General features: G+C 43.2%; 7 protein-coding genes across 8 annotated transcripts; 5 read left to right on the top strand and 2 right to left on the bottom strand.

The window, feature by feature from the left end:
* The first annotated feature begins 46,049 nt into the window (after positions 1–46,049).
* On the top strand, positions 46,050–58,304 carry tbx20 (T-box transcription factor 20). The gene is made up of 8 exons (XM_062398389.1): positions 46,050–46,503; positions 47,534–47,771; positions 48,491–48,655; positions 49,367–49,475; positions 51,536–51,694; positions 52,319–52,395; positions 54,414–54,526; positions 54,647–58,304. The coding sequence occupies exons 1-8, from the start codon at positions 46,374–46,376 to the stop codon at positions 54,973–54,975; spliced, it is 1,320 nt and encodes a 439-aa protein (XP_062254373.1). The 5' UTR covers positions 46,050–46,373; the 3' UTR covers positions 54,976–58,304.
* Positions 58,305–64,056: 5,752 nt separating this feature from the next.
* herpud2 (HERPUD family member 2) lies at positions 64,057–70,301 on the bottom strand. Its single transcript, XM_062399412.1, has 10 exons — positions 70,172–70,301; positions 68,857–68,957; positions 68,557–68,779; positions 67,277–67,354; positions 66,895–67,008; positions 66,299–66,465; positions 65,982–66,107; positions 65,544–65,879; positions 65,325–65,436; positions 64,057–64,863 (listed from the first exon to the last, which is right to left on the bottom strand). Exons 3-10 carry the CDS (start codon positions 68,701–68,703, stop codon positions 64,663–64,665), a joined length of 1,281 nt encoding a protein of 426 aa, XP_062255396.1. The 5' UTR covers positions 68,704–68,779; positions 68,857–68,957; positions 70,172–70,301; the 3' UTR covers positions 64,057–64,662.
* A 1,054-nt stretch (positions 70,302–71,355) lies between these two features.
* pkdc (protein kinase-like domain containing) lies at positions 71,356–73,404 on the bottom strand. The gene is made up of 3 exons (XM_062398324.1): positions 73,355–73,404; positions 72,366–72,796; positions 71,356–72,108 (listed from the first exon to the last, which is right to left on the bottom strand). Exons 2-3 carry the CDS (start codon positions 72,734–72,736, stop codon positions 71,466–71,468), a joined length of 1,014 nt encoding a protein of 337 aa, XP_062254308.1. The 5' UTR covers positions 72,737–72,796; positions 73,355–73,404; the 3' UTR covers positions 71,356–71,465.
* A 1,728-nt stretch (positions 73,405–75,132) lies between these two features.
* LOC133964793 (secretory phospholipase A2 receptor-like) lies at positions 75,133–76,088 on the top strand. Its single transcript, XM_062399035.1, has 2 exons — positions 75,133–75,488; positions 75,706–76,088. Exons 1-2 carry the CDS (start codon positions 75,233–75,235, stop codon positions 76,086–76,088), a joined length of 639 nt encoding a protein of 212 aa, XP_062255019.1. The 5' UTR covers positions 75,133–75,232.
* Positions 76,089–77,588: 1,500 nt separating this feature from the next.
* Positions 77,589–83,151, top strand: ankmy2a (ankyrin repeat and MYND domain containing 2a). The gene is made up of 10 exons (XM_062399781.1): positions 77,589–77,786; positions 78,243–78,307; positions 79,712–79,850; positions 79,962–80,060; positions 80,213–80,373; positions 80,599–80,813; positions 81,018–81,153; positions 81,272–81,400; positions 81,636–81,765; positions 82,251–83,151. The coding sequence occupies exons 1-10, from the start codon at positions 77,720–77,722 to the stop codon at positions 82,379–82,381; spliced, it is 1,272 nt and encodes a 423-aa protein (XP_062255765.1). The 5' UTR covers positions 77,589–77,719; the 3' UTR covers positions 82,382–83,151.
* Positions 83,152–85,720: 2,569 nt separating this feature from the next.
* On the top strand, positions 85,721–89,343 carry sostdc1a (sclerostin domain containing 1a). Its single transcript, XM_062399434.1, has 2 exons — positions 85,721–85,965; positions 88,169–89,343. Exons 1-2 carry the CDS (start codon positions 85,770–85,772, stop codon positions 88,615–88,617), a joined length of 645 nt encoding a protein of 214 aa, XP_062255418.1. The 5' UTR covers positions 85,721–85,769; the 3' UTR covers positions 88,618–89,343.
* A 659-nt stretch (positions 89,344–90,002) lies between these two features.
* On the top strand, positions 90,003–123,384 carry crppa (CDP-L-ribitol pyrophosphorylase A). 2 transcript variants are annotated; one of them, XM_062400103.1, is made up of 10 exons: positions 90,003–90,371; positions 91,091–91,355; positions 92,932–93,081; positions 97,441–97,545; positions 98,485–98,530; positions 100,074–100,171; positions 104,075–104,152; positions 104,277–104,369; positions 106,850–106,972; positions 122,546–123,384. In XM_062400103.1, the coding sequence occupies exons 1-10, from the start codon at positions 90,142–90,144 to the stop codon at positions 122,648–122,650; spliced, it is 1,293 nt and encodes a 430-aa protein (XP_062256087.1). In that variant the 5' UTR covers positions 90,003–90,141; the 3' UTR covers positions 122,651–123,384. The 2 variants fall into 2 exon arrangements, with proteins under 2 accessions (XP_062256087.1, XP_062256088.1); XM_062400104.1 differs by lacking the exons at positions 104,075–104,152; positions 104,277–104,369; positions 106,850–106,972; positions 122,546–123,384 and adding an exon at positions 100,715–101,140.
* The last annotated feature ends 20,795 nt before the right edge of the window (positions 123,385–144,179 follow it).

Genomic DNA, 144,179 nt, shown 5'->3' with positions numbered 1-144,179 from the left:
TCAAAGTGAAGATTTGTTGGAGAGAACTCACTCGGGTTGTGGACTTTGACACACAAGCATTTATCCTGTTTCAGAGGAAGACCTACATGTTAGATTATAGCTGTCTTGTTTTTAATAACTCTAGATATGTAAACTAGATTCTAGCATTACTCACATATTTGATGATACATCTTAATTTTTTATGTCATCATAAGGAATTCTTTTGCTTTTTGATCTTGCATATGCATCGACATTTGGCTGCAAAGCAATTAGAGGCGACCAAAATAAAAGAACCCAGTAACCTTGAATAAAATTCACTAGGTTTGAACATTTTGGATAATGTAAGTACACGAATATATAAAAAAAAAAATATATAAAATAGGCCCATCAATTCATAAACTTTATAACTCTCTGCTTTACTACTTTCATTCTTTGTCTTTTTAACTTTGGAGAAATATCCGGAACAAGAATATCCTCCAAGATATTAAAGTTGTATCTTATGTCATCTAATCTCATCTCATCTCATCTCATCTCATCTCATCTCATCTCATCTCATCTCATCTCATCTCATCTTATCTTATTTTATGTTATCTTATCTTATCTTATCTTATCTCATCTCATCTTATCTCATCTCATCTCATCTCATCTTATCTTATTTTATCTTATCTTATCTCATCTCATCTTATCTCATCTCATCTCATCTCATCTTATCGTATCTCATCTCATCTCATCTTATCTTATTTTAAATTATCTTTTCTTATCTCATAATTGGATGACACAGGCGATATGAAGCAGCTCATGTTTGCGTACATGTGGTTTAATCTGCTCGTTCTTCTTCTTCTCTCTAACTAACGTAGCGACTCTATCACCAGTCAAAAGTGCTGCAGGGGCACAAATTGTATTGAAACGTTTACAAGCAACAAACTCGTCATCTGTCACCGTCTCTATTGAATTGAATCATCATCATCTGCATAGAGAAATCTATTCTGGTCAGAAGCATCTGTCATCATCAACACCGAGTCCTCAGCTGTCACACGCTCTTATTTAGATGAATAAACAAATAAACTCTCACATAAGTTTTACACTTGTTGTGAAGAAAATAATAATAAAGTGATTATTAAGAAACAAAAAAAGAACATAAAAACCGGTATAAGTTTAATTTTCACGGATCAGATAAAACATCTTAAGAAGTTCTGCTCACTGCATTCACTGCTTTCCACACACACAGACACAGACACACACACACACACACACACATACACACAGTACTGGCAAATTGTGTGCCTCTGTCTTGTGTTTCCATCTTGCATGATCAGAAACTATGCACATGCACACACACACACACACACACACACACACACACACACATACTCTCACACACACACAGCCCCCCCCCCCCCCCCCCCCTGCAGACGCGCTGCTGGTTAGATATTGTTAGCATTCCATTTGCCATTTACATTTTCTCTGCTTGACATAATTGAGGAATGGATGCTCTTATGAAAATTAAACTCGCGGTCCTCCCGGGTTACTGTAACCCTGTTAAAATGTAATGAGATTCTTTATGCCTCGTCTTGTGATTTTTTTATTAAATAGAATATCAGTATGACTAATTCCCCGGGCCCAAATGTGGACTGGGACACCGCATTATTGATAGGCCAGTGCATAAGTGGTCTCTCTTGGCCTGCCTCTAATGGCCTAATAATGCATTATACCAGTATCAGTGGGCCTGCGGCTTGCAGTGCTTATTGTCGTTATTGAAAACACCTGAGCGGACCATTCATCAAGGTTAAATCACCAGGGCCCGTCCGTTCATTAGCCTGTCAGTAAACATCTTTATTTAGTTTGGGCTGCCGATACCGACAGGAGAGAGGCAGGAGCAGCCGTGACGAGCAGCTGCGTCCCCCTGAGCGTCCAGGAAGACACGAGGACACGAGGACACGAGGCCACCGGGCCGGCCCCCCCGCGGTGAGGCTCCCGGCCGCCGACCACCGGGCAGAGCCTCCCCTGTCAACTGGACGGATGATGGAGCAGAACGGATTAGAGCGGACGTTCCCGGAACAGAGGCCGTTCTTACGATAGCCGTGCGTCGGCTGTGCATATTTATCTTCTCTGATGATTGTTTTGAGTGTAAGCAGAGGGAGAGGCCGAGAAACTGTCGCTGATCTCAGTGAATTTGGAGGCTTTCTCCCCCCGGTGACGGATGGGACCCGGGGCCTAACCAAGAAAGATTGTCCGAGGCGGGTGGAGCCAGTGGGGAAATGATTAACCTCATTGACTCCCATGTTTAGTTAAAGAGCAAGTTGACAAATCCTCACTGGCCCGGCTGGAGACACCGGTATCAACATATTCAATTATAATATCATTCAAAAACCGGATTCAGATGATCAGAGGAATGACACAAACACTTCCTCTCATCAAACTCTGAGTTTTAATTATGTTGAATTAGCTGTTCAGGTCAAAGACAGAAGACAACACACAAACATTCTTTTGATTATTTTTGGTCAATAATAATGGAGAGAGAGTTCATGAACATATTTGATGCAGATGAGGAAACATTTTTAATATTTTAGAATTGAATTGTTCCATATTTCCAGGTTTAAATCTTTAATAAAATCTGTAATTTAAACTTTCGTCCTCACACTAACACCATTAAACTACATGTAGACATGAGAATCATCTGTTTTACCCTCGGAGCCGACATGGATAAATAATTTATTGTCTCCTCATAATTAATTTCTTTACAGCTGCTGGACTCTTGAAGCCTAATCGGACAATTTAATGAATAAATTAGGCAGATTTGAGAGAATTAGTGACGTCTCCGTAACACAAATGGGACCTAATGCAGTTGTGTGTGACGCTAACAATCAATTCAGAGCAAATTACAACAAATTAAGGAGACGGGATAAAGTTTCAGGTCTTAATTCTAATAAAGGAATAAAAAAAATACAGACTCTGCTCTGATTGGTTTGGATCCTAATCTGGAAAATGGGCCAGAACTCAAACGCTGCCGTTGTTGGCTCTGGATTGATGATGTGAATTCTGACTGAGTCCAAATGGAGATTACAAAAGCACGGAGAAGAAGAATCTGCTGACTTGTGGCTCATGGAGACAAATGGTCTGTTGGTTCGTCACTTTATCACTGACAATCTGTACAAAGCTGATATTTTACCAGAATCATCAGCGGGGGAGGATTTGTATAAATGTTGGTTTCTCCTCCTCCTTCTCTTCTGTTCTTTTAAGAGTCGGACACAAAGATGAGTAACACTTAGACAACTCACAGTTCTTCTTTATCCTCAGAATGGATTTGAACTATTTTAGCATCATTTCTGACATTAACTGAGATTGACAGGCAGAAAAAAAAAGCTGATTTGATTAATTTCCTTTCACCAGCTCCACAACATGTTCAGGGTTTTTAGAAGAAGCCGGTAATTAATGAATGTTCCTGTTCTGCCACAGGGAGATTTTAACACACAAACACACACACACAAACACACACACAATTCAAGTTTGTTTCATGTTAGATGTATTTGTCCCTAATTCAGTTTTTTAAATCTACATTTCTTACAATTTCCCCCAAGCCTGAATCAAAGCTTTGAATTAAGTTCTAAAGAATTAACTTTAAACTGAACTCTGAACCGTGTGTGTGTGTGTGTGTGTGTGTGTGTGTGTGTCTGAATTCCCTGGGTCCAGCTGTTGTTTGTTTGTGTTAGGTCTGAGGCCCCGGGGCCGGGCCAGCTCAGTGACAGACATGTGCAGCTCTGTCTCAAACACACACAGACACACACACAGGGACACACACAGACACACACTCAGCCTCTGAGATATATATGGTTCTCTGGAACTTGTGGTTCTCATGAATCTGAGCTGTGTGTCCTGAGCTGGCAGGAGAAGAGCCGCCCGCCACATCAATTCATCAACACCGCCGGCCGCCCGCTGCACATATGCTCTGTGTGTTAGAGGTGTGTGTGATGTGTGTGTGTATTTGTGTGTCTCTTCACTTGTACCACCATCATGTCCACAGCTGCATGAACAATGCTACAGGATCCTTGGAGGGACAAAGACAAATAACACTGCGATATTTGCAAAGTGCAGATTTCCAATAAATTAAATGAATTTGTGTTTCTGTCGTCAAGACCAATTTATTAACAATTTTTCACAATTTACTGTCTCAGATAATTATTCAGACTTCTCTGAAATGAAGTCAGTTTAATATAACGTATGTTCAGAAGCACATCAAAGTAGAAATAATTGGGCAATAATTAAATATTAATGTTTCAGTGCTACTTCAGGGATGAAAATTGTACCATCTTTATAAAGTATTTGAAAATTAAGTGAAAGAGTGTTTTTTAAATTTTATCACTTGGATTTGTTCCTGATGTTCAGAGGAAGAAGAGATCATCTTGTGTGTTTGGAAACATTAAAATAAAACATATAAATATTGAAATGATGAGGTTGAGCTGCTTCTTTGAATAAAAACCTCTAACTCTATCATCGTTGTATTTTTTATTTTATGCTTTATTTGTGTTTTTGTTCATTAACAAACACACACTCAAATGTAAAGAAGAACATTTCAGTATGGAATACAAGAAGTACAACACAAAACACGCGCATGTATTTGCCCACATGCATATACACACAAACAGAAACACACACACTATTACACACAGGAATCATGAAGTAACTCGAGGAGATGAAAACTTCTATTGATTATTGAATTCTGAGGAGTCGAGGTTCACGCCGGCTTCATCAGAGTAAAGAGAAGAAAGAGAAAAATGAATCGTGGGGTCATAGAGAAAATGTTATGCTGAAAAAAACTGATTCCAAAGGTTATTATAATAAGAAAAAAAATGATATAGACAAAATCATAAGCATTAAAGGATTCCGAGTGATACGTTCATCAGGATTAAACACAGATTAAAGAAACATGGGAACAAATACAAATAAAAAAACTGCTAAAAGTCCTTTAATTTTTACTTTAATAATGTTCACCTTTTTCACCTCCAACCAAAACCCTGTTAAAAAAAAACAACAACACATAGGCAGTCGTGTGCGCCACCGGCTCTGTTGTTCCTCCGGGAACCACCAGGGGGAGATAGAAGCATGAAAAGCCTCTTGACCTTTAAACACAAAGAGGACGAAGTGGAGCCGGGAACAGAGACAACACTTTTCAGCTCTGGAAAACATGAGCAGTCCCAGAGGAGGAGAGGAAAGAAACCCGACAGATGAACGCTCGTCTTCCTCTTCACCTCTCCTCAGCCTGACTCTCTCCTTCTCTGGCTCTCATCTGGAAACCGAACCCGCTGTGACATTAACGAGGCACAAAACAACTTATTCTCAATTAAAACACGATGACACAAAGTGAAATTGTGAAATTGTGAAAGAAATCTGGTGTCTTTCCTCTTCCTGATGAGTCGTCTCACCTGCAGTCGACCTCTAACTCTATAAACCTAATTTTTTTACTCACAGTGCCAACATACTTTTCCGAGCGACTGCAGACAGACACTAACAATTAAAAGCTGTTAAGTGACCTCGTTTGGCAGCAGCTGGACAGACGGCATCCTTAGCTCTCCTGGCAGAAAGAGAGGGAGAGAGAGAGAAAGAGAGAGAGAGAGAGAGAGAGGGGAGAATGAAACCTTCTCGACAGCGTTCGTCATCCCGGCCCCGGGCCCCCGAGAACTTCTGAATGAGTAAAATGATTTGATTATGTTGAGGCTAATGACGAGGGGCATACTTAAATCCATCTCCTCGGTTTTCTTTGCTTCTGCCCCTGATTCAGCTCGGCTGTCAGCAGCTTGTTAGACGGGTTCTTACTGCAGCGCTTCAGCTAACTGCTCCGTCAGATGAACGCTGAGGGAAAGAGAGTGGGAATGAAGGGGGGGGGGGGGGGGGCACGGAGGAGAAATGGGAAATTAAGGAAAGAGAGAACAGGAAAATTAGAGAAACCATTGAAAGTTGAACAAACTTTTAACCCAGGTTGTCGGGAAAGTTTTACTCAGAGCTTCATCTTTAGCATTTAGCATCATGCAGGTGAGAGCAATGCAAGGAGCTGTCCATTTACTGGGACTTCTTTAATACTGTCTACTACTAATACTTATCACCATGCAATATTTGACCAGCTTTACTACGTAAACATATATAAATGATCTTATTATTTGTCTATATGGTATAATATGTTCGAGTTGCAAAACAAATGTTATCGTCGAGCACATACCTCCGCCAAGGCCATTCGATTATGAAACTAAATTTGAATTCACTAGATATAGATTTTTTAATTGGATCTGCACCAAATATAAATCTGTAGAGTGAATTTAAACATGGCTTTATAAGCGCACTGTTGTTATATAATTTTAATTCTTTGGTATCAGACTGAAAGGACAGCCATGTGAATCTTTTTCACAACACCCTGCAATCGGCATCTGGAAAACATGAAATAGATGTTTAACAAATGCAAATAAAGGGGGAGTTGGAACCCAGCTCCCTTTCAGCCGATGATTACTGTACGAAGAGAGTGAGAGGGACGGAGAGTTGATTTTTGGGAAAAGGTCGACGCAGCCGTCGCCCTGATCTGATGTCAGATAGTTGCCGAGCAAGAGAAGCATTGACCCACAGAAGAGATGAAGAGTTCAAATTAGATACCAGCATGTGTTTGCATGTGCGTCAGGATAAAACACCTTCACCTAGATGAGAAGATAAAAGACGTACAACAGCTCAGAGTTAATTCACGTCCCTGCTGCTGCAACAAATCCATTCAGGCCATATGGAGACAGGAAGTCACATTTCTAACATCAGGACCCAAACTCAACAATCGGCCTCGTGTGGCCCCTCGTCCATCCCGTCACTTTGACAGAAGTATCAAAGCTGGTGAGTGACAGACAGTGACCTCTGCTCATTCCTCCCCGTCAACGCAACAAAGACACTCGCCGTCCATTTACAGACAGCTGCCGCTCCGCACGCCGCAGCGCCCGGCCGCCCTGCAACCCTCGCCAACCAAACAGATTACTGTAAAGAAAAGGAAATCAGGTTAGGGGATGAGAGTGGAGGTGAAGAGGAATCGCAGCCCGTTGTTCTAATATTAGCAGAGCTATTGTTGTAGGTCGGGTCTGCTGGGAGCTCTGGGATTGGTCGTAATACACAAAAGCAGTTGTGATTTAATTTTGTGCTCGGGACAATGTTCAGAATAGTGTGTGTGTGTGTGTGTGTTTGTGTGTGTGTGTGTGTTCTCACAGATGCATTTGGTCCAATCAGTGGACGTCAGTGGCCCTGTTACGGTTTCATCTACTGTTGTGTGCTTTTGTTTGTGTGTGTAACGAGATTACATGAATACATTGGGGTGATATGGATTTTTCATTACACATCTGCAATCGGCCGGTAAGTGTTGTAACATGACAACAAGACGGAGACAGAAATCTGACGTTATTAAGAAAAACACAACCTTTAATACTCTGTTTTTTATTTTCACATGGGAATCACAAAATTTTTGAAAATTTAGTTGCAATTCTAAATATAATTGTAATTAATTTCATTCATCTTTTGTATTATTCCTCAAAAATAAAAACAGAAGATAACACACAAAAATAAAAACAGAAGATAACACACACACGGACTGTAAATAAGAATGGACAACATGACGTTTCTTCAAAAGTGAGGTCCTAGCATCTTGATCACCCCCTAGTGGCTGGCATTAATATAGGTCATACATCCTCCTGCCTCCTTCATGTTAGTGAATTGGACATGGACTAAATGATAAGGTAAAATTATACCTGTCAAATAATTTCTTGTCATTTTTGGTGGCTCGTGTCAAACTGACTTGTCGTCTTGTCGTCCGTCTTTGTTTAGAGTCAGTGGGCGAATATGATGATGATCGCTTCACATTAGCCAGTTAGCATCGTCACTAAACACCTGTTGGATCTCTTCCTAGGATTGATGAGGTAGATTCAGTTGTCTTTCCTCCACTGTGCTGTTATTGACGTTGGTAGATTTGCAGGAATAACCAACCGGTAAATATTGGCATCGAGTGATCGGCCACTAAACGTCATCAAACTACTGATTCTGTTTCCTTTGGCTGCCTCTGCTCCTCGCGGGGTTAAGGCTGTCAGAGTGTTAACAGTCTGACTGCAAACCCCCCCGCCCACCGCTGCCACGCCCCCTTCAACTCTTCCAGAGGAGCTCTGTCTTCACGAGGGACAGACAGTTCTCACAAACTGAAGGATTTACAGGCAAAAATGTACAGTTGGGATAAAAACACTCAGTTGCATATAATGTGAGTGCATTCGAGCAGACACACAAAAACACAATGAGAGGAGCTCATGCGGGTTCCAGCCAGTATTGATCTTTTAACATAGGATTATACAGTCTGGCTCTATAGGCTTAGCGGCCTTTAATTCCCTCACAGAATAGATAGACTGACTTTGGCTCTATACATATCTGGATCAATGCAAATCTACTTTCGCCCCAGCGGTTCAATTTTAAGCGAATTCCATTAGCCATAAGTAAAAGTTTTCTTGGGTAATGTGATTAGGAGGGGTGGGGTGGGGTGGGGGGGGGGGATGTTCACCCATTGATTCCCTAAGAAAGCGGTGAAACATTTTATTCCCTCCTTCCTTTCTTCTTCTTCTTCTTCTTCTTCTTCTTCTTCTTCTTCTTCTTCTTCTTCTTCTTCTTCTTCTTCTTCTTCTTCTTCTTCTTCCTCTTCCTCCATCCCTCTTCCATGTGTTCACTCTTTGTCTTTCTCGTCTCAGTCTCAGGGACGTGACCTGTGCTGCCGCGGCTGAGGAGGGACGATCACCGCTTGTGGTGCAGGGACACACTCGCACATGTTAGCCGGCAGATGAAGAAGGACGGAGTGATGTCTTTTTGAGGCTACGTCAACACTCTTTAATTTCAGTTTTAAAAAGAATCGCAAAGTTTTCAAGGTCGGAAACGTGAAAAAAACGCAGCTGGTGCCATGTTAGTTTGAGAAATCCAGTTTTTTAGCCGTACCATAGTCTGTTTATAAAAGATAGACGACAAATCTATTTATCGCTAAATGCTTATAAAGTCTATTTCCAATGTTCTCGTCACAGCCTGAGTTCAGGAGAGAGTGTTTTTCCTCCTCATGGAATCAAAGAGTGAGATTAGCTAAGTGGGCAAAACTAATCAGATCACAAAGGTTTTAACTGGGCGACATTGATGAGCTGGGCAAAATGATTCCCCACGACAGTCCATCAATCTCATCCATATTCACTCCCCCCCGCCCTGAACATCTCCACGGTTCCTCCGCAGACCCCGAGAATGTGCTAAATGACCTCGCACAGCGCCAGCGTGGCCGCGCGTTCACTCGATAGTGACCTCATTGATGAGCCGGCTCCTGCCAATGCTGTAACACACACTCACTCACACACACATCACACCAGTCAGGAGGTCAGGGCGACCCCATCATCATCACGCCGGCCCGAGTGGGCGGCGGCGGCGGCAGCGCAGCAATGACATTGGCCATCAGCAGCGAATCTGATGACTAAGAAATCCAAATATGAGATTAGTCCCTCTGACTATCCTGATCCTAAGTGCCACTCCACACAAATGGGAACCCTAAGAAGATAATAACCGTACAATTGCTTTTATAGGGATGGAGTTATTCGATTACAAGCCCTTGGAGTGAAATGTTGCTATAAACGTACCTCAGCCGAGCACGGCCATCTTTATCATCTTAAGAAAGAAGAATGTTTCTCTGAGGCTGGTGTGAGTGAAAAGAGCCATGTTTACAAAATCATTAGGGCCCGAGCACTAACAGTGGGAGGACCCTATTGAAATGTTCTTCTCCTTCTGGTTATCATTCCTCAGGAAGAGTCGCCGACTGGAAACTTGCACACGCATCAAAAATGTTATGGGTCTTCAGATTTGGCAAGACAATATTGCTCAATAGTGCCAACTTGAAAATTATAAGCTATCGATGATAAATCATAAATAGGAGCATAGAAGTATAAAAAAAGTTTTTCTTTCAGTCCCAGTAGTACAAATTTTTGTTCAATTAAATGTGCAAACCCCTGGTGCACATTGATGAGAAAAGTCATCTATATCAAGAGCTGCCACATTCAGATGCAGGTAAATTAAATAAATGACTGCACAACTATAACAAGCTTTTTCCTGAAACCCTTCTTCCAATGAAAATGAACTGCTGTGGAACGGCGCGGCCGCTAAATGAATGAACGTGTCTGACCATTCTTCCCGGCTCTTTGGCAGCACCGAGTCAGAGCTGTTGAAAGACCCGAGGCCAGCTCGCCCTCTCCCCATACCTCCAACTTAATCCTGTTTACCAGGATTGAAGTGGAGAAGTCTCTCTGCAACCCCCCCCCCCCCCTTGCTTCTTCCCCCGTTTGAAAACATCTCCTGGACTATACCTACGTGCCCTCATCCAGGACAACTTCTATTACTTACAAATTACAGGCTCGGTAACCCAGTTACCCACCAGGGCTTCGGTTCTTCTGGAAATCAACAGGGTTTCCAGGGGACCGCGGCTCGGCCAAGGGCACACAGCGAAACCGCAGAGTGTGTCGTGTTCGTGAGGGAAAACGTCGGGAGACGAAACACAAGATCCTTTTTTTAACTGATTGTCAGTTGTGATATAAAATTTCAAAATAAGTGATCAGCAAAATAACAAATATCTACAAAATCCTACAAACCCTTATAATCATAAGCTTATGAGAGAAAGTAAAAAAAATCGATGTATATATATTTTATACAAATGTTGTTGCATCAATATTAAATCATAATCGATCATCAATTACCGCTATTCTCCACAGGGCGCTCCCCAACAATGACTAACAACAGCTTTAAAATGATTGATTGATTGATTCATCCTCTGACGCTGCCTGTGGATAACCACCCATCAGTCTCGGGGGAATCACTGATTAAGTGTGGAGGTTGAATGTTAAAGGAGAAATCCCTTCCAGATTCATGTTTTTCCACAAATGCATGGTAATTCAAATTTAATTTAAAAAACACTGTGTTCACAGTCTGTGTGACCACTCGCTCCAATCATCTGTCCCCCAGAGAGCAGAGATATGCACAACCACCGTCCATCCTTCTTTGCACACTCCTGGTACACAATACCTGGATGTTTCGTCATTTTCTCATTAAACAAGTCTTTGAATCAACAGTGAAGGAGACGGCTCGGTTCCTACAGCAGCTGTTTTAGTCCCACGTGCCACTTTCCTCTTTCTTCTTCTTCATCTTGTGATTCATTCTCCGAAATAGTTTTTATGCTACTTCTGTGGCTGCTCTCTGTGTGAGCATGAAACTGTGGAGCCAGGCCAGTCATCTGGGGCTTTACAGAGACGGTGTGATATATGAGGCATTGATAAGTGCAGAGGTGCGGAGGTCTCAGGACACACAGACCTGCTGCATGGTCGGAGCGCCCTGCAGGCTTCCTTACAAGACGGGATTAGTTTAAGCTAACTTTCTGTCATTCACATAGACCGTAGGTCATTCACAGTTTATCTGCAGCTCTTTCTGCCAACTACTCCAGAGCACTTTCCCCAGAGAGGTCAGGTCTGGGATATTTCACACGGATCGAACAATTATTATCCTGCACACACACAAACACAAAAACACACACACACACAAACACAAAAACACACACACACACACACACATATAAACAAAGAGAGTTGCACTGGCTTGCACCCAAATATGATGTATGCACACATGTGCTTTTATTAAAAAGCCAAAGTATAATGTATTAGTCAAGACATTTAAAAAAAAATCCATTTATTATTTATGATTTAGAAGATTTTCAATTAATCCCGGCCCTTCTCACTGGTCCTACTGGTACCAGGTCGAAAACTCCTTTGATCTGCAGCACACTACATATGATGATGCATGATCATAGGACTTACAAATCCTCTTTGTTGGTTGCCACCAACTAATAAACCCAAACAAAGAAGAAGTGTTGACGTTTTGGTTGCCCTGGCTTGGTTTATGCCTTCTTTGTTGAATTAATATGACAATTGTTCTACAGCATAAATTGCCTCTAGTATTCTTGTGATCACCCAATGTCACCCTGAACATGAGAGGAAACATTATTAATCATAATGCTAAACATCATAGGACTATTACACTGCCCTGAGGAGCACCACTTTCCACCATATTCCTGATAAAGTTGTCCGAGCTCTTACTTTAATAAACCTATCAAATAAAAAGTCTCTGATCCAATTAACAGCTATCATGTTTAATCTAATCATGAATTCCTCCTTCCAAACCACCTCATATGCCTTTTCCACATCACAAAACACTGTCATTAGACTCTTTATAGACTTGTGCTTTCTTTACTTCTGTTTTCAAGCATATAGCCGGTTCCATGGTCTCTCTTCCCTCCTAAATCCACTCTGAAGGCAAGATAAGATTCCTCTGCTTTCCCTATTTGAAGGATCCTTCCCCAGTTTCGCAATAGGAAGAACCCCCATCTCTTTCCAACCAACTGGGAACTTCCGCAGGTCCCATACCTTATACAAACCTAACAGCTTCCTTGATTGTTGTTATTGGAATTTGGGGAATAAATAATGGATGTCTATGGTCGGCCTATGGAGTGCTTTCTTCTTCAAAGACGATCAAAGACGTTTGGCAACCTATCTATCAAATATCAAAGACAGCATTTGATAAACTGGATGCAATTCATCTTTGATCTGTTTTGGTCGCTAGCCGCCAATAGACGAAGTGAACCGAATAAGACTTGAACCCTTAGCACGTCACACGGGGAACAATTCAAACCACTGATTGAATGACATGGCAGGTTTATTACTATTATCATTTTTGGGGGGTTGGTTTATTGTTTGTTACTATGAAACTTGGTAGTATGCTCTACGGGTTTGGGAAGAACTCATCAAGTGCAGATTTCACTTGGCGAAAAAGGAAATTTGTGGACATTTTCATTAGTTTCATTGATTGATTGATTATTCTGCTAAGTAACAAAATAAACAAGTAACAAGATAAAAGAATACTTGAAGTTGAGTGTGTTCAGTGCAGTTATTGAGTAAATCTACTTTCCTCCTCACAAGAGCTCGACAAATCGTATCCCAGAATTTAAATGGATGTGTGAAATGTCACGATTTCTAAGACAAAATTTGTCACTTTGTTCTTTCCTTTTTTCCGTTTTTTTCTGGTAGCTATTACATCATAGGGGGGACGATGAGGTGCAGGTTCCGAACACATCTTCATTGCCTCTTCAACCATGTGGTGAGCACGCCTACATCGGTAAACTCTCATCCCCCTTCTCTGACTACCTGGTGTTGTCTATTATGGGAGAAGGCATCTATGGAAAAGTACTCAAGTGTGTGAAGACAGTCACTGGTGAACTGGTGGCTGTCAAGATGATGAAGAAAAGAGAGCTCACAATTCTGACAGAGAAGGAGGTGTCCACCATGTTGATCCTGAAGAATTATGATCCGGACAAGTTCAACTTTGTGAAGTTCAACAGTGTTTTTGTTGACCACGAGTTTGTGTGTGTCGAGTATGAATTGCTGGACCAGAGCCTGTTTGATTTTGTGATGAAGCGACCAACCCACTGTTTGTCTGTGAAGGAGATACGCCCAATCTTGCATCAGGTAATTTCTATACTAGAGTTGTGCTTAAATATAAGAGGTGGACATAAACACAGGAACTCCTATAGAATACAATAACACAACTGGCTGTTCAACAAGCCCTGTTAATGTCCCAGGGAATATTACCACTGAAATCCTGAGTAATGTTCGAAACAACAGTTTACCCTTGATTTCCAATAGAAGCGTTAATTTCTAGCAGGAGATTTTATTTGATCGTGTGTATCTCATTCATCAAGCTTCAAGCACTGGTTGAAAATACCTCCTTTCGATGATATTTAAACTTTCCTGTTGATGGGTTTTTAATTGAGAACCCTGAACGGTTAACTAATGTCAATTCAGAAACATCCTCTGATCATTTGTACAGCAGCTGACTTTATGTTGTGCTTTACCCTGACAGATTGCCACAGCTTTGGAGTTACTGTGCAGGATAGACATTGTCCACACGGATCTGAAGTTAGACAACATCATGATGGTGGACCACATCAACGAGCCATTCAGGGTCAAATTGATTGACTTTGGATTGGCCTCTAGCGTTGCAGAGATAGAAACAAACGCCCCGTACATCCAGCCACTTGCCTACAGGTACGTTTTTGACAACTGGTTTCAGATTGTACCACCATAACGAAATAGGTGCTGCAACAATGTAATAACTCATTATCCACTTTTTAGGGCTCCAGAGAGTATGCTGGGACTTCCAATAACACCAGCCGCTGACATCTGGTCTCTGGGCTGCATTGCTGCAGAGCTGTTCCTGGGGTCGCAACTTTACCCTGGAAACTGTGAATATGACATGGTCAGTATAACAATCAATACATATCAAGTCATTGTTTTGAATTCAGTTGAAACCGTGTGAAGTGATCTCGTTTGTCTGAGGCCAAACTGATAATAATAAGCAGAAGATTACTATAAATGTATGACAGTCCCACAACTTGAGGGAAAGATAACAGTGCTCTTAAGGAAGACATCACTTTAATGATCACATTGCGTGCTCGTGTATGGATGCACACACTGACTCGCTGATGCAGCGTTCCATTGAACCACGGATCTCAGAGTTTTCTGGGTTTTTAGTAAGCAACTAAATGATTCTGCTCTTGTGTTGTGTGTTGTTCCAACAGATACAACTCATCATCCAGACTCAGAGTCGGATACCGGAGCGCCTGCTCAATAAGGCACAGGACACCAGATGGTTCTTCAGTAAAAGGGAGCAACGTGGAGCGATAAAAAGATGGATCATGAAGGTTATTAGCTTCTTTTGCAACTATCTTATATATTCTGTAAAGCAAAACCACTGCTGTCCACTGGAATTCATCCATGGACTCCTGCCTCAGGCGAGCTCTACACACCCCTCGACTGAATGGTTCAGAAGTTTTCCAGTGGTTCTGAAAGTGTCTGATACTGACAATCACCTGCTAATATCTTTATATGTGAAAGCTCCAGAATATGTCAATTTCAGGAATTTTGTTCGGCTTTCATGTCTGATAATAGTTTAATGACTTTTCCCATCTTGTATTCAGGAAAAATCAAGTAAATAAATTGTTGTCTCTTTTTAGAGCCCGGAGGAAATGGGAGTGAAAACCAGGATCAAGAGCCAATTCAAATCCCTGGACAGCCTCATCAGGGTGAGATTTTTAGTTCTAGAGAAACATTTGACAAAGACATGAGCCTGTGACATTTTATTGAACTTTGTGATCCTTTTCTCTGACTCAGGTCAGACCAGTCTGCCATTTATCGGAGGAGGACAACATGGCAGAACTTGAAGACAGACAACTATTTGTGAATCTATTAAAGAGGATGCTGCGTCTGGACTATAGCAACCGCATAACACCCAGCCAGATATTTCAAGATCCCTCCATGACGATGAACTACCTTGAGGAGAAATACCCCTGCAGCTTCTAGTAAGTCAAAATTAAGATCCTGTGTCTTAAACAAACATAAATCTCTAAAATAACGGAGATTGGCGTAGGTTCTCAAGTCAACTATTTTTCTTTCAGTGTGAAATCGTGCTTCGAGCTGATGGAAGTCTGTAGGGAGAAGCCAGGTATGCCAGTGCAGCAACCATGGTCGAATCTGCCAGCATCTACCAGCCTGCACGAGTGCAACTCCTCCACCTTGGTCATTCCTGCTTGGCACTGCCACCGAGAGCATCCTGCTGTACAGCAGTTAGCATTTTATTTTTCAAAGTCCCTTTTGTTGGATGACGACCACATCCCACAATGTCAGCAATCAAGCTCACATAGTGTTGATCCAGAGAAGAGAAAGGACAGAAGTCCAAATCATGATTTACCTGCTTCGAAGAGGAGGAGGCTGGACTGCATTGAGGAGAACAGACAATTATGTACGTATTGACTTTTATTCAATGTTTATCAGTTCAGCCACGTCCTGTACAAACCACTAATTTATGGGTAGTTTGTTAAAACTGATAAATAACAATATAGTCATGGATCATAAAAATATCCACCACAGTCTCAAGAAAACTTCTAGAACTGATTTCTGTTGTAACTAATTAGAGAATACTATCCCTCTATCTTTAAACAGTTTATTTTAAATCAGTTTGGGGAATGATATCTTTAAACGTCATCTAAAACTAAGAGCTCTTTTTTTTTTACAGAGATAATTTCCCATATTTCCTTCATATGTATTTGGTGAATAAAACAATAACATTTTACTTTGTATTTATAGTGTTGCTTCCAGACACTCCAGCTGAGGATACTTCGAGCTTTGACCATAATCCTCCTAAAAGAAGGACCAGCAGTGAAGACATTGGTTCACCAGAAGAGGACACAGGGAGGATCTACAAGACTGAGGTGGACACACAAACTGGTGAGTACATCAGTTCCTCTCAGTCCAAGATTGTGAGATGCTGTCAACTAGCTAACATAACTTTTAAACACTTGTATATTTATTGCTATGATTATGGTACCTGTAGGAAATTAGAATATAGCCATGAATAGTAAAAACATCCACAAACATCTCTGTAAACCTTCTATAGTTAGTTCAAGTTAATGTCTCATTAATATTTATTCGGTGAGCAGGAACATTCCAATTTTACTTTGTCTTCTTAGTTTTGCCCCCAAATGCTCCAGCTGAGGATACTTCAAGCTTTGACCATAATGCTCCTAAAAGAAGGACCAGCAGTGAAGACATTGGTTCAACAGAACAGGAGACATGGAGGATCTACAAGACAGAGGTGGACACACAAAACGGTGAGTACATCAGTTCCTCTCAGTTCAGCCACGTCCTGAACAAAACCCAGATTTATGGGAAGTTTGGTGAAACTTGGTTGTCTCACCTGTGTTAAGCTTTTTCAGTGCGTTATTTATTTGTTGAATAAAATTGTCCTTTTTCTTTATAGTGTTGCTTCCAGACACTCCAGCTGAGGCTACATCCAGAAGTGATTATAATCCTAGGAAGAGAAAGACCAGGACTGAAGACATTTGTTTACCAGATGCGAAGAGGAGGAGGATCTACGAGACTGAGGTGGACGGTGAGTACATCAGTGCCTCTCAGTTCAAGGTTGTGAAGAGTTGAACTTCAGTTATATATAAGATGCTTTTAAACACTTGTTGTTTATTTATTGCTATGATAATGGTACCTGTATGAAATTAGAATATAGCCATGAATTGTAAAAACATCCACAAACATCTCTTGAAACTTTCTATAATTTGGTTTATGTGAAATCAGTTCAGTGGATGTGAAATTAGGAGATACATTTTTACTAGTGTTACTCTTTGTCGGTGAGTACATCAGCGCATCTCAGTTTATTTTCCGGTCCATCCATCCAATTATCCATCTCAAGTAAATGTGATATCTCAAGACTGCCTTAAGGGAATTTCTTCAACTTTTGATCAGTTGTCACTCGGACTCAAAGATCAAGTGATTTGATTTCAGTCTGCAATGTTAAAGGTCACATTATGTGAATCTGTTTATTTATCAATTTCCTCCAAACTCCCAGCTGTCGCTTCGTGCAGCTACGACAAACCTACGAGAAAAACACAAACAAGAGGAAGGACGAGGTTTAGGAAGAAAAGGAGGAATAGGTCAAGGAGAATTGTTGAGGAGAAAGAAATAGAAACAGAGACTCTCCCCAGCTATCCCCAGTGTCCATGGACTGATGAAACGTAGGTATTCTTTAATATCAATGTCTTGATTTGATGATACTTGTAGTATTCAAGACACTAAAAGGATATTTGTTGTGTGCAGATGTGCAGAATGCTTGCCTCAGAAATTCAAGAGAGACAGGAAACGGCTCCATCTCAAGAAAAAAAAGAAAAGGAGAAAGAAGGGAAGGTGGGAAAGGAGTTCCGAATCGTCCTCAACTGAGGACACAGAATCACCTTGAGAGAGACTGATGGGGTGATTTCTGAACCGGGTGTCCGATCGCCATGGTTTACAGGCAGGACCAGCACGTGCACTTCTGGCAACGTACCATACCAGTCACAAAACACACACGCCAATATGCCCTACACATAAAGTGCTAGGGAACCGCTAGTGTGCTCAAAGTGCCGACACTATTAAAGTATGCTTTATGCTCATGAGCCATGACAGCACATGTCTTATCAGCAGCCCATAGTAAGGGGGGCACACCTGTAGCGGGAACAAGGATTAAGGACAAGAGTGCGACAAGTGGAGTTCGAGAAGTTTATGACCGAGGATAAATTTGCAGCGACTCATGAAGGAGAGGATCAGAGAGGCACAGAAGAAAGAGACAGGTGTCTGTCAGCCAGGGATAGTTGTCCGTTATCTGCGTGCATCCTTGAGACCTAACCACCCACGACCACGCTCGACCATGCAAGAGAGCCAGGAGGCAGTGAAAGAGGCGGCTGCCTGTGCCAAAGCACCACTCGCCTAGTTCACCATTATGGACTCGCCGGAGGTCTTCACAGCTGAATCGTTTCAATATCAGGTAACAACAGATTCGCCGAGAAACTCCGGTTTGCCTGATTCCAAAAATGTTCCCCCCAAAAATTTAAATTGGAAATTTGATTGATGAAAGACCTAGACTAAAAGTAATAATTGTTTAGTATCAACTTCTTGATTGCATGATACTTGTAGGATTTTAAACACTCAAACAATATTTGTTGTGTGCTCTTTAAGAAATTGCTCCAGCCCAAGAAACCAAAGAAAATGAAATATAAGAGAACATATATAAATATATGAGACTGGTGGAATGTTTTGGGGTTTTCGCCGGGGGCTCCGGTTTTCCTCAATAAAATTTTGAATTAAATTCCTGATTCCTGAAAGGCTTCTTATTTTGTAAGTGTGCTATTGTGGCCCCGGGATCATAGATGTGATTCCACACCAGATAAATCTTGATATCTCAGCAATCACTCAAATACCAAACTTTCTTGAGGTTGTGCTGAATGATTATAAACTTGGTATGCCCGAACACACACACTCACTCAGTTAACTACACACACCCCTTATGCCTCCTCCACTTTACCTCCCCACCACAAGGCCGTGATGGCAACAAGCTGGGTAAGTAGCTAGCTAATTAGCTAATAACCCGCTAATCAAATTGGCCGCCACCGGCCCTTTAAAGGCTCGGAGACGGTCCATTACCTCTGGCAACTGTCATCAGAGCTCTGATCCGTCCAATATTCAACCTAAGAGCTCAACATTTCTCTTCCAACGTTTCACCTTCATCCATTCACATCCTCCACTGATAACGGCCGTCCTGTCTGAAATGAAACGCTCCCTTGAATGTCTGGCTTTACAGTAAATACCGTAGGCTGTGTGTAAACACACACACACACACACACTCACGACCCCTCACACAGCGCTGAGCTCTCCTCGCCTCCCCAATTAGGCCTCTAATTTGGCTAATGGAGCATTAATGGAGAAAGAGGCTGCTGAAGACCCAAGCTCAGCACAATGTCTTCCAAACCACACACACACACGCACACACACACACACACCCTTCCACCCCCAACCCAATACAACACATAGAGATTAGATTTTACTAACAATAGTATCAGAATGCTCCTCTCTGGAGACACATACACAGATAGGCTTGGCATCATTTTAATAAATTCACATACACACATACACCAAACTTACAAAAACACACTGGCCGGGCTGAGAGGTTAACAAGAAGTAAGTCCATCCCGTACAATCGTGCAGACATTTCCCCCAGAACCAAAGTTGTTATCATAAAACACCTAACACTAAAACAATAAAACACACATTTGAACAATAAATCTACCAAACAATAAAACACACATTTGGATAACTAGGAAAAAAAACACAGAGGATTAAACAAAGGCCAGTTTGATTAAATGAGCTTTCTACTGCTTTTTGAAGTCGTCAACAGAGACTTAGCCACTTAGCTTAAAATCTCTTTCACACACACACACACACACACAACCACACACACACGTGCACAAACACCAAAAACACTCTCATTAAAGATGTGGACAGCATGGGAAACACTGCAGTGCAGAGAGGAGGATGAACATGGCGCCATCACCCTTCTCCTTATCACACACACACACACACACACACACACACACAGATGGTCGTGTACTGTATATGTACATAACCTCGTGTGATACTATAAACATGTATGACCTGTGTAGTGGGGCTCTGCTCTGATCTGTCACGCGAAACCTTTACAGATTAAAATTGAGCAGAGATTTTTACGCGACAAATTATATAAAATTCAAACCCACATAATTTCTCTTCGTTCCTGTAAATCTGAGGCATTCAGCCACAGTGAGGTCATCACCCGCGAAACACGTTTCAGCAGCATTAGTGAATATTGGTGCTGTGCTGCGATAAGACTCCCATGGTGCCTTGTTGGGTTGTGTTGGAGTTTCCAAGCCATGACGGCGCTGGCGACAGCCATATCTGACGCTCTGACCCTTTTCAAGGCAGCCGCCAGCACTTCAATCTCTCTTTCTGTAGCTCACACACACACACACACACACACATCCTCCCCACATCTGTAGATAGTGTCGCTGCTCCAGTCTCCAGGCTCTCGATAAGGGGACCCCCTTAAAAAGAGGAGGGGAGCCGTGAGCGTTCATGGTGAGCCGTCTGAGAGGAGAGAGAGAAGTGTATGCAGTCTTCCTAATCTCCAGCCCGGCTCCATAAACACTGCTGTGGCCTCGCAGAGCCTGAGCAGCTCTGTAGCTCCAAGTCTGATGCAACGCTTCACTCCGCGCCGCCGCCTCCACCGCTGCTGCTCGCCGACAACTAACCCTGATTGGCTCAGGCCCTTCCTAATGATGTCATCAAATGCTGTTTCTGGTAATGGAGGGAAAAGTCAAACCCTGCACTCCTTCGTTGCACGAGTCTGAGTTGGATGTAGAGTCAGAACTGAAAACTCAGGACGTTTTCATGTGCTCTCTTTGTCAGGATTGCCAGGTCTGTGCGACAAAAAAAAGACAATGACCAGTCAAAACTAGCCTAACGGCAACAACGATTAATAACGATCAAATCCCCAAAATGTTGTGCCAGGACACGTTTTATAAGCTGGAGGCTGCCGGTGGTCGACCGCTGCTGTAGTCGACCAAATAACGTAGAAGAAGACGACTCAGTCCACAGACTGTTAGCACGCTGCCCCGCCCCCACCTGAGTGCCACAGAGCACCTGTCCCCTAATTCAATTTGTATTCATGTTGAAGATATTAGCATTAATCTGCAGAAACAATCAACAGGTTCTTACTTGGCTCCCTCCCTCCACAATGTTTGGTGGAAATCGGTTCAGTAGTTTGTCACATGTGTGCCCTGTGATATTTCAAGATGCCGATGGACTCGAAGCGACAGTGTGTTTGTATCCTCACTGTTCTCATCTTATCACAAGCTACATTCTTCTGAACATATTACACTCATCTACACTCGATTTCACGTTCACAAAAAAAAAAAAAGATGATTCCTCCCAAATCCGTCGCTCCCGATTGGCTCACTCGGCATCTGGAGAGGTTGCACCAGGCTGTGATTGGTCAAACTCTGAGAACAAAGTTAGGTTGCGAGAATCAGGAACAGATAAGAGCCAGAGCCAGACCAAATAAAGAGCAGCCGTCTGTTAGCATTCCTCACGCTGCTCGATACCCCCCCTACCACACACAGAGACATTCCTCTGATGTCTCAGGAAAGTCACAAATACACTTTCTGTGTTTTTGTTTTTCCCAACGTGAATTATAAATGAACAGTGTTGTGTGTTTTAAGTTACTTTGCCACAGTTTGATTGGCTGGGACATGTTGAGAGCTCATTGGTGATCTAATAAAGATCAGTAGTTCAGCCGAGGGGATACGGTGCACAGCTCATAGACGTGCAGCGGTATCACAAATATGCACATGAAATAACAGAGAGTAATGTTAAACACAGATAACGCACACAATAACAGATGAAACAGAACAGGCTGCATCATGGTTGGAAACGTAAACACGAAATAGTCCCAAATGAGTTTTGATGTTTCAAACATTTATTGTTTTTATCAACACGTGTTTTCTGTCACTCCAGGATTCGCTCAGCAGCTCCAAGATGAACCTGTGATACATGTGTGATGCATGCACATGACAGAAAGAACCTGGGAATGTGATTTACTTTGATCGTATGATTCGAGGTTCCAACATGAAACAGTAGCTGTGTCCAATTCGGGGGCCATCTCTCTGCCAGATAACGATGTGGGCCACTTTAGGCAAAACATGTAAACCCCCCAGACAACATGGTCAACCTCAGGGTGGCCGTTACAGTCATTGTCATCGGGATTCATGTTCATGTTGTTGTGGAAATTGTGAAACATCAGTAGCCAATTCAATGTGATCCCTGCAGCCAAGTTAGAAATAAAACTTCATTAAAGTCATTTCATTTCGAACAAGGAAAAACAAAGCATATCAACTTTCCTTTTTGCCTGCTGGTGTTTACGGACCGGCTCCTATCTTTGGTTCATTCCAAACAGGATGCGGTTCGTCAATGTTTCCTGTGTGAAGCAGTTTTGTTGCCTCACAACTGCCTCGACTTTTAGGACTAGATGAATGATAAGCTGCCGAGTTCAGGACAAAAGCTCTAGACTTCCATCACCTCGACATCTCCATCATCTAGTGTCGCGGTATTGACTGGACTGAAACTTTCTCTTCCGAAACAAAACACCAGGAGTTGAAACACAACAACCGGTCGCTGTTAAACACCATCGAGCAGCGACGGCTACGCCTCTCGCGCTTTGGCTCATTCATGCCAAGGGAAGTAGGATGCCGTTCGTTACCAGCTCTTGTTTGGCTTGTGTCAGCTTTAACGAGTGAAAGAGGAGAAGTTGACTTCCTGTTCCTCGCGACGGAGACCACCCTGTCTCTAAAATGTCCCTCTTGAAAATGGCCTGGTAGCTTTCTTTCTTTTTAGCCCTTTTCTTATTCATGACTATGTTAGAAATACCCCTGAAATGTTCCCATCTTAGGTTTACTCATTGTTTGTGTATTTATACTGAGAGGTTTTATTCCTGGTTGGTTCTCATTAGTCACGACTCGAAGGCCAGCGTCAGTCCAAGAAAACTTAATACCCAACTGCAGATCTACAGTTTGCCACCTGTGTACATGGATGCATCATGATATATTCATTTTCAGCTGTGTTGGTATGACTGGAGATTATTTCAGATACGGGGTAAAACACTTGTGCGTACAGAGATCCTGTTTGAAACTAAAATGTAATTGATTAATCAATTATTGTGACACATCTTCTACAGTGATTTTAAACTTCTCTACAATACACAGGAAGGAAACATTTGGCTGAATCACAGAAACTGGGACATAGTTAAACACAGAAACACTTTTGCAGACTCTATCTCATTGATTAAATGGTTAAGCAAAAGGGATTTGCATTGCCTTACTTTAAGTGTATTGCTCCTTGATTGACACTAGAAGATTTCCTCAAGTCTGTCAATGTAACAGGACGTGTTTAAGTGTATAATGATGCGTCTGTTCACTGAGGTCACTGATGAGCCGCGACTTAAACCACTTGACAGTCGGTTCACCTTTGATCGCTCAGGTCTTACCTCAGCGTTCGCACCTCGTCTGTGAGCGAGCGCACGTCGACCGGGTGTTAACAGACGGGCGACTGGAGAGGGCCGCCGGCATCGGATGATCCCTCGCTTCAAAGAGCACAAACACGTCGGTTATACCTGCGCCACAAATTGCCGTCTGTCCCGTTTCGGTATTCATCTGTGCGAAATCCAAGCGGCGCGACCGACAGCACAACAGTACCTGTGTTGTTGAGGGTGTAACTGCAACCACGGCCCCAGGGAATCCGCTGGCTGAGAGCCTCAAAGCCACACAAGAGGAGCTAAGCCCCGCTGAAGAGAGGCTGTCATCTTCCCTCTGCTGCACCTGTGGAGACTGGCCTGCCTCTCCACAGGCCCAGCCGGGAGAGAGAGGGGAGATTTGGGAGGATTTGGGCGAGAATAGGAGCCCACTTTGCACCTTGACACTGTAAATGCCTTGAAAGGGCTGACGGCCTCTGGTATCAGCCCCGCGGCGAAGGAACGGAGCTGATTCTGGAGGTTGTTCCTGTTGGTTCCATCCTGTTGCTTGTTTTCATGGGAACATCTTTGTAGAAGGCCGCGTTTGTGTTGCTTCATATACTAGTGAGACCATGAGACAGTACCAGGGAAGTGCAGTCGAAGGAACTTGTGTGCTTGAGTGTTTTGGACGGCAGATCACATCAGAGAGATTTTAAATCTGGTGACGTTATCACGGTGGCAACAGGTTTATCTTTCCCCAGAACAATCTGGAGGTAAGCAGCAGAAATACATCGCTCGGCGAACACAAAGTAATCCACGAGGAATGCACACTTTGCATGTGTGTGATCAGCCAACACAGCGTCTGAGGCAGATGACATCATGTTGCATTGCAGCTGTAGTTTTGTCACACCTTTTAAGATGCATTTATTCATCCCAAACACATGCACAGACATGCACAACACACTCATGCAGGTAGGGGAATTTAATCTCTGCATTTGACCCATCTGGTGCAGGACACACAGAGCAGTGAGCGATCATGTACAGCTGTGCAACAAGGAAAAACACAGTGATAGTGACACTAGGACCTGGCACCACAATACATCAAATGACCAGAGAACATGGAAGTTTCCTCTTTTGATCACAGCCGCCAAACCTGAGTGAAGTGTCTTTGATGTTTTGTCCCATAGAAGTCCAGTTTGTCCCATCGTTAGCATCGGGACAGCCTCAAACTTCTACTTTTCCAGAGCGGTCAGGAGAGTTGAAATGAAGCAACACTTCTGTGTACACCCAGCTGATCAAAGAGGAGCATCACCTCCTGCATCGGAACATCATGCTCAAGTTGAGTAGTAGTTTTATTATTTGTTTTCTAATACGTTAAAAGTTCTTAAAAGACAGATATATATGTGGCACTAAACCTGCTCAGTTTTCCCAACTCCCTCCGTCCACAGGAGAGCGTTTCACAGTCTGGTACTGCAGACGTGTTTACACACACTTAAGCCTCGCTGTATTTATTACTGACAGAATTCCCAGGAAACTTATAGAGTCAAACCAACGTCCAAGAAAACACAATTACACCCACACACACACACACACACACACACACACACACACACGTGCAGGAATATCATGAAAACTGCACTTTGCAATCACGCATCTCTTCTCTGGACGAGCACCTCCGATGCTCACGAGTACTTAACGCATTAGAGAAACAAAACAGATCTACCTCTCAGCACACACTTTAATCCTCAGGCATCCAGCTCTGGGATGGTGCGAGCGAGTCGGAGGTTGAGCTCTGTGCATCGCAGCCGGCCCTGTGCTGACAGACAGCGCTCTGTGCAGAGGGATAGGTCACCGGGTCATGTGACCCATCTTTGGGAGAACGACGAGCAGACACGAGGGCCACGCCGCTAATCCACCCAGACGTATGGATGGTACTACTACTGGCAATGCAAGCGAAACTGGAAGAACACAAATGAAAAGTGTACAAAAGTCATGGAAAATTTTGAAATGAGATCCAAATATACCCGTCCCAAGCCCCCCCCCCCCTCCCAACGTTCCCTTTGTTCAGAGTCCTGAGCTGAAGTGACAGCTCGGCCACGGGACAAGGTCAAGTTCAACCCACCGTTCAGGTTGGACTTTGAGACGAGCGGCCTCGTGTCCAAAATATGAGAAAAACATTTGACATTAGCAAACTGAGATATCGTCAATCCGAAAAGAAGAAGGCAATATTCATGTCTTAAGACTTTTCCCTCATGAAAACAGGATGTACAGTGGATAAGTTAAAAACCCACATTAGTTTATCTCGTCTATCACAGACTCAAGCCACAAGTCCAGGTCCTTTTACAGATCGTTTCCCTTGTTTATAAAGAGTAACAGTTTTGTTTAAGCTTTATTCCAAGAAGTGAAAGTACAGTCAATAACTCCATCCATGTGCAGCTGAACAATGGCCGAGTGAGAACATTACACTCTGTTAACCACATAAAGACGTTTGCTGCAACAAGTGGATGTGGACAGCTTGAGAAATGAGGGCGTCCGCAGTGTGTGCGGGAACAAATGGAGGGCTGAGCGAGTGCTAGCAAAGTACACGATCGATCACGGGGCGCGAGGGGAGGGTCGAAGACGGAGGGAGCGTCTGAGCGAGAGTCGGAGACGCAGAGAGAGGGAGTGAGGGAGTCGGGGGGGCCGGTGGGTGGGTGCAGATAAAGCCGAGCTCTGGAGGATTAACTTGTCTTGAGTGTGTTTCAGAGCCGACGTGGTTGAGGGACAGGCACTCTGCTCCGGGGCTCTGGAAGATCTCAGCAGCGTCCAGACGCCCTGTCTGCGGTCTCCCGTTCACACACAGCAGCAACACACACTGGTACACACACACACACACACAAGCAAGTGGCATCCGCGAAAAAAAACATCTAAATTAAGACGTGCACACATTCAAACAGAACCCGCTCAAACAGAAAGGGACTAGTTCTTACCCAGATTAGGCTGACACTCATCCGGCTGTGAAATGATGGAACTTGGGCCGCTCCTGTTTTCAAGATGAGGGCCTCAAGTAAACCATAGCACGTCAACCACTTGTTCATTTACCAGTGTGCAACTTGAGGCTCACATCCATTTTGTTCGGGGCCACAACACAACTTGAAGTGGCCCACATCCATAGCTGGTCTGGGTTCTGACAGCAACTAGTGATTTTCATGTGATCACTCTCAGCAGGGTTATGCAGGACCAGCAGGTTCCCGCTGTGAGCTGCACTTGTTCATTCCCATCATTCAGGTGCCCTTGAGCAAGGCACCGCTCCAGTGCAGCTGTGTGTGTCTGTTAGCATTGTAAAGGTGTGAATGTGTTAGTTTAACACCTAATTCCAAACACGTTCCATGTGTTAGTTCCATTGTTTCATTGGATCTGGTGAGTTTTGGTTTGACATTGTAATTCAGGAAGCGCTCTACAGAACTGTGTCTGTCATCACCCACGTCTACCTATGCTTGAATCTGATTGGTTTGTAGATGGGCTACTATGATACTTGGGTTTAGTTTGATCCATTGGTCGGACACTGAATTGTGATAATAATCAGATAATTTCTCTAACACTGAAAAACATCTATTTCCTTTCAGCGGTTTGCTTGATGAAAGCTTGATGCTTATTTATCAATGGATGGATTTTTCCCCCCCTGATTATTTCGGCCTCCTTTAATCAAGCGGCTCATTTTCACACCGTGACGCTCTGGGCTCTGGCGGCTCTGGCGGCTCCTCTGGTGTCGGCTGAGGAAGGTGACAGGAGCCGGTGTGAAAGCACTGATAGCAGCCGGGCTTTTCCCGAGCGTTCCCACACGGAGCGTCTCCAGAGCCGCAGACTCTGACAGCACGACGGGTGACAAGCGTGCCTGCTGTCAATCATCCAGGTCTCAGCCACTGCTGCTGCTGCAGGACATGAGCAGAGCTGAAGTGATCGGTGATCTGATCGATCGATCACGTCAGGTTTAATAATCAATACATATTTAAAGTTACAGTAAGAATCACGTATGACATGTTGGTTCCTGTTCTCACCTTTAGTGAGCAGAGAAAATTCTGCTACTTCTTAAGATAAATGAACCGTTTGAATCCTCCAATGAAATAATACAAGGCTAATAAGTTCAGATTAATAAATATGAAGATTTGCAGCTTTAACAACCAAAACAATATTTTTTAGTTGTGTGACTTTTGAGGTCTGCCATTGTTTTGTTTTTATTGCAATTTTACAAAATCATTTGTTCATTAAACGATTATACAACTAAAATGAATCAATAGCTGCCTCATGTTAAGTTTGTATTTTAACTAATGTCCTGATTTTAGAAATGAAATAATGTGGTTGTTTTTAGTTGAAAGTTTTGCTTTATATTTATCTATAATCAATATTTCATGCAACTGAAACTCAAATAAGTTAATTTGAGTAGATACAGCATGAAAGCCACACACACACACACGCACACACACACACACACACACACACACACTCATGAACAGCAGATGTTCAAATGACATAATCCAGGCAGCAGGTGACTGTGTGATTGTGTTAATGCATTTGCATCATGTATGATTGTGTGTGTGTGTGTGTGTGTGTAGTTCGGACGTCATGATCACTGTCATGTTGACAGTAGGACACACACGTAGTGCTGAGAGGAGAGTGTGTGAGGAGCCCCAGGGTGGGTGTCAGCGGTGGTGACTTAATTGAGTCTTTACTCTGATTAGAACCTGCTGTCTCTGCTGTGTGTGTGTGTGTGTGTGTGTGTGTGTGTGTGTGTGTGTGTGTGTGTGTGTGTGTGTGTGTGTGTTTGTGTGTGTGTGTGTGTGTGTGTTTCATGGTGTTCAATTATGCGTTGAGATGAAAATTGAATGTTGAAAGAAAAATTCTCCCTAATAATTTAATTGTTCTTCTTGTAAATTCACATGTTCTTTTTTTTTTTAACTAAAACTAAACACAGAGACATTAAGGTTTTCCCCGAATATTCTGCAGGAAATATATAAAACATAAAATATTTAAAAATAACTGATGAAACAAAAATTCTTTCAGTCTTCGCTCTATACTCTTATTATTGTTTTTTTGTGTGAGATCAGCAGAACATCATTTTTAATATTCCAGTTCCATTTATCCTTCAATCAAGTAAATATAAATTCGATGATAAAGGCCCCATTAAAAAAACAATTCTTAAACATATTGTACAGGTTTTATAGGTTAAAAAAACGTTTACACAAATATTAATGAATTTTATCGTGAATATTATTTTACATTTTGAGACACATCATCTTTGTCTTCAGAGTCTTTTGTAATCTATTAAACTAAAGTCCATTAAACCAAATATGTTCTTTCTTTTTCAGTTAAATTTCTCATTCTGTATTCAGGTATTTGAGGAATAAGCTGCTAAAGAACATTTTCAACAGATTTTTCACTTTTATAAAAGATTTATTTCAATATTTCCCAATTTTCTTGAATAAAAGGTTAGTGCCTGTAAACAAATCAGTGATGAACCAGACGGCAAAGACTGAGTAATGTGCAGTTTTGTTGAGTCGTCGTTCTCGGACTGTTCCTTGCTCTCCGCTGTTCGAGAAGTGAATGAATTTGCAGCGTCTTCGTTCAGCAGTTGTTGGTTTGTTCTATTGTGCGACTGATTTGTCATCTTCTCGTGTGCATCAGTAAAAACTTGGCCGGAGGACAGCGGCCTTTGTGTCGTCCTGGTGTTGAGCTCTGGTGAAAGGGCAACAGAGACCAGCCAATGAGCTAAGTGATGTTTAGCTCTTTGCCTGGCTCGAACCAGCGCACTCACACTGTAACACACACACAGACTCACACACACGACCACAAAGACACACACAAGGATTAAAGTATCACACATGCCGAAAAACCAAAGAAAAAGGCAAAGAAGTAATGTCAATACACTCGGCAGCCGTCTACGCTGCCTCCAAACCTCAGAACAATCACACACACACACACACACACACACACACACACACACACAGAGGAAAACACACATCCTCTGTCAGGCTGGAGTTGACGTTGACAGGCCGCTCTTTTGTCCATCATTCACCCGCAGACGAGAGCACAAACAAGAGAGAGCGGGAGAGATAAAAGCCCTCCCCCCTGCCCGCCGTAATCCAATTACAGGCCTGCAAATTTGATTGGCGCCCCAGGAGTGTGCCTTCAGCTGTCCGTCATTAGCGACTAGAGAATAGGGGGGGGGCGGCTTGCTGAGGGTGCTGTTAGGGTGGAGTGGTGTGTGTGTGTGTGTGTGTGTGTGTGTGTGTGAGCCAGAGCAGGACTTGCACTTTATCTCTGTTGGCTCAAAGACGTCTCCTCTGTCTTCATGTGCCAATGCTCGATGTACACCTCCCATTAGAGGCCATTGGGAGAAAAAAAAATGTAGCCCGCTGAAAAATGCCTTTATTAAACATTTGTCAGATTATCAAATGCCGAGCGGATTCCTGTGCCAGGCCCCCGGCTCTCATGAGTCACGTGATCGCGGCGAGACGGAATAAAAAGGTGAAAATCGTTTTTAGTAATAACACAGGACTCTGCTGTTTGTCGGACGGATCTCAAACGTCCTGGTGATCTGGTCACACGGAGATTTCTGAGGAAAGTAAGAGCAGAAGTGTCAGAGATCTGGATGCTGATTGGCTGAGGGGGTGAAGTGATGGAGAGATGAGCCGCTGGTAAAAGCTTCTGCTGCAAATTCACTCTTATTTACAGTTTCCTGAATCAGTGTGTGTGTGTGTGTGTATATGTTTGTGAGGACCATTTTGAGCATAGACCCTACGGAGCGAGGACATTTCTGGACTTGCTTTTAAGGTTAGGGTTGGAATTAGGTTAGGGTGATGGTGAGGGGCTGGCAAATGCATTACGCCGATGAGTGTCCTCACTGAAGCCCTTTTCAGACATGACCTCCGGGTACAATCTGGAGAGTTGAACACAGCAGGAGGTTTCTTCTGCACAGACGTGTTCACAGCAGCGTCAAATCCTCAGGATCACAGGAAGTGATGTATTAACTCCTCTGCAGAGATCACGTGATCAGGTTTCCATCACTCCCCCGACACCTGCGTCGGCTCTTATCTCCACAAACTGTTTTGACGTCTTCTACGTGTGTTTGACTCACTTTTCGTCCGTAGATATTTGTTTTCTTTATCTTTTTAGGACTTAATACTCGGAGACCGGGTGGGTAAAGTCTGTAGAATCTCTGTGGAGCGTCTCACTCTGATATCTGCACATTCACCTTCTCCAGAGAAACTACTGGAACCACTGGGGAGTTCAGTGCACGTCTGAAGGCAGCTTGAGATAGAGGAACAAGAATGTGAGCGTCTTGGAATGATGCAGGTCAACTGTCAGCCGGGGTCGACAGGAACAGGAAGGGAAAAAAAACCTGAAGCCGCTACTGAACAGTAAACGGTTTAAATGATGAAGCCGTGCACTTGAGATCGCGGCGGCATTCGGCCTAATGGAGCCGTTCGGTTTCTTCGGTGGATGCCAGCGAGACGCCAGGCGTATCAGCGCGGTGCCTCGTATCTGCCGAAGGAAGATCAGTGAGGAAGTCACAGACGTGCCCCGGGTCTTATCTTTTATTGGCTGGCTCCTCCGTCAAGCTTATCTTTATTGGCTGGCTCCTCCTGTGGACAGCCTGTAAGCTGTGCAGGGCCGAGGTGGAGGTGGAGGAGAGGGGACGGGGGTCGGGGGTGGGAGGCGCTGCCAGGATGACTGGGACCGACACAGATAGCTCTATCTCCAGTGTGGGAAAACTACACAACCCTGTTTCCACCTTCAGCACAGAGTCACTACTGTCTCTCCTTCTCCCGTCGGCTCCTTCCTCCCTCCTTCCTCTCCCTCCTCCCTCCTTCCTCTCAGTCCTCACTGCTTCACCACTCATTGTTTTGACCTTACGACCTATTTTACGTGTTATAAATCACTCAAATTAATTTTGCTCCCGGCTGAATTGTAAGCTGCCGTTTTGGAAGAAAAATAAAAAACCCTGTGATGTAAATGGAAACATGGGTGAGGTTTAGAAAACTGAATTTGAATTTGAATTTTGTGTATTAACATTGCATGGACACACCAATGCACACAAACACCTTCTCCAAACCTGGCTTCAAACGTTATTGTTCTAAAAACAGTAAATAAAGTATATTAAAAATAATTAATTTTACGAATGTTCAATCTTAGTTTGGTAAAATGTTTATTTTAATTAGAAAAAGGAAAGTCCACCGACAGAATAAAAGATAAAAATCTATTTTATTATTTTACTTTCCTCCTTTGTGTATTATTTTTTTTGAATAAGTGTCCTGGACTCACCACAGACACTGTTTTCAATCAGCAGCCTCGTCGTGACATCACCCTGTGTGTGTGTGTGTGTGTGTGTGTGTGTGTGTTTAAGCGTTTATTGTTTAAGATTTGGGTTTAGAGAAATTATTAGAATTAGGTTCAAGTTACGATTAGGCTTAGCCTATAAGAGGCTAGGGAATGCTTTACATCAATGAATGTTCTAACTAAAATAGAAATGCAAGAGTGTGCGTGCATGTGTGTGCGTGTGTTGGTCTGTGTGTGTGTGTGTGTGTGTGTGTCAGTGCTGTTCTCAACACTTGCTTCCTGGAGTCTGTCCTATCAGTGAGATAAACAGCAGATCTCCTCCTTCGGCAGGTTTGAAACAGGAACAGGTTTGTTCACAGGCGTTACACGGTTTTATCAACCACATCCAGGGGAAAGCTGATAACTGAGCTCTGCAGACCCCGACTCAGCGTTAACAATAATTAGCTTTTCTTTAAGGGTCCGACACGAGATATCCAGGGAAACAGACAGCTGCACTTATGAAACAGAAATAACTTCTTGCACTGAAAGCAACATAATGTGAGTGAACATGTCTATAAACTTACACGTGGGTCCAGGGTGGCCAATTTAGGTATCTTGTTTTTAATATTACAAAAATGCAATATAACATGCAATGCAATAGGAAAGTGAACAGAGAATAAACTCTACAACCCGTCATTAAAGATGGATTTCACATGTCTACTTTCTCCCAATATCCAAATGTAAGTTTTAATATCTTGGATTCAAACGTTGCGATATTGACTCAACTCATGAAAACATCATGATCCGATTAATGTCTAATTCAGAATAAGGTCAATGGTCAGAATGGGCATGGTCACTTTTTTATTAATGTTTGAGTTATCATGTGACAGCCAACGACCCAACTGCTCGTCTCACTGTCTGGTGTCCACCTGCAGGTAGAGAAGGGCGGAGCCATCTTACCTGGTGGAGGATAGACTGGAATTCTTAAATCGCCTGTGTCCGGCCGTGGCCCCTGTCTGTCTCTGTGTCTTCAATGACATCACTCAGACCATCGGGGGGGGGGGGTGTCTGGAGATGTGACAACTGCATCGTCCATCCCGAGGGAGGAGAGCAGGAGGCTTATCACTGAAAAGCTTTTAAAACGGAAAAAAATAAAAAAAACAGTTGCAGAGCCTGATGGGTAAATAAGTTAACCAGCATCCATCTCCGCCATTTAAGACCAGTTCCCGTATTTCCTAATTGCCGAGCGAATGGAGTGTGAGTGTGTGTGTGTGTGTGTGTGTGTGTGTGTTTGCAAGGTCTGTAACTTTTCAGTAGAAATACAACGAGGCTTCTGTTGATGTTTGAGTGAATTGACCCAAAGAAACGATTGTGAACCATTGGACCTGGTTTGTGTGATTTACCGGCTGGAGGGCGTTAAAGGTCGAGTGTGTTAGATCCAAGTGAAAGGATCTAGTTACAGTAATTGAAAATAAAATAATCTTAATGATGTTTTCAATATAAATTCTACAAATAATTGTTTTCTTTACACTAGATGGGCCCTTTATATTTAAATACTTTCTATTTAAGTACTTTATATTTACAGTAGCCCAGACGGGACAAACTTTTTGAGTCGTTATTACAACTGAGGGTCATAGGTTCTCTCTCATGTTTCGAAGGGAAGGGTGAGGGGAGGGATGTCAGCTGCAACATGCAACTTCACCACTAGGTGTCACTAAATTCTACAAGCAGAACCTTTAATTTAATGATGTCTTGTATCCGCAGTCGGCTCCTTGGCTGCACCTTGACACACTAACCATGTGCAAATGTGGAAAGAACAGCAGCCCAGTCATCCCAGTATCAGTCACACAAACACACATGTAGAAGACACGGATGCTGAAAGTGCAATATTGTCCAATATCAAACACACTCACCTACATGAGCTTTACAGACACACACAGACGTTCAGCTTTCTCTTTCCAGGCTAAATGCTCAGACCCTTTCACTCTCAGCCAATACAACACAATCACACAGACACACACACACAGACACACACACACACAGACCTCCTCCGCCCCTCCTCCCTGGGAAAGGCTGAGAGGACAGCAGGCCGTCACTGTTAGCGTTACATAGCACTCAGAGCTCGCTCAGATAAGACAAGCAGAGGAGCCGGGTCCTTCAAAAGGACCAGGACCAGATCCTGACCCAGCTGCTGGCGACACGACAGCGAACAGCGTCTGAAAACTTTCCTACTGCACACGTAGGAATTCCAGGCCTTGATGCTCCAGGCCTGGAATGGGTCCGTTTGTTTGTTTGTTTGTCAACACACGCAACAAACTACCAGATTTCCATTAAACTTGGTGGGAGGATGAGAAAGGTGCAAACATTTCCAATCGTCACAAGGTCTCAGGTTCAAATCCTGGATGTTTCATTAATCATGAACTCTATGTTTGTGTGTGTGTGTGTGTGTGTGTGTGTACTTGAACAGTTACTACACGTCTCCTCAACAACATACATGCAAACAGTATCTAGTAGTTATTTGAGGAGGCGCCTGTGGCTCAGGAGATAGAGCGGGCCATCCACTCACTAGAGGGTCGGTGGTTCGATCCCAATATTTTGTGTTTTGTTTTACAGACTAGTGCAGCAGTGTGGGGTTGATAGAGGTGAGAGGAGGTGTTGTGTTCACTTGTTCACTAATTGAAGTGCTTCTCTAATTGTGGCTCACTAATGGACTGTGGAGCTGCTGATAGGATCCGTCAGATAGTTTATCAGTGAACCGACACGCACAGGAAATACAAAAACCACAAGGACAAACAGGGCACTTTTAAAAAACAGTCTGTAAATAGAGACTGAATCATCAATTTCTTATTTTAAAGACCTCATGAAATAACTGAGATCCACTCTGGAAGCTGCATAGCAAATGGAATGAACAAAAGAGTAATAATGAAAAATAGATACATCTTCAAGGAGGAGTTGAGCAGAGAAACTAGGGATGTTTTGATTTGATCTCAGAAAACATAGAGAATAGATTCATATTGATGAAGCTCACAGCAGGTGATGTGCAGTTCCATGTTCATGAGGAAAAGGTTTTGGTGGACAGCTTAGAGCAGAGACATTAGAGTAGGTTTGGATCGGAACAAGTTTTTAGTAATAGCAGTAATAGTAATATTTGTAAGTAATAATCCGATAAGTCCATAGTGGACCGAGCTGAAATGTGATGTTTCGTGGGTCACCTGCTGAATTGGTTTCCTTGAGAGAGTGAATTAATTTTATTTCCACAATAATATCGATTTTAATTAATTTGAACATGAGTTAAAACAAGAACCTCTGAGGAACCAGTGTCCAATAGGAGCTGGTTTGTTCCAAACAGCTGATTTCTGCAAACTGTACAGTGAACTGACTGTCACAGCCTCAGTGTCCAGATCCTCACAGAACAGAGTTTATAGAGGAGGCCCAGTCAGACTGAGGGAATGTAATGAACTGGTGGTTCAGTCTGAATATCTGACTCTGAAATCTCTCTGGTGATCCAGCTGTGTGGAGCTCTGAGGGTTTATCATGGTCCGTGCAGGGAGTGGGTGGGGGGGTCAGCAGGCCACAGTGGGAGTCCTGAGGGTTCAGGGACAGGCTGTGTCTCTGTCTGTGCGCTAATCCTCAACACACACACACACACACACACACACACACACACACACACACACACACACTTAGACATGACCCCTGTAACAACTGTATCTGTCCTCTGTGTCTGTGTGTCCTCGTCCCACTCGAGCTGTAAAACACATATTTCACTGCGGCTGTGCAGCGGCGTCCATCAGACTCCTGCTGCTGCTGAACTCCTACAGACAGGGAGGCAGCGCCCGGGGTCAGAGGTCACAGAGAAACAGAAGCCGCTGGTCACATCTCTCTATCATCACTCCATCGTTCTGCACCTCCTTTTTCTTCGGAGCAGTGTGAAGGCTAAAGTACCGACAGAGTTATCAACACGTGATTTATGGAAAAATGACGTTAGTTCTTTTGTTTACGTCTCAGCAACAAACTCAGTCTCACACATTCCAGCTCGGTGCATTGTGTGAAGATTCATTCGTCCTCTCGGCTTCAGAGAAGTTTCTGTTCCTCTGAGTGGATTATGGATTATTAAAACAATAAGATTAAGATATAACAAGCCTTGAATAAACAGTAGGAACAATCTGTTCACAGCATTTGTTGAATATAAGACAAATCTGGACCAAAACAACTCTGCTATGTGTGATATGAGTGAATCAGGAGGTTGATGCATGGAATTATTATTCAACTTTAGAAAAACATCTTACACTCATCTTTGGGGGGAAGTAGGAGAAATCAGTCGTGCACCTTTTAAAACCTGATACAACATGATTGTTGTGTACTTTATTGATTTGTATTCCTCAGCTCGGCTGACGAAATGCACAGAGTTTCTATTTGCGTTGGGAGAAGACGTGTGCGACCGTGTGTACGTGTTATCAAGTCGATTTCTACAAAACTTGGTGGAAGGATGAAGCCATTACATTAATAATCAAAAAACAAATCTGGCTTTTACAGGAGCGACTGGGATTTGGTGTCAATCCAAATAAAAACCTGGATCTAGCTGATATAAGTGGTTTTGGGGGCAGTAACACTTCACCATTGGCGATTGTCGTTGGGATTCACACAATGTGTGTTGGCCCTCTCCGTGCACTTGTGTACGTACTCACAGTGATATTCAGGGCCACTCTCTGGGGACCGCTGCAGTTCTTAGCGGCAGCTCGGTGTTTATGTGACACCTCTTCCAGGAGTGCTAATGCTGGAGAGACGTTTAACAGCCGAACAGCCCCCCCCCCCCCCCCCCCCCCCACAGACACACACACACACACACACACTCCTCCTCACTGCCTGGAAACAGTAATGGATGGTTGGATAGTGACTGAGCGGGGGGAGTGAGGGAGGGTGAGGGAAAATGTTGTTATGAGGAGGTGGGGTGAGGGGGGGGGGGGGGGGGGGCTCCCCTGCTGCGCTGGATGAAAGCTCCCCGACCAGCCGTCGTCGCGGTAACTAATTTGCTGAGATTTTCTGCTCGACTGGAGGCACGAGGAAGAGCCCCCCCCTCCCCCCCCCAACTCAACTCCACCTCCCTCCCCGTCCGACCATCCACTTCCCCTCATCCCTCCCTCAACACTCACACTCTCTCCATCTCGAGGAATCCTCCTCAGCTAAAAGTTCTTATTGAACTTTTAAAGAGAGAAGTTTAATAAATTCCAAAACCGTTAGAGAAATGTGGAGCTCGACATCATCGTCTCTAAAAATAAAATAAAAAGGAACAAGACCTTCATTCCTCACTCTCACCCCCCCCCCCCCCCCCCCCCCCTCTTTGTGCCACAGCCACGTCATCTTGATAATATTCCCTAATCACTGCCACGGCACCCTTCGTAGAGTTCACACGGGTCATTGGCAAAACGGCATAATCCTGCTCTTGAACTCTGACGGACATTTTTTAATGGGGTCAAATCCTGGAAGCGGATCACATCCTAATCACCACCGCAAGGGCTGACGTGTCGACTGCAGGACGCGGGAGGACGAGGGCCCTTCGTGAATCCTGCAGGTAGGAGGACCGGCATGGGGGAATCGAACGCACGGAGGTTTGGTGACATTGATGTGGACGCAGCCGGAGAAAGGGCGATCGCTCACCGGGGCTTCATGTAGGAGATCTCAAGGGAGGCAACACGTGCATGTGTTTATAGATTGTTAACAAATGCATGGGAACTGTGTGAAAACTGCAATGAAAAAAACAAACTGTGTGTGTCTGACAATGTCGTGTTTGTGTGTGCACAAGTGTCTACGTGTGTGTGTGTGTGTGTGTGCATGTATGTGTGTGCATTATGGTGTAACTATAATCGCAGATAATTCCAGGCAATAACAACACTTGGAACACAATAGACCTTTTCTTGTGGCTGTTTGGCTCCACTCCAGTTTCCTCCGTGTTATTTTAGCACTGACGCTAATCCCACTTCTCACAGCGTTCAGGCTGCACGGCGGCCAAGGCGAACACAAGATTACAGCTTATAGATGGTTCTTTCTGTCCCGGCCCACATGTAAACCATACGAGTGTGTGTCCCACCGGCGTTTGCAGATGTGGACACTCCAGAAGCTGAAGTGTGTGTGCAGCACAGTTAGATTTCTCTTCTCCTCTCTGTCTCTTGTTTCCTCTGACTCTGACCTGTTTTGTTTCTGGATGCTACAAGAGACGTTATATCAAGTTGATTAATTTCTCCTCTTTAATAGGAGATTAAGAAAATAAGATATTCCTTCATTACTAAGTAGTGCAATATAAACATATACAATTAGATTGACAAATTAAGATGTGACTCATTAGCCTGGTTTCTTTATGATTTCCTGGTGTGTTTGTGTGTTTTGCTTGTTGTGGAACCCTGGTTCCTGTTTTCCCTCCATCTCACCTGCACACCTGAGCCACGTCACCTGATCACCAGCTCACCTGTCTCCAGTTTCCTCATCGTCCTGAAGTCACGACTGAAACCAGCTCCATGTCAAACGGGATCTATATGTTCCTGTGTATTTCTACATGAGTCTGATACATGCGTGTAGTTCTACCTGTTCTTCTCATCCACCCGTCTGACTACTTCATTTTGTCATATAAAGTTTCTTGGGTCTATACCCTGCCTGTGGTGAAATGGCACAAATGATCGTCCACAGCAGCTTAATGATCCCTGGAGGGGGAAGATCATTATTTTATGAAAACAGGCACCAAATGTATGTGTCAGTGGGGAAGAAAGTCTCTGTAAACGTTCTAAGCAGAAGAAAAGCTGGAGAGGAGGAGTTAGTGGGTTTACTTTAGGTTGTTGGGTCGTACAGTTAATTTAAGTGAATAAAGGTTAAAGTCAATTCTAATAAAAGAGAGAGAGAGAGAGAGAGATTACTTTATTCCCAACATCTTACCTCCCAATGTTACAGAAAGGGATCAAATCCTGATCCAGATGTGCACCTAATGGTTTCATTGAAATCCGTTGAGTTGTTTTTGTTTAATCTTGCTCTTACAGAAACCAACCAGGAAACCCTCTAACCCAGAAGACGGTGAAAACATAAAACCAAACAGCCTCTAAAGCGTTTTTTTAAATAACTGAGAAATTAATTCCTGTGATCAGATATTTTCCTGCAATGATGGATTCAAATATCTTTGAAAAACAAACCAGGCAAAATCACGTGTGTCTATGAATATGAACGCATTCGTCTGACTGAGAAGTGGATGCCCAGGATCTGACCACGGATATAAAGTTGTTTAATAACCTTTTGACCTTTACTCTAACTTTTCAGCCTCGGTGTGAAGGCTCCTATGTGCACAACTCCCCCGCTCCTCTTTGCCAAAGTGAAAATCTGTGGAGCTGAAGTGTGGAGTTCTGAAATCGAGGTCAAACTAATAAAAGGACACGGAGGTGAAGTCCACAGTCTAACATGCAGTGATGGCTCCCCTTCGGCCTGGCCATATTTAGAGATGTGACTCTTGGCACATCTCGGGAACAGCCTCCCCGGGGGGGTCATCGGGGTCGATTCGGTCTACAGAGCCACCACACAATTACAGCACTCCTCCTTAAAGACATGTACAAAGAGGCTGAGGGCTGCAAGAGTGTGTTCCTCAGATCCCTCTGTTAGCTTTTAGCACCACGCCCCTGCCGCTAAAATCTCACGGTTGTCCGTGCTATGCTGCAAAAAGGGTTCCGGTGTTATTGGCCTCTCGCCGTCGGTGTCTGTCGCACTCTCTCACACTCTGGAGGACACGCAGCCGGGAGATGTGCAACAATCTGTCTGTTTTTTACACCACTCAATTATTCAGCAGCTTGGTGGAGTCAAACATTCCCATTTAAAGATCTAACACTTGTTTGACCAGCTGAATGTCCGATAGTCGTGTAGAGAGCAGATGGGTGAGGGGCGAGGGGCGAGGAGGACGGACACGGTGCTTTTAGGCTCAGAGACTGTGACAGTCTCTGAGCCTAAAAGCACCGTTGTGTGTCTGTTCAGAAAAACACACAAAGACTAAATAAACTCCTCGAAAAACAACACAAAAAATATTCTAGTAGAATAATGCAAATATATAATAATAAAGAAGAATAACTTCAAATAAAACATGCTTGTAGATCGTAAGAACACAAAGAGACAGATTGAGGAGCTGGTTCAGGTCATGAAACTGGGATCATGTGTTATTGGCTGATGATCAGTTGATGCAGCTCAGGTTTGCAGGTGAGTCCTGACGATGAACTGCTGCTTAGTTTGTGATTCACAAAAGGCTGAACACACAGATTCAAGATTCAAGAGCTTTATTATCAAATGCACAGAGAGAACAATTAAGCAGTCGCTGGCAATGAAATGCTTGAGTCACAGGCTCTCTTCTAACAATGCTCAAGAATTAAAAAAACAAAAACAAAATTTGAATAAAATAGTGTAAAATAGAATATCAACAATTAAAAATATGAAATAAAAAAAAAATATATATATATATAAATATATATATATATATATATTTCCGTCTATATAAATATATATATATATACAGCTGAAGAAAGAAAAACAGTAGTGCAATTTTGTGCAATAGTGCAAATATGCCACGGTTCTTATTTAGTTGAGTTATTCCAGTTGGGAGGAGTTTAAAAGTCTTATGGGAGGCTGCTCCACTTTCCTGTTCCTGGCAGCACGAGAGCTGGATAATGGAGGAAGTTTCATTGACTGTGGTTTTTGCTCAGTCTTGCTTCTTCACATGCTTCACATAAAAACATGCTGCCACGCATTTCACTCTTCTATTCAAACGCTGTGCCACAGGCTCTGTGTCGTTAAACTCAGTGGACAGACAGTAATGTGAGGACGACTGCAAACTGGAAAGTCACAAATCTGTTTGTCAAAGTTCCTGGTGGAGGTTGATGAGGAGAGAGAGAGTCAGGGGGAGGAGAGAGCTGATGGTGGGGGTTGTGTGTGTGTGTGAGTGTGTGTGTGTGGTGGGGGGGTTAGTGGAGACGTCGGTCCTGCATTTGAACTTAACCTGACTGTGGCCTGGGATTGACGCAGCAATTAGCACCAGGGATCAGCATCAAAAGGAACGGCACAGTGTGAAGCTGGTCTAATTAGTCATATGAACGGAGGCAACAGACCGACCACTGCATGCCTCAGCTTTCGTGGAGTGTGTGTGTGTAAGTGTGTGTGTGTGTGTGTGTGTGTGTGTGTGTGTGTGTGTGTGTGTGTGAGAGTCTGACGTGCCTCAGATCAAAGCAGCTAACCTGTGATCTGATATGATCAAATCAAAACATCCCCACAGTTTCTCTGCTCAACTCCTCCTGCAGGATTCATCTATTTTTCATTATTACTCTTTTGTTCATTCGATTTGCTTTGTAGCTTCCAGCATGAATTCATAACGTGGAGCTTTTCTCATGAGGTGATGCAACAAATAACAAGAAGAAAAGAGGTAAACCCAGTCACCTGATTACAACAACGATATCCAAACTGAAAGATATTGTTTGTTGACTTATTTATTACTTCTAGCTGATGTTTCTTTTGTCTATTCTACCTAACAATTCCCTTTGGCAAATTTGTCCGTTAATTTTCGTGGTTTAGTATCAGTGAAAACCAGACCTTATTTTGCAAACTTGTATTGGCATTAGCATAGTAGTTATTACGTGAAGAACTTGACCAGCTGGTGGCGCTAGATGAAAGGTAAGGTGATCATCAAAGTCTTTTAAAGTCTTTCTCTGGGACCAGTGATCGTCTGTAGAAAATGTCTTGGCGATCCATCTAAAATCTGTTTAGATATTTCCGTCTGGCTACTAACTCATCTTTGGAGATGTAAGAATATATTGTGACCTCTGACCTTTGCCTTAGTTTCCGTGTTTACGATCCAGGTTTGTATTCAAGCTTGTTCTGCTGTTCCGGGTGTTAAACTGGAGTTGAATAACTCCAGTTTAACCCCCCCCCCCCCCCCGCTGTGGCCCCATCAGCCCTGCAGGTGAACGCTTTCATGTAATATTCAGAAGTACCTGTGATAATGGGGATTTACATTGACAAAACAAACCTATGCACATATATTAAATGGGTTCCTGTAGGCAAATAGTCGCCCCGGCCGCCTGCTCTGTAATCTGGTAAAAAATCACTGGCGAGGTGAACGGGTCGGGTCACGACAACAGCCATTTCATTACTGTGGCTCAAATGTCCCCGGATCCAATTCAATCACAGGGCGATTATTTTTCCTCAGATTCCACTCTGCGGGGAATTGGCTGTCGTTTGTTGCTGACCTTTTCACGCCGCGGCCATTTATCTGGAGGAATAATTGTTCAGATGGTTTCACCGTCATATCCCTGAGTGCTGCGGCTTGTAGGCTGCCGGTGTGGTGAGGCGTCACCTATCCTGTTATCTGCCACCACTGAGAAATACTGATGTGAGGGAGGAAGAGCAAAACGTCTCCTCTGCAGAACGTCTCTGCTGCAACAAGTTTAATAAGCTCGGAGGAGAAATCATCTTTTTCTTTAAACACGTGAAGGAGCCGGGGAACAAAAGGTTTCAGTGGTTTTCAAAGTAAAAGGTCTGAATAGAACAAGTGTCAGATGTGAAACATTTCAAGATTTAGTGACCTTTGAAAAGAGACATTTTTTTACAGTGCAGGCAGCAGTCACATCTGCCCAGAGGTTACACTATAAAAAGATAACTCTGAATGAGTCCATCTTTTATCACTGATGATCATGAATGAAATGATTTCTCCTTTGAATATATGAAAGAATCTGAATTCCCTTGATTTCAGTGTTTGTCCCCAACACTAACACGAATATTATTTCATTCTACATTGTCAATTTATCATTGCACAAGATATTTAACTAACTGACAGAATTCTTCTACTTTTACTCAAGAATATTAATATTATTGAAAAGACTTGAAAGATGAATGTCAGATGAAATGTGAAAATATATTCAAAGAACCTCTGAATTTATTTGAGAAGACATCTCATTTTTGAAAAAGCTAAAATTCCATATTTTGATTTACTAATATTAGTAGAAGTAGAGAACTAGTTAGAAGAACTGACTTGGGGCTTTCAGGAGAAGGTTTTCAATATGAATCATTCATATTTTCTGCCGTATTTGGACTTTTAATCAGAAAAGTCCCAGAAACCAGTTTGAATGAGATCACCACATGTAAAGAGACTTTATCGTAGATATGACTCAGCTGTATTTGTGTGTTTAACTTATGAAAGAAACTTTTTATAACTTTTATCTGTTCAGTAATTATATTTTGGCTGATTATCACTAAAGATTTGTGCGTTTTTATGAGCGACTGAGTCCTTTTGTTGTATTTAGGGGTTTCTGGCAGCTTTGCTAAATTCAATTAAGTCATGAATCCGACTCGTAACTGGGTTTGAGCTGGAAACAAAATGGACACTATGCATGTGGAGTAACGACAGAGACACAGTCATTCATGGGGAAGCAGCAGAGTGGACTGGGACTCATAAGATAAAACTGTGGATGATTCATTCCGGGAAAACTGAAACGATAATATTCGGTTTGGATGTTATAAAAGAATAAAAGAGAAAAAATGCAGTGGTTTCATCCATAAAAATCCATTCATCCTCCATCTTTTTTGGGCTTCGAACCATCAACGATTAGTCGACCAACACAGAAACAACCTATTCCCTGTTTTCCATGTGACTCATCCTGTCTTCAGCTGTGACCGACACCAGCTCCAACCACCATCTGTCTTCTTTCCTTCTCCTTCTTCCAGGTCCTGTGCTTCTCTAAAGCTGCTCCGGCCCCTCGGAGTGTGAATAATATTCCGTAAGGAGTAAACGCTTAAGTGGGAAAGCTTTTAGCACATTATCCACTGGCAATTGGGAGGTAATCTAGTTTTGCCGGCGCAGGTCTCTTATTAAATATCTGCAGCAGCGGATTTGCATTCAGGAGTCGCCTAATGGGTTTAGCTGCTCCGCGGATCTCTGGCTCGGGGTTTTGTGTGAGGCCCCCCCGGCGCTGAGGGAGGAGAGAGAGAGTGACATTGAGGAGGAGAGGTGATCCTACAAACACACACACACACACAGACACACACACAGACACACACACACCCTTGGAGAGCATAAACAGTCAGCATTTAGGAGGCAATTCCTCCTCGTGAGCTTCACATGTGACTCTTTCCACCATCAGACATTTTGACTTCTCACAATCACGTCTATCTGCGATCGGGTCTGTGGTGAAAGCGGCTCGTCTCTGATTGGCTGTTGCAGGCCGAGCGCTGCCTATCAGCTGTATCCAGGAAGAAAAAACATGGTGCCGTGATAAAGGCTCACCCCCGAGGTGACGTCTAGACCGGATTTGGTCCCTATCAAGTTAAAAGCAAGGGAAATCAAAAGTAAAAAAAGATTTCTTTAATCCGTCTTGAAAGCTTTCTTCTTTGATATGGAATTGAATGAGTGAGTAAAGACAGTAATGTGATCAGACCAGTGGAGAGGCCGAGTCTGGAAACCTGCAGCATAGACTGGATAAATGTAATAGACTGCTCTGTTGTCACCATTAAAACCATCGGAGCTGTTCTACTGTTACAAGTGGGCCTTAAGAATAATGTGCATTTCCTGTTGTCACGTGAAAGTCTGTGTGTGTCTGTGGGTGAGTGTGTGGGTCTGTGAGTGTGTGTGTGAAAGATTAGGGGCTCACTGGTGTGTGTCATAGTACGGATTAACCCAAGACTGCTGCTCCTGCACTCAATAAGGTTCCTGTGTGTGTGTGTGTGTGTGTGCGTGTGTGTGTGTGTGTGTGTGTGTGTGTCTTTGTGTGTGTGTGTGTGAGAGAGAGACTTCTGTCATAGGCTACGTTTGGGGACACGTTTCAAAGACCAGTTAATTGGGGACAGAAGCAGCCTCACTGTTTCATAATGTGTGGGTCAGGGGTGAAGGTTCGAGTTTACATTATATGTATGAAGCTGAGGGTCAGTGTGGTTATTCATCTTGCTGTAATCTGCAAAATTCTACGTTAATGAAGACACTTAATTAAGAAATAAATAAAATAAAATAAAATCCCACTAACTGTCAATCCCGTTTTTTGTGCCCTGCGCTGAATACTACGTGGTTGTTTATTGTTGATTACTGTGTATTTTGAATCTGCGTGTTGTGTTGTTGGTGTTTTATTGTCTGCTGAACTTTACTCAAAACTTCCCTCAATGTCCGACACCTGTTCTCACTTTATTAATGATGCTTATCAATTTAACGCAACAACACAAGTTGATTGGTTGAGCATATAAACGTCTTCCCTCAAAGACTGTTTTAAGGAACCCTCTGAAGTATTTAATGCTACTTCCATAAATCGTCTAGGCCTCTATACCCCACATGCATTTACCCATTGAACTGCATGATAATATTTTGCTTCTCGCTTTAACACTTATGTCATGTAGCTCTAAATATGAAATGTTTAACACTTACATAAAAAATGAAAATGCAGCAGTAGCAGAAGTTTCATTTGTTTTTACACAGAATATTAAATGAAATGTGTGTTTACTACAGACAATGTTGTTTCCATACTGTTTGGTGTGAGGCTGAGAGGTTATCCTTTGTGTTTGAGTACAGATTGTGTGTTTGTGGAAATGGAAAACCTCTGTTAATTTGACTAATACATTTAAATTTTACACAACTTTGAATTGCTTTCCCACTTCGTGACGCTATACTGACAGAAGGGGTTTGTGGTTTTCTGTGTGTATACGGGAGATCACATGCAAAAATATGAAAAGCTGCCATCATCTTCTCTCTGCTGCCATTAATTATCACGTTTCCTATATTGCACCATCTCAGCCACACGTCTGCAGCCAAATCTCCCTCGTTGACAGTCTGGGTTTGTGGTTCCCAGCATGTGGTCCCGGAGCCTCTGAGGGCCCCGATCATAAAGTTAAACCTCACCTCATACTTCAGTCCTCAATATCGAGCAATGGCAGCAAATAATCACATTTTCCTGACTGTGTATTTGTCATCTCCCAGTGTCATCACCTCCTATAGCTCAGTGTGAAGCCATGAGACATTCCATACTCGTTTCCAATACTCTGTGTGTGTGTGGGTGTGTGTGTGTGTGTAGAAGAAAAACAGCCTGACAGCTTTAGGTGATTTAATTGGCTGCTCGGTATCAGAGCTGCTGCGGGACGGTGGGTGTGTGACGTGGAGGCAGAGGCAGCGATTGGAGGGCAGGCTGGAATTATAAGGGGAGGGTGAGGGCTGAGGACTGAAGCTTCCCCAGGCTGCAGCCGGCCACAGATCTGGCACCGCAGGACAAACACACGTCTCCGCTATACTCGGTCCTCCTCCGCCTCCTCCTCCTCCTCCTCCTCCTGCTCCTCCTCGCATCATGCATCCAGAGAGACAGAGCTCTACCGGCCAGTGACGAGCGTGTGACCACAGAGCCGAGCGCGTCCACTGACCGTGCGTAAACACCCCAGGACGAGGAGAGACCGTGCGTTGTTCTCCCTTCTCCCACCGCTGGAAGCCAAAAACAGGCGGGGTCGAGAGTTTCTGGAGGACTTTTTTTCACTATAATTATAACTATATTTATTTAAAGAGGAATATTTTTGTTCCCGAGCCCCTTTTCACCAAGGACATGGAGTACACGTCATCCCCGAAACCGCAGCTGTCATCCCGGGCAAATGCTTTTTCCATAGCGGCCCTGATGTCCAGCGGGAAGCCGAGCAAGGACAAGGAGACGGAGGAGAGCACCATCAAGCCCCTGGGTAAGGATGGAGGAGGAGTGGAGGAGCGGAAAGTTTGAAGCTATTATGTGTGTTTTACGCACAAAATATAAAAACCCAGAGTTTCTGAAGGATTCAAGAAGAAAGAAAGAAGAGAAACTGATACATGTAAAGTACAGTAAGAGGCCTGACAAGAGAAGAACATATATATACAAAAAATGAGAAATTATAATTAAACCCGTCAGAAGTGATGACAGTGAAGTAGAAAGTGAATTATTGTTATTGGACCTTTATAATAAAGTAAATAAATAAATAAAAGAGGTGAACCAGTTCTGACAAATGACATGTTGACTTCAGCCTATTTGTGCGTAAATGTTTGAAACTGACAGCTACAAATGGGCTGTTAATAAATGATGTTAAATATGAAATGAACATGTTTATTTTGTTCAAAGAGAAATGAACGTGACTGAAATTCGAGTCTGAGTCGCTCCTTCTGTTTTTCATGTTGGATCATGAGTTTGAGAGAAAATAAATTAAATTTCTAACTTCACTAGAGGGGACGTTGGAACAAAAGATATAAGAAAATGTAATAATTATTATTTAATTCATTTTAAGTCAGGTGTCATTTGCAGCTTCTATTCTACAGGGAGATAAATCCAGACGAGATGGGTTGATTTGTTAATTTGTCTCTTCCCATTCTGAAAAACAAGTTGTCAGACCGATTTTCGTTTATTTCATAATTTAAATAGAATTTTTAAATGGATTTAGCTTTTATTTTAAGATAAAACAGCTAAATTCTTTTTGTGATATTATAATTCCAATTTCACACAACAATAAGACTCCGACATACAGCTCCAGTTATTATTTTAATATTTAAAATCACACTTTTCCTGCCATACGTCTAAAGATGAAATAAAATAAAACGGATTAGCATTTTTTTATTATATCCTTCATGTTTATATAAGCTAATGTTGACTTTAATTTCAACAATCTCACTCTGTGTTGTTTCTGTCACATGAAGGAAATTAAAGTTTATATTAATTTCTTTTAACAATAATTTAAAAAACAACAGAGCAGTTCGTGGAGAAGTCCTCGTGCAACCAGGCTCTGGCGGACCTGTCCTCCCTGGACGCGCACGGCGGCGACTTCAGCGGGAGCGCGCCCTCGGTGTGCACGGAGCCCCTCATCCCCACCAACCCCGGCGTCCCCAGCGAGGAGATGGCCAAGATCTCGTGCACCCTGGAGACCAAGGAGCTGTGGGACAAATTCCACGAGCTGGGAACCGAGATGATCATCACCAAGTCCGGAAGGTCTGTATCTATTAAAAAATATCTAGATATGATTTACCATATAGTCTAATGTTGTAATGCAACAGTAATACTTGTTATAACATCTCCCAGATACACACAAAAACAGGAGAAAATCATCATTGAGCATTTATACTTTTTTCTTTATAGATATAACATTAAAAGTAAAAGGTTATAATACAAAATTCCCTGTGGGTTATTTCCCCCACGCAGAGCATCAGGTCCTTTATATCCAGCTCCACACTCCTGACCTGAAAAGCTCATATAATAATCATATATATATAAATATATATATACATAATAATATACTTTATGACTGATGCAGTCAGGTTACTGCTGTGTTTCACGCTGCACAACGTGGCCTGTGTGTGTTAATGCTCAGTAGAAGCTGGACAATGAGGTGAGTGTTAGTGACCTGCAGCTGAACACGTCGCCCTCATGAGGAGCTGTTCACTGCCTCGTTAGCTGCAGGGGTGTCAAAAAAATAAAATAAGAATAATGATCAGAAGTTATTTACAATCAATTCAACTGGAAAAAGGTGCAAAACCCAACAGATATAAAGATTTGACAGAAACTTCGTTCGAGCTCAGTATTTAAAATCCCTGCATGACAGTGGATTAAGTTATTTATACATGAATCCTGTAGTACTAATAAGAAATGTGGTAATTACTATAGTTGTATTAATAGTATAATAACTGACTGACCTGTATGATGCTCACCAGGAGGATGTTCCCCACCATCCGGGTCTCTTTCTCCGGGGTGGACCAGGACTCGAAGTACATCGTGTTGATGGACATCGTCCCGGTGGACAACAAGCGGTACCGGTACGCCTACCACCGCTCCTCCTGGCTGGTGGCCGGCAAGGCCGACCCTCCTCTGCCCGCCAGGTAGCGTGGCTCCCCGGCTCCCACCCTCCGTCCTCCGGGACACTCACACACCTCACCGGCGATTCTCTCAGCCAGTGTTAATCACATTATAGCCTTTTTAAAGTTCTTTCTTTTCAATAAGTTGAAATAAAATGAATAAAATCCACTCGCGTAATGATCTACATGAAGTAATTTAAAACATAGAGAAGGAATCACTTGTTTAGGCATAAGTCACTGAAAGTCATGAATTCAAATTGAATGAAAACATTTTAAAAACAATCAAACACGGCCTAAACTGCATAAACAATAAAAGACCAATAATTATTTACAGTTCCTTAAGTGACTTTGGTTTGAGTTGGTTTATTTGTTAAAAAATTACCGTAAATCCCCGGTACACGTGGACTAAATATGTCCCGTATTTGATTAATGAATGAGTCTAATTTATTATTATCTTTAATTCCTTTCATTTGCTTGTACATATTGAAGAAGCCCAATATAACAAATACACAACTAACGTAACCCTTATAGAAATGAATTGCTGTAATAATAATACTAATAATAATTTTAATAATATTAAGGATTATTTTACGGTGGAGATGGTACACCGTTGCTTAGCGAACTGTAATTGGCTCTTTAACATGTGAGCGTTGATTGGGTAATGTAAGGTCTCAGCCAATCAGGTGTGAGCTCCAGAATAACGCTAGTTCCCGGTCCTCTCCTCCTCCGGTGCAGGTTGTACGTGCACCCGGACTCCCCGTTCACCGGAGAGCAGCTGATGAAGCAGATGGTTTCCTTCGAGAAGGTGAAGCTGACCAACAACGAGCTGGACCAACACGGACACGTGAGCACGCGCCTCTTTGTTCCTCTCGAGTCTGCGCAGAAAACAAAAAACACACGTTAACCGAGCGAATTAAAGGAGTTAGCTGTTAGCTGCAGGCTTTAAGCTAGCTGCTTCCAACTGAAGCTAATGTCCTTTACAAAGTAAGATAACATGGAAACACACTGACATGTGAACAACATTCAATTTAACACATCTGCATCTGAAACGACTCAATTTAAAACGTGTGCAGGACTTTGAGTCTGGACCTGGTTCTGTGCAGGTTGCATGTAAAATATACTAGAAATGTTTATTCTATATATGTGTGTGTAAATATATAATGCATGTATGTAGTTTGCATTTAGAAGCAGGTTTAAAGTGTGGGATGATAATTACTCGTCTGACTGGAGCAAATTGCTCCTTTAATCCTTCTTTCACTGACAAGAACAAACAGGCAACAGATTTAGTGTTAACTTCAGGTGTGTGTGTGTGTGTGTGTGTGTGTGTGTGTGTGTGTGTGTGTGTGTGTGTGTGGCTGGGTGTGTGTGTGGCTGGGTGTGTGTGTGGCTGGGTGTGTGTGTGGGTGTTTCAGTCCAAAAATAACTCACAGAGATTATTTACAAAGCTGTAACCAATGCACCTCGTCAAAAACTTTACTGTCCTTTTATAAATTATTGAAATTAGTTTTTATATATTTGTTTAGGTTTACTTTATTAGTCACAAACATTTTTTTATATATTTGTAATCCTTAACTTTAAGACATGTAGCTAACTGACTCGGTTTTAAAACATAAAAAATACTTTAAATAGCTAAAATTACATCAAAACAGTTTGTTTTAAGACTGATATTGTATTATTACTAGACACTTCTAAACCACCTGTATTTTTCTACTAAATTAATATTGGAATTGTAAAATATTCCAATTCCTGTTTTACCTGACTCATAATTTAATGAATGAAAAAAGAAATATGAAACATTTTTTATTGTATCTTAAAATATCTTAAAAAGTACATCAGTAGACTTATCATTTAGAAAAACAGGTAGAATTAATGCATTGATAAAGATAATGGGCTGTAACATTGCTCTTTATATAACAAAACATTTGATCTTATTATTATTCATTATTTTGTAGCTGCACACCCCCACACACACACACACACAAACACACACACACAGATCCCACATCAGTTGCAGTATTAAAATTGTGCTGGATTTAGTTTTGTGGCTGATTTTTGTGTGTGTGTGTGTGTGTGTGTGTGTGTGTGTGTGTGTAACATCTGTATTTGACTCATTTACCGTCGCTCAGTGGCGCAGGAAGATAAATATGAAGTTTCCTGGGCTGCAGCCAAACAGCAACAGTCACGGAGGGAAATTCTCACAGCTGCAGTGTTAACAACTTTATCTCTTCACGCTCTGTCTTTTTTTATTCCTTTGTTTTTACTCTCATCTCTTTATTACTCGTCTGTCTGCACCGAATCTCGGTTTCTCTCCGTCGTTATTTTTTTCTTTGTGAGTCTCCACCTTCGTCGGCACTCCCTCTCTCTTTTTAATCTGATAAATCTGGAGGATTTTAATTTCCAAAATAAACACAGAGCTTCACAAAGTGAGAAGCAGATGAGAGATGAGACATACTTTTGACAGGCTGAGTGTAAAACTTGAAATGTGCCAGTGGAATTGCTCTATACTTATTTAGTTATGAATTTATAATATAATAATTATTACTTTGTTTTTATATGCGCTTTGTTAATTGATAACATTTAATGTATTAAGAAAAGACACAAATCTAGACGTCTCATCCATATTTGATTAAAATCAGATATTGAAAGTTGATCTCGACATTATTATTGATTTATAAAAGCTTTGTAGAAACTACCTGCGACAATTTCCCCCAGTGACCTTTACTTTAATTCCAATTATTATTGTGATAGATAAATTGGACTCAGCTGCAGAATGTTGTCCATAATTAGACATAAGTTTATTGGACTAATTTCCATTCCAGACAGAAAACCTTCATTTCGATTCCCTTTGTTTTTCCTGATCCGTTTCCTTCCATCACTGATTGTCGTCGTCGTTGTGTTTTGCAGATCATCCTGAACTCGATGCACAAGTACCAGCCCCGAGTCCACATCATCAAGAAGAAGGAGCACACCGCCTCGCTGCTCAACCTCAAGTCCGAGGAGTTCCGCACCTTCGTCTTCGTGGAAACCGTCTTCACGGCCGTCACAGCCTATCAGAACCAGCTGGTGAGTGATTGACAGCTGTCACTGAAAGCACCATTTAGTAGCTGTTGTGCAGATTTTGATTGTCCAACAAAGAGTTTGATATTAACACATTTATTTAAGCATAAATATTTAACATATTTAATTTCTTAAGAACACAGCAGCTGAGGGAAGAAATTAAAGTTGAAATAACTTGAATTTCAAGATCAAGGAGCTTTAAAATGATCTTTAATCACAACAGTCTCATGTGTTGTGTTAAATGTTCCCTTGAGGCCTCACTCAGAGTCTCACAGCCCCTGAAGACTTCACCCCGTCATTTAATATCTGAGACGAGCAACAAATAAAGTTACAGATCAGAAACTAGAGTAGATTTAAATGAAAATTTTGAATATTCAGTATCTAATCTATTTAGTTTAATAAGGACTTTATCACTTTTGTAAGAATGAGATTGAGAAAATACTTTGTCCTCCTCCCGGTGTCCCCCAGGAGGTTCTGCACCACAGGAGGAGGAATAATTAACTAATTAAAGTAATTAATAGACTATTAACAGCTTTAAAGCCCAAAGAAAAGCAGCTGTTAAATAAGAGAGAGTGAAATATCAGGGAACGATGAATTTAACTCTTTTATTCTTTTCTTTTTTGTAACCAGATAACCAAACTGAAGATCGACAGCAACCCGTTCGCTAAAGGTTTCCGGGACTCGTCGCGGCTGACGGACATGGAGAGGTACAGGGGATTCTGGGTCCTGCACTGTTTGTTTACCTCCGAGCCGCCAATAAGATACACATAGAGGGGGGAGTGCGTGTCTGTGTGTGTGTGTGTGTGTGTGTGTGTTGTTCATTAGTAAACCTAGAAGCTTCATTGTTTATTTATCTCTGCTTGTGTCAATATGAAAACAGATAATCTTCATCCCATGTAAGAAGATTCATTATCTGATTCCAAATTCCTCCCATTTGCTTTCTCTTGTTTGTACATTTATCTACTCTCCTTCATTTATAATTTTCCTTTCTATCCTTTCTTTCATTCATCTCCCTTTTCTTATTCCTTGTCCATCTCTTTTCCGGTCTTATTTTCTCCTTCTGTTTTTTTCCTTCTTAGTTGTTAAGTAATTTCTGTTCTTGTTTCCTTATTTATTTTTATTATTTATTTTTCACTTGTCTTTCCTTCCAATTGTATTTTTATTTTTTCTGTCGTCTGTTTTTCATACTTTCCTTCTCACTTTTCTTTTCTTCATTTCAATCGTTTCTGTTTTTCTATATTTTCTCTGTCGTTGTTCCTTATTTATTTTTACCTCCCTTTGTTCTTCTTTAGAAATATTTCTTTGTTATTTATTCTAGTCTTTATTCCACCTTTCTCTTTCTCTCCTTCCTTGTCACTCACTTTTCTTCTCTAGATTTTCATGATTCGTGCTTTTCATCGTTCTCTCTTGTTTTCCTCTTCCTCTCATTCATTTCTCCCTCCTTGTTCCTTCTCTTCATCTTCTACTCTCGCCTCCGTCATCTTTTCTTCTAGTTACATTCTCAATTTGAATGTTCTGTTTTGTGCATGAAGGAGACAAGTCAGTGCAAGTTCATTCACACACACACAGACACACACACACAGACACACACACTCTTACATTTACAAAGCCCCCTCCAGAGGATTTTAATGGATGCTGCCAAGACACACACTTCTCTTAATCCCTGATTCCGGCACAACGGCCAAAATCAGCTGACAAAATCAAACCATCTGCTCATTTCACTCAATCAAACATCTCGAACAGAGACCGCCTACCCCCCCCCCCCCCACACACACACACACACACACACTCTCCTCCCTCCTTCTTCTCCTCTGTCTTTCTCTTTTTGAGGGCTGTGAATTAGACCTGATCAATTGATCTTCAGGGAGCTGCAGAAATCACATTAGTCTGGAGTCAGCCACTGCACTAAAACACACTGTAATTCAATTGGCTGCAGTGACTGATTGAAACCAGCATGCCCCGCCTCCCCCCCTCCCCTGCCCCCGGCTCCCTGCAGCCCTGCTGTGCATTGTGGGAGTTTGCTGTGGCCTCTGGGCCGGAGGGGCCCGAAGCTGATAAAAACACACACATTTGTACTCCTCTGCTGACAGATATTGCACTTTCCTAACCTAATTGGAGGGTGGGGGCCGCGTTGGGGGGGCTGCTAATGTGGACGCATGGCTCTCATGATGCAGACCACTTGCCTGTCCTCCCACACACACACACACACACACACACACACTACAACTGCCCCACAACAATTTGTGTCACTGTGTTTGAGAAGTGCTGTCTGACAAGACTCAAATGAGCTAATGCACTTTATGGGAGAGACCACACACACACGGCAAAATCTACATGTACCATCAACACAAACAGGAGAAGAAGAATAGACACAGTGGACGCACACATGTACTCATGAACACTACATGAATGCATGGACACAGACGACCACAGTAAAATGATCTGGTGTTATAGTGAAATCTGTGACATCTCAGATTCAGAGTTATTACCACAACTTTCAAAATATGGGATCCTGAGAAAAATAGGATTGCGTGTGTGTGTTAGAAGTAAAATGTTGAATGTTTAAAAAAAATGTTTTAAAGAATATGAATGAACAGCTTCTTAAATATGTTATCACCACAAATGAATTCCTAACTGGTGTGCTGTTAGATCTCCATAAATGAGAAATCACAGTGGAAACAAAGGAGATTTATTTTGGGGGCTCTCTCTTCGGTTTTTGCTGCAGGGAAAGTGTTGAGAACCTGATCCACAAGCACTCATACGCCCGGTCGCCGATCAGGACCTACACTGGGGACGAGGACAACCTGGGTGAGGACATCCACTCCGCACACGCCAGAGGTGAGACGCCGTCACAGACACACACATCACGTCAGCGTGTTGCTCAGTTCCTCCTGACGTCCCTGTTCTCAGGCCTGTTCATCGATCATAAATCAAATGGTTTATTATGTTCCCCTGCAGGTTCAGCGTTCTCCGCCTCAGACAACCTGTCTCTCAGCTCCTGGGTCACCACCACGTCGGGCTTCTCTGGCTTCCAGCACCCCCAGTCCCTGTCAGCGATGAGCGCTGGTGCCGGCTCCCTGCCCCACCCCATCCAGGGCTCCCTCCCCTCCTACAGCCGGCTGGGCATGCCGCTGACTCCCAGTGCGCTGGCCGGCACCATGCAGGGCAGCGGGCCGTCCTTCCCTTCCTTCCACATGCCCCGCTACCACCACTACTTCCAGCAGGGGCCCTACGCCGCCATCCAGGGACTGCGCCACTCCTCCACGGTCATGACGCCCTTCGTATGACTCCGTCCTGGGGAGGAGGCGACCGGAACCTCACACTAGCGTCCAGTGCAACCAGTTCCTCCTCCACGCCGGCTCATCACTCCTCATCCAGTATCTTTCTTCCGGTGTTTGTAAATAGTTCACGGCAGCGGGCGAGCGGGCGGTGACACTACGAAGAGGACGTGGCTTCCTGAAGGAGAATCCAGAAGAAGAAATGAGGACTGAAGGAACCCTGAGGAAACACCAGCAGCCTCCAGGGTTTCTTTGACATCTGCAACATCTCACACAGACAACAAAGGGAGCATGTTTGATCTTGGCCCTTGAAGAACAGTGGATCCTCAATTCAAACCAAAATCTAACAATATCTAGATTCAAGGTCTCTACTGGCGACAGGGTCTCCACCCAGCGTTACACACGGCAGGCTGCTGTGTGATGACCAGTGCAGCCGTCACATTACTTCCTGGAGAGACTCGTATCTGACGCTGCAGCACGATGGACAGCGGAGCTCAGCCCCAGTCTGGGAACTCCTCAGCCTATCAGAGAGGCCAGCTCAGCTTTTCTGTGTTTTCTAGAAAGCAGCCATATGTACAGTACAAAGCTAAACACCCCCCACGCTCTGTTCAAAAATACTGTTCGAAAAAACACACGTTAAAACACATTGTACAAAGGTGAAAATACTGCATTTACTCATAGGAAAATTCTCACTGTAGAGTGCAAAAAAAAAAGAAAACCATAGGACGCATGCTGACGCAGTAGACAAACACACTGGGTGAACTCTATATGGAATATGATGGGATGAATATGTTCACCTGCAACTGGGGGAAAGGATGTTTATTTACTTTCAAGGTCCAGTCAAACCAGCTTTTGAAAGTTCTGCAGAAATTAGGTCAATGGAATGTTTAGATTTTTTTTTACAGGGGCAATTCTACACCATTACCAACTAAAAAGACTCGACACCAAAAACCAAGCTTCTGATCTGAAGCCTCCAAAATAAATACTAAAACAATTCATGTGGCTAATCAGCTCCATAAACATTTATTCTTCTGCTTTTCGATCATTGTTTAATCTTGACAAGAAACTGTCAAAAGGAATTAATAAGGAGACAAGAGATAATACAAAGACACTATTGCTGGTATCTTCCTGGCCTTTTAGCACGTTAGCCGTTAGCTCACAGCCACAGTAGTTGAACACACACACAGACACACACACACAACACACAAACACAACTATAACAGGAGTGAAGGATTTTTATTTCCGTTAAAGGTTGAAATCAAAGCAGCATTCAAAACGACAAGGAAATTAATCCACTTCAATTGATTCTTCAAAATTTGCCATTTTTTGCACCTGGCAAAATCTGCACCAACATCATGATGTGAGAACAACAAGATGGAAGAAACCGTTTATTGATTAAAAATGTTAGAGTAAAAAAGAAAACTAAACCGAACTAGAGGAGCTTCTTTGAGTGTTTCCAGCTACAGTTGTTCACCAGTTCTTTACTTATGAAGTGATAGATTTCATTGTTCCGCTCTCTGTTGTGACTGAAACTCAATTCAAGTTCACTAAAACCTCTTTTTCTTATCATTTTAATTCAATATTTCAAGTGTGTGAAACGGCCCCTGAATGTTTTCACTCTGTATCCACTGATCTGAAAACAAACGGGCTCTGGAATCTCTTCACGTCTGAACACAGAAACATTTGAGGTGTGGTTTGTAATCAGCTTCTTCTCTTAACGTTTCCTCGGCCGGCTGTGGACCGCAGCCTTGTAGCAGGCGCCGCTGAGCTGATGCATGGCGGCGTCGGAGCGTCGACAGGGCGTCCACACCTGGAACTAATGGCTCTGTGCAGTTTGGGTTCAAAAGGGAGGAGGAGCCGACTCTCACACTCTAGAGCTGCAGCTGAGTTTCAATGTAAAACTGATCAGAGGGATTTATTTAGAAATAAATGAGAAATCATGCAGAGGGTCCTAGAAACTGGAAAAAGTTGGCTTATGGTCAAAATATTAATTTAAAAAACCATTAAGATTATTTTTTTCAACTTTAAAAAGATCTATAATAACTATTATATTCGATTGGATTGTTAAATTAAATATTTTTTCCACAGAAATACACAACAATTTCCTGGAGCTCAAACCACATTTATTCAGACTTGTTCAATTCAACAGTCCGCGATGCATTATAACAAAACTTCTACATCACTATTAATATTATTTATTCAAGAAAAACAGAAAACACTGAAACACACATTTGCGAAACTGGACCCACAGAATTTTGGGCATTTTTTGTGTAAAATTTTAATATAAAAAAATTCTTGATTTTGAAAATTTTAAGAATGAAAAGATAATCAAATAAATGTTTGTTCCTTTTGCTGTGGATCAAATAACGGATTAGACGTTGAAGGCACCACATCAAAACTCTTTATCTTATATATTTATTAATATTTGATTTTCAAAATCAAATAAATATCATTATCGGCCTATAGAATCCAGTTTGGTTTGAGCTGAACCAAAAGACATGAACCAAAATTCAGTCGGACTCATTCGACCTGTTCAAGTATTTATCGTCTATTCGAGACTCGTTTTCTCCTGCAGCTCTGTTAAGTTAAAATAATGAAATCATTCAGTGTTTCTGTTTCAGAAGGAGATTGTTTTTCCTGTTGATGTATAAATTCCTAAAGACCAGATCTAAGAAGCAGCGTCGGGTTCAGTCAGAGACGTGTGTGCAATGAACAAAGATGTTTTCAGTGCTCGGACAAAATCTCACTCTGTGTAAAATCTGGTTTCACAAACACTGTAAATGTTCCCGTTTGAATTTTGCCATAGTTTCACATCACAAGACGCCTGTTTGTGTAGAAAATGGACATGAATGTTCTTTTTGACTCATAATAATGTGGAAACAGTTGATTTATTCTTATCTGTGAGTTGAGAAACAAGAGCTTTGATCCTTCTCTCCAGTAGTTTCCATCTTTCCACTTGTACAACACAACAACACAACAACACACTTTGAAGCTAACGCACATTCCTGTTTTACCACTGAGAATGATCTCTCTTTCCTTCCTCTTATTTTTTGTTTCCTATTATATTCCATATTCTGAATATGACACCGGATGAGATTGTGTTTTTGATGATTTTTTTTGTTTTAAGTGCAATATATTTATTTTGCTCTCTGGAAATAATGTGTAATGTACCATATGCCGCATTAAAAAAAAGTAGTTATTTGTAAACCTTGAGAAATATATATCACCACTCAAACACGTTGAGTTCTTTTTCTTTTCGGGGATGTCGTGTACGTTTCTCCTTCACAGTGAATCACAGGTTGTCAGAAATAAATGAAATCATGAGATGATTTAAAATCTGCAGATGAAACATATTTATTTAGATTTCAACCTTTTCACGGAGCCGGGTTCCGAGTCTCTGTGATAAAAACACTGTTGTTTATTCCTCATTCAATTATCGGGATAAAATATTATTAAACACAAAAGAGGCCGGAACAGAAATCAATTTTCATTATTTTATCATTTTGTTTCTAAAGCTTCTTCATGTTTTAACTGCAGTAAAATCACATCGTACAGCACCACCTAGTGGTCAGCCTTCACATTGCACTGATATACTCTGCATTGGCTGGTTACTGCATTATATCCAGTTTATTTATATATATATATATAAAGGTTTAGTTTACATATATATATATATATATGTAAACTAAACCTTTTTAAATCATAAAATGTTATCAAATTTTTGTCTATATTAATCAGAAACTATACAAAACACGACATCAGATGCACAATGAGCCTGAATGATAATAAATGATATTTCTTTAGTGCAAAATCTGATGTGGTTAATTTTTTATTTCAAATTCAGGATTCTGTAGAAGCTCAATCTCTCAGTGAATTATCTGATTCGCAAATTTCACCGACAGAGTCTAATGTACTTTTTCTAAAGTTGCCAATATTAAACAAGGTAAGTTAATGTTTATGGCACATTTTATAAAAATGATAAAGCGTCTTGAAATCATTTAAAGGCAGCGTAACACAATACAAAAAGATGCCTAAAGAAAGACATAACAAATAAATAGACAAAAGGTAAAATAGACATTTAAAAACTAAAAAAACAGTAACAGTGTGAGAAGCTTCTAGTCTCCAGCATTGGTTTTAAAGACGTGAGCTTCAGCTGAACCTTCTCTTCTCATGTGAGCAGAATAAAATCTGAACGCTGCTTCTTCATGTTTAGTTTTTTCTCCGGGGACAGAAAACAGGCTCGTCCAGACGACCTGAGGGGCCTGGACGGTCCATGACAAAAAAAGAAAAACAGTAAAACACAAATTCATATTGACCCTAAATCATCGAGTGCATCGTAAAAACAAGAGAAGTATTTTGATTTGATCGACAGACAGGAAGAGGAAAGACGAGACTGACGTGATCCGCGTTGGTGTGTGTGTTACACTGGGATACAGAAAACCTGTAAAGGCACCAGTACAGTTGACTGAAGAAATAATAAAGATCGGATATCAAGTTGCCTTTAAAATGACGTGAATCTTTACGTATTAAAATTAATATTTACTACTTTCATTGAATTTTGGTGTATTCTTGTATTTAAAGCAACACGACAAAAGTCGACAGGGTAACAAAACGGGGGTTGATTAAATTATTAATGAAAAGTCACAAATCATTAAAGGTGGAAAAACACAATGATGAAGCTGATCAGTCGAATTTCAAACTTTTCCCTTTAAACCAGACACAGAAGTTTAAAACTGAACATTTCACTTTATACAAATAGATAAATAATCTCATTTAAATGAGCTTATTCCTGATTGGTCGAGCACGTTAACCAGCGGGACCATGTTGGGGATCCCCCGATCCCAGAGTCTGTCTCCAGCTGACGTCATCGGCACAAGATGGCCGCCTTCACACCTGCACATATTTTGGCTTCATTTCTGGAGAGTGGGAGGAAGAGGAGACGTGGTGTCCATCTGTATTTACAGTCTGTGGTGAATGGTCACACTTCACTCACACACTGTGAAGGGACGTTTCTGGGTTCAGTATCTTGTCCAAGGACACAGCATGTAGAAAGGGGGTGGGGGGGGGGGGGACTGGAATCGAACTACATTTGTGTGTCTTTGGACGTTAAACCTCAACCATCAAGAAAGATGTAGTCACAAAACTTTACAACTTTACTTAGGGTTAGGGTTAGGGTCATGCTCTGACCCATGACAACTCTAAAGGTCATGGGTCAGAGCAGCTGCTGATAGGTCAGAGCAGCTGCTGATAGGATCCAGTCCAGTTTTCTCTGGTTTGAAATCCAAAACCAACAAAAACGATTTGAATAACCATGAATTGGTGCAGTTCATTAATGTTTGACGTCTTCACTAACAGCGACTGGACACAATGACTTGTGTTTTTGCTGCTTTTTTGGGATCACAAGTTTTTTCATCTTAAAATTGTTTAATCTCTAATTCATTCCTACTTTTCTCCCAAAACACTCCAAGTTCATTCACTTGATATCAAACTGATAATAAAATGAAAGTTTTCTGTGTTTCCTTGGGATTTGCTGACCTCGTGCTTTTACTAAAGAATCCTGATGAAGCCACAAAAAAGTTAGAGAAGGTTAAGAATGACGAAACAAGTGATTTTCCACCAAACACTCTGCAGCCCTGAGGAGTTGGTGAATTATTAAGAGCTCTTCCCAGGATGCACCTCTGCATTAGAATCCATCATGTATCATAACTTTCTGTAGATTAAGGCTGTGAGCGATGTGCGGAGAAACGAGAGCAGCAACGTTTCACATTTACATTTCAGACGCTTTTATCAGCAGCTGATGAATATTTGAACGAATCAAAGAATCTGGAATTTTTAAAAGGAAACATGACGTCAGACTCAACAGACACACACACACACACACACACACACACACACACGTACAATGTGGACTTCACTACATGAAAACCCACTCGTGCGCTCCCTCTAAACACAGACACGCTCGTCTATCACCAGAAGCATCACCCGCCACCACAGACGAACTGACGGATCGATGGCTGGACGTTAGTCACCGTTTCACCAGGAAGAAGGCCCCACTTCGGCCCTGATAAGAATCGGTTACATCCTTTGAAAATAAATAAATAAACAAATAAATAACATCCATTGCGCGTGATTGGATTAAAGAGAGAAGGGAAGGGCAAGACGAGCCCGTGTGAGGTATGGCCCAACAAATTGGAGCTAACAGTCGGGCCAGAGAGTCCATTTTGGGGCATAATTTACACGGTGAGGAGCATGAGCTGAATCTAATGTCATTTCCATCAATTTTGCATTTTGGCCCTTCTTCCCCCCCTGGGCTTTTAGCGGTCGTTTGAATCGTCTGGCGGAGGACAGCCGGCGAGCATTACAATGTCGGGGACGACATTTAGCGCGGCAGCAGAGTGAGAGGTGCTTCTTTATGGCGTGGTGACTGGCTGCAGGACGGCAGCGCGCGCCCGGTGATGCACCGTCCCGCAAATGGCCAAGAATATGCTAATGGTGAGGGAGCACCGAATTGCCCCAGACAAGCCACTTAATGGATGTTTTATCTGCAGGTCGAGAGTCTCATCTGCTGCGATCCGTCCTGACAAGACGTGCCAAGGTAAATTTAGCGATAAGGCACTTTTAACAAACAGGCCACAAAGTGCTGCGGGGAGGACAAAGGACACAGACACACACGGGAGTTTGCGGTGAAATGAGAAACCTGTTGGCAAACAATGAGAAATCGTTTTAGTGGAAATACGCCCTGAAAGCAAAGTTGCCCGAGGACGAACGGAGACGACAGGACTTCCCGACGGAGCTCGGGATGATTTCACGTGCTGCCCGCAAACCTTTGGATTTCTGCTCGAGTACAAATCTGCAGAAGCTCTCCAGCCTGGACGTGAACCGCTGCCTTCACGTCCAGGCTGGACGTGAAGGCAGCGGTTCACATTCTGATATTTAACGTTTTAATAATGAAAATATGATAAAACTTAAAATCAGTGGTGGAAAGTAACTAAATATATTCTTGAAATATAAGAGTGGAGCATTAGTATTTAAAACATCTACTCTGATGAAAGATGGACGATATGACGGCTCCCCAAAGAGAAGCCAAGTCATCTCAGTCGCCCCCTGGTGGCTGGCTGCAGTAGAGGTCATAACCCCTCCTCCATGTTAACAGATGGGACATGGACCCCAACTAAAAAACTATTTAAAACATGATACACGATACGGCTGGGGAATAAAAAGCACAAATATTTGTAGATATATGTAGTAGAGTATAAGTACATGAACTTGAAAATACAGTACAGATATGTCAGAAATGTACTTGAAGAAGCGAATACTTTGTAATATACCCCTGATGATACATGAGAGATGAGATAATCACTCATATCTGTCACAGTTTTTATATTTTCCTGATCTTTGACCTGTAGCTCCGCCCCTGATTCTCCCGTCAGTCATCAACGACGTGCACCTGAGACCTGAGGCTCCATAGAGCTGCTGTGCACCAGGATCAGGGAGAAGGTCCCACTGGGGAGATGTGGTGGTTTGTTTTTTGTCCCAGTGGTTCCTGAGTGCTGCAGGCTCCACGAGATGGAGCAGTAACAACTGGTGCTGCAGTGCATCAGGTGTCACTTGCTCCATCTTCTCCCTGCTCCTCATCAGGCGCCTCCTCTGCGGCCTCGGTGGCAGGTGTCCAGCCCAACTGCTCCCCCCCCCACAGACAACGAGGCCTGAAGACCAGGGAGCGAGCCGGCCGCATAACAAGGACTTATTATGATGATGAAATGTCCTACAAGGGCTCAAACACCCTCTTAGAGAATCTCTCCCACAGATAAGGGGAGGCTAACCTCGCCCCAGAGCCGCGGGTAAAATTGAGGGGTGGTGGGGGCCAGGGTGTGTGTGTGTGTGGGGGGGGATCCTAACCTGATTGGATGGGTGGCTCGGAGGGGGCGCCCGTAACGAAATCAAATGGCCGTCAAGCCGCTGTCATGCATAATTAATTGGGCCTTCTACGACCAACTACACAAAAATCCATGGTCATTCGATTAGGGGGTTTTGGAGGACTCTCTGAAGTGCATCGCTGTCTGAGCCGCTTCCCCGCTCACCTCGATATCTGTGAGGACAGCGACGGAGCTCGAACCCAACACTGCTCAAACTGTAGAGTCCAACCGACACGAAGCCCCCCCCCGCCGCACTTTCATTGAGTTCCCCCTCAAAGCTCAAGGACACGTCGAGTCCAGAGACGTGAAAGATCTGCTGACAGCGACTGGAACCTCAACGTGCACAAAGGGGACAACCTGCAGATCTGAGCAGGTGAAGAAAACACATGGTCCTGTCCCCCGTCCACCAAACAGCTGCACTTCACCGAGACACTGTCCTTCCTAATTGCCCCCCCGGAGCCAATAATGAGCCTGTACTACATTTCTGATAAGACTAAGATTCAGTGTGTTTTAACAGAGACATTGGAAGTTTGGTTTATTTTACTTGTAAAAGGTCAAATCATTACAGAGAGACCTTCACAAAATGGAGAAACCCAACTAGCAAACACTTTGACTGCGGATAGATTATCATTTTTAAAATAAGAGAACATAAAAACAGGGATATTTCATGACTGTGGGACCCCCAGACTCACAAGATACCACCACCCATATCCAGGAGGTTTGGGCTGTTAAGTTCAGTGGGAGGAGGCGGAGATGTGACGTCTTATCTGCTACATGACAAACCATGAAATGCAGGTTTTAAATAGTAAACACTGTATTTCCTTTTTTAATCTCCCTATAATAACGTTTTATCTGTTTACTTTAATTTACTTGGTATTTGTCTATTTTAATGTAGGATATTTAACTTTCTCTAAATGAATCATTCTGTAACTCGCTGCTTTTTGTAAAACATATTTTCTTAGTATTAATGCTATGATAACTGAACTCATTATAGATAATTCAAAATATAAAAGCTATGGTCATCAGTTTTTTAATTAGAAAACAATGTTTAAATCCCTCACACCCACAATAAGGTACCAATCTGAAGGAACTGTAAGATCTCTGAGTGAATGGCGCCGCCTGCAGGACATTAGACAAACTCCAGCACAGGAAGTGAAACACAAGACAAACAAAGTTTAAACTGCAGCAAGATTTTTTATTCAAAAAGCATATATTGAGGACTTAAAGATGCATATACTTACATGTGTAAATATATTAAGTGGGAAAACAATGTGCTTCAGTAGCTGCAATGTCTAGAAGCACATCGGGTGCATACATGAAAATGTCTTTAACAGATGTGGTTTCACGATTTATTAAAGACAAACATCTCCTCACGGTTTAAAATGGAAGACATCTCCCTCCAGCGTCTCTCTCCATCATCACGTCGCAATCAACTCATGATCAAAGACAGAAAAGAAAAACTGAAGCATTTAGTCCGAAAAACACAGCTTGATATTTCTTTTTATTTAAACGTTCACGTGTTCCACTGAACTCCTGCAGAGCTCACACAGCATCCGCTCTTCAGAGTCGTGGTTTTAAAGTATCCGTCCGTGTGTCGGCAGCAGGTAGAAGGTTTGTAGTCGAGCAGCTGGAGTCGTGTCAGGTGTCCGGGGACAGAAGGGTGTGTAACCGCTTTCAACCACTAGGTGTTTTTGAGGAAACGGGACATTGAGGACCATAGAGGGGAAGGTGGGAACTGCTGTAGAGCGACACCTGCTGGCAGGAGGAAGAGGGGGTCTACCTAGTTGGCCGGTTGGGGCCGTCCCTCTGGGATGAGCGAGGTGAAGAAGGTGCTGATGAAGGACCACATGGTGGTGAGGAAGCCTGGCTCGGGGAGAGCAGGAGCAGCAGCTTCACCAACGGCAGCGGCCTGGTCCTCAGGGCCGCCGCCTCCTTCCTCCCCGCTGTCATCGTCCTCCACCCCCTCGTCCATCAGACGTTCCTGTGACACACATGGACAGAGAGAGACAGGGTTAGAGACCCACACGCATTTTTTACAACATCTTAGCACTGCTTGATTGTGTGTGTTTTTTTTGTAATCTAAACTTTAGTCTGACACTGATTTCTCAAGTAATGTGTTAGTTCTGTTGTTTGATTGTCACAGTGCAGACTCACATCCTTCTCTCCTCAAAGCACAGGAGGTAAATATAGTAGCACAGGATTAAACTGCAGTTAACAGTTGTCCTGTGTATTTTGTATGTTTTGAAGATGTGCAGATAAATCAAAGACAAAACTGACACTGGATCACAGCTAAAACAATATTCTGCAATTAATACGCTTGTGTTTTTGTCATGTTGCAGCAACGTTTTCACAGACAAATCTTTGAAATGTACACTGATGTGATTAAATCAGTCTTTTTGTTTTGAAGATGAGTTAAAAACCTGCCAACTTTCTCCAACTCACCATTTCTCGAATGTCCGGATTTCTCTCTGCTTCCTGCTGAGGAGCCTCCGCCCTGTCTCCTCCTCCGAGGTTCTGCTGATCCGGCCTGAAGGGAAACCAACCGGCCTGGTGCCTAAACAACACACAAACAAACACACAAACAAACACCAGGGTTCAAAGTTTCATCTGTAAAGAGACGACTTTACTTTGGTAAGGACACAGAACCAGGCGCACACTCACAGGTAGACCAGAAGCATGGCGCCGATCACCATGACGAAGCGGCTAAAGGAAGAGTAGAAGTAAACGATGCTGAGCAGAACGCCAGCGCGAGACACGGTGTACAACCAGTCCAGCCAATCGCGGTTCAGCTCGTCATCGTTTAGCACCGCGCCGCCCTGCGCGTTCATCTGGATGTTGGGGTTGGCGGGCTGGTTCTCCGGTAGAGGGTTGGGGGCGGGGTTAGGTCCCAGCGGCGGCTGCACGGCCTCGTTGGGCTGAGCGACCGGATGGGGCACGGACGAGGGGGAGGGGGGAGGGGGGTCGCTGGGAGGCTGAGAGGCAGCGACTGCAGCTTGGCTGAGAAGACGAGGAGAGGAAGAGACAGAACAGAGAACAGGTCCATTCACTGCTTCTCTGTGATTTAAAGGGAATCTTTCAACATTCATCAGTGTGACTTACTACTGCATGTAGTACTGCCGGGCGTACATCTGCTGCCACCACAGCATCTGCATGGGCATGTACATTGGGTGGGGGGGCATGTTGGCAGGGAAGCCTCCTTGAAAAGGGACCTGAGCTCCATCAGGCCTGGAGGAGAACATCAGTAATGAACAAGATGCACAAACAACAACAGCAGTAACCACAACTTAGTCCAACTATGAAGAGAGCTCCTTTACTTTATAAATTAAAAACATTTTTTATCATTAAATCTAAACTATGAACGAAATAACAATTGTTATAATATATCTTGTGTGTTGAGTTATCAGAGAGTGTCTTACCACTGAGGGACACCGGGGGGGCCCTGAGGGTTGAACTGGGGGAAGCCGCCGCGATACCTCAGTCCGTCATCACTTCCAGGGGGAGGGGGGGATGAGGAGGAGGGGGCTGGCTGACTGTCCTGATTGGGCGTGGTGGCGGCAGAGGCGGAGCCAGCACTTCCTAAATTCTGAGTGACGAGATAGATTAAAAAACAAGAACCCTCACCAGCATGTGGCAAATAGAATATTTTATAATATATAATAATTTTGATTTACAGTTATTAACAAATAAAGTTTATGGTTTAAATGTAAAATATTAAACCTTAATGATCAAAACATCATAGAAGTTTTTTAAAGACTCCATATTGTTCAGGCTCTCCTCTTTATTATGTCTTCTTCAGGGTTTAGTTGTGTATAAATGCTGATGCCACAAAATATGAACAGCTACATCCTCAGCAGCTCCTCTAAATGTTGACAGAGTCGCACAAAGCCCCATTCCAGTGTGTTTTCAGCCTCCGTGTGTCCTGTAATGAGGCTCAGCTCCAAACAATGGAGCTGTCACACACACACAAACTGCTGGAGGCCTTTATGAAAGAGGAGGATGTGGGTCTACTCACGCTGGAGTCAGGAGCAGGAGCAGGAGAGCTGGCCGTGGGGGGGCTGCGAGGCATGGGCGAGCTTGGGGGACTGTAGGAGGCGCACACTAGGTGCATCATGTGGTGTCCCTCCTGCTGTGGGTCGATAAGTTCAGGACACGAGCCGGAGTGGAGGTGGGAGAAGGACGAGGAGGAGGTGAGGGCAGAGAGACAAAACCAGAACAGAGAGGGAGAGGGTTAGTGTGGAAATGACCAGAACTCAGACACACAGTCGCCCTTTGTTGAATGTGGATCAGCTATTGTTTCCCTGCTCCAGCTCCTGATCATTTGCACAGATACAAAGAAGCAGGGCGGCCAAACTAAACTGAATCAGTGTGAAAGGTTCTGCATCATCGGTCGTCACCTTTCTGAGCACATCTTTGAGCTGCAGGTGGTCATGGAGGAGTCTTCCTGAGTACACCAGCCGCTGGTCCTTGGACGGCTACAACACAAACAGCAACACATGGAGGGACATGAGCAGTGGGAACACAAATGTGTCTTCATTGAAGCATTCAACGACAAACAGTGACTTTTTTGTTTTACCGTGACTTTATAAATATACACTGTGTTTTTCAATGTAATGTTTTAAATCTGATATGTAATCTAGTAGCTCTTGGTAAGACGTAAACATAAACACTGGGTGGAAGTGATACTGCTCCGGGCCCGGGAGCAAACCAGGGTCTGGAGCTAAAATTAACCCCTGAAATCCTTGGAAGTGTTTATCGGGCTGAGTGAGTCGACTGGAGCCGGGTTATCACCTGGGAGGAGTTCAATCTGTCCCTGAACCGGTTTCACTCCCGTCCCAGCGGCTTGGCTCATTGATGTTGTCGGGTGTGAGACTGGAATCATACCATCATCTAATCTCACATTTAATTTGATATGTAAATATATCTACAATATCCTCACCCATTGAGCAAACTCCCTGCGCTGATGAGGATAATGTGACGTGAGACTATTTTCTCAACAGCTGCTTTCAGGGTCAAGAATGTTGAACCTCAACAACAAACATGTTTTGAGGAAACACAGCTCACAGCAGAAACTCCTTCATATACACATCCTCTCATGTTAGCTATCTACACCTAGAACTATAGGAGAGGAGTACTTTGTTTTTTTATATGAAATCTAATGTAATTTCACACCTTTTGGATTAGATTAGATTTTATTGATTAGATTTGATGAGAGATTTTTTCTTGTGGTTTATATGTTTGAAATTTGAGATGTAGAAACACACACATAAACTTAATATCCTATCTTTAAATGTGCAGCACCATCTTTTTTATATGGACAATTTAAGAGGGGGCAGCTGCTTTGAACAAACCAACACAATGAACCTGTTAATGTGTAATTACACAGGATGAAGACTTCTATATTGTATTCATCCCATGACTGGAACATACAAAGCAGATTTAAGAGCAGCAGAACATCTATCAAGCTGACAGAGAGATGAATTATCACCCCTCAAAGAATAATTATTCAATGTGTCATGTCAGGCTCATTGTTTCATAGAGCTCCAGTTGGTAACTGAATATTTCAATCGTTTAGAAAACTGTCAGGGTTGAGTAATTATTAAAGCAAAAATGTAATAATTAAAGTTAATTCATCAAAACAGACACCAGAGAAAACTATCAGGAGCCCGGGACTCACCGGCCTGCTGGGGTACACGTTGGAGATGTGACTCTTCAGCCTCTCCACGGTCCAGTTGAGGAAGCAGTTAATGGTCTGGTCGCCACACTTCTGGTTGGGGGCCTTCAGGACCAGGGTCACAGGACTATCAACTGCCCCAGAGTCCATGGCTCATATTACTAGCAGGGTGGGGCTCTGAAGAACCTGAGCTCCGGGGAGCTTTGTGGCACGTCTCAGGACTCACCTGAGGAGAAAATGTCCCTCAAATCTTCTCCATTCTGGCCCCACAAATAAAAACACCTACAACAGTCCCTATCGTACCTGAGGGGCGGAGATCCCCCTCTACAACCTCTGCTCCATATGCAGATCTGCGCTGGTTATTAAATTTAATCAAAGTTTCTGTGGCCACAGCTCCTGGATTTCTGGAGGAAAAAGAAGAAGAACGTGAGTGTCCTTGCTATAAGAGAAGGTTAACATGTATTTCTATTTTACATTACATTACATTACATTTCATTTAGCTGACGCTTTTATCCAAAGCGACTTACAATAAGTGCATTCAAACCCGAGGGTACATGTGACTATGACTATTTAGTACTATGTTGTAGCAAAGTAAATATAGAAAGCACAATTATTATTGTGTCATATCAAATGATTATGGCTATTTTCCACAATTCTCTGATGTGACAAACAGTCATGAGATCAATTGATCGTTTATGCCCATTTTAAAGCAAATATATCAAATGTTAAGATACATTTATTAATCCCACACACATGCACAGACACAAATTTTTGTGGCACTTTAATTCAAGTCTTACGCTGTAGTAAACAGAATATAGACATATATAAGTTTAAAAACAATGTGTAAGGCTTTAAGAAATGGTCAGGGTCATTTCCATTATTTTTACAAAACAAATAACTTATCATTTCATTATTTGTGTCTATTTTGGAGGAAAAATACCCAAAAATGTTAAATACTTTCCTCCAGTCTTACACATTAATAAACTGAATAGATTTATGTTATGGACAATACAGTATACTTTCTATTTACTATTAAATCTCTTCATGCAGTCTTAAGGGTTAATTAATATAATTAATAATTAATAAGCAACTTTCTCACTAGTTTCTGACTTTTAAAACTCCAGACAACTCATGAACTAGTTGAGAAGGACCCTGAGAACAGCAGCCTCACACAGTCAGACGGTTCCTGACGGTCCCGTGTGATGTGATGATGAGAGGAAGGTGGAGGAAGGTGGAGGCAGCAGCTGACACCTGCCCTGTTGCATCATGTTCACAGTTCACCACCAAAACAACTAACTACCTCCACATCACCACGAGTCAGGCTAAACCAGGAGGCGTCACCGTTAACCAGGCTAACGAGTCAGTTTACCAGCAAAGTCCCCGCGTTCACACACCGACACATCCACCGTGTCCAGCCCGGGTTAAAGGCAGCTCCTCCCCCGGACTGTTTATACTCTGACCCTGGTCCCATGGAGCCACGGTAGCAGAGTTAGCTCCTCGGCTAACGCTAGCTAGCTTCTGCAGAGGTTCGCTAAGCCCAGGTCCGGACAGACGGAGCGTGTCCGCGGTGACAACACGTCCATCGGCCCGCCTGAGCGGACTGACCCCGGGTTCTCACCTCAGATGCGGGTTCAATCTGCTGCTGAGCCGGTTTCACTTTGGTCCCGTCGACCCGCTGCTGCTCAGCTCCTCCGTCCTGTTGTTGTAAATGTCGGGCAGTGAGGGGCAGCAGCTGGAAGAGGCACTTCCGGTTTCTACAGAAGCTGCCACTGGTGTGTTAAGGCAGCTGCCTTTGATGTCACAATGTTCAAAGGCATTAGAGACAGATTCTCGCAGGGGAGGAAGTGTGATTCCAAGTTTCAGTTCATAGACACAGAACAAAGGCAAAGCATTTACAGTTTAAAGCAGAATTGGTACAAATATGACAAAGAAGTTGTCATAGTTTCCCAACACAAGTGGAGAAATACAGATGAGTTATATCTGGTGCTCAGAACAGTAACACGCTGATAAATATTCATAAACTAGGTATGAATTAGTCAATAAGTCACAAACAACGGCAGCTGCCTTTACAGTTCAGTGGCAGTTGCTATTGCTACCGGAAGTGCCTCCACGAGCTGAGGCTGCCACGGTTTGAGCTCATGTCGGGTGTGATACCGGAAATACGTCATCATCCTCCCCACAACAGCTGATCAGATAAATAAATAAAGGAAACAAATGATTTATTAATATTTATATAATAATTAGGTTAAATCTGTTTTTAACCTTTAAATAATGTTCTAAAATCATTAAGTAAAGGTTATTGTTGTGAGGTATTTAAAAAACCCACAGGCAACATTCTTTGAGGGTTCTCTTATGAAAAGACTTTAAAAATATAAATTATTATGTAATTAAATCTTATGAAATGTTCGTAAAGTTTTATAAGGCATTTTGTTTACGTTGGTTTTCATGAAACATTCTGAAAATCGTCAAGTTATGTTCTATGAGGGTTATTTTGTGAAACTTATAGACCTTTACATAGAAAAGATAAACCAGTCACTCAAGCTGTCGTCATATCACCTACATGTATATACTTATATTATTTCTCACTGTACTTTTTTTGTGTAAACTTTTATTACTTATTAATTTGGTGTAATTATGAAGCACCTGTTATTTTCAAATAGAGATGCATCCCAGTCACTCTCTCATCCAGTTCTAAACATTGATAATTCCAGGAAACACAAAACCATAAACAAACAAAACCAGTGGTCGCAGGACCAAATTATTTTGAAGTTCATCAACTATAGACAAGGATAGATGAGAACATTTCTTTTTCAAAAACCTTTATTCATCCAGAAATGGTTTGATGACATTTTTTAAATATGTGAGGAATGAAAGATGTGAATTTATTTGTCTATATACAGATTTCGAGTTGATCACCTTTTCCCCACAAGCTTGCTCTTCTGTCTGGTGCTGGAATTTTCTGGCTCCGGTTTCAGTTTGTGTAAAACCTCTTTCGTCAGCTGTTTACTGTAGCGGTTGATCTTCCAGCTTCCAGGCATCCAGCCCAACAGAAAACGGTGGAAATCTGTCCAGGCAAACACAAACATCTCCCTCCACTCTGTCTCCAGAGCGGCAAAGTCCACATCTTCTTTCACAGCGAGCTTCAGTTCTGTGAAGTAGAAGTCCAGTAATCCTTGAGCCTTCCTTTCACACTCCTTTTCGTTCATGCAGCTTCCTAACAAATAAACCACGTCCTTCATCCCACAGCCTCCACCGACATACTGGAAGTCTACAGCTGCCACGTCCTGTCCGCTCGGGGAAAAACAGAAGTTGGCCAACTTGGCGTCTCCGTGAACAACGGTCTTGAAGCGACATTCGTTGAGTATCCTGTCGATGTCGCCGGCTGCCGCTTTAAGCTTGGCATCATCCATGGCCTCCAGCTCATCCGGCCGGGTCTCCAGATGCCAGTAGGTACCGACGGGCCACAGCCCCTCTGGTGCCACACCCAGGAACAGAGCATGGAAGTGGGCGAGCCAGCGGAGGCAAGCCCTTATCTCTCCGTCCTTCACACTGGTTCTGAAAAGGAAAACAAAGGCACAACATTTGGATTATTTAAAAATTTTTACTCCGGCACATTGAATTTTACATGTTAAAAAGTCCATAATGTTGAACATCTGCCTTTCTGTTTATTCTGATGTTACTTATGTCCACATCTAATGTCCAGAGGAGAAAGGTTTCTCTGTGTTTTAACACAGAAGCCAAAAGGTTGAAAATGCAATGATTTCTACATCTGTTATTGAGGAAACACAAAATACAATATTTTGTCATGGTACCTCCTCTGATCATAACCAGCCACATCCAGATCCTCCAGCACGATCAGCATCTCGTCTCCATGGGACCAGGCCGCCAGGCAGGCCGGGATGCGACAGTTCTGATTGGTGGAGTAGTTCTGGTACCAGTGTGTCTCCACCTGATAGGATGTCACTTTACGCCTGTGGGAGCGATCTGTGTTCCAGCCGCCCGGGTGCTCGGCCTCCTCCGGGAACTTGACGTGTTTGACGACCACAGACGGCCGGTCGCAGCCGTCCAGGTGCAGCCGCACGATCTCCCCATAGCCGCTCCACAGGGTCTGGATCTTTGCTCCGACGCGCAGAGACGAGGCTCCACAGGCCTGCAGGATGAGATCCTGGTTCTCCTGGTTCATGTCCCCGGTCGGAGCTGAATGAAGAGGAAGCACCGGGTCAGTACCGGTCTGAACAAGCGTCTGTAGATAAGTTTGTTATAGTCAGTGTTAGGTTTAGAGCCACAACCATTTATCTGCTGATCCTCTTACAGACAAATTATGTTTCAATACAATATATTTTTATTCAATGATTATTTAAATAGTTCACCTTTCTCTTCTTGTATATGTTGTATATCTTCTTATTTGTCTGCTAATGGGTTTGTTTCGTATATGAATGACTTTTCTATTGTTTGGACCCAGATGTTTTATTTTTCATAACAGCAACTATAGAACTATATTCCCTGTGAACATTCAGCTCTGTTTGTTTTGTTGTTATTGTATCTACCTGTTTATTGCTACTTCCTGAGAGAAATTGAATGTTCAATGTGTATAAGTGAAAACATCTGGAGTTGACTAGATGTTATTATTTGTGTTTGGACACTTCTTCATAAAAGTAAAGATAGAAAGCTTCTTTCTCTCTCACACACACACACACACACACACATACCAATCAACTCTAATATTCAATCATTCAAACTGAATACTAACTTCACTACTGCACCAAATAAACCACAACGTGATGTAAATACTCTACGTTACCTTCTGCTTCTGGTCAAATGTGTCTCTAACGACAGGAGAGAACCGGAAGTATTGTCTCTAGCCCGCTGTGTGATGTGTAAAGACACAGACATGAAATATAGTATACTGCTCCCTGCTGGACTGGAGTGCAATAACAAGTGTTTTAGTTTTTGTGTGATTAATGATTATGGCACAACAGTGAATCTACAACGTACATTTTTATTGAAAGATGAGTTATTTACTGCATCTTGTTTCTGATGTTTGCAGTCACACACACAAACACACACACACGCACACATATATATAGAACTTCTCTGGAGAAATAAGAAAAGCAGGTTTGAGCGTGAGCAGAGATCTTATTATTTTATTATACTCACCTTTAGTTTAACCTTCAAATGCTTTGGGATGAAGTTTGCATATATCTTCAGCCTGCATGGTTTTACATACCGAGGACAGATGTAATCCTCATCCTGCTGGTTTAATCCTTCCTTTGTGTGTGTGTGTGTGTGTATGTGTGTGTGTGTGTGTGTGTGTGTGTGTGTGTGTGTGTGCTGTCTATCCTTCCTCCTGCTGCCGTCTACAGTTCACCTGCACTTTAAAGCTTCTTCTGCTACGTCTACCTGTCCCCACCGCGTCGAACCAGCTGGCTCGATCATCTCACCTTACATCTCCATGAGTTTTCAGGAAGTCTTTTAATTTGAAAGTCCGTTCCTCTGTGTTCTTCCTTTGGGTCAAAAACACCTGCACATGACGTAAACCTGCATCAACACTTTCAAATTCAAGACTGGGTTTAGTTTACACTGCAAAAACTTATTTAATTTTTACTAGGGACACTAAATATGTAGGTTCAGTACAGTGATATGAAAGTAACTGTGTCACATGATCATTGCCCGTCTGGTTGGAAATCTAAGTCGGTTCAACAGAAATTTTTACAATACATATTTGTTGGGTATAATCTCAAGAGGGAATAAACGTGTGATGGCATACAATTACCAGGTTGCTCAAATGTGATTTTTTTTTTGTTGATTTAACACAAAAAGAAACTAATTCAGTAGATCCTGCAGCAAATTACACACACTCATAAATATCAGTCCCTTAAACACGACAGATTTTTCATAAATATCCATTAAGTCTTATCTCACAATGTAAAAAACATAGGATCTATGCCCTGATCCATCTTAAGGTCACCATCCAAATTGATTAGCATAAAGTTTTTGTTTTTCTTAGCACTTGCTTTCCATGTGTTTTACATCTTGAGGAAACGAAGGTTCTCAAAGCAAATGATTTGATTTGATTTCACGTCATCGCACAATGACGTGAAATCAATAAAATGAAACGATCATTGTTGGGACCTGCTGAAGGAATATCACACGAGTAAATCCTTGTTCCCCTGTTTTGCTGAACTTCATCACAGCGATGGAAAAGATTTTTCATCTCATCCTACTTCTTCCAGGTGAGTGATGCACCTCATATTTGGATATCAGCCTTCGTAATTTTTCTATTTATTGCACACTCCCTTCATAATATCTTCTTTTAGGAGTTGTACAAGTGGCAGCTTGTGTTTCTTGAAGATGTTTCTCTTCTCTTCCAAAAGGCTTCTTCACTTCTTACTGACGATGGGAGGTTTTCAGGTGATACAGACCCACAGAGGTTGAATCCCTGCAAACCCCCCATGAATCTGTAAGAAATCAAGAAGCCTTTTGGATGAGCAGTGAAACAGACACAGAAGAAAGTCCACTTGCCTTCACAGTTAACACAAGATGTGTTAACATTTCTCCCACAGGGCTGTGCACTCTGTGTACGTCTCTCCCCCAGCATCATTTCGTTTTTGTTCGAACCCCAAAAACCTGGCTTGAGGCTCAGAGCTACTGCAGGAGCAAGTGTGTGGACCTGGCCACCATGGACGACCTGGGAGAGATGAGCACGGCGCTGACAGCTGTCGAGGGACAATACGATGACGCCGTGTGGATAGGGCTCAGTAAAGGAAACCTGATGAAGTGGCACTGGTCCCTGTCGGACAAAGATTTCTACAAGGAAGGAGAAAGGGATTATTTGCAATGGGGCAGCAATCAACCATACAACTGTGGTTCTCAAAAATATGGGAAATTATATCGAATGCACTGTAACACTCTGCTGTACGCGGTATGCTTTGATGGTGAGTTTGTGACGCATGAATGGATGGACACATTGATTGTGAAAGATGGATGAAAGGGTCTGGCCGATGGACGGACAGACAGGTAGATAGAAGGATGGATGGATGGATAGACAGGTAGATAGAAGGATGGATGGATGGATAGAAAGGTAAAGATGGATACAATAATTTCAACATTGAACGTACACAAAACTGCGATTCTGTGTTTTTTTGTCCTCAGGAGAAAAACCTGTGGGAGAACAACACGTTCTCTCGACAATGAAGATGACTTGGACAGTTGCTCGAGATTATTGCAGGAGGCAACACACAGATCTGGCAAGTGTGAGGAACGGGGAGGAGAGCCAGAGGATCCAGGAGCTGGTCGCTGGCTTAACTGTGTGGATCGGCCTCTTCAGAGACCCATGGGTGTGGTCGGACAAGACCTACTCCTCGTTGAGATTCTGGAACGCAGACGAAATCGTTCAGACATCTCAAAAAAGAACATGTGTTGCTTTGTTAAAAAGCAAATCTGGTCGATGGGGACCACGGTCATGTGACAAAACACTGCCATTCCTCTGCAACTGTGAGGAAACTGCATTTTACATTATTTGTGCTTTGGTTTAAGATATCAGCTCATAGTGAAATGTGTGTGAGTGTATGTGTGTGTCTGTGTGTGTGTGTGTGTGTGTGTGTGTGTCATCAACAGGTCCCATTGTGAGGTCCGTCTTTAAGGTGAGGCTCACATCTCAGAGCTCAGTGCTGGAGCTAAACAATCCTGAGGTGCTGGACGAGATCTTGAAACAAGTGAGTCATATGTTCGACTCCCTCCTCCTAACCCTATGCTGCTTTCACACATGCACTGAATTTCAGACATTTTTCCCCGATACTGTCAGGAGGGGTTGTTTGTGAGAACACAAATGTCAAAGTCAGTTGACCAGACGCCCGGTAAAACGTTGGCGAAATGTGATTAAAATATCCAGACAGTTGACAGATAAGACATTCTGAAACGAAACTTACAAACCTGGAAATCTGGAAATGTTCCTGTTGTTGTGAAGGCGTCTGACCCGGATGATCTCCTGCTGCAGCTAATCCCAACAGAAGCTCCTGACATGTCGGAAAACAGCAGTAGTTGTTTTTTTAAATCCGTTTTTTGTTCTTCAGTTGTACATTTAGGTAGGAATAATAAATGTACACTTCCAAAAGTTTGATTTCCTCGTCTGCTCCTCAGATCAGGCTGGAGCTGGGGAGGATGAATGCGACTGATGGTTTTTCGGTGAGATGGAAAAAGCAACCTGACGGAAGGGTTTTGATGAAGGAGCCTGACGGAGGCAAATGAAGACAGAAGAATCACAGACTGATTCTGTAACTCCCGGCAGGAGCTCGTCTGTTGTTTATGTTGATTTTACTTCTGTTTTGAATTGGGCTAATATTCTTCTAATATTATTGTCAATGTAACCCTCTGGCTTCCATAATGCTTGTTTGATGCTTTTAATGTGAAGCACTGTTGTTTTCGATTTGCTGTATGAATATCGTTGTACACTGGTGGAATAAAGAAACTCTTGCATGTTACTTACTGATTCAGAGACAATATTGATAAACTGCTAAATTAGTATATCTAAGGGAAATTCATTTATTTACTTAGTTTCTAACACCTTTTGCAAAAAGTTTCATCTGTCGAACGTTTATCGCTCTGCTATAATTTATTAATTCAATAATACTTTACAATCTAATACATTAATAATATAAATATGGACAAATAACTGTTCAACATTTTCTTTACACTGAAAATTGACCTTTACATATATATATATATATATATATTGTCAGAGTCAACTGTTTGGATGAGGTATATATATATATATATATATATATATATAATGTCATGGAACTGATTATTTCAGTTAAAGAAATGAAAAGGGGGATGAAAATCTGAATTCTACATATTTTATAGTTTCTTATTAAAATGTTTTACCATCACACATCATCCATTTATTGGGAGTTAATTTTGAGAAAACACATATTATAATTGTGTTATGTCACCATAATGATTCTGTTATTATCGGGTTGTAGTATTGTGATGTAACACCGCCCCCCCACCCCCCTGCTGACAGTGGTACAGTCCACATGACAGCTGGCCCCAGCTAGCTTTAGCAGCAGCCTCTCTCTCTCCTCTCACTCACAGCCTCGCTTCACACCGACCACACGCGTTCTGTCTGTGCCTCCAGTCCGCTGACTCTCCACCGACAACCACCGACATGTCCTCGCCGAAGAAAGGAGACTTGTCCCCCAGCGAGAAGGAACTGTTTGAGGTCATCACTGCAGGTAAGCCCCCCACCCCCATCCCCGGCTAATGCTAATCCCTCATGAAAGCATGCAGCAGCAGCTAGCCCCTGTTAGCTCAAGTTGTAATGACAGACACAAAACAACTCACTGTCAGTTCTGCTCCTTGTGAGCTGCTCTGTTTAGAGCTCTGCTAAATCACACCACTTCATTCAGTCAGTGGTTAGTTCGAGGGGTGAAGCTAACGGCAGCTAATGCTAGCTAGCAGCCAGTGATGTGTCCAGGGGCAGCTTCCTGTCTTCATCTCCACCTGTAGCACAATAAGTAGTTTGTACACAAGTGTGTTCTTTGTCAGTGTACAGCAGAGTGTGTTGTGGGTCAGTGACTGTCAGTGTGTGTAACATCACCTCGGGGTACAGGGTCTGGAGCTGTGGTATCTGCTGGTGGAGCTGCATGTTGTGTGTCATGCCTTTTTAATAAGAAGTTTTGTGTTTCTAGGAAACGTTCAGGAGGCGTCGAGGCTGCTGGGATTTAAAGATGTCAGAGTCAACTGTTTGGATGAGGTAACTCAGTGAACTATATATAGAAATGTATATATCTATATGTAAATATCTATATCTACAGATTAAAAAAGCTTTAATCCCTCCTAGCTCACGTGGGAGGAGGCTGGGGTGTTGATTTAGTGTTGAGCATTATTTTGATATGCACAGGTAAAAATCACAACATGACAATGGTGACTTAGAAAGTAGAACACTTGATTAAACATTTTTATGTTATATCAAATTAAGCTTTTAATATTTGAGGCTGATTAGATAATATACATGTTGAAATTGACTTGTTACACCAATAGAAAGTCAAAATGAGGAACACAAGTGAACAATTGCAAGTGTAAATAGAATAAATTAGGCAACAGAAATCATATACAAATTAAAATAAGTTACAGAGAATATGTACATTGCACTCGAGAAATTTCAAAGAAACTGAAAACTAAAGAAATGTACTTAAAATGCAGTGATACAGTCTGATTGCACGAGGATGTAAAGGCATTATGACTAGGGACATTTTCAAATAAATGTAATATATGTATGTATAATAAACAGATATTATTGCAAATTAGTATACATTGATCTGATTATAAGTAATAGTATAAAAACATTGTTAAATAATTTGTTCAGTTTTGGTTTAAAGGTTGAAATTGGCAGTTTTTCAGGACTGTTATTAAAAATTATCTGTTTTATTCACCTTATTACAACTTAGTACATTTTCATTCATGTCTTATATCATTCTCATATGTTCCCTGCATCAAATGACCTGGCAGGTAAACAGCTCCTCTCGTGTCTGCTCTCTGACTCGACTGTTCTCATAACTTCAGAAGTGTCATGTGTCACAAACACATCAGAGATGCTCAAGCCGCTTGTGCAACGTACGATTGTGACGCTTCAGGACGACGTGATAAGTTCCTCTAGCAGAGCTCTTCCTTTGTTTGGGGACATGTGTGAGGGACAAGAGGACTTGAGTCTTCACGCTGAAGAGCCCTGGAGGAGATCCTCCTTCTCTCTGTCTGTCGCTCTTTGTGTTCACCTGTCACCATCAGGTGTTTCACTCAGATGTTCTGTTAGGTAACTGAAGCCATGTCAGTTTCATAAGCTTCTGGAAATTTAGCTCCTTTCTTTGTAAAGTTTGAGATACAAATTTGGTTGTTTGCAGACATAATGTTGAGGAAGCAGATAACTTCTACTCCATCAATGAGTTTGATCATCTGCTGTGAAACTTAGCCGGACTAATGAGCTGTTATAGAGAATAAAGGAGTGTCACTGCAACACTGGTTTGTAACTGTTCTCAATAAAGACATGTATATTCACGTTAAAACTCTACGGTTCTTGTAGATAGCATTTAGTTCTCCTGATGAAGTGATGTGTTCGATGTGAAGTGCACAGAGCTCTTCAGCCTTCTTGTCTCGTCCACAGTACGGGATGACCCCTCTCATGCACGCTGCCTACAAAGGAAAGGCCGACATGTGCAGGTTGCTGCTGCAGCACGGAGCGGACGTGAACTGCAACGAGCACGAGCACGGGTACACGGCGCTGATGTTCGCCGGACTGTCAGGTACCAAGATAGAGTTGATCACCGCAGCAGAATTAATAAATCCTCCTCCTCTGTTGGTCTGGAAAGTCCCTCCCTGGATGTGTTGTGACTTGTCCTCCTCTGTGCCTGCAGGGAAGACTGACATCACGTGGATGATGTTGGACGCGGGGGCGGAAACGGATGTGGTCAACTCCGTCGGAAGGACCGCGGCACAAATGGCTGCCTTTGTCGGTAAGGACGTGATGTGTCCTTTAAAAAAAAGTTTTATTAGTTTAATACATCATGCACACAAAGACGAGGGACACTTGTTTACGTGAATGTAGCTCTGTCTCGACCTCAACATGTGACCCATTCATGTTTCCACTTCCTGTCTCCGTCCTCAGGGCAACACGACTGCGTCACGGTGATAAACAACTTCTTTTCCCGGGCCAGACTCGATTACTACACGAGGCCGCAGGGTTTGGAGAAGGAGCCGAAGCTGCCGTCTAAACTGGCCGGACCCCTCCACAAGGTCATCATGAGCACCAACCTGAACCCTGTCAAGGTGAGACGCCAAGAGACCAGGACTGATCATAAGAGCTTTGTAAATATATGTTCAGATTGGACCTTTTGTGTCCCTGTAAAGCTATTAAATCAAATGTTATATGAATAAACTTAACTTACATATAATGGTTGGAGGAAAAAAAAAGACTGCTCATTGAAAATTGTGTTAAAATACATGATGCACACAACGTTTTTGGTACAATTCGAGTTTCTTGTGTTTTCCCAGATGGTGATGCTGGTGAAGGAGAACCCCCTGCTGGCGGAGGTGGAGGCCCTGGAGAAGTGTCGCCGGGTGATGGAGCTCATCTGTGAGAAGTGCATCAAGCAGCAGGACATGAACGAGGTGCTGGCCATGAAGATGCACTACATCAGCTGCGTGCTGGGAAAGTGTGCGTCCTTCCTGAAGAACCGCGAGGACAAGCTTGATGGACTCATCAAGAGGCGAGTGTCATTACAGACGTCAACCATTAAAACTGAAATGTTGAATGAATCTGAGGTGGAGTAGATTTTGAGAGTATCACTGTTTGGCTGCATTCACGTAGTTTTTAGTTTTAAAACTTTTTCTTTCGATAGAGTGTTGAAGTGCTGGGTTTTTCCAACGTGAAGGTTGTCCTGATACCTCCCTGCTCTCTCTCTCTCCTGCAGTTTGCTGAAGGGCCGGGACAGCGATGGTTTCCCCGTCTATGAAGAGAAGTTCATCAGGGAATGTATTCGCAAGTTCCCTTACTGCGACGCCACTCTGCTGCAGCAGCTGGTGCGGAGCATCGCCCCCGTGGACATCGTGAGTCTGGATTCATTCATTAAAAGAGAATTCAAATTGAGTGAGAGCCTCTTCTAGAGGTTTAACTTTGTGTGTCTGGGTTTTGTTGTGATCAGGTTTTGTCGTGCTTGTCTTTCAGGGGAACGACCCCACAGCTCTGTCTGTGCTGACTCAGGCCATCACGGGTCAGGTCGGCTTCATGGACGCAGAGTTCTGTACGTCGTGTGGAGAGAAAGGAGCCGAGAAGAGATGCTCCATCTGTAAAATGGTGAGACTCAAATCTACAGCAACTAAATCAGTTTATACATGAGATTATCTTTATGTGAACAAAATGTTTTCCTTATAAACCGATGATCTGCAGAACTCTCCTTTATCTACACAGGATTATTTTTTACTTAATACAAAACAAAATTAAAGAGGAGTGACAATTTAGATTTTCCCATAAAACATGAAGAAATACTTTTCATAACTTTCTGGCTGTAATAAATCCTTTTGTCCACCAGGTGATCTACTGCGACCAGGAATGTCAGAAGATGCACTGGTTCACCCACAAGAAAGTTTGTAAGCAGCTTCAGGACCAGAGAGAGTCGCAGGAAGAAGAATCAGCCCGACTCAGGATGCAGCAGACGAAAGGTGCGTTTACATTTCTAAGACACAAATTATCGCTTGTTACAAAAGAATGTTTCACAATAAGAGGTGAATGCTTCATAATGAAGAGAAATAGCATCAATATCACGGTGATTCTAACGTTTTCAACCTTAATCTGTCTGCACACTAACTAGTGTAAGTCAGTAATGGATGCAGATATTTTTCAAAGCATCATATTTCCGCCTTATGGAGCTTTGAATTTCTAGTTTGAGCAAATATTCAGCATTATTTGCATTTAAAAACATGTTTAGGACTCGAAATCCAGTTTTCATTCCAAGTTTTTTGGCCCATTTCCTGTTATGGAAATTTGTTTTGTAGTTTAACCCTAACCCTAAACGGATGAAAACATGAACATTTCTTGTCCATTGCACGTGAGGTTCATAATAAGAAATGGCTGAGCCTAACCTCATGTTGCCCTCAGAGCATCAGAAAGGTCAGACCTCCAGTTACGAGCTGTGTTTGTGTTTCAGAGGAGAGCGATGCGGTGCAGGAGGCCACGGACTCCATACAGGAGCTGTCGGTGGAGAACAACAGTGAAGCGGCTCCTTTGAACGTCTCAGAAACCTCAGACACCCCCACCCCTGCAGCCGCTGACAACTGAGGACCATGTGACCGTCGATGTGTCAGCCGCCACCTTCTCCAGAAACACCCCCGTCCACCGACTGAGCCCTGTCAGCGACACTCGAAGCCAGACAGGGACCGGTCCGACAGGAGGGAGGAGCCTGCATATTTATTATGGCGCTGAGACTCTCACACTAAAGCCTCTAAGGAAGGTTTGTGGCACAGCCGCCAACCGTTTGTCCTTTTTTATGTTTTCTGGTAAAGTCGTCGTATGTGAATTTGAGCCCCAGTGTAGGCTGATGTGTGTGGTAGAGGTCGGTGGGAGGAGTTGAGGGTTCGAATCCACGACGGAGTGTAAATCTGCCTTAAGAAGCGATAGCAGCCTGTGTGGGGAATAACGTGACTGATGTTTGTTCACAATTTACTTGATTTGATATTGATTGGTTGTTTTTTTTGTACTGATAACCTCGTGGTAGATTGTGAGTGGACAGCGTGGCTGCACACGGATGACCAAAAATGTATATTTTTAAACATGAACGATATAATTATGGCTTTATTTTGAATTTGATAGATGACGTTAATGCTCAGGATTTTCCAAATTTCTCATTTTGCTGAATCACCTGTTGACAGAATGTTGTTGTACACGGCACAAGAAATAAACATCATGTTCATGACTTACAAACAAAACTCCTTTTACTTTGAAAAATCTGTGATAATCACTCATTATTTAACAGTGAACCGAGAAGATGAACATGTCCAACAAGACTCTGTTTGCCCTGAATTATCATTAAATAAAAACCCTCCTCATCATTTCTGCCGTAGATTTTCATATTTTACAGTTAGTATAAAAATATGTCTGCATTGAAGGTCCGTGTCCAGCAGATGGGTCTGTTTCCCCACTCAAACACAAGTTCTCACTGTGGCTCCTGGAGCTCCACAACAGCTCACAACTTTCTTTTATTGCAGCATATTTTTTACAGTTGGGCTTCAACTGATATTTGTATTGGAGTAAAAGGGAATTACATCCTGAAAATAAGTCAGGTCAAGTACAGGAACATGAAAAATATGCTTCATTACATCCGTCTGATCAGCTTAAGACTCAACACGTCTGTCCGAAACCCTGACCACATAATTCCATGCATCCTCTATGTTGCCTCTTGTTGTTGAGCGGTACATCCACTAGAGGGTAGCAAAGAGTTTCTGCCAGTAAACAAACTCTCTTCTCGAAATATTCCACCGTTGTTGAAATGTCTTCCTCGTGTCTTATGGTCGTCTTGTTTTAACTATTGGTGACACCCCCCCCCAGAGTACGGTTCCGTCAGTCCCTGAGAAGCTGCTGGTTGTTGTCTCTGGGGGAGATGATGAGAACCTCTGTGTACGTTGGGGGACACCAGAGGCCTTAGGAGACATTTTGGCCCCTGGGCCCCGCAGTAGATTGATGTGGCCATGTTTGAAATAATAGTAAAAGTAGGATATTGTCATATCGTTCTCTCCTACTATTGTTTCTCTCCTGTGGGGATCTTTTCCAAACTTTCTTTCTTTGATTTGTTCTCGGTGTTGTATGAACCCCCCCCTCCCGACCATGCACTTGTCAATATTGTATTAACCCAGCTACCTCTCATGTCCCATGAGGGTTAGGGGCAACCAAATTCCTGCTGCCGAGTTTCAGTGGGCACAGAGAGGGAGTCCGCTCTCAGCTATCTGTTTCTTTACGCAGTCAAAGTACAAAAGCCGGTTAAGGGGGGGGGGGGGGGTCATATTCCCGTTTCAGCATTCAGGCAGTGCGGCTCTCAGAAGAGGCTCAGAGGGGCGTCAGAGTGTGAACAGTGTCCTGAGAGGAGCCGACCATGTTGTCCTTTATCTTCTCTCGGAAGTGGAGTGAATGAGCCTCTGGTGTCAAACAGGAACAACAACAGACACTGAGGGTGAAGGTTAACAACAGACACGGGTCAGTTTCAAAACCTAAATCTGTGGAGGAACAATTCCATTTACTCCAGTTTTAAAGCTCTGATGCTCCAGTATTTCTGGTCCCTTTACATTTACATCTCATTTATTTCCTTCCCTCTGTCCTCCTTCTTCCTTCTCTTCTGTAATTCATCACTTCTGTCTTCCTATCTTCTTCCTTCTCTTTTGGACCTTTACTCTATTACCTAATTTCCTGCTCTTCTTTCTTTCCTCGGTCATATGATATATTTCCTTTCTTTCTAATCTTACAGTTTTCCTTGGCCAATTTCTTTCCTTCTTACTTTTCTTTCCTTCTTTCTCTCCTTGCTTTTTTTTTCCAATTTCATTTTTTCATTCTTTCCTAAATTCATAATTTTTCTTACTTTTTCCTTTTTCTTGAAAATCTTATATCCAGAAAACAACATAAATTGGAGCTATTCAATATTCACCTGCAAAACTAAACTCCTCTCTATCTCTTACGAGTGTGTCCTCACTTTTCCCTGAACTTTATCTTCAGTTTAAACTTTGTGTTGTTGCTGATTTCAGTTTGTTTGTCTCACTGCTGATTCCACTGATAACCTTTCACTCCGAAAAAAGACCTCAGGCCTCCTCCTCCATCTTCTCCATCGTGAAAGAGTCTGTTTGATCTGTGGATCAGATTTCACTCACATGAGCAACGATTAGTGTCCGTGCACGACACAGCTTTTCAAATCAGTGAGACGAGTAATTATATCTCCTCTTGTTTAGTGCGGTTGACGCACAAAGACTCCAGTTAGTCCGAGCACTTCAGAGCTTTAGACGTGTCACTGAGAGGAGCTGAGGCAGCAGGAGGAAGTCACACACACACAGACACACAAACAATATCAGCTTTCATTCTTGGATTAAACGTGTGACCGAGAAGGGAAGCCAAAGTCATAGACCTGTCCTCCTCCATGTTATCAGATGGGACATAAGCCAAACTACAAAGTCAAAGCAGACTTCAAAAATGTTTTTCTCAAAGTTTAGGTAGATGTTATCTCGCTGATGTTCAGGGGGTCATGTTCTTTAATATGTTATTTGTTGATATAAAAACGAGGTGAAATGTCATGATTGACAGTTAATCCAATCATCATCATCATCATCATCATCATCATCATCATCATCATCATTATCACTATACTCATCATCATCATCATCATCTTCATCCTCTTCACCACCATCATTACATTGCTCATCATCATCATCATTCTCTTCCTCATCATCCATGATCTGAAGCAACCCTCCAAAATAAAAGCACGAGGGCGGGTTTACATTATGAGTGGACCAATCAGATCGTTGGAACAGAGACACACCTGAGCTGCAGCCAGAGCTGGAGGCGGAGCTACAGTATAAAACCAGCAGTTCAGCGAAGCCTCCGCTGCGCTTCACCCAGCATCAGTGCAACTCAGCGCGGCCAACACCGTCACCTCCAACCGCTGCACGTCCTCCATCACCCAGAGGCAGACATGCAGGTGAGCGCGCACGAGTCGCTGGTGTTACTGTGCATCCTGCTGAGGAGCTGCCAGGCCTCCAGGAACCACGCCACGGAGCTGCTGTTCCCCCCGGAGGGCGCCCCGGAGCCCGAGGGCCAGAGCAACGTGTCCCTGAACCGAGCGCGCACCGGCGGCAGGGGAGAGGGCGGCGAGGCGCAGGAGAGAGACGGTGAGTGGAGGAGGAGGATGAGAGGAAGGAGAGAAGGAAAGGAGGAGAGAAGGAGAAGAGGATGCTCAGACATTTATTGAGGCTGGCAGAAGTTCTAATGAAGAATCTAATGAAAGTTTATCATCGAGCTGGATGATGTGGCCAAAAATTACATCCAGATAAAAGTTGATATCATTGATGTCGTTAATTATCAAGATGTACGTCCCGGTATTGTTTCTTTCAACTTTAAAGCCTATTGCCACGATGGAGAATTTCATAAAATAATAGAAATTCAAGTTTTAGAGCTTTAACAATATGGCCAAAAATCATATGAAGGTTTAAAAAATGTAAATCGTTGATATGAATAAACGTCATGACATGTCAAGACAAATATTAAGTTTTGTTAGATAAGTGAAACTGAATTTAGTTTTGTTATTACATTGTTTTTATAATGAATGGTTAAATTACATGGCATCTCTTATTGTATTAGATGTATAGCTGGGTAATATGGACCAAATATTAAATCAATATAAAAACAAATTCATATCAGTCGATAATAATCGTGATTAACATTTCTTTTAGGGCAGATTTTTTTCTCCTGGGTGAAAGTTGTGGTTTTAAACTTTTCATCGGAGAATGAGAAATAGTTTTGAAACACTTCAGAGATCTGAGGCGGATGATTTATGTGTTTCACCTCCTCACTGTGCACAATATACAAGTATTATATTGATATTTAGTGGTATTACTGTTGCGATAAGTTGTTCATCAGCAGACCTGATGTTAATGGATGTTTGTGCTTGTAGGTACTTTATTTTAAGTTATAATCAGTTTCTACTGCCAGCTTTCTCATTGGCTCCTTTCAGGTCTGGTGTTATTTTAATCCTGAGGAATCCTCCAGTGATGCTCTTTGAATGAGGGTCTGTGATCTGGTTACTTTCATGCAGTCAAACATGCTCTTTGCAGCTGATGAGGCCAAAATAAGGAACACGAATAACAGACGAGAAAAGAGGAGCAGCAGAAAATAATCTGTTCCATGTGACCTTTTGAAACACTTGTTCTTCTTTGCTTGATATAATTAGTTCTCATTCATTGAAAGGCGAAGACGTTCCAGAGCTCTTGAGAAAGTTCAAGTGTAGGCGTCACATTTCCTCTTATTGTCTCAGGATCTTCCATCATCCCTTTAATCACTGAGAAACTGTTTATCAAAAACTTCATAAATATCACAGAGTTTATTTTGATAGAAAGTTAAGATACCACAAACGATCCTGTTACTGCAGAATGTAATCCCAGTAGAGTATTGCAGACGCCCCATAACCCCTGATCTAGATCTGCACCAAGATTTAATTGGCTCTTCCCTGACACAGACCACATGCATCAACTAAGTTATGTGGTAAACTGTCCATTAGTTTTTTTGTAATTCTGCTAAAAACAAACCAAAACAGATAAAGTTGACAGAGACTATTTCACCTGGCAAGCTGTCGCTGGGATGCAAGGTGGTCACGGTGTCGATCATGGAAACCATGTGACCCCTGCAGCCCAGGAAGGGAGAGGGGGGGGGAGGGGTGTAAGACATAGAGGGAAGGAGCCTCACCCCTATTCATTCTTCAAACGCTGTCACAGAAAGGGGGCCATTGTCACTGAGGTGTATGCAGCTGTATGAATGGAGCTGAGCTCTGGTTACAGGGGTAGAGGAGGGGAGCAGGGGGACACGATGTCGCCTGCAGCACAGAAGTAATCCTCCTGGTATATAAATGGTTGATGCACTGGAAAATAAAAAGTTTAATTTCTTTTATGAAGTAGAAAGGTCACGATGCTCCTGAGCTCTTTCGGGTCCTGAGGCTGCAGAGAAGCTCATCGCCTATAATAGAGGATACTGTTCAGGGTAAAGAGCTGGATAGTAGATCATGATTATCATTTAGACATATGAGGTTTCATTATAATGTGACTGTGAGGATTTGCTGCTTTTCTTTGTCGAAGACTGTAAATAAAGACGGACGACATGCTGGTACTGACTCGTGATTGGTCACAAGCTCTGGCTCCAAATGACATCATCGGCACAAGATGGCTGCATCCAGGATGTTTTGGTTTAATTTCAGGGTTGTGGGAGGAAGTGGAGACGTGACGTCCATCTTTATTTACAGTCTGTGGTCAAACGTGAGACGTGACTGAATATGTTAGCGTGTTGGAAAACATCTCACAATTCTCCTTCATTGTGTTTCCACAGATCGAAGCCAAATCGGATGCAGAGAGCTGAGATCCACCAAGTACATCTCTGACGGCCACTGCACCAGCATCAACCCCATCAAAGAGCTGGTGTGCGCCGGTGAGTGCCTCCCGGCTCAGATGCTTCAAAACTGGATCGGCGGCGCCGGTGGCAGGAAGTTCTGGGGTCGCCGGAGCAGCGGCAACCAGGACTGGCGGTGCGTGAACGACAAGACCCGCACCCAGCGCATCCAGCTGCAGTGCCAGGACGGCAGCACCAGAACGTACAAGATCACCGTGGTCACCTCCTGCAGGTGCAAGAGGTACTCCCGGCAGCACAACGAGTCGGGACACAAGTTCGAGGAGCTGGCGGTGTCGCCGCCGCAGCTCCTGCACAGACACAAGTCCAAGAGCAAGAGGAGGCTGGGAAAGAACCGGCTGAGTGAGAACTGGCACGAGACTGAACCCTGAGAGCCGGCACACACACACACACACAGACTCTGAATCCACACACACCTGCAGGCGGACGTTGTCCAGAGCTCGCCATTGTGGATTATCTTTGACTGGGACTTGCTGTGAAGCTGGTTCCTCACTCCAAGCTCCGAGGGGCACGCTAAGGACTTGACGTTTGAATCCACATGGTTAAAGACAATGTGAACATACCTGGGGGCGCACAGTTTGCAGAGCTTCCCTGAACCCCTGAGCAAGGCCACATTGTCCCATGATGCAGCCGTGTGCTTGTGTTCCCATATTCATTTCATGCCAACACCAGTAAACGACACCAAACAAAAAAAACAATCTTATGTAAATAATTGTACATATATCGAATTCTTACTTGCCTTTTGAAGTATGGCCATGTGTATAAAATTGTACTATGTAAGATTTATGATGTATGATGTAATATATTTTTCTGTGGCAACATATACCATGATACATACGTGACGTCAGTATGTGGGTGAAGTCGGGAAAAGCTTCTTCATCGTTCATTCTTGTAATATCTTTGAAATAAAAATAACTTTTTATCACGTATTGTTGTCAGTGGAGAGTTTGATCTGCAGGTGGGTTGAGATGAAGGGTGAATATTATACATATTATATATAATATCACTTTTACTAAGGACAAATGTCTGTTGTACAAACAGAGGAAGTTAGGAGGATCAGAGAAATGTTTTTTTCTGGTGAAATAATTCCTCGTAAATGAAAATTTCATTATTTCTGTATAATAAAGTCCACACCAACATTAAGTAATGTCGAAGATTCATCTTGTACGTTTTTTCATTTATTATGCAAACTACACCTTTTCCGGGTTAACAGAATTTTCAACCTACTCAACTGATATTCAGCTTTAACTTTTCTTCTTCTGCAAATCAAGATCAGCTGTTGTCAACTTCTCTGGAATTTCAACTTGTGCTCTGCTCTCTGTCAATTTCAACATCATTTCGGCAGGAAATACATTTGAGTTTATTTTAAACCACTGGAGGATTGCTTACCTTCCTGGAAAAAAATAACAGATTTCATATTGCTATTTCTTTTTAACAGTCAGAAACGTACAGATTTTACATAAATCATTCCAATTTAGAGACCGTTATAGTCAAGCTAGACACAATACAGATTTAAATGCTTAAGATGCTTGAATAAGTCATTTGTTTCAATTAAATGTATGTTATTTATTTAATAAATTACTTAAATGTAATCAAGTAGAACGTACACGTTTATTAGCTCTTATAGGTTGTGGGATAAATATTAAACTGACATATTAGTGACCCACTAACAAGTATTTATTGAGTTTCCCATTTACGTAGGAAACAATACACAAACGACGTTTATTTTGAAAGTGTTTACCGGAACTATGCGTTTGAATCCAGCACCTTGACAGCGCTGTTTCTCCACGTTGCGGTGTTTACCTGATCAGAACCATATAATCCAGCCGGTGATGGACCCGTCCTGACCCTGTCTCCTCTCCCCGGGGAACCACACGGACACAAACCACATCATCATGGAGGACGAGCGCTGTGATCCGAACGGGCCCTCACATCCTCGGGCTTTCCCAGTCGGTGAGGCCGGGCGGAGCGAGCGGCAGCCCGGTGAGCTCCGGGTCGACTTCCCGGTGTCTGTGGTCCTTCCCGCCGGCGGCACCGGGGAGAGAACCGGGCTCTCGACTCCCAAACAGTTCTGCTCGGTCCTGGGTCGACCGCTCATCAGTGTCACCGTGCAGGCGTTCGAGAGGTACGAGCTCATAAAGACAGGAAGTTAAGATTCAACGTAAAGTGAATTAATATCCAGGTTTGTTATTGTTTATTATAAAGAGTCTGGGATACAGGGGGAGAATGACAGCAGGAGCAGCGCCCCTACCGGCTGGAGTGTGTCAGTGCATGCTACTGACACATTCACACCATCTTAATGTCTAACTCTAAAACCAAATCTTAACCTTTGAAAAACAAAGATGGTATTGAGCGAAAGGTGGCCCTCATAACTACAGATAGACATGTGCACACACACACACACACACACACACACTTCCATCTTAGTGAGGACAGGACACTACATAATTGATTTCCTAGCCCCTTACCCTAACCTTAACCATCCAAACTAAATTCCTAACCCTAACCTAAACCTAATTCTAACCCTTAGATAAATAGATGGATAGATGGATACTTTATTAATCCCGAGGGAAATTCAGAACGCGTCCTAACCCTCAAAGAACCCATTGAGAGTGAGGACCAGACAAATGTTCTCACTCTGTAGGGTCTATGCTTAATTTGGTCTTCGGAAAAGATATAATTACAGGAACGCAATACCTAAGTATTCACGTTTTCTGTCATTTGCTGCTACTCCATCACGTCTCAGAGGAAAATACTGATGTTTGAATCTCTGGGTGTTTGTAATCTCCACCTTTCCTGTTCTGTCTTCACTCCTCTTCTAAGCAGCAGTTGTTTTTCTTGCAGGGTGTCATGGATCCAGAGCGTCGTGGTCGTCGTTGCCAAAGAAAACATGGAGCTGATGACGGATATCGTCCAGCGCTTCCAGCACAGGAAGGTCCGGGTGGTGGCAGGCGGCTCCACTCGCCACAGGTCGATCTGTAAGGGCGTCCTGGCTCTGGGCGAGGAGGAGGAGGAGAGGCCGAAGGTCGTCATCATCCACGATGCTGTGCGGCCTTTTGTCGAGGAGGACTTTCTCTACAAGATAGCCATGGCTGCTAAGGAGCACGGGGTCAGTATCATAAAAGATCTTAACTTTGTTTCCGCCATGATAATGATTTAATAACTACAGAAAATGATTGAGCAACTTCTTTGCTCTATTTTCCAGTCTGTAATAGTGTAAAACCCCAAAATATAGAATTTACTGTAATTCAAGACACATAAAAGTAGCAGATGTTCAGATTTGAGAAGCTGCAGCATCAATATTTGAGATATTGCTCAAAATGTTATAATTTCTTTAATTTATCATTATTATTTTAAGAATCTTTCACTATTATTGAGATACTGATGCTGGAGAAATGTGAATTTGTCTCTATTTTTCGACCTTTAAGAACATTACAAATAGAAAGATGAAAGTAAAAGCTTAGATCATAGCTTCTACTTTTACAACAAAATAAAGCAAAAAGAAAACACTCTGCCAGAAATTATGTGAAAAGCTCCTTTTTTCACTGCAAACATTCATTCTTTTGTATGAAAAATTTCAGATAATCAACGTTATCTGCAAATCTCCTATTAGTGAAAATGAAGTGAAGATGTGTAACCTCTCGAGGGGCCTATGGAGGCAGGATGTGTCTATTTCCTGGAGCAGGTCAGAAAGATTATAATGCGCCTACAAGGAAACAACCAGTCAGCCAGTATTGCTTCATGCTTGGAGAGCACAGCACATTTAATCAAATCTCAGCCGTGGCTCATACTTCATCTCCTCTTGAGCTTTTAGCTAAAAACCAGAGAAGTTCAATTACAACGCAGAGTATAAACAAATCCATCATCTCAGCAGCGGTTATAGGAGCTGGAGTCAGAGCGTTCACCTCTCAAGGACTCACCGTGCCGCGTGAACATAAACAAACCAAACACCAAAACACGTCAAAGTCAAGATTTTCCACTTTCAGACCAAAGAAGACAAATAATCCCGGTGATCGGCCTTTTCCATCTCCTGGTAAACTGTTTATCAGATTGACACGTCCGCTGCTCCCGGTGGTCGTGTTGACTCCGTCTGTGATAAATGGAAAACACTTGGGCCGACGAGGGGAAGTTTGATAATGATTCATGTGCGAGGTGCAGCAGCTGAGAGGAGACGCTGGCGAACGCAGGTCACACGGATTGTGAAGAAGGCAAAGAGCTCACGGACCAACATGCACGACCTGTCTGTGTGTGTGTCTGTGTGTGTGTCTGTGTGTGTGTCTGTGTGTGTGTGATGAACTTTCACAGCAGGCGGCCTGGTCTTCATTATTTCATCCGGCTCACAACAGAAAGTCTGTCGGCGCCGAAGAGCAGCAGATTAATTCCGATTTTTTTTTTTCTGCCATGTGTAACACGCAGAACACATTCCATGCTTTCCTTTCATTTCAGTCCCCCCCCCCCCCACGCTCGCTGACTTCCTGCTCCTGGAAACTGTCTTTAATCATGTTATAGGGGGATTAAAATATTATCTCAGAAAAGTTGATCATTTTAGGTTTTCTCTGAAATGTACAGTTTTGAAAGAAATTCAACTTACAAGCTTTTTCTGAGGCTTTCTACTACACTGCATTTGTGTTTAAACTATCAGGAGATTGTATTATTAAAAACGGTATCCTCTTTCCTCCTCTCAGGCCGCGGGAGCTATCCGACCTCTTGTTTCCACCGTGATAGCCACCACGTCCGAGGGTTTCCTCGACCATTCCCTGGAGCGAGGCCGGTACAGAGCCAGCGAGATGCCTCAGGGATTCACGTACAGCGTCATCCATCAAGCCTATGAGAGGGTAGGAAGCTCACCGACTACAATGGGATTCTACCTGTCTGAAGAAAGGTTCAGTGGGAAACTGGTGCAATAAAACACCTCAATGCAATGAGTCCTACTAACGAATACATTGAGACTGTTGCACTACAGTTATCTGATGATTTTATGCAGCTGAAGAAGTACATGCAAGTCCTGTTAACGTGCTGTTTGCTGCTGCTGTGAAATATTTACAAAACAAGTCTCTGAAACCTCAAGAAAAGACAGTGAGGTCGAGATTTATGCCGTCAAAAATTACAGCACTTAGATGACAAAGGCCGTCCTGCTCCTCATACATCACAGCAGGACTTCACAGCCCCTCATTGTTCAGCTGATATGCCAGAACCTGCAGGGTTTCACAGCTTGTGGCCCGGGTGCTATCGCTTTCACCCGGCCTCCTCTGCATGTGGGAACGACGTGACATGTTCACACTGTGTGCCACGCTGCAGCAGACGTGTGTGTGTGTGTGTCTGTGTGTGTTTCTGTGTGTGTGTCTGTGTGTGTGGAACGAACAAGGCGAAGCTGGAAAAACTCTGTGAGAGCTCTGAAATTACACGGCACATTTAGGTGGATTGGGATTAATAGAAGTTGAGTGTGTTATAATGTGTACCTGAAAAAAAAAATGGAAAGAATTTACCCGCTGATGTAAGCTGTAAATGTGTGGATCCTTCTCTCAGAGCTGGGGCTTACTGCTGAGACTTGGCAGCGCAAACAAGTATGAAACTGGAGTTGCAGAGGTTGACCTTATTTATTTTTCAGACACTTTTGAGTTTGCTTTTTCAGCCTCACCTCCGTTAGATGGTTCTTGCGATAGCCACGTTTTTCGAAGAACGCAGCAAACTTTGAGCTGAGAGGTGATTGGAGCAGATATTTTCACTCCTGGCACATTTGGGATCTTAAGAATCGCTCTGAGAGCCTTGTTGGTTTGGCCTTTTCAGAAAAATGAGCTTGCATTTTGTACCGAGCTGTTCGAGGCCAGTCAGGTTTCAGAAATGAAGACAATCCGAGGAGGTCACCGGGGAGGTCGCCGGCGAAGGGGGAGACTGGGGTCGACTGAGAGACCGTGTCCCCCCTCTCCCCGGGTTGTTCTCCTCTTCAACCCTTCAAAAGACGGGGAAGTGTCAGGTTAGGACTGTAGGACATGTGCATGAAAAATCTCTTGAGAGCTTCACATTTGTAGCTTGACATCCATTGAGTGGAGGAGAACTCAGGGCTGAGGAGACAAAGGGGGAGACACTTTATCCAGGACGTCCCCACTGACGGCTTTTGTACCGAAGGAAAATGCCAAAGGTTAAATTACCTCAAGACCAAGAGCATATTCCTCCTGTAATTTCTCTCTTCAGTTTCCAGGGTCGCTGGAAGAAAAGACCCCTCTCTCTTTTATAGCTCGATAAAATATTACCCAGGTATAATCTCAGGTAGCACCAACTCGTCTTTGTCTTTTAAACCCAATGAGCTCATCGCCTCGATCCAAACGTCCATGAGATCTGCACAAACCGAGCTTTCCCAGCAACGAGTGAGTCGGTACAATAAACTGGGAAGTTATTCATCTTGATTAAGATTAGTCCAGGAAAATAAATCACAGTTGCCAGCGATGACGTAAATGCACCCACAGCTTCCACTGAAACTAGAGAAGCTACTTTTTAGTTTCAAGGGTTTCCAGTCAATATTCTAACAATGGATTAAATGGCTGTGAAGTGAGAAGCTTCTTTCACTTTCACCTGATCTGAAGTCCTGACATTTTGCTGAAGAATTCCAGAGCCACTGCATTTGAGAACACAAATGACAGAGGAAGTTGTTCCGGATATTTTCCGGAACCTTTCCCACCATCCAGGGAAAGGTCAGAGTGAGTCCATGTGAGAATACAGCAACATGGGTGTGTTGTTGATGTTTGGGTGTACACAAAACTGGAGGAATACAAATATATCTCAGGATGAAAAAGAGGAATGTACATGTATAAGACGCAGATGTCAACAAAATACAAAATGTAAGATTATAAGAAAACATTTTCCAGAGTTCATGCCTGAAACTTCTATAGTGACGGATCCTCATAGAATCATTGTCTTACTCTGGTTCCTGTCATAGACTCTAAATAAAGGTGGACGACGCGTCTCCACTTCCTCCCGTTTTCAATGAGGAGTCAGGGTTTATGACCTGTACTGCAGCCAGCCAGCAGGGGGAGATCCAGATGTTTCTGGCTTCACTTTTGAGGAGCTGTCATGTTGTCCATCTTTATTTTCAGCCATTTGATCCTAGTGGACAAACTTCTGCAGCAACCAGCAGCCACACACAGGTTGGGTAACAAGCTGAGGACCTCAGCGAAACAATTAGCAGCTAAACATCTACTGGAGCTGCTGGAGACCTTTGGCTCACTCATTCCTCCGCCTGTTTATGTGGGAATTCCACCAACACAGATTTGTCCCTGCCCCAGAAACATTTGTCAACATTTGTCATACCTTCACAATTATTTTCTTCTACTAAAATGTTCAGCTGATTATGAGAGACGTGTTTTCCCTCTCACAGCCAATGTCATGCATGTTCTTTAGAAAAAAATCCCCAAAACATCAAAACAGAATTTCCTCCTGTCTCATATGTCAAACTGTTTCTTTTAAAACCACGGAAAAAGTGATTAATGTAAATATGAGACTCAGCACATAAGCATAATTGCATCCGGACCCCCTGAAAGAAATAAAAAAAATGAATCAACCATAATGATGGATAATAATGATACAAACAAACAACAATGATTACAGTTGTTATAATGTTTTAGAATAATTATTTTCAATATTTACATGATTCAACTTTCCCGAAAATCTGAAATACACAAAGATCCTGATGCTTCACCCAGATGAATAATTCTTTGAATAAAATAAACAGAACAACCCTTGCAGTAAACTACAATTAGGTTTTTACAGTTTCTTGTTAATGCAGAAACAACACATCACTTCTTACTTTCTATCTTTCCCCCGATGTGGGAAAATAGCTTGTGACCTGGAGAAACCCAGCGTGCACGTTGTAACTCTCAGCTCAGGAAGATAAGAGTGTAACAAGGCCGACAGTCGTCAGCCAAAGAAAACATCGTCCTTCCGATATATCTGCTGAAAAATGTGGTGATGGCAGCTTCATGTACCGATCCTGTTTCTCTTCTGTGGAGACGCTGATCGCGATCAAGTGAAACAACTAAAGTGTCGGATCAGTCACAGCAGGTTTTAATTTCACTGAATCCACACTCTTTAAGAAAAGTGTTAAAGCAAGAAAACTAAACTCACATATACTGATGTTATCTTTTCTGTTTCTGCCTCATACCACTGCTTTAGAATGACATGTTTTATCATTTGGCTTGTCCCCCCCATTCATTTCATTAGGATGAGAGGTTAGAAGAGCCACCGACCAAATGAGCCTCATGACATCTCGTTGGTTGTAAAGATTCCTGTGACTCCCCAGTGTCCAAAATGACCCTTTGGCCAAATATCTGTAACCTAACTTTTCCATTGATTCAGGGACGAACAACAGAGGCCACATTGTCAGCTGACCCTTTATCACAGCTAATGGCAAAATCCAAACTTCAGATTAATGTGAATTTTAAACGTGAGAGGGTTTTCTATTGCTGCAGCAACAGATCGAACAACCCCAAAGTATCTCAATCTATTCAGCAGGGTACGATGTGATGTTTTAAAGACATAAACTTTAAACGTGGCCGGTATTGGCTCAAAGAAGAAGCTCTGATCTTTAGAGTGTTTTCCTTTGTTTGATGTACTGGTCATTTCAGGCACTGCAGGATTAAGTCTGTAAAAAAAGACCCGATGGCGATGAAATAAAAGGGATATCAAAAAGTTTTTTTTAGAGTTTCATCATGTATTTTGTGGAGTTGTCCCTTTTTCCAAGTAGAAGTTTCCACTGGTTTGATTTGTCCCACTCGCAGAATTCTCCCGCACACAGTCAGACGGGGTTTTTATATTTTTGAAGAGGAAGTGAGTTACCTTGCAGCTTCAGCTTCGTTCTGTACTTTGCCATTTACATTGTAGATCCCATAATAATCACGCACTCTGCTTTTCGCCAATAATTTGGTGTGGTGGTTGTCCGGTAGCTAGCGTCCTCCATTCTCATAATAAAACACTTTTACATGGATGGATTTACTTTATTGATCAGGTCAAGTGGGCTTGCAACAGGTCAAAAGTGAGCGCCCTCTGCTGGGGCAGGGGGTGAACTTCTTCAGACTGTATATGTTGAACAGTTTGGACCTTTAACCCCTTGTTGGACGGGGACTCGATAGAGCAACACAGTCGCTCTCTGCGATGGAAATTCACTGTCTGACAGTTGCCTCTCCTCTCTGTCCCCTCTGCAGTGCACCGAGTCCGACTTGGAGTTTGGCACCGAGTGTCTCCATCTGGCTCTGCAGTACTGTGGCACCAACGCCAAGCTCATCGAGGGGCCGCCAACGCTGTGGAAGGTGAGCGCGCCAGCAGCCTGGTTTGGGTCGGGGATCCTGGATCTGGTAACACCCTGGCGAGCGCAGCTGTACGCCTGCTACTTATTTATCGTGAGGGTACAAAGAAAGCTTGTTAAATTAAAACCGAAGGGTGCTGGCAGAGCAGAGGAGGAAATCCTAATCTCGTGAATGTGAGGGATTAAACGATTAAATCCTAACAATAAAAAATAACACTAATTGCCCTGAGCATTACTGTCCATGAAACAGTTTTGGTTTTATGTGTTGAGGTTTTGGGATTCCCGTCTCCACCCGGGTACAATGACCACGGTCAGAGTCGTGTTTGTTTTGGTCAAAGAGTTGAAGAACGACTTTTGAATGAGATTTAAAGAGCAACTTGTTTTCCAGACCAACCCTGAGTTCATGCTCGTGACAAATACAGAGCCGTGACCCCTCTACACGGGTCGGTGAGCCCAGAGCAGCTCCATCAAAAGAGACAATAACAAGTCATGTGGTGTTTTTATTAGCAGAGCAAACTTTGCTGAAATGGTTTCTCGGCCTCGGGGAAAGTCCCAGTCGAGGTCGGTTTCTGAAGAGATTCCTGGTTCCCTGGAAAGATTCTGTTCGTGGAAAAGTCTAATTAGATTGTTTCATTTGAGTAAAACTTTACAGATCAATAAAAAAGCAAAGGTTAAAGAAAAGCTTTGTGTGAAGCAGAATTTTATTAAACATCTTGTGACACTGGGAACTATTGACCTGGAGCATGAGAAGGACAATGTTTCTGGAAGGAGCGACTCCAGATGTCATTACTTCAGTACTTTGAGTAGCACATATCAAATAACACTCTGTATTTAGATGGATGGTGAATTATGAATACGTGGTTATTTTGTACATTTGTTTTTTAATGTTTTATCTTATAGTTTAGCCTTACCTCCAGAGTAACCACATTGCTTTGTCCTTCAGGTGACCTACAAACGTGATTTGGCAGCTGCAGAGTCCATAATCAAAGGTGAGTTACCTTCTTCATTTACCTTTGAATTATTTCCTGTTTGTGTAGAATGGAAATCTTCTTAGATTATCTGCACATTGTGTATTTTTTTTTGTTTATCTAAGAGTGAGAGCCACAAAGTAATTCATAATTTCATAAATAAATATCAAAGTCGTCCTAAAATAGTAATCACGAAGGCATTTATTATTTCTGAGCATGTTCAACAATAATGACAATTAAAGATTAATATTCATCTTAATAGAAACATAGTTCAGGAGAGACGCCCTTATGTAACATAGACAGGTTCTAATTAAACATATTTACAGATAGTGCAAATGAGGGATATTAATATTAATAGAAATATGGACTAAATACAACATTGTACCACATCGTCAGACACGAACAACGTTTTCACATCTGAACGTCTGAACTGAGCTTCACGTGTTTGTTCCATAGTTTCATTTGATCTGCTAAGTTTTGATTTCACAATTTTCCATGACATGTACGTCCTGTGGCCATCACCTGCGTCAACCTATACTTGACACTGATTGGTCTACATTATGTTGATGGAGGTGAAGACTGCAGCTGCTTCTTTTTCTTCTTCTATTGTCTCTACTTCCTGGGATTGGTCCGAAAGTCTGATCCATCAAAAAAGTGTTTTCACTCTTCAGTTGGATCCGGATCCAGATCTCCTGAACCTTTCACACCTGATATTTAGGTTCAGTCTAACTTCAAAAGTCTAAATGTCCAAACCAAACAAGGTGTGTGACTGAAACACAAAGGGACAAGTGCAGGACATAAAACCTTACATTAGTCTGACACAGTGAAACCACAGTAAAGCTCATGCATGTACGTATGTAGACAAACTGTACATGAAAGGCTGAAGGAGACAATGTTCTGACATGAGTGGAGTGTTTTGTGTGTTTTTTGTGCGGCTCTGTGTGGAGGCTGGGGCTGAATGGAGCGACATTCAACCAGAGTTGCTCTTCACTGTATTCAGAGGCAGAAAGTCTTTGTTGTTGCACAGGGAGGGTGGCAGCCGTCGATGAATACTCTCCAGAGCAAGTCGGGACAAGGGAGACTATCACAATCAGAGAAATGGAAATAAACACACGGCCCTATATTTCCCCCCCACCAGCACCTGGGCCAACAAATACCTGTTTGATGGTGACACACTGTGCACGGTGATTATTCCCAGAGCCTCTGAAGTGAATGAATTCATTGTGTGTGGATGAAAGTTCTCACATCTGTCACTTTGAGAAACTGTCAAGTGTTTCAGGTTGTGTGCGTTTGGTGTTTCATGGTTGTCGTGTGCACACATACCTGCGTACTGTGTTTGTGTTTGTGGCGGGGCTCACTCGTGGCTGTGTGTCCTCCTCTTGTGGAAGTGTGTGCACGTCGGTTTGAATTTAGGATTGTGTGAAAGGGACGTCCTCAGTTTTCTGTTGCAGTGGCTGTGGGTTCGAGTCCAGGATCTTTCGCTGCTCACATAAATCTCAGATTTGAATGTTTTAAAAATGTTCTCAGCTGAGTCTCTGACCGATCTCACGTCTTCCTCCTCCAGAGTCTCTGTCTGGGTCGGCCTGTGTGATCACGGGGGGATCAGCCGGAGCTGTGACGCTGGCTGACGCTCTGCAGAAAGCTGCTGCCGCTCTGGACATGGTAAGACAGTGACTGTAACAGATCAATATGCAGCTTGACTCCCGGCACTCGCACCATTTCATTTCCCTCAGTCCTCTCCCCGCTGTCCCCTGACCTGCGCCTCCCGTCCAGCCTCCGGCTCAGTGTCAGCTCCACTTGGGTGGCCCGGCAGCGAGCCTCGCCACCTGTGGTCAGGCTGCTTTAATGGAGTCTGTCTGGGACGTCCACACTGCAGCTTTCCCTCCTCCTCATTTTCACTCTACCCGCTCCCCGACCTCCACCTCTCGCTGCTCCACATCCAGGAGAGCAGATGGCAGCTCTATTTCCCGTATGGTGGAAGTCTGCTTGATGAATGGAGTGTTCAGTGATGAGCTCTCTCGCCTTCTCCTCCTCATCGTCCTACCACCTCGCTCCAGTCACACTTTGATGAGCTCCCAGTTTCCACCGCAGTTCGCATCCCTCCCCTCCGACTCTGAATAATTTTTGGGCAAATCAAATTCCCATGTTGTCCTCGACCCGTGTTGCAAACATCTCCCAGTTAATTTGTGAAATTGTTCCTAATAGACGATGGAAAACTGCCTCCATATGCAAAACGGTGCAGAGCGACAGTCTGAGATATTAAATCTGACGGAGCAGACCACACAGAGGCTCCACATGGGACGTGTTCTCTTTCACCTCAACGACTGTCGGGTTTCCCTCGAGCAAACCACAGAACCAGCACCTCCAGTCAACTCTCGTCTTTCTTTAAAAAAGAACGCAGAAGAAAGAATGTGAAATAAACTTTGATATTCAGCGTGTTGTTCATCAAAGCATCAGAGGCACAAGGTTCTGATCTGCCGAGCAAAGATGTGTTTAGAACATTAAAGTGATTGTGGACCTGATGGTTGCAAGAGAAAATGTATTTATTTTTTATTTATCTAAAGAGTTCTTAGGAATCCAGCTGAGAAACAAATGGACTGAAGAGAAACCATAAACTCAGAGACTCTAAAAGAGAAGAAAACCTCCTCCTCCTCCTGACATATTCATTTTTTTATTGGAATTTACATCTTTAAACTTTATCTTTCAGTGTGAATCTGGATTTAATCTGGATCAAATCTATATCTCATGCAACATCCTGCTGAAAGAATCCCTTCATCACGTTCTTACGGTGGACGTCTTCCTCTCTCACACACACAAGCTGCCAAATCCTCCACCTACACACACAGACACACACACACACACCTACACACACACACACGCAGGCACACACGCACACACACACACACTAGGGCAAAGGTAATTCTTCATCTTCCGCTACTTCCACTCCTCTTTCATCTCCCCCTCCATCCTCCTTCCCTTCCCAAACTCCCTGAAAGAGATGTATCTGGTTCCGAACACGCGCACCGGATAAACACACCACACAGCCCCCCCCCCCCCCCCCTCCTCCCACCAGCCACCTGAGCACACATGGGAACGGCTCCAGAGGCCGACCCTGATCTGCCTGTGGGGCCCGGCCCGGTCCGGCTCTGAAGAAGAAGATCTTGGAGCGAGTTTAAAGGAGGATGGACTGTTTGGATCACTCTGGAACACAGAAAGATAATGGTCTGAAGCACCACCCCCCCCACATTTGGCCTTTGAATGGCTACACCCAGGAAACATATATATGTGTCAGGATGAGCCAGGAACACACGTTTCTGTACATGAAACCATGTGTGGGTGATTCGTCAGCAGTGGAGATGACCGACTGGTGACGGGTGTGAAACACAAGCACATGAAGAACAGACCCAGACTCAGGAAACCCTGTGGACTCTTGAGTGAACCTCTGCAAACAGGAACATGTGAACACTACAGGTTGGATTTCTATGAAACTAGAAGCTCATTACTTTGTGGTGTGGGTGAAGAAACTGGCATATTTACTGACTGATATCTTTGAGTGACAGAAGTTTTAATTTAAGGGAACTGTGTGGCAGAAATGTTTCAAAGTTTCTGTCTTTCAACCAGGACATATTTAGTAAATCATATTTTAAGTATTAAGTATTACTATATGAGATATTTTTGTCTTAAATATTTAATACTGAGACAATTCTACAGTACTTTTCATGCCATAGTAAGAACCTATACGTCCGATATTAGGAAAAGTTTTATTAAACTGAATGATCAACTCCTTTATACAAGTGGAACCAGTTTGTGTGGGCGGAGCTATCTCTTATAATTAGGACCCATTATTCAGACGTTTGGAACAAGGGCTGAACACAGACAAGTGTTCTCTCTATTATCACTATCCTGTTTTATCTTGATATACGATAATGTTCTTCACATCAAAACCAGTTCTCCGACTCGTGTATCAACAAAGTTTTTAACGATTAACCTCAATCGAGAATCACATCCGTCATTTAGACACAAAGAAGCTGGGTCAGACTTCAAATAGGGAGCAAGATTTTCTTTTTGTTTGTCGGTTCTATCAGTGAGAAATGATGCTTTTCAAGCTTCTCTATGATTTCATCCGTCCATGTTAGTCCATCCGTCTGTCTGCCGCATACCTGAGGTTGGGTCATGGTGTCAGCAGGATAATTAGGGTGTTCCAGATGTTCCTCTCGCCCTCTGTTTGATCCCGAGGTGTTCCCAGGCCTGATGGGATATGTAGTCCTCCCAGCGGGTTCTGGGTCTATCCCAGCTCTCCTTCCCCAAAGCACCTCAACTCCGAGCTCCTTTTGACATAAAGGAGGAGCAGCCAATAAACTTTATGAATTGCCATTATGTCAGCTTAATTTTACTGGCTCCCAGTAGCAGAGAAACACCGAAATATTGCGTATTCGTGTAAAATGTCAATGTTTAATTATTTGTGACTAAAATGACAAAGAGTTGTTCTCATTCTGAACCCATCTGAAATTCAGATTGGTTTCTCGCTGGTGAGCTGATGTTTGTTTTTCCTCGGCCCCGGCCGTGGTGTGGTTGTCGAGCCTTCGCAGCTTCTTGGCTCTTTGTTCTGTGCCTAAATTTAAATAAACATTCCTTCTTTGGGATTTCACGGCCACGCTGGTTTACATCATGTCAAATTTCTTAAACTGCGCAAATCTACACTTCGGACTGAAATGATTTTCCTCCCGAAGCCACGGGTGGTTTATCTTTCTGGACCAATTAACCCAGCGACATGTGTTTTCCATCGCCATTTCACATTTCCAATTACTCTCTGTTATTTTAATGGGTAGAACAACTGTGTGTCAAAGCCAAACGCAGTCTGTGAATGTTTATTTCCCTGTTTGTCTGCTGCGTGTGTGAAATCGAAGTACCAAGCTGGACTTAGAGGCGCAGCAGCGAAGGTGAACGTAAATCGGACGTGGCGTTCAGACGCTGCGCTCGCCGCTCGCCTCTCGCCACTCGAGTGCCAGAGCTGAAACTAAAAGTGATGCCGATCAGGACCTGAATGTCCTGGTTCTGTGAGCGAAAAAGCTTTTACGCTTCTTGGCTGGTGTCGGCCTTCAACTCAATTTGCACAGTAATGAAATTGAAGTTGGCTTGTGTATGATTAGCGTCCCCGGCTTTTGCATTTGGCAGAGTTCTCCTGCCAGAAGGATAAAGGAGCCCAGAAGTGATTTTTACCTCTTCCATTTGTTCTAATAAGCTTCCGATTACAGCGAATGGAAATAAACCACCCACTTGTACTGTCTCAAGTGTATTAACTTTTTTCTTTTCTCTAATCGTGAAATGATTCATGGCAGGAGAACAGGTGGGGGGGCAGCAGTCACACCAAATGACTGAAGAAGTGTCTCAGATAAAAACCAGAAGCCTCTTGACCTTTTGAGCTCCGGAGTCGATTCGTCACTCGACATCACAAACGTCTCTGCTCTGCCGCGGCAGCACCTGCTTCAAGTGATATCACTCATCGTCCTTTAACAAGCGGAACATCAGCTGAACACTGAGCGTCCGAGTGTCTCTGTGTTGCAGGAGCTGGACCTGGTCTCAGATCTGACCGGGGACAACGGCAGGTATCTGTCAGAGGAATTCAACTTCATCCAGGTTTCTGTGAGTTCCAGTTTCAATTATGACCTTTTCTGAGAAATAAAAAATCATGATCTCGTTTAAAAAAAAAAAAAGATCTTTTCTATAAAAGTTCTTAGCCACGTTTCTTTATCTTCTGGTTCTCCAGGTTACTGGTTCCTGTTTGTCTGAAGTAAAATCCTTACTGGTGGATTTGGAGGCAGTAAATCAAGCTCTTCTTCACCCGCTGGTCGTCATCTGGGTGAGTTCACACACATCTTAGTTTTATTAACAAGAACGAAGCTCTGTCCCAATGTCATGATACTCTCTGATTCTATAACTCTTACTACCTGTGACACCAGGGTGGTTGTTTGGCCACACTTTTATCAGACCTTGTGTCTCTTCAGTCAGCGCACAACTGCTTCTGTGTGTGGTAAACGTTGATTGAGGTTGAGTTAAACACAACTCTGTATAAGTTCCACAGTTTGAATCCATCTTTCTTTGCCTGTTTGTGAACACTCAGGACAGATTGAGTTTCAGTGAGGTGCATGGAGCATGTACGAGGGGAAACGTCACCTGTTGTCCACCTCAGGTCCCTGGAGAAGCTCAGTGGCTGTTTAGAAACCGAACCCCGCTCCAGGGGGCGCCGCCTTCGCAGCTCGACCTCGCTCGCTGTTCCCCCTCGTTCAAACTTTCACTTCGCTGCCAGAGAAACACGGAGACGAGAAAAACACTCAAAACAAACTGAAATCTGCTCAGAGAAACATTTAAATATTTGTGAAAGGCCTGTTTATGCTTTTATTAAATTTGAGGAATTGACCCCTGTTCAACTAACACACACAGAGCAGGAGTCAAAACAATGTCGGCTGATGAGATGAAAATAAACCTGCAGATTTCTCTACGACAAAACACGTCTCACTCAGCATCACTGCGAGAACATGTAGCTCTGGTTCAATTGAGGAAAAACCCTGCACCAGTTCCCTACAGTTCTATTCTGTTCTATTCTATTTCCACTTCTTCAGGCAAAGAAATAATAAATAAACAAAATATAAAACCTAGTTGCTTTCTTCCAGGAGAACATATCCGTAGAAGTTTGGGGAGAAAGAAGAGAAAGGGGTTTTCTATCAGAGGATCCCACACAGTCGGCCTCTAACCTGATTTCATGGTCCCATTCGAACGTGAACAAACCGAGTCTGGGAAGCGGTGACTCGGAGAAACCTGACGCAGCCGCTGAGTTTCACGCTCATAAGCGCTGTGGCTTAGTTCAGGACCGGAGAGTGTTTTTCTTTCTTTTCTCTCATACGATGCTGCAGTTAGATTACATACGAGTCTGGTTATGTATCGCAGGTTCGATCACATGGTTGTGATCAGCGGGGGGGGGGGGCCTCCGGGGCAGAGGGGCAGACTGATTGATGGAGGTCACTGTTTCACACAGCCCGTGAAAACAAGGTGCCATGGCCTTGAGCAAGGCATTAAAGGCCGAACCCCATGTTGTTGATATTACCACCTCATGTCTTGTGTTGTTAGTTTTCATGAATCCATCATGGACGTCTGCTCCAGGAGGTTCTGTTTGTACATAGATGCTTGTTTCTGACTGTCAGGTTGAGATCATGTGTCTGAGAAACTCCAAGTCAGCAAGTAAACATAGCAGCCATGTTTTCACACATCACAGGAATATTCCATCTGCACACCCGATGCACCAAGCTACCGTGATACCTACATGTATACGTATTTAAAAACAAGTATATCTCCAGCTTGACCTGTCATCAGTAGCTGTTTGGGGCCTAAATAAACTCAAAAGTATATTAAATGACAAAGTTCAAAAGAAACTAGTAAAAATACTAAGGTTGTCACGAGAAATTAGTAAAAAGTTAAACCTTTAGGCATAAAGCAGTTCTTAATCTCCCTTCAATGATTTTAAAAGTTTGTCTTACGCCAAAAAAAACTGCAAACGTTGTATTTTTGTCATTTTTGCTTAAAAACCAGCATAAATGACCCGATCATCAAAATAATCCTGATAATTTTTCTGTTAATCGACTAATTGACTTATTACATCAGCTCTACATTGGTTTTATCGGGGAGTTTCTATATGTTAGCACCGGTAAGTCAATGAATATCATTGTCACTGTTGGTGCATATGAAAAAGAAGATATGTCTTAATTACCTGTGTGGCTGTAAAAAGTTTACGATTCAATTTGTTCATGGAAACAAAGTGATTCATGTTGTTGGTACAAAGTCGGCGTCAGTGTTTCATTGGTCACATGACGACAAACATCTGATTGTTTTTCAAGCCCAAGTATTATAATTACATGTTTAGAGCAGATGTCTCGACTCGTGTGAATCAACTCAACGTCTCACTGTCGCAGGATTTGAGGAAATATGACAAAATAATTGCAGTGAATAAATCTTGATGTTAGTGGGACGGTTATGGAAATCAGCTCGCAGGGATGACACGGGAACGCGAGCCAATGTGTCTGGATCACGCCGTTTAATTGGTGATAACAAACCACAGAGGCCGTGAAGATTTACAACTGAATGAGAGTCATTATATCCTCCGACAGGACCGAGCATCAACCACACAGCCGAGCTCGTGCTCCTCAAATCCTCCCTCAACACAGCCCTTAAATAAACAGAGATGAGCTGTAATTGCTGCATAAAAGGGACATAATTGCAGTTGTGTTAGGAGTAACCCTGTCGGGGCCGGTGGCGTCTGATCGGGCGTGTTGCCTTTTGTTTTGTTAGATTCATCTGTGCCGTCCGGACGAGGTGATGATGCCAGAGCCAGCGGCGGCGATCATGGACGTGGCCTCAGCAGCCAAGCTCAGGAATATTCTCCTCTACGGCATCCGGCTCCACCAGTCAGAGGTGAGTCTTCTCCTTTATCTTCTTTTATTTCCTCCTGCAGTGATCACAGTGCTCTGCATATTTGAGAGAACGCCAAAGTAAACAGAACAGCAAATGTCTTTTAAGTGTCTTTGTTCCGGTGTCTGGTCTCGTTCTCTTTCACGCTCCGGGGCGAGCGCGCTGTCTTTTATCGCCCGGCTGCATGTGTTTGTGTTCGTGCGTCTATCTGTCGTTCAGGAGGGAATAAACGTGTGGCTGCTGCAAGTGTGATTTAGAGGAGAGGATATCAACTTTTCACCTCCCACCGTGTGTGTGTGTGTCATGTGGTGTTGTTGAACAGAATGCCAGAAGGAGGAAAAGGATACAGAGGTGCTTTAGGTTTAAAACAAAAAAAGCGCCGTGCAGCTCGACCACCACACGCGTGGGCCGGACCTTCACCGTTCAGCTGCGTGTTCATGGGACTCCTCCACCCGGGCCTCGCCAAGCGCTCACTGGAGTCTTCAGGGTGGATGCGGTCGCCCCGAAATCCACCACTGACAGCTCGGCAATTACAGGATTACATAAAGTTTGAATTATTCATCTTGCACAGTGAGAGATGTCAGGATTCATGCTACCAGAGCCCTTGTGTCAAATCACAACTCCTCGTCCAGATGTGCAGGGCAGAGCCGGAGACTAATGTTGAATATTCATGGCGTCGTGGGCCTAACATTTGACATCTGGTTTGATTTGTGTTGGGAGATGTTCTGCAGCAGTGTGACACGTGAGGCTTCTTGGCAGATGGATCACTTCACAAGTCCGTGGTTAAAAACCTCTGATCCTCCGGCGAGCGGATGTTTGAGCCACTCCGTTATTCTGTCCTGTGCAAGTGAACGATGAGGTGAAGGAGGCCTGTGAGTCGGCCTCGAACCCCTGACGTCACAGTGTTGTTTAATTTAATCCTGTCCAATCGCCGCCGACCCACATCTGAGTTTGATTCCACTATCGCATGTTGAGGGTCATAGTTTTTTTTCTCAGAATTATGCCGGGTGATGCTGTTAATGAGCTTCAGCTCCTCTGAGGGAGCGGACAGGAGATGATTCGTGTTCCACCGTGATGAAACGTCCTCCTGGAGACAGTGGAACAGCAGAATCCAGCCCAGTATAAATGACTGTTGGCCTTTTGTTATAATGAGGATGATTCTTCCCAGATGGCCTCATTCGTTCTTGTCGAGGTTCCTGCCAACACGTCCTCTGTCGGCCGCACAGTGTGTGTGAGCATTTGTCACAAAGCTTGTTTCATATCTTTGTTTCTAATAAAACAGACAAGACAAGAGAGAATAACTCAAAACTGGGAAGACGGACGACATGACAGCTCCTGAAAAGTGAAGCCAAAGTGTCTGGATTGCCGCCTGGTGATTGGCTGCAGTATGGGTCATAAGCCCTGCCTCCTCCATGTCAGTGGATGGGACTGTTTGAATGTTTTAATGGAAACATGACATTTAACAAATGATTTTGAAACAGCTCTTGTTTCCCAGGAGATGAGTTTATTTACAGTTTGTTTACAGCATCGATGAAATGTTCTGTTTCATGATAGACTATTAAAAGTTTTTCTGTTTGAAAGTCTGAAAAGGTTTTTGAAAGGGAAGCCAAGACAAAATGATTTAATAATTATACCTATGCTGCTGTCTATAGTTTGACAGGAATCAACATTCACTGTTTAACTGTTATTGATGAATGAGTTTATTTATGTTTGACACTGTGAATTATAGATTTCCTTTTTCCTTTTATTCGTCTTTGTGGCTTTGAGCTTTTTTTCTTCCTACCATCCTCTGCAGCACAGAATAAAATTACATTAGTCCTCCTCCTCCTCCTCCTCATCATCATCATCATCATCATCTCGACGAGATCTTAAAAATTCTTCCATGTTGTTTCTGGCTCTCGGAGAAACTTTATCATGTTGTCAAACATCCACCAGAGTGACTGCACTCACCACAGCCTCACAGATAACATCTGAAACGCTGCTACAGGCCAGATCAGCATTAGATTTGTTTTTCTTTGGTGCATTTTTGTGAAAATAGTTTGTTTGGGATAATTGCTTATGATTGGCAACAGCAGACGCTGGTGAAACAAAGCACAATAACCAAGTCGGCGCCATAATCTGTGAACATCTGAACCGCGACGCTGTTATAACATGTTAATGGACGAACTCCCTAATCACCACCACTGAGTTGCCCTTGAGGGACGATGCATGAGAGCTGCTCACTGAATTTATACTGCTGAGGCACAATAGATGGGAACATAGTTAATAGGAAACTCTCTGAATTAAATTATGAATTGTGAGCGTACTGGTCTGAGATCAGTTTTAAATGTAAAAGTTGTTCCTCTGATCAAATCCTCCACTTCTTGTTCTGCTTCGTCTTCAAATTGAAAAAAAAAGTGGGTTGTGTAAATATCAGGAATCTACTGTAGAAATCACGGAGGAAAATATTGTTAAAAATGTGTCGGGCTTTATCCGGGCATCAGTGAGGATTTGTGGATTATGAAAGATAATATTTGTCCAGACATGGGAAGCTTACTTTTCTGGATACAACTGGAAGGTTCATGTTGCCGTCGACCAGGACAAGGGGCCAGGACACAAGAACTTCTATTTCACACTATATTCAGAGCTGCATGTTAATATAAATGTTTATAATCTAACTAAGATTTAACAAAACTCAAATTTCCAATTGAAATACCCTCCTTTATTTTCTTTGTGGAGTTTGCATGTTGACCCTGGGCCTGTTTGGGTTTATTCCAGGTTCTCCGACTTCCTCCCACAGTTCAAATTCATGCAAAGAGTGATTCCCATTAAGTATCTAGACTCCTTGTAATAACATAAGAGATTTTTAAATTGGTGTTTTACCCCGTTGCTCCATTGTAAACCTGTGTGCAGCACTAGTGCTTTTTGTCACATGCTAAATCACACTTGTGTCCATAACGGAAATAGTAGCTTACATTTTTCTGATCATTTCTCAAATATCTCCTAAATCCCCAATCGATGGTAGAATAAAGGAATTACCTCAATCCCATGTGCACCTTCCAGATTTTTCACTCAAAATCTTGTTAAAGAGAATCCCCCCGTTAACAAAGAGGCTCTTTTGTTCCTCCCTAAATGATTTCATCCTCTGACATGACTGCTTGTTGTCAACTGCTCGCCAGTGGGAAGAACGACTGGGGAGAGCGTTTAAGTGCCTTTTGCCTCTGATTATGTGTCACTCCGAGGAATTATTGGACGCACACACCGGCCTGGAAAGGAACAGCCTCTTTGCTAATTGAATTTTAACCTTTGACAGTTACAGTGCATGAGCGCATGGAATTGGGAAAACGATCCCCCCCCACTGACCTTCAGCAACGTCTCCCTGGATAAAAAGTGAGTTTTTCTCAAATGAGGTCTGACTTCGGTTTCAAATCATTCAGAGGAGGCACAATGCGTCCAGCAGAGGAGAGAGGGAAATGGAATCACGGACAATGAAGTGCAGTCTCTCTGAGGGGGGGGGGGGGGGGGGGGGACGTGTGATCAAAGCACTTCTCTTCAGTCCTTTTCCGTTTATGTTGCCACCTCTTGTGAAAATGCCCACAAGCAAAACACATCAGGTGCAATAATGTGTGAAAACCTCAAACCGGTCCAAAGATGTTGACGGAGAACATTCGGACACCGGATCCTCATAAACTGACTCGATGTTGTGCAAACGGTGACGGTATGCGCTATCGGTGTCGGCTGTGGCGATAGGAAGTGTCATGGGATCCGTCCTCGCACAGGGTCCTGGCTACTTGTCATCCGCTGAAAAGGGAGTTGTCACAGTGATATATGGGTGTTGTAATCCCTGCAGTGAGAGCCCTGATGTTTACCCAACCCCATATTTCCTCCTCCTCAAAGAGCCCTGACCGGGAATCCTAAACCTGAGAAGAGATTAGCCCGGGCAGGAAGAAAAGAGAGGGAGAGAAAGGAGAAGAGGGAGGGGATGCAAGAAGAAAAGGATAGTTCTCTATAGGTGTATTCTCCTCTACCTGTTCAGATCAAGGTCTGAAAGGCAGACAGGTGAAACCATACACGGCCCAACGGAGCTCTTGCTGTGACACCCGTGGAGTTGTACCCTCGCCAGGGTCAAGGGAGATCGGGGACGACTGCAGACTCTGTGGTTTCAGAGCAGAGACTGGGTCTAACAATGTCCTCTGCTGGTGAAACTACTGGTTTTAATGGGGAGACATGTGTGCATGTTTGTATAAATCTATGCAAAACATATACTTCATGGTGACCTGACAGAAAAAATACAAAACGGTTTTATTGATTTGTCTTAATTTGGGGTTTTTGGCTTATCCAGTAACTGACTCATTGTTCCAGGTCTAAACACTAAATGCTCAATAATGTTTCCTCTAAATATGAACAGAGATGCATTGATTTTAAAGATTGTGACTGTACTTTGCCATGGTTGTTAAGAAATACATCCACTAGAGGGCGCTGCAGAGAGGAGAGATTCTAACAGCATGCTAGCAGTTCACCAGATTCATTAGGGAACGGTGTACAGGTTTTTAATATCAGATGAAATATGCATAGTGATTTTGTGAGGAAAGCTGACGGCTGCATGTTGTGAAACCTTGGACGTGTGTAATAGAAGTGTAGCCTGTGGGGAAAAAGCATCATAGCTCCTATTTGTAGGCATTAATATGTATTTTCTCATAATTTTATTTCTGTGTTGCCCATTGAAAGTATGGTTATAGCTTCCTCCCCATTTAACTCGATAGGGACCTTTTCTTATTCTCCTGAAATAACCGCCCAGGGGCATTGCCAAGATGGCTGCCTGAGTGGCGAGACGTGCCTTTAGGGACTCAGTCTCACCAAAGTGGGTCGAGCGAGTCCCTAGAGACTTAAAATTGAGCCAAAGTTAATAAAGTCATTAAAATTCAGGTTCCACTGCAGAGTTCAATAACCAAAACCTGGTCCTGTAGTTAATGCTCTCAAAGGAAAAACACATTCCTGGAGAATTTGCTAAATTCATCGCCGAGGGCAGATGATTTCTCCAGAGATCTTTGTCCACACTTCTTCTCACTCTAAATCTCTCTGGCGACACACGCAGCTTATCGTGGTTAGGTCGCACAAAGCAGGCAGGTGAAACCCTACACAGGCAACCCAAGCTCTTGCTGTGACACCGATGTATTTGCACCCTGGCCGGGTCAAGGGAGATCAGGGACGGCTGCCGTCTCCGCTGCCTCAGCACACTCCCAACCTTTCTCCGAGCAAATCCAACAATCGCCCTCAGATGAATTCCTGGCTGGTGGGATGGAAGGGAATGGGATGGTTTAATGTTCCCCCGAGAGTCTTATCATCCTCCCAGTTCATAAGTAGAATAGCACTCAGAGCACAAACCTCCGCCAAGGGCCCAGTTTGGCAGTGTCAAAGAATGTGATAAAAGAAATTCCCCGGATTTGGATCCATGGCTGAAAATTCATACCCCCCAAATGAAACCACATTTAAATGCACGACTCGTTGATATCAGTTCTCTGAATATGTGATTTTTCATCAAGTTCCATGAATTATTCTTAGAAATGGAGACGAAATGGAGACGATGATGGAAAAAGTCCTGGATCCATCTCTTTTTCTGAATCTGCACAAAAATGTTATTGATTAATTTGGTTCTTTCTTGGCCAATGTCTCATCCTTCCACCAAACAAACAAACAAACTAACAAACAAACTAACATTTAAACCTACCAAGAAAAAAAGGAACAGGGTGAGAGCATAACTTCCCTGGCAGAGGTAACAAATGGCTGCGTCCTTCACGAGACAGTTGTGCCAAATTTGCATTCTTGTTTCTTCTAGTCAAGGTTGTCAACTGAAGACAAAGTTTAAGCAAGCTAAAGAAGAAGTAACTTAACTCTGTCTATAAATCTTAAAGCAAGTCCTGGATATATATCTACTGCTAGATTGGGACTCAACAGCTTTCCTTCTTCCCCTGGAGCTCGTTGATCGTGTGCCCTCAGCATCAGGGTAAAAGTGCAGAATCCACCCGGCTCCTCGGCTGTTATTCCTAAGCACTCGTCTTTGTTCTGACGATTATGTCTTTAAAGCTTTATCTAAGTTCCTCCTGGAAACGTGGATGATGGCGTTCGGCTCCCTCTGCGAAATCCTGACATCTCCATAAATACAGAAGCCCGAGGATCAGAGCCCTCCTCGGTGATGTATTTGTAGAGTGTCGGGGTCAGAGCCTCGGAGGAGCCTCGCGCTGCTGCAACATGTGCAGGATATCAAGCCTGATCTTCCATGCCGAGAGTGCTCCAGATGTGTGTCGGCATGTGTGAAACTTGACCACTGGAGTTTGGCTCAAGGAATTAGACATACCAAAGCGGTGTTTACTCAGCTTTGATTTCTTAGATTAAGAAGAGCAGCGAGCACACTGTCTGGGCTGATGGGACTTGACTCCGCCGCTTACAGACAACTGGGAAGTGACATTCCAAGAGGGAAGTCGAGTTCCAAATAAACGGCGTGTTCTTATGGAGGATTAACGTGAACCAGCTTTTCACAATTAGTTTGTAAACATTCAATCAAACCGAGTGCGGTGAAAACATGTCTGTGTTTTTGTTTTGCCACTCGCTGGAGAGCTGTTTCTGACCACCCACCGGAGTCCTGGTTTGAGTTTTCCCTCGGCTCTGCAGAGATTATGTTTTCATTGAACAGGCCTCATCAAAGCCTGTTTTCCTGGTGCTCACCTTCCGGCTCTGCGAGTGAACATATCTGTGTATTCAGTGTATTGAGATGAGGGGAAATACCACCCAATGCCCCCGAATGCTGGAAAGAAGGATCTGCTCTTTATTCCCTTTTGCAAATTAAAAAATGGAAGTGGTGAATGCTCATGGGGCAAATCCCAGCGCCAAGGCTTAACAAAGTACATTTGAATACCAGAACATCTGATTGCCTGATACTGGTCATGACCTGAGGATAAATACCTTTGGCAGTAGATCTTCTTTGAATCATTCACAGTCAAGCCTATTAAATTGATCACATTGCTGTTGCTCCACCTTTAAGCAAAATCACATTCCTTCAAACTTTCTCGGGGGTGCAACACTAGAAAACAAAGGAATAACTTATTTGGACAGAATAACTTAGCCACATTTCTGATTGCCATGAAGATACCTACACTGCGCAGGTTCTGATTTAATGATCAGCCTCAGAATTGCTACACAGATGCCACATCAGCAACACAATAAAGATTTTTATTCTACGCAGATGAGCCACACAACAGTCCGCTGCTTTCAGACATGTGCTGAAGTCTGGACAGAATCCTGAAACTGGGAGGATACAAATGTCTCGGGATGTAAAAGAAGAACCGAAGACGTGTCAATGAGCTGTAAACAAAAAAACACAATAAATACAAATACGTCATGTGTTGCCTCTGCAAAATGCATTTGCCAGACTTCAATTTAGCTTCAGTTCTTTACTGAATAGGACACTATAACCGATTTTATTCAGATACTACTATAAGACATGTTCTTTAACGTCCCTATTCACTATGAACAAAATCACTATGAACAAAATCCACTGGCCAGAGAAAGCACAAGCACATACACTTCCTGGGGACCCCCTGTGCACTGTGTCGGCTTATGTCATCTCCAACATATACACTTCAACACTTTTAACTTAAGAGTCTACACACAAAGCTGCTGCAGCAACAGCAATAAATCCTTAATGCACAACCATAAATCAGCTTTTTCTGCTTTGGGGCAAGATCTTACTTTCCACGAAATTTCAGAAAAGTGAACAGCACCGGATCAGATTTGAACGATGGCTTTTTAATGGAGGAATTGACCAACCAAGTGTTTTTGGAGCCATTTTCCAGCATTTTGAAAGTTCAGTCGGCTAGTTAGAAAACGGCTGGTGAGTTTTGGGAACCGCTGCTGAAATCAGATTTACTGCTCAGATTGAGAGACTATAAAGTCATAAAGACCCAGATTTCAAGGTTGGTTTCGGGAACTTAAATCTGGTCTTTTATTTAATGTCCTCTAATGAATCATCCGGTTCTGGAGTTTCCTCACGACGGCTCATGAGAGAATGATTTTTCCTTTTACCAGTTTTCCGGTTATTGCCCGTTCTTGTTCTCGCACTCCATCTGTCAAGCCACACGGCCCGACCTCGTCCTCCTGGTGCTCGGTCTGCGGTGCGCCGATATTTTGTCAGCACTACAAAAACATGGTGTAGCACCTATGTTTATATATGTGGCTCGCTGCCTACTGCACTTACAATCTCCTACTATGTTTTGAGGATGAAAGTGAGGGCATTAAAAGCCTTGGCCAGGATGTGCACTGCCGAAAACCCCAGGTTGCCTGGTGTTGTGAAACGTTCCTGCACCTGCAGCTGACCTCAGATGGCCCACGATATCGCCTTGTTTTTGGCCTGTCTGGTTCTCTGTAAGTGATACAGTGTGATAAGTAAATGAGGCATCCGTGAAGGGTGTGTGAGCTTGTGGGGCTCTCTCACCACATGTGGGATTTGGTATGTCCCAGTTCACAAATCCCACCCATGCTTTCATGCTTTCATACCTCCTCGACTGTGCCTGCATTGTCCTGCTCGCTGTTTTGAGGTATGTCTTTCGGTGAGATGAATTCAAACAAAGTTGTCTCTCACCGGAGCTTGTTGAAAAACTTCCTACAGAGGGGATCCGCCGGAGAGTCAGACCCCCTCTGTGTCCTATTCTTAGCTGGGTTTACCTTTTCTGAAGAAGGTACACACAGACAGAGAAGTAGTTCATTGGACGTGACTAACAAAATGCTCTGTTTGCTCAATGGTCGCCCCAGACAGGATATTTTGGAAGCCCGTGTTGAAAGAGCTTTACCGGTGTACCGTGAAAGAGCTCTGTGGCAGCGATTGTTCTCGCGGTGGCTTCTGAAAAGCAGTTATCAGTACAAAAGTTTTCTTTTTCTATGGCTGGAAAGTCTGAGGGAAGTCGCTCAGAAGTAGGGTGGGATGCAGACGTATTCATTTTCCTACATTAGATCCCTTTCAGATGAAGTGAGGCAGAGTGGGAATGACACCAGTATCTAAAATACAGACGCTCCGGCAGCGACACTAAGTACGTTTTCACGAAATTCAATAAAATAAATTCCCCTGGAGACGCTTCATCTGAAAGACGTACAAAATAAGACTTTTGTCCTTGTCATCTCAGTTTCAGCGTTGAAGCAAGCACATTTTTATATGTACTGCTAAACCCTGGGTGTAAGCATGATATTCTAAAGGTTGTTAAGACCTTAAGCTCAGAAGTGAATATTCAAGCTGTCTGGAGGTTTCTCCTCTCTTCTCTTCTGTGAGCCTAAAGCTCCTGAAATAGATTTGTTGGGATTATTGGTCGTATTTACCTTCGCCAAGCAGATTATGATTTCATCTGCGTGTGTTTGTCTGAAGGATTAAATATAAATAACTTGAAACTTGCAGAAGTCCTGTATAAAATGTAGTATTATTAGTCATTGTGCTACTTTTACTTATGGATACAAGCACTTCTGCAGTTAAATGATAAGGATGGAAAATAATTGTGTTCAACTTCTTTTCCTCTGACTGTGTAAAAGTAAATATAATAATTTTGCACTTTAACGCCTCCTCCTTTCTTTTACATTTTATTTTCCTGGATGTATATTCTTGTTTAGTTCCTTTCCTCTTGTACTGACTCTCAAAGTAAGACACCCCCCCCCCCCATAATTATCAATTAAATAAAGGTTTAATCAAACATCTAACATGCTCTTCTTCATTTAGTACTTTTATCTGTGATATTTGAGGATTTAATCCCATTTACCAGCCTGTGATTCAGTCGGTACAAACTCCTGCTATGCAGCCGGGCGTTCTTCAAAACTACAGATCTTTATTTCACATTTTAGTAGAGAAACCAAAGAGTCATTTAAAACATCTCCAGCCATATAAACTTGAAGTCCTGATCCATTGTAAACATCATATAGCTTCAATAAAGACCTGCAGTGAGACAGAAGATATATGATCCCACGTGGAATAATGGGATTTTCAGACTTTAATACTTCCTTAGGGGAAATAAAAGAGGTAACAGTGGAAATGAAGGCATTGGGAATATAAATGCACCTCTTTGAATTGCAAAAAAAAAGTATTTCCCTGCCACCATTGTTCACCAGATCAGCGAGTCTCTACCGGGCCTCGGCTGTGTAAAATCCGAGGCTCTAATCAGACTGTTGGGACTGGGTAACAGGACCTGTTACCCTCCCTTTCTCTCCTCTCTGTTTGGCCCCCAGCTACTGCCTGTCTTCAATGATACACAGAGAGGGGGGGGGGGGGGGGGGGGGGGGCACCGGGACCACAATACCCACTCAGGGACGAGCTGTCAGAAACCATGAAACACTATCCTCCCTCAAACCAAAGCACTGGGTGTTTTTGAGCAGGGCCGTACCACCGGGATTCAACACGCGGGTCATTCAGGGAGAGTTGTTCTCAGGAGTTACTTCATCCTCTCAGGAGCAGGAGAAGTCAGAGTAGAGCTCAGCAAGGTCCACCTAGGTGGTTTTCACTTTAAAGACTCTCATCCTGATGGTGATGTTAGTAATGATACTGCCCTCAAGTGGATTCTGCAGCTATTAGAGCTGCTGCACTCTCATATCACAAGGTGTGTGTGTGTGTGTGTGTGTGAGGGGGGGGGGGGGGGGGGGGGGGGGGGGCAGGGACATGATGAAAAGGCGATAAAAACGTTCTAAATGTTCTTGGCCGCGTCGGTTATTGTAGCCGGTGTCGCTCTGGCAAACCTTTCCAGTTCTCTTGGCTCCGGCTCGACACCGAGCGTTTTCCATGGGCTGTTTTTCAATTAAGACCCGGCGCTCTTGGCAGTTCATGAAGGCAACAGAAGTGGAAGCCCTCAGCGGCGGCGGCAGCAGAAGCCGTCCTCGGGGCCCGACGCTCTCGGGGTAAATGACGGAGGCGTGCAAATTGTCACTGGTGAAGCTCCTAATTGCCTGAAACCTTTGAGCTTCAGAGCCGAGTCGTCTTGTGTGGCAGCTCCTCTCAGATGGAAAGGTTGATTTGCGTCTGTGGCATTTAAGAGCAGAGAAAGTCTGAGGATTGCTTATTGTGTGGTCCGCCGATTCCCCCCCCCCCCCCCCCCCCCCCCCCCCCCCCACCGGCTCTGTGTTTCAAAGACCTGTCGCCTCATGACTTGTCAAAATCCTCCCCCCCTCCCTCCCTTTTTTAAAACTGTAACGCAAAAATAGAAGGTAGTGATTGAAGTTCCATTCCATAAACTTGTGGTTGCCGCTCGGGAATAACAAGGCTGTTGCATGTGTTTGTGCATTCATACACATGGGAGTAATTGAGAACATTTCTCTTTTGGTTACAGTCCGGTCAGATGATAATATATTGGGTTGTTTATGTTTCAAAACAATGCTGCTACTCAGTTCTGTATTATGACTTTCTCTTGGACTGGAATCCGGCTCCTTGCTGCGTGAAGTCAAAATAAAAAATGAAGTAACCCCCATAAAGCCCCCAGTGCTCCCACCATGCATGACTGGGATCCTGTGGTATTTTCCCCTCGACACCGGTTCATAATATTGTTTGCTGACAGTCTCTATTTTGAAAAGTGAAATCTGTCAAGAGGAACTTTGTAAATGGCATCGAAGCCACCGAGGGATTGGACGGTGTCGGTAATCGATGTAGCAGAAGACGTCTGTGGAAAAAAACCCTCCTGCCTCTTAAAATGTAAGTGATTCACGTTTAATATGGCGGAGGTTCCTGCTGATGGTCCTTCCAATAATGTGAATAAACGATGATACGTGTGGCTGGTATTGATTATGAAGTGGAAAGTGAGTTTCCCTCACGTCTAATAATCGTAAAGAGAATCTCGTAAACAGAAATCCTCGTATAGACTGAAGTCAAACTCTGGATCATTGGAGAGATGAAGTGAGGAGCTTCTATCAGCGTGAGGACCTCTGTCAATCTGACTGAGGGACTCGGTTTTCATCTCAAAGGCTCAGCTACGCCTTTGTTTCAGGTTTTATCTCGTGTTTATCCAAAAGCCCAGGCGTCTGCTCATGGTGTCTCCATCTCTGTGCCCTGCTAGAAGAAGACAGAGGATGGAAAAACCCTCTCAGTCAGCGCTGGAGGACATGATGATGATGATGATGAAGATCTGGAGACATGCAAATCCCTGCAGGATCACATTCCACCTCAGTGTGTCTGTGAAGGTGCAGGCTTATATGTAGATATATATGCTTCTGCACAATGACGTGTGTCCCCGGCTCGTGCTTTATTTAGGACTTTTATATGCATGTGTCCACAATGAGCCAGCGAGCAGCTTATTAGCAATCTGCTTTCTTCATCCTGGACGGTGCTCAGTGGAAAGAGGAGACACGAGCTGCACAGAGCGCCAACGGGTCAGCGGTGCTACCAGCTCGATGCCGTGCCCGGTGAGGCGAGCAGCGATTATTCCACTTGCAAAGTTCCTCTCACTCCAGATTTCAGCCTGAAATCTGTTAGATATGCAAACGTGTCCTCGGCGGAGTCCCTGCGTGTGATGCCGTGGAGAAACTGGAGCCTTGTCGTGCTTCCCTCTCCACCACATTCGAAAGCCTGAGTGACGGCTTCAATCAGTGCCACGAGTCGATGAAGACCTCAGATGGTGTTTGTGTTCCACTGTGCAAGCAGCTACTCGATTCAATAACAATGCCCGTTTTATGAAGCGTGATTCATATTTCAAAGGCCCCATATCTGGAGTGGAAATAATTCAGAGCTAAGGCTTAGACGGGCTTGAAACTTTGATCCCTCTTGGTGATCTTGATTTGCCTTCTTTGCTTTTCTCTTAGTTTCTCGTGTGCACATATTCTGCCTTAAAGAAAACAGCCCTCTCTAATAGAGTGATTAGCTGCGGTTGGATGCTCGGAGCTGTCTTCAATACGACCGAGACACCCGAGGCCCTCGTGACTTTCCCACTGGTGCTCGTCAATGCACTTGGGTGGTAATCGGCCGATGATCGAGCTCATCACATTCATCATCCCCTCGGCCTTCCAGCTCCTCAGGAACACATGTAACGTCTCACATACTTTCCGTGTGATGAAGATGTAATTGCTTTTAGATAACTGTCGTAGGAATGCTTTGAACTTCCAAACGAGGGAGAGACGGCGTCGGATTCGAGCTCGGCACTTTGATACGTCGCTCCCGACTGATCTGGGATGAACCGATGTGGACAGCGCTGTGCTATCAGCTCCTCATCACGGCACAGATGAAACCACACAACAGGAGAACCTCACATTTTTCAGTTTCCTTTGATTCTTCTAATCTTTGTGCCAACTGTAAATAGAACAGTGTATTATTCTAGGTGCTGACGCCGAACGCCGATGGATCACATTTTGTTTTTCTGTTTTTCTACATTCCCCCGTTGCTTTAATCAATGAGAAGCTGGAGTCACTGATCTGTTCTCCCTCGGTCGGTGTGGAAAATCCATGTCATCTGACTCCCCCCCCCCCCCCCACTCCGCTGGTTCTGATTAGGGACCAGTGCTCCGGGACTTCTGGATCCCAGGTCGCTTGCTCTCATTAACCACGGTGAGGTTCCGATTCCACGCTCATCGCCCTCACACCTCGTCCTGTTCCCGTCCGGTCCCTGGTCAAACCGAGCCGCTCGGTGGATTTGGTCTTTACGGCCGAGAGAGGACAGTCCATCCTGCTCTCGGTTTCTGAAGGTGTTAGACTGCTGACACACGGCTGAGAAGCAACATGCGTGAGGAAACTGGATCTGACGTTTACCAAACGCAGAGATTCTGGGGATATATTTTTAGAATATCTATTTGCCTCTCTGTGGAAGTGAGAACAAGAAAAAGCTTTTCAAGCCAATTTAAATGATTTGATTCCACTGGATAAAAGAATAAGTCAGATCCAAACCTGTTTTTGATGATAGTTACAGGTTATTACAACTTTTAGTAAGTTTGGTTCTGTCTTCTCCAAACTCACTTTCTGTTTCTGTTGTGCCATACATGCTGGACTTGTGTTTCTAGAAAGGAAAACCTTTCTTCTTCTTCTTATATATTCTCTCTCTCTCTCTCTCTCTCTCTCTCTCTCTCTCTCTCTCTCTCTCTCTCTTTCCTGCTGTTACATCAAAGACTTTGTCAGAAGTCTCGTTAAAGACCACGAATCATTTATGACAAAGTCCAGGTAGAACATGAAGCATGACTCCATGTGAGGAACAAGCTGGTGGTTGGAGCGAAGTGAAGTTCACTGATCTGCGGCACTTTGTGAAAGATGGAAAACAGGTCATCCTCGGCCCTCGTCGAGAAACTGAATCAAAGTCCGGAGTGGTTGTTAGCTGAGGAAGGGAGTCAGGGGAGTGAAACCATTAAAAGAGCATTGTGCAGGCGGGTTGTGGAGGAAAGAGGAGGAAGAAGAAAGAGATGCAGAAGAGAGGAATCACGAAAGCAACACAACCACAACAGGCTGACAGCGACCGGGGGAACGCATGGTCTCCTTTTGTCTTAACGTGCGGTTTCGTGTGGATCTGTCCAATATCATGGTTTGTTCACAAGCTTCAGAGGACTTTGAGAAAAAGAAAATGAAAGTGAGTTAATTCTGTGGTGTTTTTGTTTCCCCTCCTTTGGGGAAATTGCTTCCGTCTGTTGATTGAACAAACCAAGTAAAGAAAAACAAGAATCCTCCCACCAGAATCTGTGATGCAAATACAATGTGGTGATTTGAGGTTGTAATTCAATTAATCAGAGGTGGTTGGGGTTAATCAAGCACTACAATATAAGAGTATTAAACTCAAACCACCTTTTACTGCAAGTAAAATAAAAGAAACGTACTAGAAACAGGGTTAAAGAAAAACAATTTGTGTGAGCATGAAAAAAAGTCTGAAAGGAAATTTGCAGAATGTATTACAGGAAGTTTTCTTCATTTGAATGAGGTCGGGGGTGTTTTGTTTCTCTGCTTCCTCGTCAGTGATTCTTCTTCTTCTTCTTCTTCTTTCTAACATGTTGTTACTTCCTGTCACGGTCGCACGCACGGAGCCTCTTCTCCTCAGATTCGTCCATTTAGGTTGAAATCTGTCTTGATGTTTGGAAGGCGGCGTTTCATTCAAACAAAGTAAAAGTATCGTGGAAATATAAATTCTTGAGCAAAGTACAGAGAGAAAACGAGCAGGAGGATCTTCATCCTCTCAGGAACGTCCTCGATCTCGTGGGAAGTTCAGCTTCCAGGACACACGTCACTCTTCATCACTAAGTGGCAGCTAAAGCCAAATATTAAACATCATTTCCTTCTGACTTCCCTCCTCCCGTCGCTCACGTCTCCACCAGTTGACTGACGTGGGTTCGGTTCGACTTCCTGCTGGTTTGAACTGGCCGCCAACGCTCACTGGATGCTGCTGGGAATCCCATAAACTGAGGCTCTTGTGCAAACATCTGTAAAGCATGACTCAAACTGAGCTCGTGACTCGTGAGAGAAACGATAAACGTGAACAAATGTGAGTCTCCGTGAGGATTTGTGAAGACTGCTCCTGCAGGCCCCCCCCGCTGACGTAACGAGCGAGGCGGCGCGATGCTAACGGGTCTGTCTGTAGTTTAATGTTCTCTCTCTCTTTCTCTCTCCCTCTCTCTCTCTCAGGACCCCGAGCGTTGGGAGAGGTCAGTTTCGAGGGTCGCTGAGATCACTTCAGCCCTGATCCGGGAGAGGAGCCCCGCCTTGGTGGGACAGCTTCTGCAGGCGTGAGGGGAAGCAGCAGCAGCAGCAGAAAGTCCCCTCATCATGACTCAGCGGTCCTGCAGGGACGAGACGCTCACATGGCTTCTTCTGATCCGAGGGGCTGGGGGACGCAGCAGAGGTCCAGATGTCCTCACTCTTCCTCCCGAGTGGGTGTCGAGCTCCAGGAACCCTGAATCCGACTCTTCCCATGATGCAACTCCACAGCTTCTGTTGTTAAACTCTGTGGCTCAATCCCCATTCCCCCCCCCCCCCCCCCAAATTGTAGGAGCAAAACAAGACTTATATAACCAGAATGACCCAACAGCCCTTTCATTATACGTCAAGCTTCCAATAAGATGAATGAATCCCTGGGAAATCTGCGAAAACGTCAAAGAAAACATCCAATATCTATTTTATAGAAAGTGAAAACAAAGGTCCTGCATCTGACGCAGATCTACAACTAAATGAAATGGAAATAGTTGTGTAGTTTTTGTGTAATCCTGCAAGCAAACAACAGGAAGTGAAACCGGATCTAAAAGACAACATTACGTTATGATATGAAAGTGTCTTCAGGGACGACCCCACCCTCAGATCTGTGTTTGTTCATTCAACACTCAAGTGAGAAAAAAATAAGCTGCAGAATGTCTTTATCGTGAAGTGAGGTACGTCTACGAGTCACGTGACCGACGGAGGAGAGTTTGGGGCGTTAATAAAAACTCCTGTATTTTTTGTACTCCATTAAAACTGCTTGTTTTTTCATCCTGTGCTGTACCTGTGCTCGTCTCTCATACGGACGCTCCAGCTGCTAACAATAACATGATGTGTACTCAGGTGTGGTGGAGGTTTTAGATGCAGGTCTGCTCGTCTGTCTGCGACCTCATGCATCACTGCAGCACTTAATGAAGCAGCTCAGTGAGGAGGAGGAGGAGGAGGAGGAGGAAGAGGAGGAGGAGGAGGAGGAGGCGTCCCTGTTTCCTGCAGTGACCCGGCTCTAACACAACCACTGCACACACAGCATCCTGTGCAACGTAACCGTGCACAGGATGCTGGTGGGGAGAGAAAGTGAAAAGGTAGATTCATGCTTTTATTCCCGAGGTTAAGAGGTGGAACCCAAACTGGAGGTAAAAAGCAGAAAAACGTCCTTATTCCCATAATATTATCGCTTAAATATTTCGTTTTCTTTACCTTTATCTTTAATCTCATTTGTTTCTCTACTGTAAACTAAGTTGACTGTATTTTCATCGCTAATACTTTAATTCAATCTATCAATTAGTGGATGATTATTGAACATGCATTTAGAAAAGTCTCTGCAAGTCTATTTTCATATTGTTCAAAACTTATTATTTAATATATTTGTGGCCTTAGAGCAAAATCAAGCTCTGAACAGATATTATATATAAAAACAAGGTGATTGACAGGTGACACATGTTTCATCAGGACCAGGATGCTTCACGATCTCTTCTGTATGGAATCTGAATGATGTCACTCACACAAGACGGCAGCTTCCAGGATATGTTGGCTTCCTCTTTGAGCCGTGAGAGGAAGTTCAGATGCACCATCCATCTTTATTTACAGCTTATGGGTCAACGAGTGTTGAGGATTAAAAGTTCAGTAAAACCTCTAAATCTAAGTAGAGGAGAAAGTAAAAAGAAGTTAAATTAAATGTATTGATATAAAAAGTCACGTGACATAAAGACTGATTATATTTTGTGTATGGTCGTGTATTTAAGGAATGATGGTGCCCGTCGTGTGAACGTATTCGTCCTCGGGATCATGTATTTGTCTCAGAAGGTGGGAAAGAAGAAGCGGCGCTGGACATCAAATAGTCTTTTTAAAAGTGTTGAACATTCCTCCGATGGCCACAAAGGCCTCGTCGCTTTGTGTACACCTCTCACTTCCAGGCCGTCTCCAGTTTCCTGCGTCTCCCGCTCCTCGGCAGCTCGGTGGAATTCCAGCTGTTGATAGAGCGAGGCCTCGGGCGAGAGGAGCTCCGTCTTCACGTCCAGGCTCCTGTAATGAACTCCGAACGTATACTTAGATTTCAGGGCCTTTGCCGGAGATGGTAACCCACAGTGACATGTGATGAGAGCTGCAGGCAGCTGAACGTGGGAAGTGGGAGCCGGCCTCTGCATTTCTTCTCTTAGTTATTCTTGTGTTCAGGTTTTTTTCCACTTTGTCCCTCATGTGTATGTTTACGTCACCTGTACTTCACTCGTCTGTTCTTGTTGTTATTTTAATAGTTTATGGAAAAAAACCTCAGGTTTATGCTTCAGAGGAATAAGAAATATCAGGGCTTTGGAAACAGGATGGTTATTGGGATCTGTTCTCTGTTAGATCTGGTTTAAAAGGATCGTAGATATGAAAGATAATATGAGTTTATCCTTTATTTCTCCTATTATGGTGAAATTTGTTATAGCAGTAAAGGGGAGAGTTGAAATAAGAAGCATCATTAAAAGTTAAAAATAAGTAAATATATAAATATAAAGAATAGACATGTTATTCAATACAAATTGATCGTATACAGTTTGAGCAGATTATATATAGGGTTGCAAATATACAACAGTAAATGGGTAAAATTAAGTTAAAGTTGAACTGGGTGCAGGGCTGGTTGTACAGGATATTGTACTACATAATTCGTTAAATATAATAGTGTGTAATAGTTTATTATATAATATTTAGTATAAAATATTGAATAACAGCAGACTTATTAGAGTAATTTATATGATCATAGTTTACAGACCAGTGATCAGTTGATAAGTTGCTGTCCTCATAGAGTCAGTAAAATGATATTCAAAAAGTCCTTTATTGTCACTGCAACGGAAAATGTAAACATCAAATGCTCCTGTTGTCTAGTTTTCTCTTTGCTCACTGATTATTTGTCGAACTATTCCTGCAGAAGGATTTTTGAGTTTCCTGCAGGTTCATGTCTCGGCTGAATGAACCTTCAGCCGTTGAATCAACACCAGGACGAGTTCAGGTCATTTCAGATAAAGGAGAGTAACTCTGTGCAGAGAAAGAAAAATCTGATCTGGAATGAAAAACTAAATTGGAGGATGAAGACTTGTAGATGTTTGTCTTTGACTCTAGTGACATCTAGTGGATGATAAGTCGGTGTGATGGGGTGGTTACGCATTCTTTCTCCACCAGGGGGCACATTGGACTGCTGTCAACACGTGGAGGACAAGTATCTGCTGCTTTCGAACAGTTTCGACTCTTCCGGTGAGTTTGACAACAAATCTGCATATAAACAAACTTTTTCAGCTTTTGCATCAGATATTTGAACTTTTTGTGAAAGGATGGTTGTTATTTAGTGACTTCTCTTTCAATTAATTAGTTGTTTTAAGTTCTTCTCTGTGGGAGAGGGGGTCAACAGGCCGGTCGTGATTTTGTTTTGTTAATTTGATTTCTCCTAAAGATTGTAAACTAAAAGACAAAGAGATGGAACAGAAACAGGGTTTTCCACTGGTCTGCTTGTTTCCCTCTGATCTGCTCATTCTTGGTCTTTTCTTTACGATGAAGTTTGTCGACACTGAAGCTTTTGATGATGTTTTTCTCCAGTGGGTTGAAAACACTGGTTTAAAGTGTCCAGAGGGGGAAACAATGGTTGTGTAAAAACCACAGCTCCCACAGCTCCAGTCTGGATGGAGGCCAAAACGAGTCATCAATTATTTTTCTTGGAGCAGCACTTTTGGATTAGTTTTAATAATTGAGGAGGAAAAAGGAAAATCCAGCTCGTCCTAATTTCCTGTGATTAACCTCTGGTGCTGCGGCTGTAGGTGCTGGCAGATGGTCCCGGTCCTGTCAGGGCCCGGTTAGCGTGAAGCTAAGCAGAGCCTCGTGCAGGTCCTGCCTGATGCCTCAGTCCAGGTCCTGTTTAGATAGTGCCAGTGTCTGTGCTGCAGAGAGTGAATCCAGATCCCCAGAGTTCCACTGGCTGGTCTCTGCCCGGCTGCAGACGGCACGTCCTCAGCTCTGATTACGGCCTTAGTTTTTATAACTGCTCGAAACCAGAGGTGCGTTTGTGCCTTTTCCATACCAGCACGTCCTCTGTGCCGAGTGGACGTGACAAACCTAAATTTACCCCTGGCTGAAGGATTCCCAATTCTGGATCACAATAAAAAAAGCGTGGCGTCCATGCCAGCAACGCCCAGCACGGGGCACACGGGGAGAAACCACAAGAAAACAGCCGCTCTTCCTGGAAACTGGAAAACAAACAGGGCCGAGGGGGTCAGAGGAGCAGACGGAGAATATGAGGGAGTCCGGACGGGTCAGGAAGCTGCGAGAGGCGCCGGTGCCAAGTGAAATAGAGCAGGAGGGAGTACAGGAGGGAAGGTGTTGAGGAATGTGACCCGGTGAGGTCGGGGCACGCCCTCAACACGTGGAGAGTGGAGCTCGCTCAGATCTGTGGGATCCAGTTGTGTGTTTGTGTCACTGGAATCCTGTCCTGCCTCTCGAGTCCCCTGGTTTCCCCGTCAACTCCAATAATGTAAACGCAACGTAAACACGTGCAGAGTAAATGTCCCTGGAAATCACAGGGACGCAACAGTGCCCCCTGGTGGAGATGCCTCTTTAACATCAGGGTGCCATGAAAACAAAACACTCAACAGTCTCAAACCAGCAGATTCTGTGATTCAATGTGAGTTTTTGCGGCCTCGCATCAAACCACATTCACCACAGTGGAGCCTGCTGTAAAGTTCACTTCACACTTTCCCCTGAAGATCCATCAGCGACGGGAACAGACGAGGAAACGGCTGTAGTGATGTCGGACACGTAAACATGTCGGGAACGAGTCGACTACACAAGTTTACACAGAGAGCTGTGATCTTGGTGGTTTGGAAATCAGAAGCATTCTGGGAAAATGTCATATTGCACAACCCTCTCAGATTCTCCCCTCGTACTCGAGACTCTGGGATGTGTTGTGGACTTTTGTGTGTTTGTCCTATTTCGATGCTTCAGGGGCAAAGCATCTGTCGTGATGTAAACACACAGATTCTAGTATCGGCTGTGTGCAAATTAAATATTTAGTATTGCAGAAAATGTTTATGTCCATCGTATCCCAGTTGTTTTTAATCATAAACTCCAATTAAAGCTGAATGATCACTTCCTCCCACTGTCCACAACGTGTCCACATACAAGCGTCATGTGGAATCCACACGAACAAACAGAGTGATGACAAATATCCCTGAAATGACTTTGACCTTTAAGTTCGTTCCAAATTATAACTTACATTCTAATTTTCTCCCCACCTGGATTTTAAAACCACAGTAACACGATTGAGCTGAGAGTAAAAACTATAAATATGTTTTGTACCTTTTTTTTAAAGAGCTTTAACTTCCTAGTGGAAGCATCGACGGTGGGAATCAGGTCGATGCTGGAAACCAAACTGACACCAGTGAGTGGATGAAGCTATAATTAAGAAAAGATGAGCGGCCTCCACTCGGTGCTGGAACAGCTTTCGGTCACTCTTGCGTGTTGGTGTTCAATTACCATAAAACAGTAGAAACTGGCAGATTTAAACTCTATTGTGTTTTTTTTATTGCTCTGTCTCCCCCCCCCCTCCCTGCATCCACTCCTACATATTTCCCTCCATCCCCACGAGCTGACCGCTGCTAAGGGCCAAATGAATTCCACATTTCTCCCCCTCGGAGCTGTCACTGCTGCACACACGGCCCGGCTCGCCTTTATAAATGAGACTCAGCAGGACGCGGCTTCTCTCGCTGACAGCTCCGTCTGAAACAACCTGCTGGAAATGGAGATTCGCTCGGTCGGTCGGTGTGAAGCTTCATCTCCCTCCCGAGTGGTGTGTAGACGTGGACAGGCCCCGGGGCCCACGGGGGGGGCTGTGGCCCACCACAGCTGTGCTGCGGGTACCTGGCGTTGAGTGGTAATGTTGTGAGGATCGGCCGCGGCTCTCTGCACACGGGGGGTTTGGTTCAGTTTGTCTGAAATGAGGGTTTTTCTCTTCAGCACGGAGGTGAAGTCTGTGTGAAGCTGCTGAACTCAAGATCCAGTGAAAGTGAAGGAAGATCCAAAGTAGTCAAACACACGGAAATCTGAGGTTTAACGTCTGAATATCAGTGCAAAATAGATAGATTCACGGGTTCGGCCATCTTGTGCTGGAGATGTGATTTAAGTAGGAGCAGTAGTGAGACTCGGTGTCTCCTCGAACAATCACAATTCAGTTCCAGCTGTCAATCATGATGCTTCACCATCAAATAAAAAAATTTAAACCAAATCAAAACTTCAGTGAGATGAGAAAATATCAGAAACCATCTTTGAGAATTATTTGGCTCTCGTCCCATCTGCTAACATGGAGGATTTGTGAGTTATACCCCCGACAGCCACTAGTTGTGTCATGATTTGCAACACAAGTTTTACACAGTCATTTTTGTCCATATAATAAAACTCATTAGCTGAATATTAGTCGATTCCTCTCTGCACAGTGTCTCACTGCTCGACCTCAGATCTCAGATGCTCTCTCCTGATCTCTGCAGAGCTCGTCTCTCTTCACCTCTCAGATCCAAACCTCGTCTCCATTAGCAGAACCACAGAGAGTTCAGTCATGAGACGGAGAACTGGTCCAAATGAGGTCCAACAATTATCTACAATTATCAGAGGAACGCCATCGCACATCAGCTCTGATTATTTGTGTTTGGAGGCGACGGAGAGCTGCGGGTTAATGGTGCCTCACCGGAGGTTGAGAGGAAGAGGAGGATGACTCATCCTCTCTGTGTGTGTGTCTGTGTGTGTTTCTGTTGTTAATTTGTCTTTGTACATGAGGATAAAACCGTCTGATATGTGGGAGAAAATGTGTTTACATCACGAAAAGAAAAGACTACAAACTGAAAAGAAACTGAGAAAGACGAGCAGAGTACATGAGAGAAGGAAGGAGGGAGTAAAAAGAGAAGTGGGAAGGAAGGAAATCAGAAAAAGAAAGAATTGGAAGGATTGAATTAAATAGACGCAAGGGAGGATGGAAGTGAGAGCTAAAAAGGAAAGAAGGAAGTAGGCAAAAAGAAGGGAAGGAAGGACAGAAACAAAGATTGAAAGACAGGAATTAAAACGTTGATAGAGAGAAGGAAGGAAACGAAATGATAGAAAAAGAAAGAAGACAGCACAAGTAGGAAGGTAAGTTGAATTTAGTAAAAATGAAACGGAGGAGAGAAGTAATCAAAGGAAAAAGCAAAAAGGAGGCAATAAGAAGGGTAGGAATGGAGGAAAGGATGGAAGCATAGATGAAGAAAGAAGGATATCAATATGAAAGGAATGAAGGAAGGAAACGGAATGAAAGAAAAGAAGAATTAGGGATCATGGAAACCAAAGAAAGAAAGAAATGGAAGTGAAACAGAAATAAGTAAAATTAAAAGGAAGGAAGGAAGAAAGCAAGGAAGGCAAAAGAAGAGAGGAGGGAAATGATGAAAAATCTGAACAAAGAGGAAAAGGAATGGACAAAATATGGAGAGAATCAAAGAAGGAGGAGAAATTAGGAAAGAAAGAGAAGAAGTATTTCACATTATTCAGCCTCAGAAAATCCCACTGATGGGAGGAAGAGAAATCTTTGAAGCCAGTAAAGTTCAGGGACTGGAGCTGAAACTGAGAGTTAGTTGGAAGCAGCTGTGGACCCCCCCCCCCCCGATGGGCTCTTCATCACACTGACAGCCATGTTGTGGCCCTGTTCCTGATTCCCTCCATGAAATGTCAGCAGAGCTCGACGCGGCGTCTCCGCTCGGCGTCCGTCCGCTGCAGCTGAGACCCTCACTCTGACCACACTGACCCGCAGACTGAGAGGGAATCGAACCGCAACATTTCCATATTAACACACGTCTGATCGTTTATTCTCCGTACGAGCTCGACAGTCGTGATCCGACTTAAACCGGATTAAAAACATCTTTCACATATTAAAATGTTAGGAGGGTTTTATTCTGAGGCCAATTCTGACATTTTGAAGAGAATCACTTTCAGCAGTGACGGTTCTGTGGTGCATGGATCCCCAGGTACCATACTAGATTACACCGAAACAACACAGTGAGAGTAGTTTGTAGTACTTATACGTGTAGTCTAAAAAGTACTGAGTCAAGCAGTATAAGTGTCTGGAACAACTAGGGGAAGAAATCGTTTTTATTTGAAGTTTCACAAATAGGTTTGTGCATAAGAAGTGACTTCAACACTGGAATACTCACAAAACTAGGTGAAAGTATTGAGTGAAAGTAGTTCATAGTATTTTTGCAAGTAGGATAAGAAGTACTTAGTCCAGCAAAGTAATTATATATACAAGATGTTGCCCATCCATCCCTGAGCGCGTTGAGTCTGATCATTTCTTTCATAATTATAAACTCTTAACATATTTAGTTCTAACTGGTCCAAGTGGATTTAACCAGAACATTTCAAATGAAGATGTGAAATCTGTCACTCACTCTAAACGACTTGTGACACATGAAATCTAAAATGTGTAATTGAGAGAGTCAGAGTCAGTGAGTAATGGTCAGAAGAAGCTCAAACAAACAAGTAGTAAAGTTTAAAGCATGAATTCTCCTGTAGTGTCTCATGTGTTCAGTCTTAAAGGAAGAGTCCGTGTTCATCAACATTCAAACACTGGACTTATGACCAATTATTATAAAATATAAAAATGTCTTGCTTGAATTATTGTCTACACTGCCCCCTATAATTCCTGGTTGTACTCCTCTGTTTCATCCACACAACAACGTTTTCAGAGAGAATTTTCCAATAGAATCAATTTCGAGGGATGGAAAACGGAAGCTCGGGGAAAAGACCTGATTTGTTTTCAACGTGAACGTAGCCTGAAAAATCAGCTGCTTCTTTCTCTCTGTGTTAAACACACACACGAACACAGAGACACACACAGACACGCAAAGTCTTTACTTCATTGAGACAAATCCCCAGTTGATCTTTCCCAGGAACACGTCTCCCTGACTCAGGACTCTGCCTCAAGGCCTGAGCTCCGAGCCCCCCCCCCCCCCCCTCCCCCTCTGGGCCCCGGTGGAGGACGGCAACTATTTCCCCCACAACGCAACCTCAAACACAACAACAGCAAGTTACTCATCACGGCTTGCCATAACATCTTGATTTGTGTTATAGCGTGGGAGCTGCGATCCACACACACAGACACACACAGACACACACTCGGCTCTCCGCAGCAGCCTTTGAGGGATCAGCTCATCAGCTGTGCATTAGAAAAAGAACTCTGGTTTTTTGGAAGCGTCCTGCATCTCTCCCCCGGAAAAATGATTTACGAGGCCGAATCACTCGCAGCGCTCACTTCCTGTTGAAATCTCCAGACGTCCTCGTCCGTTTTACTCTGTCATGTCCCATCTACATGGCTGCCTGTGGAATTTAGTGCACGGCGGAATCCGTCTTGTCCGCACATGTGTTTCTCTGCAGGAGGCTCGGCCCTGCAAAGCTTCACCTCCTTTCTTTTTTATGCACAGACTCAATTTGTGTTTTTATATTTCTTAAACTTCTCTGTGGCAGCGAGTGGAACGTCCACACTGACAGAAGATCCTCAGAAACTCCTGCTCAGACTCATGAAGATGCTGAAGCAGAAAGTTGCTGCTGATATTTCTGTGACTGAAACTTCCTCTTTGGATTTTCGTTGCACGTTAACTGTTCGCCTCCAAGTAGCGACGTGCTTGAGTGATATTTATTGATATCCAAAAAGCCCCGAGCGCCTAATTGGCTGTTCTGGAAGCGACCCGACCTGCGATGGCTCCGTCAGCTGCCAGCTTGCCTCCTAAAATGGCTGCTCCGACCGCAGGCCCTCGCTCGGCCCTGTGCTTTTCATAGAGCGCGGCTGTAAATCCTCTTTTTCTTCTCCCTGCGCCTGAAACGTCTTCATTACTCAAGTCGTTTTGTCAGCGCACCATTGGGTGTAACAGAATACCATGCTGACCAACATTTAGGTCATTTCCTCCTGAAGACCAGATATTGCGCCGCCACAAAGGTAGCCGGGGTTGCCAGATTGGAGCCCTGGGTTGCCAGATTGGGGACCCGGCTAATCTAATTAAAGAGTGAGGGAAAGAGGCCCGAGGGGCCCGCAGGACTGGGACTGTGGTGGAGCCAGGACTGGTTCCCCCTCTCTGAAAAACTACCCACCGCAAAATGCAATGTGGTAATGTCTGCGGGCCTAATTCTTCCGGAGGGGAGCGAGTCGGACTCTGAGCTGCAGACGGCCACATCCCTCCCTGCAGAGGAGAGCGAGGAGAAGAAGGAGGGAGCAGAAGAAAGACAGTCTGAGGATGATTTATGTCCTGCTGGGCAGACGCAGAAATAAATCCAGCGACCCAGCACAGAGGGGGAAGCAGACCATAAAGCACAGGATCAATTCAGAACCGGTTCCCTCTTTTGAAAAACCCCAAATGAGCTCAAATCTCCTCCCATGTCAAAACCAATCTCTTTGTTTTATGTCGTCAAAGCGTTTTATGATGGCGTTCCCATTCTTCGGAGGGAGGCGTGGCCGCGTGTCTCTCGATGACATACGAGGTTCGGTCTCCGGAGTGAACTCGCCGCTCTCCCAGCTGATAATTAGAGTCGCCGGCGCAGAGCGTGGTGATGGCTGCGTGGGAGGCCCTTTAAAGAAAGGCACCACTAATTTGAGCCATAGAAGTTATTGGGGTTATTGGTCCTCGCTTTACCTTCAGCTCTGAGCGGTGCCCACCACCTGTAGGCTTTCTTAGATCTCACACACACACACACACAGACACACACTCGCACTCACACACACCTCCAGGTGGCTGAGAGCTGTGCGTATACTTCACACCCACTCTGCTCCGATCAGTTTCACCCCCTCGCATGCGTCCAGTAAAGTGTGCAACTTTTACAAGTGAGCGAGGGGATCAGTTTCAGAACTCCCCCAGAAATCCCAGCTTCTTTCCATCTCTATTAAACGGACCCGATGTTGACCAGTAAAATGATCACTATGCTCGTGTGTGACCTCTGGAGTGTGACGCGGGGACACACACGGGCCGGACTCAGAGGTGAAGACTCACTGAAGTGGATCCTAGGAGGCTTCTAATAATAATCTAAGTAACGTTTTTAATAACACTCTTGGGTTTTGGGACTTTTTGAACAAAAACAACAAAAATATGATGATACAATGTACAGGTAAATAAAATTTGCATCATTTTATAATAAAAAAGCTGTTTAAAAATAAAATTGGTGGATAACGTTCAGCGTTTTATTTTGGAATGATGCTAAACTGATTTAATTTTCCAAAATACGTGCATGTTATCAGAAAAAAACTCTTTAACTAAAAGTAATATTCTATACTAATTTCTAATGTGATTCTGAATTTTAACTTTGTTGTTAACTTGTCATGAAGTCACATTGATCAGTTTCTCTGAATCAGATCCAGGTTTTTCTTTCTCTTTGTGTCAAAACCACAAAGTTATAACGCAACAGCTTTAACGTTTAATCTTTGCTGGTTTAAATGTTCAAATAGAAAATAATCTGAACACGAATGTTTCCACAGACAAAGAACACGTGATGGTTCACAGATGAAAGTTCAGTTCATTAAAATATCTCTAACAGAAAACAGATTTGACTCTGTTGTACTGTACTGGTTTGACCTCCTGTGTGAAAACAAAGCATTTTGGCCTTTTTACCAGTAAAGTCGCATTGATGATGAATATAAAAACATTCCTCTTACATCACATTAAAATCACATCTCGACAACATCGTGACATCATATCACAGAAACAAATATAACAATGACAGCGTTAAAGAGAAATTAAGATAAATATATTTAAAACAAATTGGTGGTGATGGTGGAGATCAAAATGGAGCCAAATGAAAAGTAAATATTCATCGAGTGGCCAGAACCATGACGCCCAATAATGATAGTGTTGCTGTGTGTGTGTGTGTGTGTGTGCGTGTGTGTGTGTGTGCGCGCCCATGTGGCCAATAACGTGAATAATGCAGCTCGACGGTTTATGTTTTTCAAATCTGAATAGAATCTACTGAAAAAGACAAGAAAAACCATAATAAACAGTTATGCTTGGTATTAACACGCAGCTAATTCCCCTCGTTATAATACCGTTGTTCGATTCCCCTCCGTCTTTCTCACACGTCGTCCATCCTGCACCGAACCCTTCATCTCCTCCTCCTCTTCATCGCTCCGACGTTGACTAATTGTGCTTTGTTGTGATTAAAGCCACCAGATGCTCGGATCCAGAGCGGCCAAAACCCCCGTAAACCCGCGGCTCTGTTTCTATCGCAGCTCTTTCTTGTGGAGAGCAGCAGGAATGTCGGCCATCTTCCCATCAGCACGGGACGCCGCAGCACGCCGGGGCTTTAAGAGCGTGTTTACACTGAGACGTTCCGCTGTTGTGGGAGAGATTTATTACTTATTTACTCTCCGGCTCGGCCCGGCCGCTCCTCGGCCCCGGTTCTGATCACTTTCGATGCCTCGCGCCAGACCACGAAGTGATGGCGGCATGTAAACACACCCGACGTGAGCTGGAATCAAGGAATGTGTGTTAGTGTTTGCGTGGGTGTGAGAACGAGGCAGGGAAATTTGTGTATTTATACCCACGCCTGGGTGTGTTTGTGTATTTGTGTGCATGGATGTGCAAACTCTGTCTGTGTTTATGCATGCGTGTCCCTGTGTGTCCTCTTGTGCTTTGTAATTGCGTGTGTACGCCTTTTAACTCGTGTGTGTTTAGCTGTGTGTTTAACTTTGTGAGTGTATCTGTGTGTGTGTGTGTGTTTGTGTGGAGTTTAATCAGTGCCTATAAAGGATCAATCAGGTGGAAGATAAACACGGCCTGGTTGTGTAACACAGACACACACACACACACACACACATTGAGAAAGAAGATGGACGTCTTTACAGTATTTACACAAACTGCTGCACTTACAATACGTCTGATGTCGATCGTTCATATTTTTAAATAATTCTGCTTTTACACTTTGTTTTAAGGAGGAAAATTCACATTTTAACAATTCAGTAGATTGTTGTAATAAATAATTCTGGTTTATTTAAATTTATTTGAGGCTCATTTTCATAGTTTTGACGGATGTAAGAAAAAAAAGTTGACATTCAGACAGATTGTGAACAAGACGACAGTTAAACCAGAATATGTTAACGACTATTTAACCACGTGAAGTTAAAGAAAATTATAAATATTGTTAATAATTTTGTGAATAAGTATGAAAGTGAAGTTCAGTGTTCTAATGTTAAACTATAATAACATTTATTACTATAATACTATATTATATTACAAAGATTGTTCAATTATTTATTGCAGTAAACCATTATTTTCTGATCACTAATTGATCAATTATCACAAATGTAATTACAAAATGTGTCGTTTTTACTGAATTAAAACATTATTTAATAAATTAGAAATTGGCTAATGATTACAGTAATGTTAATAAAGTTCAGCTGTAGGAAAATCTAAATTTAAAGTTTTAAATACGGGATGGAATTTAACATATTGAATTAAATTAAAAATATCTGGCAATTGAAATGAATTAATATGAATTATGTTAATATCTGATATTCTTCTTTCTAGAGGCTTTTGGTAAAGATCTGTCACATTTGAACATAAATACATGAAGGTAAAGACCTAATTTAAAAAATAATAAAATAAACAACATAAATATCTTTGGCACCAAGAAACACAGATAGGGCATAGAAAGATAGATTTGAATAATATGAATGGTAATAAGCTAAATGAGTAAATGAAGAATAAAACAGTTTAATTTCATAATATTTGTTATTTTATTTTAAAGTTCTAAGATTTAAATGACCTCAGGGATAAGAGTGAGCTGTAATTTGATCAATGTTTTATTCCAGATAAAAATACCTCATCAATCAATTAAATACTAAGACTATTATTTATAATATTGTAATATTCTAATGTTTATAAAATGTAAATGAAACTCAAGTGTTCAGCGGACGTGTTTTCTCCTCGTGTGAACTCGTCCGACACTCGACACCTGTTTCTATTTTTAACTCTCAACCAGATTTCATAGGCTGTTGATCTCAAGACAGAATCCGATAATACATCCCATAAAAAAGTTCAATTTCTACCATTAAAAACGATCAAATTACTGGAGACATTTTCTTCTTCACCCAAGTCGAACGTGTGCAGAGTGTCATCACTTTACCTTCGCTCTGATTTAAGCAGCAGGTCGGCAAAATGAAGATAACAAGAAAGAATGTGAAAGTAAGAAAATAGAGCAACATTAAATTAAATTAAATATATATGTACATGATATACGTGTGTATGTATAATAAGTATTTTCATAAGGTGGCGCTAGGCACAGTTTTTAACCTCTTCTATGTTTCACGGTTAAATGTGTTTCTGAAACTTGTTGTGCCGTTTCTGGTAAATTTCCTTGAAGGATCTTTGCTGGATGCTCCACAGCTGTAGTTTGTATATTTGGCAAATTGCTGTGAATTCCGTGTCAAAATCACAAAATACAGTTTATTTATTCAGAATTTGTTTATTCGGCTCGACTCACTAAATAAAGCCAAGATCAAAATCCTCTGAGTTTTTATTTCTTTAAAAAAAGAAGAAAGTGATTGTTTTCCTGCAGATTTCATAATTAATCCACTTGTCAATGTTGAGTCGATATCATAAACAGTGACTCTGATTCATTTGGTTGGAATCTCATGTGAAATTGATTAAATTACTGTTGAGAAGAATCTGACTCATGCATGTTCCCTCTTCTTTGTCTTTATTGTACCTTTATTTATTATTTATTTATTTCCTGTGATTTGTCTCCATCACCTGAACGTTATCAGGTCACAGTGGAGGAAACCCACACTTTTATTCCACTGTCACCGGAGCTTCTTTTATTTTTCTCAACTCAAACCCTGAAAAACAAGTGAACTGTAAATCAGCCTCATGAAAAGCCGTCTGTGATCCAAGTGGCAGTCGTCCACGCTGGTTCCTGAGCGAGTCTGTTGCTTCAGAGGAACACATCCTCTTTGTCTCCTCTTGGACGAGGAGCTGCAGCCATGTGGACGTCCAGGTGCTGCTCTCGTCCTCTTCCCACTCTCACCCTCTCTTCTTCTTTCTCTTTCTGCATCTCAGCATTGAGTCGTCTGAAAGTTTGAGAACAAATCAGGTTTTAATCTACTGTCCAATCCAACTTCAAGCTTCTCTTTGTCGAGTCGTCATCACGAGTGGATGAAGACTCTCAACTTCCTCCTGTTGTTCAAAATGAAGCCAAAATATCCCTGATAACTGCGCCGCCATCTTGTTTGAGTGATGTCACAAGTGTAAAGTCTCAATATCAAGGTCCTGCCGATACACACACACTTGGTTTTATATCATCAAATAACATCAGTGTGATAAAAAAGACCTAAACTTTATTTGACGAGTACTTTGAACTCCGTGCTCCATCCACTACCATGGGGGAGGCAGGGGTTTTGACCTATACCGCAGCCAGCCACCAGGGGGTCATGAGGACGTTTTGACTTCCCACAGGTTTCAGGCTCCTCTTCTTTGGCTTCACTTCCAGGACCTGAGTTTTCTGAACAGTCTGTGGTTTTCACTGCAGGTGTGTGTTGCAGAACAGACACTGTTGCATGGTGGAACCTTCTGCCCACATTAAACATTACAGTGACCCCCCCCCACCCCACCGCGGGGTCACGGTTGGCCTGCTGCATTCCAACAGGAAGTCCCACCCCCTCTTCTTCCTTCTCCTCCTCCTCCTCCTTCTCCTCCTTTTGTTTTAATGAAGCCCCGGGGACCTTCTGGAAAGCCCTGGAACGGAATGCAGTCCATCCCGTCCAAACCGCCGCCTCCTCCTCGGTCCCTGCGAGCTCTGGACCAAACCCGGCCCCGCCTCCTGCCCACTGCCCCGTCGCACGGCAACGGCAAACAGGACGGGCCGGGGTCCTGCTGGAGACGGGTCTATGGTTTCACCAGATGTCCCGGCAGCAGAGGCGCTGGGCTCCGGGGCAGTTTATAGCGTGACTCTTTGTGGATCTGCTCCACAGGCAACACATTTTATATATTATCAGGCTCACAGCTCCATATTCTGGGTTCTTTAATGCAGCGTCCCATCGTTTTTAACAAGGCGGAGCGCGGAGGGGCCCTCAGCTGGCTGTAGGTGTCAACACATCAAAATTCAGGAAATCAACACTGCGCCGTATAACGACCCATCTCCCCCCCGTCTGCGGCTCAAAGGTGTTTCATCCACACGGCGTGGCTCTGCATCCTCCCATTGTCCCCGGCCCTGCGTCATGTCCACACCACCCGGAGAACAAGGCGCTCCGGCCTCCTGGCTGGGCCACGACATGGGATTGTTGTGGATCCCAGTCGGGGGGGGGGAAATGCTCAGGAGCTCCACTTCCCAGCGCGAGAGGAGACGCAGAGCAGAACGGCTCCCCGGAGGCGAGGCCGGTGACCTGCCGAGCGCAAAGTATGCAGAGGTCGGCGGGTTTCTATTGGGCAAGAGCTGAATCCGAGCGAGGCAGTGACGACTCCAGAGCTGCTGAGGAGACGCGCTGTTTGTTTACAGATAAACATCAAGCAGCTGATTCTATAACGTGGAATTAAAAGCATGTAAACGTACGGGGGCGAGGAATTTTCATCTCTGAGAAGAAACTAAATGACTCAAGTATTTGGTAGAATGGTTGAAAGTGACCGACATTTTAAACTTGTGCTCCAGAACATGTCAGAGAGAAATATGGTTATTTTTGTTCCCATGTCCACAATTTACTAGAGGTAAAGATTTAATATATAAAACAGGATTTATCTATAAAATACAATTCATTGTTTTCCAATAGAAAGAAGCTGCAGCTCAACCAACTTCAATAGAAACAAACTAAACCTTAATATCACATTATTAACTCAGAGAGAACTATCTTTTCTAAAACCTTATAACGCAAAGTTCAAGACAAGGAAAAGAAAACCTGGATCCTCCCAGTTTATCAAATCCTCTTGAAAAGTGAATGGGTTCTTAGTTGTTTCACAGCCTCACGCCCCCCCCCCCCCCCCGCCCCATTGGTTACAACCCAATCAACAAACAAACTATAGTGTCACTTATAAGAGTTCATCCTCTTCCATAGGACTCGTCTTAGTTGATATCTTTACTGAGGTAGTAACCTGACGGTTCACGTTGAGATGTACAGTAAAATGTGAAATGCTCTATTGGTTGAACGTACATCAAGTCTTATTTAGTCTCGTAAGAACTGCGATTGAATCATTTCTGTCCACTGGAGGAGCAGTGACTCTGGGGCAGTGAGGAATCCGGCCTGTGGGGCTTCTGCCCTTTTCCCCGGAGGTGATTCTCTGTTGTGGTTTGTGGCTTCAGACCAAGTTCTCAACCCACTGAGGTCACAGAGGTCACAGAGGTCGCCTCCGACGCCAAATAGGACTCGACTCGAACGCTGCTCTTCTAGTTTTAGAAAAGTTGATGAATGTGAGATAAAACTTTTGAAACATCAATCATCTTTTTCCCTTTTTTGATCACATTTAAAAAAAAACATTAAGCATCGTCAGAGCCAAAAGAAATAAAACTTACAGACGTCCTGTTAAATCCTCCCAAACTATCTTTACATATATTTTAACATTCACACGTTTGCACATGTGATCATTCAGATTCTTCAGAATATCACATGTCACACGCAGCACAACATTAATCACAACAGTTCCAATTTCACACACACGCTCCTCTTTCATCACCTGCCAGTAGAGGTCCCTGTTCCCCTGCTGCTCGCTGCACCTCCTGTGACCTCAGAGCAGCAGCACCTTCAGGTCCTCAGGTCACAGTGGGCCAGCAGCGGGGGGGGGGGGGGGGGGGGGGCAGGAGTTTGATTTCTAATCAGACTAAAGACAGATTTAAACCAAAGTTAGTTATTAATGGTACCTATCCTCCTGATGTAGTCAAACTGAGCAAATGGTGGATTCGTGTTCACTTTGTCTGAAAAGAGTCAGGATGCAAACTGAGGATTTATTATCATTATAATGTATATCAATAATTTAAAGAACTGTTAATACCAGTAATAGTTTTAAATGTGATCATTCGAACATCGAGGTGAAATAAAGACGTGTTCAGTTCCTCTGTCTCACATCTGCTCAGGCTCCTCTGAGGATGTACTGCTTCTCTTCTGACCTGACAACAAAATCACTTTGGTTAAGTTTTGGGGAAAAGACGTTGGAGTCAGTTAAACATGAACAAATACACAAAGTCTAAAGGCACTGCTCAAAAAGTGAAATATCGATGCTGTAGTCGATTTGATATATTTGGATATTTTGCAGGAAAATAAATGAAAAGCATTGTCAGTGAAAATTTAACCCAAATGTTCAGAATCATAATTCCAGAAACATTAATAAAGAACATGTCCTCGTATTGTTAATATCAAGAATGGATCCGTCTTGTTGCTGTGGCAGATTATTTGTGTATATGATTTCTCAGAGACCTGAGTGGGGAATCGAACCCTGACACTGACCCATCGTGACGTGTGAGTGAGACTCTCCAGCTCGGTTCCTTCCAGCAGGAACCGAACAGAACCGACTCTCTGGGCCTGGTCCAGGAAGCTGCACGGACCTGAAGAGAGAGAGGGAAGCTGTTAAGTCATAAAAGGTTGACTTCACTCTTCTGAATGATTTGCTTTTTATTGGAACAGCATGTTGAAGCTGGAGCATCACAGCTCCACGCCGGAGTGACGCAATGTGGAAGTCCAGCGAGCCGGGTTTGGCTGAGTGGGCGGGCGACTCGATCACGCAAATAAAAAAGTCACTAATGGCCCCGTTCACAAATTGAGCCGTCTGGAGCTGCCGGCCGCCTGGCACCCGCCCCCCCGCGCCCCTGGAAGACGGCGAGGAGTGTGAAAGGGGCCGGAACCAAAGAGGAGGGCGCGTTCAAATTTAGTCTGGGAGGAAACGGGCCTGCAGCGCTGCGGCCGCCTGGAGCCGGTGCCGCTTTTGGGTCTTGGCGCTCGCACCCGGTCCAGATCTAAATGGGAGGTTTTGAGTGCGGCGACCCCGGAGCTGTTTGAGGTGTGGTCGGACTTTGAGGCCCTGCACAGCATCACGCACGTCTGCTCCGGCTCCAGCGCCTCGGAGCGGGAGGTGGAGGGGAACCGTCGCACCAGGCGGCTCCAACCGCCCCCCCATTATAGATGATGATGTCACCCCAGCTGTCCGCGGCCATTACAGGCACAGAAAATGGCCGCCTCGGAGCAGCAAGTGTGTGAAATGACCTCATTAGTCCTGAGAATCAGACGTTTTCTCACAGATATGATCAGTGTCACGTCGGAGCTGTTCTACCTCTCACATGTCAACGCACTGAAAATGAAAATCAGATGGTTTTTGGTCCGGTATCGATTTTAATCTGGAAATGATGAGATTCAATCTGTGTTTTTAGGTGACAACAACATTAATGAAGGAAAAAACTAATTTCCTGAAAGGTTTCCAGGAATATTTCAACATTAATTTAAATATGGTAACTCCTAAACAATAAGGGTAATTTAATAAAATTAACATTTCATGATACAGCATACATAAAACATCGTTCTGTTGCAAACTGTGACTCAGCTATTACACAGATGGGTTTTGGTCCGGTATCGATTTTTGTCTGGAAATGATGAGATTCAATCTGTTTTTTCTGTCAATCAGAATCAGAATCAGAATTATTTTTATTGCCATGTATATTTGCACATACAGGAAAATGCCTTGGTGTAGTTGGTGCACTGTACCAACAACAATATAAAAACAACAATATAGAACAACAGTGTATACAGTAGGAGAGTTATGGATAAGTGCGATTTAGGTAACACAATAAATGAAGATAAAAACAAATTTCCTGAAAGGTTTCCTATAATATTCAACATGAATTTAAATATTGGTAACTCCTAAACAATAAGGGTGATTTAATAAAATGTACATTTCATGATACAGAAAAGTCTAAAGAAGAAACACAAACATTTTACTTAAAAATTATTCTTTTGCAAACTGCGACTCAGTTATTACACAGATGTTTTTTTTCATCTAGAGCCAAGGACAACGTGATTATGAAATATCAAACGCTTCTCGAGGCGGTGGAGGTTTCTCCTTGATGCCGTCGTGCTGTCACTCCTGTTCTTCCTCCTGTAAACAACAGTTCCTGTCGCACTTTGTCACAGATCACCGACATCCTGCTTCACGGACAATGTGCTGCTGTAAATCTGCAGCTGAGGTCTGAAAGGAAACGGTCCCCCCCCCCCGCCCTCAGATGTTCATCTCTACAAACTGTAACACTGTCTCTGTGATTAGTCGCAGGATCTGAAGCTGATGTGAAGCAGAGATAAAGTGACTCTGTCCAAATGAATAACAGCTTTTAAATGTTTGATTTATTTATGAGTCCATGAGCAAATAGTTTCTTTCAGTCAAGGAATATTTGGTCATTAATTTCTTTATTTTTGACTTTAGCTTTTTCCTTTAAATTCCAACGTGTCAAAATACTTTTTAGTTTCCAAACTTTACAAAAAGAACATTTGTTTTTCTGCAAACACATCATCTCTCCTCTGACGGTCCTCGACTGAAGGATCCAGATCGACAGACGCTCGATCTGGATAAAAAAACTTTCCATATTAGCCGGAGAATTTTCGTAGAAAGGGAAAATGTCTAATAATGAACACACACTCTCTCTCCCTCTCTCTCTCACACACACACACACACGCTCGGTTTCCTTAAATACTCCATGTGTTAAACTGTAAAGTCGAGAGCGACATCAAAGTTTTGTGTAGTGAAGCATGTCACACAACCGGGGCTGTTAAAGTTTTTTATTATACAATTTGATTCAGTCAATACAGGACTGAAAATATTATAACTATTATACTTTTGCAATAGTTTTGGTTATTGCATTTTTATTAATTCTATTCATTGAAGATACACAAGTGGTTTATGAAACACTGAGGATATTTTTACTGTGTAACTTCTCCCCTGAAGACGTATTTTATCTGTTTTACTTTAAAATATAGATTTATAAATCATATCTCTTTATTCAGCAGACGTCTCACACGCAGGAGAACAAATCAATCAAATCTGTCTTTTTCTATATTTACAGCAAAATCCCAATTTGCCTTATAGGGTTTAACAATGTCCGACATCCTCTGACGTTAACCTTTGACCCAAGGGAGGAACAACCCCCCCCCCCCTTAAATAACTTTTTACAGCGGAAAAACCTCAGAAGCCTCAGAGAGCGTCGACAGAAAGAAGAGCTGAAGCTGTCGTGTGTAACCGAGCTCATCAACAGAACCAGAGCTCATGCCTCCTTCAGGGCCCGACGGGGAATCAACCCACATTTAAACTCACTAGATCCTAAAGATCAGTCTCCTCAACACGTCTGATTTGAGTCATCGTGAATTATTCTCTGAGAAATCAAGGAAAATGTAGAATTTGTTTTTCAGCATGTTAAAGAAGGTGGTAAAACAGTAAATCCCAGATCTGCAGCATCTTCCCTGAGCCACAACACATCATTTCACTAAGTTCTGTGATAATGTGATTCGTAGTTTTTGCGTAATCCTGCAAACAAATGCAGACGAAAACATTTTAAATATTGAAATATATATAAATACTTAAAGCAATGCAAATACATT

This window comes from Platichthys flesus, chromosome 11 (genome assembly GCF_949316205.1).
Source record: "Platichthys flesus chromosome 11, fPlaFle2.1, whole genome shotgun sequence".
NCBI classification, from domain to species: Eukaryota; Metazoa; Chordata; class Actinopteri; order Pleuronectiformes; family Pleuronectidae; genus Platichthys; species Platichthys flesus.
Note: the sequence above shows the minus strand (reverse complement) of the source record. Positions and strands in the feature narration are given on the sequence as shown.

Bases quoted from the DNA above. Each gene is read 5' to 3' on its own strand.
- herpud2 (XM_062399412.1), bottom strand. From the start codon at position 68,703: ATGGACTCTGGGGCAGTTGATAGTCCTGTGACCCTGGTCCTGAAGGCC. The intron at 67,355-68,556 runs GTGAGTCCCGGG...TTTGTGTTGTAG, and splicing joins ACGTGTACCCCAGCAGGCCG to CCGTCCAAGGACCAGCGGCT. The intron at 66,108-66,298 runs GTAAGACACTCT...GTTCTCCTCCAG, and splicing joins CCCCCCGGTGTCCCTCAGTG to GCCTGATGGAGCTCAGGTCC.
- pkdc (XM_062398324.1), bottom strand. From the start codon at position 72,736: ATGAACCAGGAGAACCAGGATCTCATCCTGCAGGCCTGTGGAGCCTCG. The intron at 72,109-72,365 runs GTACCATGACAA...TTTCCTTTTCAG, and splicing joins GCTGGTTATGATCAGAGGAG to AACCAGTGTGAAGGACGGAG.
- LOC133964793 (XM_062399035.1), top strand. From the start codon at position 75,233: ATGGACGACCTGGGAGAGATGAGCACGGCGCTGACAGCTGTCGAGGGA. The intron at 75,489-75,705 runs GTGAGTTTGTGA...TTTTGTCCTCAG, and splicing joins GTACGCGGTATGCTTTGATG to GAGAAAAACCTGTGGGAGAA.
- tbx20 (XM_062398389.1), top strand. From the start codon at position 46,374: ATGGAGTACACGTCATCCCCGAAACCGCAGCTGTCATCCCGGGCAAAT. The intron at 47,772-48,490 runs GTCTGTATCTAT...GATGCTCACCAG, and splicing joins ATCATCACCAAGTCCGGAAG to GAGGATGTTCCCCACCATCC. The intron at 52,396-54,413 runs GTACAGGGGATT...TTTTTGCTGCAG, and splicing joins CGGCTGACGGACATGGAGAG to GGAAAGTGTTGAGAACCTGA.
- sostdc1a (XM_062399434.1), top strand. From the start codon at position 85,770: ATGCAGGTGAGCGCGCACGAGTCGCTGGTGTTACTGTGCATCCTGCTG. The intron at 85,966-88,168 runs GTGAGTGGAGGA...GTGTTTCCACAG, and splicing joins CGAGGCGCAGGAGAGAGACG to ATCGAAGCCAAATCGGATGC.
- ankmy2a (XM_062399781.1), top strand. From the start codon at position 77,720: ATGTCCTCGCCGAAGAAAGGAGACTTGTCCCCCAGCGAGAAGGAACTG. The intron at 79,851-79,961 runs GTACCAAGATAG...CTGTGCCTGCAG, and splicing joins GATGTTCGCCGGACTGTCAG to GGAAGACTGACATCACGTGG. The intron at 81,154-81,271 runs GTGAGTCTGGAT...CTTGTCTTTCAG, and splicing joins GCATCGCCCCCGTGGACATC to GGGAACGACCCCACAGCTCT.
- crppa (XM_062400103.1), top strand. From the start codon at position 90,142: ATGGAGGACGAGCGCTGTGATCCGAACGGGCCCTCACATCCTCGGGCT. The intron at 93,082-97,440 runs GTAGGAAGCTCA...TCCCCTCTGCAG, and splicing joins TCCATCAAGCCTATGAGAGG to TGCACCGAGTCCGACTTGGA. The intron at 97,546-98,484 runs GTGAGCGCGCCA...TTTGTCCTTCAG, and splicing joins GGCCGCCAACGCTGTGGAAG to GTGACCTACAAACGTGATTT.